At 50.6% G+C, this 119,629-nt stretch overlaps 7 protein-coding genes across 14 annotated transcripts; 3 read left to right on the top strand and 4 right to left on the bottom strand.

The window, feature by feature from the left end:
- Positions 1-14,054: 14,054 nt before the first annotated feature.
- On the bottom strand, positions 14,055-18,807 carry HEXIM2 (HEXIM P-TEFb complex subunit 2). Its single transcript, XM_033090153.1, is given in 4 exon segments — positions 14,055-15,065; positions 17,462-17,492; positions 17,494-17,563; positions 18,705-18,807. Coding segments are annotated over 4 exon segments (1,002 nt in total). The 3' UTR covers positions 14,055-14,267.
- A 6,548-nt stretch (positions 18,808-25,355) lies between these two features.
- Positions 25,356-27,724, bottom strand: HEXIM1 (HEXIM P-TEFb complex subunit 1). The gene has a single exon (XM_033090266.1). The coding sequence runs from the start codon at positions 27,028-27,030 to the stop codon at positions 25,954-25,956; it is 1,077 nt and encodes a 358-aa protein (XP_032946157.1). The 5' UTR covers positions 27,031-27,724; the 3' UTR covers positions 25,356-25,953.
- Positions 27,725-31,604: 3,880 nt separating this feature from the next.
- Positions 31,605-38,338, bottom strand: ACBD4 (acyl-CoA binding domain containing 4). 7 transcript variants are annotated; one of them, XM_033091631.1, is made up of 11 exons: positions 38,181-38,338; positions 37,932-38,085; positions 37,670-37,805; positions 37,293-37,413; positions 37,136-37,220; positions 36,742-36,862; positions 36,414-36,500; positions 36,027-36,097; positions 35,839-35,935; positions 34,980-35,119; positions 31,605-32,337 (listed from the first exon to the last, which is right to left on the bottom strand). In XM_033091631.1, the coding sequence occupies exons 3-11, from the start codon at positions 37,761-37,763 to the stop codon at positions 32,215-32,217; spliced, it is 939 nt and encodes a 312-aa protein (XP_032947522.1). In that variant the 5' UTR covers positions 37,764-37,805; positions 37,932-38,085; positions 38,181-38,338; the 3' UTR covers positions 31,605-32,214. The 7 variants fall into 7 exon arrangements, with proteins under 7 accessions (XP_032947522.1, XP_032947517.1, XP_032947521.1 ...); XM_033091626.1 differs by having other exon boundaries at positions 31,605-32,340; positions 35,839-35,938; positions 38,181-38,337; XM_033091630.1 differs by having other exon boundaries at positions 35,839-35,938; positions 38,181-38,337.
- Positions 38,339-39,747: 1,409 nt separating this feature from the next.
- PLCD3 (phospholipase C delta 3) lies at positions 39,748-61,026 on the top strand. Its single transcript, XM_033091073.1, has 15 exons — positions 39,748-40,129; positions 48,713-48,874; positions 48,984-49,212; positions 49,553-49,682; positions 50,633-50,861; positions 51,384-51,585; positions 51,735-51,879; positions 52,451-52,603; positions 53,883-54,023; positions 54,142-54,292; positions 55,093-55,209; positions 55,889-56,055; positions 56,276-56,411; positions 56,506-56,655; positions 56,842-61,026. Exons 1-15 carry the CDS (start codon positions 39,979-39,981, stop codon positions 56,928-56,930), a joined length of 2,352 nt encoding a protein of 783 aa, XP_032946964.1. The 5' UTR covers positions 39,748-39,978; the 3' UTR covers positions 56,931-61,026.
- Positions 61,027-61,715: 689 nt separating this feature from the next.
- On the bottom strand, positions 61,716-90,285 carry NMT1 (N-myristoyltransferase 1). The gene is made up of 12 exons (XM_033091074.1): positions 90,110-90,285; positions 78,648-78,756; positions 76,063-76,207; positions 71,146-71,264; positions 70,476-70,567; positions 69,376-69,492; positions 68,443-68,613; positions 67,505-67,613; positions 65,205-65,375; positions 64,436-64,603; positions 63,273-63,410; positions 61,716-62,072 (listed from the first exon to the last, which is right to left on the bottom strand). Exons 1-12 carry the CDS (start codon positions 90,238-90,240, stop codon positions 62,052-62,054), a joined length of 1,491 nt encoding a protein of 496 aa, XP_032946965.1. The 5' UTR covers positions 90,241-90,285; the 3' UTR covers positions 61,716-62,051.
- A 130-nt stretch (positions 90,286-90,415) lies between these two features.
- Positions 90,416-114,936, top strand: DCAKD (dephospho-CoA kinase domain containing). 2 transcript variants are annotated; one of them, XM_033091076.1, is made up of 5 exons: positions 90,416-90,688; positions 107,377-107,585; positions 107,995-108,198; positions 111,493-111,580; positions 114,607-114,936. In XM_033091076.1, exons 2-5 carry the CDS (start codon positions 107,474-107,476, stop codon positions 114,896-114,898), a joined length of 696 nt encoding a protein of 231 aa, XP_032946967.1. In that variant the 5' UTR covers positions 90,416-90,688; positions 107,377-107,473; the 3' UTR covers positions 114,899-114,936. The 2 variants fall into 2 exon arrangements, with proteins under 2 accessions (XP_032946967.1, XP_032946966.1); XM_033091075.1 differs by lacking the exon at positions 90,416-90,688 and adding an exon at positions 97,352-97,498.
- A 1,757-nt stretch (positions 114,937-116,693) lies between these two features.
- LOC117013695 (uncharacterized) lies at positions 116,694-117,686 on the top strand. The gene is made up of 2 exons (XM_033091072.1): positions 116,694-116,816; positions 116,921-117,686. Exons 1-2 carry the CDS (start codon positions 116,788-116,790, stop codon positions 117,423-117,425), a joined length of 534 nt encoding a protein of 177 aa, XP_032946963.1. The 5' UTR covers positions 116,694-116,787; the 3' UTR covers positions 117,426-117,686.
- The last annotated feature ends 1,943 nt before the right edge of the window (positions 117,687-119,629 follow it).

Raw genomic sequence — 119,629 nt, 5'->3', positions numbered from 1 at the left:
TCTAGGACTGTACACTGGAACATGACAGTTCAGGGAGAGCGCCCCCTTCCTTTCCCACCCCCAGTTCTGTCCTGCACTTAACAGGGGCCACAGTGAGAGAGAGAGAAAGAGAGAGGGAGAGAGACTAAATGGGACAAAATTTTAATCATTGGTGAATTTGGGTAAGGAGTATATGGAGGATCTTTGTATCATTCTTGCAACTCTTCTGTAATCTTGAAATGTTTCCAGATAAAAACTTATAAAAAACAAGCAAACTGTCCAAACCAGGAGCCTCCTGAAGCTGGGGAACTTGATCCTGCTCTTTTACCCCCAGCGCTAGCCCAGGGCAGACCCTCGGTCCGTGTCCTGGGTGTATAGGGCAAAATTAAGGGAACAGGTGGAGACTGGAAAGACCGAAGCCCGCCTCTTGGGGACATTCCTCAGCCCCAGACATATTCAGATCTGACGCTGGAGTTACCCTCTGGAGTGACTCACCCGCTGGGCATCCTGGGCGGAGAGGGAGCCCCGCCCCGCAAGAAGGGCTTCGGCCAGTAGGTGCCGCTGTTGAGCCAGCTCTGGCAGCGCTTGGCCGAGGCTCAGCCGGGACCTGGAACCGGTTGGTCTGTCAGTGGGGTATCTTCCAGAATCTGGCCCATCGGGGTCTGAAAACAGCCTCGCTCATCCTTGCCTGGGTCTAGTGTCCTACTCCCAGGTCCTCAGCTTCCCCGCACTCCCTCCCCCACCTTGGGTACCCAAGGCAACTCCTCCTCCTGGTGGAGGAGGGGACAGGATAAGCAGGAAGAGACTTCAGTTATTGGCCCTAGAGTCTGAGTAGCAAATTAATCCTCCCCTTTTCTCAGCCCCATCTCCCTCTCCCCCTCTCATTTCCCCTCCCTTTCTTCTCCCTTCTTCCTCTTTCTTCCTCTTGTTTCTCTGCAGCTCCTCCTTTCTTCCTCTTGTTTCTCCTCTGGAGCAGCACAATGCTTTCAAAACAAACACACACCTCCTTGGCCCATCCCCAGCCTGCCTGGGCCTTTCTCCAAGAGTTGTTGCTCCCAGATTCCAGTTCCTTCGGCCTGGTCCAGGGATCAGGATGGAGATGGGGAGGCGGTGACAATGGGTCGAGCAGGGTGTGGAGATTCCCTGTGCTGGCATTTCTTCCTGTGTAGAAAGCAGTTGTTCTCACAGCCCCTCTGAAGCAGGGTGGGCTGTGGGGAGGGCGGGGTGGTCTTCCCTCCCTGGGATGATGGAGCTAGCCCTTCACTCCAGCTGTCCTCTGGCCCTCCCAGACTCAGGATGAAAGGGGCCTACAGAGGTCACTTTGTCCATCCCCCTGGCTCCAGGAAGGGCCATAACTGTATGACGGTCTCCCAGACCTATATGTGTTTACTAATCCCTTCAACAACCCTTCCCTGAACACCAGCTCTGTGCTACGTACCAGGGGCTTTACCTAATGACAGCTCCTTAAATCCTCACTAGGACCATTGGAGATGGACGCTATTACTCTACGTTGACTTAGCCAAAGATCCAGGTCAATCCAGCGCTCCTCTGTGACTCCTGACTCACCCAGTGGGGTTGGTCTCATTCAGCTTTGGAGCCACCACTGCACCGCACATAATGTCTCAGTTACTGCATTTGTCTCACTGGCTTCCAATGATTTGCCTTCATGGGTCCCCACCCCTACCAGACTGGCTCCAGTCCACAACCACTGGGGACAGGGAAGCCTTCACGGTGTGGCCTTGAGAAAGTTCTTTAACTTCTTCAAGTTCAAGTTTCTCATCTTGAACGTGAGGAGGGCAATACCCTCCTCACGGGTTTGACATAAAACAGTAAAATGAGAAGATACATATATCTGCTTTGCGCAGTCAATTTAACTTAAAAAAGAGAAGCCCATCCCCACCTCCTCTTTAAGTGAAAAAAAGAATATAAAGTGAAAAAAAGAATATAAAGCCAAGTGTTGGCCAGGGATGTGGAACAAAGTAACTCTCATACTCAGTTGGTAAAAGTGGACAACCATTGAGCAATTTCTTTTAAAGCTGAATATATGCTACAATATGACCCAGCAATTTCATACATATACCGGGGGTGCCAAAAAAATGTATACAAGTGGACACTTTGGTCAACGTTGTTCAAGCAGTAGTTCACCGTAATCAGAAGTGTCTGGACACTGATGGTAACCACTTTGAGCACCTCTTGTAATTGCAGAAGTCAATCGTGACTTGTACTCATCTTTTGTTATCGGTGTATATTAAGTATTACAATTTTAATACAGTTTTCCTTTCTTAAAATGCGTATACAGGGGGGGAGGGTGAGGGGATTGGAGAGCAGTCGGTGACCACAGGATGGCCACGGGGTTTGAAAATTAATCTGGGGAACGTAATTTGGTGGTTACCAGAGCGTAAGGGGGTTGGGGGGTGGGGGATGAGGGTGAGGGGGATCAAATGTATGGTGATGGAAGGAGAACTGACTCCGGGTGGTGAACACACAGTGTGATTTATGGATGATGTGATACAGAATTGCACACCTGAAATCTATGTAATTTTACTAACAATTGTCACCCCAATAAATTAAAAATAAATTAATAAAAAAAAATGCGTATACATTTTTTAGCACCCTCTGTATAGATCTCCAGGAGAAACGTGCATATGTGCACCAAAAGCCACGTAAAATAATTTCCATAGAAACACTAATTATAATAACCGCAAACTGGAAACACCCCAAAAGTCCAGCAGCAGCAGAATGAATTAATGCATTTTAGTATATGTGTGCAATGGAATACTACACTGCAACGAAAAAGAACGACCCACTGCTGTGAGGCTTGGGGAATTCTGAGGTACTGAAAGTGTGCTGTTGCTTTTTTGGGTGTGGTTACACAGTTGTGTTGACTGAAAATTTATTAAGCTGTACACTTATGATTTATGCCCTTGTTTCTATATATGTTCCATTTCAATTAAAAGTTTACACTAATATAAAAAAGACAAATCAATTGAGCTACTTGTAGCACATAAATAAATCCTATAACGTTTGTGTGTAAAGAACAAGTTATTAAAAGATTTGGGTCCTTGGTGCGCAGAGATTTTAAAAGTGCCTAACGCTATATTTGTTTAAGTGGACATACCTAGGTAGCACAAATAACAACTATGCAGGTGGATGACAAACACCAAGTGCAGAACGGAGGTTTCCATTTTGGTGGGAGAGAGGGGACTGAGGTATGTACAAAGGACTTCCAATGTTTTTCTAGCTTTATTTCTTTAGCCGGGTGGTTTTTATTATGGGTGTTCATTTTATTATTCTGTATACTTTATGATTTTCCGATGGCCTGACGTATTTCCTCGTTAAAAGTACTCCTCAGCATTAAAAAACAAAAATGGGAGAAGGCGGTGGGGAAATTAGGTCTTTTATCTTTGTTTTTCCAGCGCCAACTCAATGCCCAGTACTCAACAAATGTTTGGTAAATGAAAGACCACTCGGCTAGTAAAAGCGGCAGAGCCAGGGTTCAATTCAGGTCTTCCCACACCAAATCCCAATTCCAGGGCATGCCCACCACCCTGCTCCCCACCTGCCACAGTGGGGGAAGCTGGGGAGGGGTAGCAATAATGGAGACCCCAGCCTTCTCAGCTCTCTGTATCTGAACTGAATTACAAGACACAGAGAAGGAACAAAACAACTTCATTCATCAGAACTCTGCAAATGCAGAATGTGGTGGCCTAAATTGCTATGAATCATACTACCAAAATCTTTCAATGACTTGCTCTTTATCCAAAACCTTTCAGATGTATCTATATGATAATTCTCATTTCATTTGTCTTTTATTATTGCATTTGTCCTCTTCCTGGGACAGAGAAGTCAAAGCCTGTTGAAACAGGATTGCAGGGTCTATCCGTCTGGTGCAAGAGAACAAACAGCCTTCAGTACATTAATTCTTTGCATGCAAAGAGATATCACTAATTGCAGGCACCTTTTATCTGTTTGTTAGGCCCCACATGGAATGCAATCTCTGAGAGAAGCACTTCTCACCACTCAAAACCCACCGAGACCAGCTCAGCCCTGAGAGAGGCTTCTAAGAATGCAAAGGAGGGGCTGCCTCTGCAGCCATAAGCAGAGTTCGCTGGATAATGAACACATGGGAGGGCGGGGGTGCATGGCTTAGAGGATTGTTTTTAAGAAAGAGAAATTGGTCCTGTTTCTGTGGGAGGCTGATTAATAGAGCCAATAGTGTGAAGGGTTGTGAGTAACGCCAATGGTGGCTGAAGCGTTGAGCCCATCAGGTATCCATCCCATCATGGCACGCCGGTCTGCACGGCGGATTTCTCACCCTTACAGATACACAGTGAAGCAAGGTGTCTACTCGGCAACACTGAGGAAGGGCGTAGTGTACTGTACCAACGATACTCTTCAAAAATACTCTCGTTCAGACTTCCCATTCAGACTGTCCTCTTGCCACCAGGACCCCACTCCCCATCCCCACGCAGGCTGAATTCAATTAAACAGTTACTCATTCCCTCATTTACCAATTTAATATTGAATAAAATCCCATTTGGGCCAGCCACTGTATTAGATGCTGGGTGACAAAGATGACCGAGAGGGTCCCTACCTCTAGGATCTCAGAGTCAAGCTAACAAATAATTATGAGTGCATGTGATTAGGGCAATGATAGAGGGAAATACAGAAGTGAGCCCCCCAAGGAGGGTGAGGCTGGCTCCTTATCTACTTCCCCAAACTCCCCGCTCCTCCTCCTCCACAGGCACCCAGCCTTCCAGCCATGCACCACAGCACTTCCCCAACTCATTCCTGTGACAATTTGCCCTACTGTTCTCTCTTTTCCCATCCCCACCTGACTGTAAACCTCTGCTTCTCCCCCCACGATTCAGCTCAAAATGATAAGCTCCAAATTCAGGTGGGTGGTTCATCTGAAAGAATGCGATCATGGAGGAAAACCCTGGGGATTATTTGTAATGGTTTATTTCCTAAGCAGGAGGTTCATGCCATTATTCTAAGTCTGAAGTATTTCATCATAATATATTTTCAAAACAGATTCAGTTCAAGCTACGCCTCCACCTTGATCCCCACCTCTCGCTACATTTCCTTGTCAAGAATCCAGCTCAAAAATCCATTACGGTCGGTCAGAAGCAACTTTGTGTTTCTAAAGATGCATGGAAATCATGATCATCAACCTAGCATCCTGGGTCCCTCTAGGGTAGGACATGCGATTGGGGAGCAATACAATAGTGGGGCCTCGGCAATAAAAGCAATGTTGCTATTTCTTCACTTGGGTGGCGAGTACATGGGTGTTTGTTTTATGTCTACACTGTTATAGGGTAAAGCAAACATTTGAAAAAGCAACTCTGTCCAGAGCGAGAGGGACAGGAAGGAAGGAGGAAGGGAGAAGGAGCTTTAGAGAAGTTAGACAAGGTGGAACAAGGAGTGGCTCACTGTAGGCATGGAGGGCCTATTGAGTAATCAGGTTTGACTTGCGGGCAGATAGCAGAGAGCCATGGAAAAGGCTCCAGGCTGTGTCTCCCTGGAGTGAGCCATATGGTGGTGGCTAAAGAGCATGGATGCCACGACTGGGCCATCTGGGTTTGAGTCCCAATACAATCTCGTATTAGCCCCGTGACCTTGAGGAACTTACTTCCATTTCCTCATCCTGAAAAATGCTTGTGGGGATCAAATGAAATAAAGCGTGTGAAGTTTGTGCTGGTTGGTATCTAGTAAGGGCTGAATATTGTTAATATTTGTCTTACTGCTTATTAGTCACATGACCCTGATCAAGTCGCTTCAGTTCTCCAAACCTCAGCGTCCTGATCCATGAAATGGGGACCTCATCCTATTACCCAAATAAATGTATGTGAATGAAAGCTCAGAGTGGTTCATACACAGGCATCAGTACTATTAGATTTTTTAAAATATAGGTAAAAAGACCACAAGACAGGGGGTCCAAGAGGAGAGAGGCTGTGTCCATTGAGCTCGTTGTTATACCCCCAGGGCCTGGCACAGCATGGTCACCCAATGTTATGGATTGAATTGTGTCCCCCTAAACAAAAAAGATATGTTGAAGTCCTAACCCCTGATGGAACCTTATATGGAAATAGGGTCTTTCCATAGGTAACCAAGTTAAAACGAGGTTATTCGGCTGGGCCCTAATCCAACAGGACTAGTGTCCTTATAAAAAGGGGGACTTTGGACACAGACAGACACACAGAGAGGGAAGACAGAGAATTGGAAGGATGCATCTCCAAGCCAAGGAACACCAAAGACTGCCAGCAAGACGCCAGAAGCTAAGAGGCAAGAAAGGATCCTTCCCCTCCAGGTGTCAGAGAGAGCGTGGCCCTGCCCACACCTTGATTTCAGACTTCTAGTCTCCAGAATTGTGAGACAAGACGTTTCTGTCGTTCCAAGCCACTCAGTCTGTGGTACTTTGTTACACAGCCCTGGAAAACTAGTACACTCAGTAAAGATCTGTCGGAGGAACACATGGTGCCCCCCAGTGAGCCATGGCATCTCTTTGCCAGCAAGGGAGGATGTGCATGTCCAGGCAGACAGTGGGGAAGGGACCTGCCCTGTTCTGCGCTGGGTGGGGAGAAGCAAGGGGGCAGATGAGGCAGGATTTGAACCTGGGTAATCCAATGCCAACATCTGTGCTCTTCACCTCTACACTGGAGAAGCCCAACTAGCTCTGGAGCACCCTCCCTGCCCTAGCCTCCAAGCGGCCTCCTCCCTCCCTACCTCTGCTCTGGATGAATGCAAAGAAATGGGGCAGGGGACAATCAAGAAGGTTCTAAAAAAGGAAGCAAAGATAGCACTGATTCTGAAACTCTCGGCAGACTCGTACACAGCACTGCTCACATATGGTTGCCAGTACCAGGAGGCCTGGGTCAACCCCCAGTTGGAGGCCCCCTACCCAGATGGGCAGAAGTCGTCATCACACACACACACACTGCGGTGGTTGTGCGGTTGTGACCATGAAGCAACAGCTCTTTGCTAGGCTATTTGATGGCTGGAGGGGCCCTCAGCATGTTTTCTGCCCTTTCACCTCCTGCCCTTTCTCCTGGGCCCTAGTACAACCAGTGATGGAGGCCCAGAGTCTCCAGAGAAAGTTTCATCCCCAAGTGATTGGTAGAAATTCCTCCAACCTGAGCACTGCCCATCCCCTGGTCTGCCCTCCAAGGTTCCCCAAACTCCCTGGCTCCCTGTCGGCCGTCTGTACACTGGAAGTCACGCCATCTTCAGAGTCCTCTTAGGGATGTGGGCAGGTGAGAGGCACCCCACACAAGGGACTCTGCACCACACACACTGACCAGAAAGAACATCTGGATCTCTTAGAACTCTGGTTCTCAGCCCTGCCACAGGAGCTTCCCCCAGGGAGCCTTAAAAACTCCACTGCCCAGGCTGCACTCCAGAAGAATTAAATCAGAATTTCTGGGGGTGGCACCTAGACATCAGAACTTTAAAAATGTTGCCTAGGTGATTCCAATGGGCAGTCAAATTGAGAAGCAATAATTTATTGGACAAAGGATTGCTGCAAGGAGAGGGAACCTGGACTCCAGCTGGATGGAAAACAGCAGGAAAGCAATCATATCAAAAGCCTTCTAGACAAGAAGAATGGTAGTTGCTAGGGGCTGGGGGCGAGGGGGGGATGGGGATTTATTGTTTCATGGGTACAGAATCTTAGTTTGGGAAGATGAAAACAAAAAAGTTCTGAAGATGGATGGTGGTGATGGTTGCACAACAATGTGAATGTACTTAATGCCACAGAACTGTACACTTAACATGGTTAAAGAATACAAGACAGAGTCACAGAGTTAGAAAGATATTTCATCTAAACTAAAGCTAGGATATTGAATGAGGTAACATGAAATCTTTCACATGCTTCCTTTCATCTCGATCCCTACATCTATGTCGATATCTGCATTTCTATCTCTATCTTTATATGTAGATAAAGAGCAAAGATGTGGCTTTAGAGACCAGGGCTAAGATCATCCACGCCTTCCTACTCCCAGTTATTATGCACGAATGTGAAAGTTGGACAGTGAAGACCGTTATTGAAAAAAAAAAAGATCCACTTAAAATATGGTGCTGGAGGAGAGCTCTACGATAGAAGACCGCCAGAAGGATGAACAAGCAAACTAAGTCTGAGACATCGCTGGAGGCACAAATGACAAAACTGAAGCTGCCCTACTTCAGGCACATCATGAGAAGGCAGGGTCCTTTGGAAAAGACAATAATGCTGAGAAAAATAGATGGCAGCAGGAAAAGAGGAAGAAAATATGAGATGGATTGACTTCATAAAAGAAGCCGCAGGCATGAGTCTGCAGGAGCTGAGCGGGGCTGCTGAGGGCAGGACACTGTGGACGTCACTTATTCACAGCGTCACCGGGAGTCAGAGCCGACTCAACGGCACGTACCACACATATAAAGATACAAAGATATGCGCTGGGGAGGGGATCTGGACAAGCTGTTTTTAAAAACCTAAGACTATCCAGGAATTTTCAGTAAAAGAGAGGTAATGAGAGAGAATAGAGCTATCAGATATTAAGGCACATTAGGCAGCTATAGTGATTTTTAAAATGTGATTGGTTTATCAATAAATGAAATGGACAACTGGTAGAATAGAAAACTCACAAATGCGTATGTGAAGGTAGTTTATGATAAACACGGAATTGCAAATCATAGTAAAAAGAATCTCTCAATAGTGTCAGGACCACACATATGTAGTCAGTGGGGGTTTAAAAAAAAAAGTCCTCAGGCACCTGGAGCCCCGAGGAGGTGTGGGGAGAGGCAGCTGAGGAGCGTTGCTGAGGGAGGCCAGGGAAGCAAGGAGTTGTTCAGGGGAGACCTGGGATCAGGGGAGTCCAGGGCGGGGTGATGCCTGTGGCTATTAACACAGCTGATATGAATGAGAAGGGAGGACAGTTGGACCAGGGGCCCTGAGAAAAAAAGGTCCTCTTTTTCAAAGGCCCAAGAGACAAATGGCTGAGACTGGGACTGAAAAACAAAGGAAGGGAAGTGTAGCCAGAAAGGACAGTGGGGCCTGAGGACCCAATGGTAAGAGAGGGAGCCGGCCAGCCTGACAGCCACAGGGCTTGGTTCCAGGGGCGACTGTGAGGGCAATTCCAGCTTTTTGTGTAGAGCTCCTTACACTATGCTAAAGGAGTCTAAATGGCTGACTGGGTGTGTGTGGGCCTGAGGAGAACCCCAAGGAAGGAGCTGGAAGGCGTAAGCCATGGAAAATTATGGGCCCAAGGAGACCCTTTCCCTTTCTTCTCCGTGAAATGATAGGCTGTGGCAAAGGTGGGCTCCGGATCCCCATGTGGCTCATGTCCTCCTCACGACTTAGTCTCCGTGGGGACTTCCTCTCCGAGCCAGTGGGGTAAGGACAAAGCAGGGGAGGGGGCCCATCTTGGTTGTCCTGAGGCAGGAGACAATAGGTGCCGTGAGGGCTGATCTGGGCGGCCCATCTTGGATGGGGTCCAGAAGGATCTGGGACAGGTGGTCTCTGGAATGTCCATGCCCGGAGGCCGGGACACGGGGGCCAACTGGGAGCCAGCTGCTCAGCCTGTCCTCCTGCCAGGCAAGGCCTGTGCAGCCCCCTGCCGTCCCTGGGTCAACAAAGGCCTTTCTGTTTGGAGGGCAGGGGTGAGTGTTCAGCCATGGAGAAATGGGTGAACGGAGCCCCAAGTGAAGGCAATAAAAACATCTTTCTGGGGGGTGGAGGAACCATGCTTCCCACTCCCGCCTGCCCTAAGGGCTCAGGATCCAGGCAGCTCCCTCAGGCCCCACGAAAGCTGTCTTTCTAGGGGGGCCAATAAAGAGGGCAAAGAGGAAACCCTCTCCAGAAGATAAGGGGAGGGGGCCTGGGAGGAAGACCCACGAACCACCTTGGAATGGAGCTAGTCACTTCACGATTATGCAATGTCCCACAAATAGTAAAATGTACGGCTGCTTCCATCAGAGAGCACCTCCTACACAGCTGACACTTTGCTAAGTCCTTAACTTTATCTCTTTGAAGACAGGAGAGCACGGCGGTCAAGAGCTCAAATACAATTAGAGAACCAGTTGCTGCTCTGGCTCAGCAGGCGTGTGGCCTGGGGCAAGTTTCTCAACCTCTCTGAGCTGGTTTCCTCATCTTGTGCCTCTGACCCCAGACTCCACAGTATGTCCCCTGGGGCCACCTTCACTGCCTGGACATGGCAAGGAGGAGCTAAGTGGACCAAGGAGATGTTGTATTTTTCAGGCCAGGCAGCACAATCCCCCACAGAAGCCCCCTGGCCAGGTATAGGATGCAGAAGGCCCAGGATTCTGGATTGGCCTGAAGCCTGCGCCCCCTTGAACAAAGGAGAGGAGACCCGAGTTAGAAGCAGAACTGGGATAGAGCACAGGTCTGGCGACTCTTGGCCTAGTGCCCCTCCACAATGGGCCCTCAGGGGATCTCTGCTTTTCCAATACAGGCCTAACAGACTAGTCTTTCCCTCTTGGCTCTACCACCAGAATATCGAGAATAAGCAAATCCTTAAGCCACAGAAGGCAATGGGTGGTTGCCTGGGCTGGAGAAAGGCGGGAATGGGAATAACTGCTTAATGGGTACGGGGTTTCCTCTTGGGGTGCTAATGTTGGAACTAGATAGAGGTGGCAGTTGCACACATTGTGAATGTACTAAATGCCACCAAACTCTTCACCTGAAAATGGTTAATTTCATGTTAGGTGAATTTCACCTCAATTAAAAATAAGAGTAACTGTGGCTAAGAGATTAAAGGAATAAGAGGGGACAAGTGCCAAATGGTGGAGGGAAGGTGAAGGAGGGGCTGAGGTTTGAGGCAGGGAGGAGAACTTGGCAGAACTTCCAGCCTCTGAGCTATTTGCTTCCTCTCAGATTTTAGACTGGAAGCTCCTGGGGGGTGGGGGCAGGGGAGCTCATTTTTTCAGCTGTTTTTAATTTTCAGAGCAGAGCATCATCACAGGTATATGGATCTTTTAAAACCTCTGGCACCAATGGAATGAAATCAAACATGTTAAGCAGCAGAAAGATTACCCACCACCCACACCAGGGAAGTGAAGATGGCACTGGGCTGGGTGTGTGTGCCACCTAAAGGCAGCAGGGGGGTTGCCTAAGAATTCCCAGGGAAGAGAGGGCCTGCCCATTCTCCCCTTGCAGGCCCCAGCACCCCCAGAGGGTAGCACCCACTGGGGTTTGGGGTGGGGAAGGGATGGGGTGAGCACCATGGCTCTTTTGTCAGACCCAGGAAGGAGAGGGGGGCAGCTACAGGATGTAGGGGGGTGAGGAGTTCCCTCCGGAATCTATCCCCCTCCTTCCCTCCCCTCTGCTTGCTCAGCTCCTGCACATGCTCAGTGTGCCCATGAATTGGGTTGGCTGGGGGAGGGCATTGACTGGCACCCCCATTTAAAGGGCCAGTGCCATCAGGCCTGTACCCAACAGGGGCAATGGGACACGGCCACCTTCTTTCCTCATACTGAATTACTTCACCTCAGAAGCCCCTTCCCGACTTCCTGGCAGCTTCATCCTGCCCCCTCAGCTCCTCTGTCCACCCCACCACCTCTCATTCCCTGACCCCATTGCAGGCAGGGTCTGTCCACCAGACACAGCAGTTTCCACCTGGATTGGGGGATTCCTGGATGGGGAAGAAAAGAGGATCCCAGGCCAGGGGACGCAGGGGTGCTGGGAAGCTTCTGCAATCACTGTTGTGAAAATATCTGCCTCTCTGGCCCTCCCTCCCCTGGCCCAGGTGACCAAGAAGGTCCTGGAAAGCCAATGCACACGTGAGAAGTAAGGCACTGAGCATTCGCTTGGGAAAGGCCTGGGGTGGAGAAGGGAGTGTGTCCAAGCCTGTCTTCCCAGGTGAAGGGGCTATGTGTGTTGGGGGTGGGGGAATGTTAACTGGAAATTAGGTCACCATGGTGGGGTAGGGAGAAGCCCAGGCCTCAGGACCAGGCAGCCAGAGAGAGAAAGAGGGGAGGCAAAATGAACCTGTGCCTGGCCACCACATGTGGCTGAGCTGCCTCTCCCCAGTACTGAGCCTAGAGATGACCCAGCTGCACCCTGGGGTGGGGGTGGGGGGCACTGATATCAAGGAACCATATAGGGTAAGGGGGTGACACTGACTCTTCCTCATGAATCCCTTTCAGACCCTCCTGACACTTTCCCAGCTCATACCCTCCTCCTTTGTTTTCTTCTTACTCTATCCTGTCCCCTACCAGCCTTGGGAAAATTAACCCACCTGGGTGCAGCCCTGACCAAGAGCCCTTCAGCCATTGTGTGTGTGTGCTGGAAGTGGGCAGGGCCAGCTGGCAGCTTCCTGTCTCCAGGTTTCTCAGCTTCTGAGCCAAGAAGGGCCAAACTCCTCTCACCTGTCCCCTCCAGTGTGCAGCTCTTTCCTATTCAGGGACACAGTGGCCCAAGCCACCTCCTGGACACACCCCTACCACCCTCTTCCTCGACACAGCAGCTACATCCATCCCCCAGCACCCACACACCCATCCCCCCAACACACACTTTTCTGGATTCTTCTCTCCCCTCCTAGTTACTAACACACACACACACCTCCTGGTAAACAATCTTTGTCCTGGCCCCTGACCCTCCCCCTCCTCGCTCCCGTGGGACTCCTTGTTGAGGAATGCAGCAGCTAGGAGGCCACCGAGCCTGCCCAGGGGCCTTTGGGTCCCTGGCTAGCATCCCATAGGGGAAGGCAGGCCTTGGGCCAGCGTTTCTGGAGTCTGGAAAGCCACTCCCTCTGAGTCTTGGGTTTTCCCATCTGCAAAGTGGGGACAATCCTCTGGCCTTTCCTGACAGAGCTGTCCGGGATCAAAGGGAAAGAGGCCAAAACCCTTGGCCAGGGTTCCAAGGGCAGACCCCACAGGGATACGAGATTTTGCTTTCTTGAAACCCATTCCTTCCTACAATCTGTTCTCTCTTTGCTTCGTTGTAGAAGGCGCTGAGGCCTGGGTGTGGCAGGGCAGAAATGAAAGCTGTCCTGGCAACACACAGGGTTCATCAACATTTCCATCTAGCAGGTTCCAGGCCTGAGTCCTTCTCTTGCCCAATGTGGCCTGTCAAGATGAGCCTTCCTGGAATGGAAGCTAGGCCAGGCTGGCCAGGCCTCTGCCCCTCCCTCTGCACGGTGACAGAGCCAACAAAGGCTCACTGGTGAGTTGACTAACTTCCCTCTCCACCACCGCAGTCTGACACTGCAGACCAACAGGGGTGCTGGGAAGGTGATGGAAGAAAGAGACAGGTGTCTGGGGGTGGGCGGGTCTGAGTGTGAGGGGTGTACGAGCTCGTTTCAGAGCCTAACAATGCTGGCATGTTGGTGATATTTGCATCATCCAGGCTGACTCAGCCCTCTATTATGTGCGGACAGGTGAGGGGCTCACCTCAGAGGGAAGTAACCATACAGGTGATTAGACTAAGAGAAGCAGGATGCGCAGATGCATAGCCAGCACCTGGAAAGCCAGGCTACCAGCTCTGCTAAGGATCGATTCACTGCCCTTCTCTACCTCTTGGGCTTATTTTCCATCAGGAGAAAACTGCCCTTCAGTGCTTGTAAGTGTCCTTCCAAGAGGCAAGGGGGCAAACAGATGACTAACCTGCCCAACCCCTGGCTGGGAGATGTGGGAGTGGGGGGTTGTCAAGGGCAAGGAGACACGGGGCACCCAGACTTCGTCTAGCCCAACCCTCTAAAGTGTAGGGAAGATAGGGAGAACAAACCCTGAAGGAACCCCTGGACTTTCTCCAAAAGTCCCAGCCCTTTCTCCTCTGGAGAAATCTCCAGCTTCTCCCATTGGTCTGGCATCTTAAATCAAGTTCCCACTGAACCCTGGGGCTCCTGACTGAGTCCCCCCACCTCTGCATCCTCCTCTAGAAAACCTTCAGAGCAGTCTGGAGCAGAATTCAGGCATCCTGGGTATCTTGATAGGTCCTCAGTGAAGAGGTCTGTTGTCCTCCCGGGCTTGGGAAAAGGGGGCACTGGGACCCCACTCCCAAACCTCTCTGGGATGAATGTGCTTTGATTCTCAGAGCCCTGGTGAAATCAATCCCAGCCACTCACATTTGATTTCACCAGAACCATTTAATTTCTTCATGAAACATAAGATGACATCAAAGAACAAACTGCGGAAATGACAAGGTGGACATCTGAACTATTTGAGCTGTTCTCATGAGGCACAGGGTTGTTGAGAGCGGTTCTCATCTGCTGCCTGCCTCCGTGAGACCCAGCTGGCCTGAGTGTATGTGAAATGGGACTGTCTCCTTGGGTCGACACGACTGGGGGGCATCCCTAGGTGCCCAGCTCCCCACTGCCTCGGCTGCCTTCTCGGTTCCACATCTCGTTCTCCTGCCGAAGCCGCTGGTTCTCCGTCTGGAGCCTCTCTACCTCGGCAGTCAGCTCCTCCACGTGGCGACCAGGCTGCCGGCCGCGGCGCTCCTGCAGCTGCTGCAGCCTCCGTGTCTCCTCCTCGGCCTGCGACAGCCTCCGCTCCAGATCCAGGTAGTCTTGCACCAGCTCCTGCTTGCTGCGGCCCTGCAGGCTCTCAGTGTGGTAGCGCTCATAGGCCTCAGAGAAATCCCTCTGCTGGAACTCACCATGAGCTTGGCCCCGCCTGTCACCGTCCCCAGCCTCATTCTCCCCACTGGGGCCTGGGTGGGAGGCCCCACGAGGCACATCCAGGTCGGGATCCGCAGAGTCTCGGTCATTCATCAGGAACTGGGTGGTGTTGTAAGGCGCCACGGGCTGGCCCTTGGCAAACATCTCCTCGCGGACCTGGGAGGCCCTCTGGCTCTGCCTCTCATCCCGCTGTTGCTTCTCAGCCCAGCTCAGCTCTAGGTAGGGTCGCCAATGCCGCTTGCGCTTTGAAGGCCGCCGGCGGTGCTTCTTCCGGCCCAGTGCGGACTCCACTGAGTAGCCCCTTGGGCTCTGGGTCCGGAGACCCCTACTCTTCCAGCCCAGGCCTCCACCAGCCCCCATAGGATCTTCCTCCTCTGAGGGGCTACTCTCCATCCGGGGTGTCGGGGGCAGGGAACCACCAGGCTCATGAGGCTCAGGGGGTGTTTCTGGGCTCCCAGGAGCACTAGAGATCTAAAAAGAGAGCATGAGAAAGGATAGATCACAGCCAGCTTGTCCCTGGTGGTAGAATCCTTTCCTGTCCCCCACTGTCTGAATCTGAACTTTCCACACCCAGCTAACTTGGTCCTTCTGTAACTGTCGCCCTTCTGCCACCATTTGTTCGGTTATGGCTTACCTGTCTACTGTCTGTCCCCCAACCGGCCCCAAGCAAACTCACAGGCAAGCAGGAATTTCGCCTGGTATTTCACTCTGTAATTTCAATACCTAGAACTGTACCTGGCACAGAGTAGGCATTCAGTATATACTATTTGAATGAATGAATGATATAGGAAAGGAGAAAAGCAGGATGGAAAGTGGCTCCTGATGCATTTGCTTGCTCAGATGCCCAAAAGACATTTGCTCTTCCCTCTTCCTAGAAAGCTTGTCTTTCAGACAGAACTGGCTTCATGGGCAAGCAACCCATGCAGTTGCACAGAGGCCCCTTCCACTTCAGAAAGGCCCCACCCTTTGCTTAATGCACTGCTGTCATTGTCTTGAATTTCTTCATATTTTTTGAATCAAGAGTCCTTTGCACTGTGCCCCACAAATTAGGTAGCTGATCCTGCTTCCAGCTTTTTGGATAGCCGACTCTTTTCTCCTTTAGGGCTTCGTTCCAATGTCACCTCTTCATAGAGGCCCTCCTTGACCACTCTATCGAAAGCAGCCCGCCCATCTCCCTTCCCCACTGACTTCCCATCACATGACCCAGTTAACAGCCCAGGTCAAATTTAGCATGGCACCATTCACCATCTGTCTTCCTCCTCTAAGAATGTGTCTTGTCTGTTTAGTTCATCACTGCGTCCCTATGCACGGCCCAAGGTAAGCAGTACTTAACAAACACATGTTAAATGACATAAGGCCCAGAAGAGAAGGGGATCCAAAAGAGATTAGAACACAAGACTCTCCTTTCTGTCATTCTAGGGTGAAGAAAATAAAGTACATTTATTCCAGGCAAAAGCTGGGGCAGGAAAGAGAATGGACCATCCAGGTCAACTTCCAGTCTTGTAGCTGAGAGAATTACAGAACTTATCTAAGAGGTGGAAAAGATTCTGTCACGAGAGTGTGTGTGTTCAGGGCATCTGGTTATCTCTGTCATGGTGAGGGTGGGAGTACTAAGTGTGGGGGAGGGGGAATGAGTTGCTCTAAGTTTGTGGTTTGGGGCGTTCTAATAATAACTATAATACTACCACTGGTATGTTGTTTTGTAATGTGCAATATGGTTCAGAGCCATCTGAGCATGAGTCCATACAATCATGGGGTATGTCAGGGAGATGTACGCAGCCCTGTGAGCGCTAGAGGTATGTTACTTGTGTTCCGGAGACTCTGAAGAGAACCTCAGGGGACAGGAAGTATGTTAGAGTGCGTGTGCGTGTGTTGTTTGTTGTTGTATTGTTACTTCACCGGCAGGGAGATCATCAATCAAGGGCGACAGGCCTTGTCTCCATAAGTGTCTTGGGCCAAATGAGACAGAGCGCTGTCCCAGCTGGGAAGAAGCAAGGCTGCTGGGAACTATGAGGCAGGGTGTCTTGTTTGTGTGTACACAATCATTCACCTGCTCCCCACCCTCAGCAAATGTCCCCTAATGATCTTGCCCCTCAGCCCCGCATGCTGCCTCCTTCCTGGAGGCTTGTCCCTCTACCACTGTTACCACTATTGCAGGTGAGCTGTTTGACGGGGGGGGAGTCCTTTGCCCCTTCTGAGCCTTCTAGCCTTCACATGTCGTGAAATCCAAATTAAATAAATCCAGGAAACACTGGAAGTGGCTAGGTAGGATGAGTCAGAGAAGCTGAGTTCGCTCCTCAACTATAGGGGGTTGTGGACTGGGGGTGGAGAATGGGCAAGGTGGAGGCAGTAAGAAAGCGCATGGGCTGGGGGGGTTGGGGCTTCTTTGCTAGATCAGAAGGGGACACTCTGAGGGCCTGATGCAATCTGTCTCTCCTACTCTCCTGGGTGATATCTTACCCCCCACCCCATCCCAAATTATGAACCAACTGCTCGAACTATTTTCCCTGCTTCAGACTTGGTTCTCAGCCTGGACAAAATGCAAGGCAGGGTTCTGCTGACAGAAGGCCCTAAGTTTAAACCTTGGGTCTTTTGCTTGCTGGCTGCATGATTCTAGAGAAAGTATTTCAGCTCTTAGAGCCTTAGTTTCTTTGAAATAGAAATAAAAAAATCCTACCTTGAAGGGCTACTAGAATGTCATGAAATAGCACAGATGTAGCATCTGGCGTATTGCCCAGCACATAGTAGGGACTCATTTAAAAATACTGGTTTTCCAAATCTGCCAACACATCTTAGATAAGAAGCTAGGATCCCAAAAGGCAAAATCCACGTTCATGGCGCTCAGGCAGTCGGGAAAGGAAGCTTACCTTGGCCTCCTCCAGGGCTGCTGGTAACTCTATTACAGTAGGTCTGGTTCGGAGTGGCCACCTTCTTCTGTTCCAAATCTCTCAGCAGATGCCTAGTGACACCTGCTTTAAATAACAACAGAAACTTAAATCCTGAAGGAGAATTCTCGGGAAGACTCTGGCTGCCCAGGAATTTTTTTTACCAAGGCAGCAGCAGCCATTTTGTAGCACCAAACCTGCACACCCTCATTTTCAAATGAAGGCCCTCTAGGCTGCCTCCACACCCTGGTTTTCACACCTCTAACCAGCAAGGGGCAAATAGGGATTAAGAAGTCTTCTTTCCAGTCCTGTTTGTTATGCTCCAGGCCAGGACTTACATCCTATACTGTTCTCCTAGAAATCACTGAGGTCCAGACTGCCAACTGGGGAGTAGGGCCAAGGAAGGGGTGGGGCAGAGACTGCCTGAGGTCAATATACAAACAGCAAGGACCTGGAGAGGCAGGGAGTGGAGTGGGGCAGTGGCTCCAACAAGAAAATATGTAGCAAGCTCAGGAGAAGTGCTTTCCAGAGGCCTCAATCTTAACTGCAACCTCCAGTCTCCTCCCGAGGCTGGGCTCCAGAAGTCAATGTTTCAAGAAACATGGCTGGGCCTGGGCTGAAGCTGGGACTGAGACCTTTTCATCTACAGGGCCTGGCCTGCCTCTCTCCTTCCTCTCAGGATACGGAAACAGAGGAAAGGGGAAGAAGTCTTCGCACTGCACGCAGCTGAGAGGAATCCCAACTGGGATAAGGATGGATTCCTTGGAAAAGGAAAAATGGTGCGGGAAGGAGGTTTTACAAAGGCGGAACTGACCTATTTGCTGTTAAGGGCTGTGCACACGACTACATCTGTGTGATCGCCTGTCTGTGCAATTCCCAATGCTTCAGCCCTACCTTTTGCTGCAGTTGCAGCAGCTCTGGTCAAGTCGCTCAGGCACTAAAGCTGGGGGAGGGCGCAGCCTGATAACTCGGCGCCTGCTGGGGATTGTAGTTCTTCTAGCCTGGAAAGGCTGACCAAGATCCTGTCACGTCAACAGCCACACCAAGAACTCCAAAACCCATCTACCCTTGAGCGTGTGTCGTCCCGCGCTCACCGCTGCCTTCTTTGATTGGTCAATTCGTCTGCCAATATACTCACTTTCGTCAACGATTAGCTGTGCGGAAGCACAACGGGATCCGCCTCCAAAGCTCAATTAAAGAGTTCATTGATGGCGTTAATCTTTACTAGGCAGAAAATAAATCCGGCTGAGACGGGAGGGGCTTGGGCGCGGAGGGATCCGCGGCCCTAGAGGAAGGCGACGAGAAGGATCGGTGGCCGCCGCCGCCATTTTGGGCTGGGAGGAGGCAGCGGAGGGACTCGCTGCGCAGTGAGAGCACCCCATGGGGGGTGGTCCGGGCGCGGGGAGAGGCCGGGCCGAGTGGGTTGCCTGAAGTGGCGGTGCCGGGAGACGGCGGGAAGTGGGACCGGGGACCGGAGGGTTGAAGGTTGGAGTCTTCCCGGCCGGGCCTGGTCCTCAAACCGTCCCGGCAGCCCTGCAGCCTCGCCTCTCACGGAGGGCGGGGTTCTTGGGTAATAACTTCGTGTTTCCCGAGATCCCAATTGGGGAGAGACTGGGTGAAACGACTCTCCTTGCTCTCCTTTCACGGGGGCGCAGATCTTGAGGCCGAGCTCTGCCAAGGTTCTTTGCTCAGCCCCATTCGGTCTGGGTATGGCGGCGAGGCCCAGCGTAGCGGGACCCGCACTTCGACGGGCAAGGTGGGGGCGACGCCAGATTCCAAAGACTGGCGCCTCGGGGGAGGGTGGAGGTCGTAGCCCTGACTGTGCGTCCCTCTGGCGTGGCAGTGAGCTGGAGGCTCCGAGATCGGAGAGCCAGGTGCACCCACCGTGTCGTCCTTCCCCCCCACCCATACACCAAGGCCATCCGGCGGCCCGGGCTGCAAAGAGGAACAGCCTTCTTTCTACTGTAACAACCACTAATTTTCCCTGGGACCAACTAGATGGGGGCACGTAGAAACCTTCATGAGCCCCGTGCTTGGAAATTTCTGAGTGCTCTTGCCCTCAAGGTTTATCCTATCCAGGCCCCGATTCTTGGAACGGTCTGACCTCACAAGTCGCCAGCCACTTTGGGAAACGCCAAAAGTGTGCTGTTTCACTTCTCTTGAAAGTTTACATCAAAGGGGGGGGGGGTTCCTTTTACAGGGTGGGGACACAAAATAACTTAAGAGTCGCCATGGCTCTGGGAATAAAAATGGAGTGGCCCATTTCAGATGCTTCAGGAACATCTGTTTGCATTTTGAAATCTGAGCCATAACTTTTACCAAAACTTTTGGAGAAATGTCTGCCCTCCTAGAGGAAAATACGAACTAATTCTAATGTAGTCTGTAAGACTACAAATTCTTTCCAGTTTAAAGAACTTTTCTCCACAAACAACTAAATGGGAGTATTTTGTCACTGGTGCATTGTTACTAGGAAACCTATATGTTGAAATTCCAAGTAACTGAAAATCTCTAATGTAGATACTAAATGCTACCAAAATAGAAATTGCACTTTGGAGCTATTTCACATAGGTGGAGTTTGGGGGCCCGGGAAGTGGGGGGATATAAGGGAGACCTGCTCTGAAAAAAATAAATACTCAAACTTAGGTTACAGCTGTAGGGGCTTCTTAAAGATTGAAGTTTGATGTGAAATTCTTTTCTTGAATTGCAGATTAAACCATCTCTACTGCTCGAAATCTAAATTGAGAGAGATTTACAGCTCAGGAATATCTTAATTTGTTGCTAAAATGTCCATTAAAATCATGCCTAGGTGGACTCTGAAGTAGGCCAGTGACTGGGCAGTGAGCTTTATCTTTGAGGGTACCTTGTGATGAAACTCATTGCCAATTAGTGATGATCAGATCATTCCTAAGCCTTCGGCCTTAATAGCAAGAATCTATTCTGAAGGTTCTTCAGAACTGAATCCCTGTTCCTATTAATAAAGTAATTTTTTTTAATGTTGTAAGAGTGACAGTTCCATAGCTTTAACTGTATTCTCGCCCTGTCCCCCAGATGTTCTCAGAGAAAGCTTCAAAACTGGATTGCAAAAATATGATCAGCTTTGACTTCAGTACTTAATCCAAAATTTGAACCATTTAATCCTAAATGAAGCTTCATTTGACTCGATTCATACTATAGGTTGATTTTGGCTTACATCGTGTTCATTTTATACTTCTTCAGATCAAGAGAAGATTCGAGTTAGGAAACGCTGACTCTGACTTGGTAGGAGCTAAGTTAAATAGTTACAGAAGCTGAAAGGGGCTCTAAAGAGTCCGTGGTTTTTCTGTCAAGAATTTAATGGAGGAAGATCCCACACTCTTGTGACTCATCCTCCATTGTGAAGTAATCTAGTTAAACCTTTGAATGTTACTAAATGGTGCAGATGTTTGTTATTTATAAAGAAGAAAGCTTATTTAAAGTTAACCCATAAGTTTTTCCATTTCTTGATAAGAAAAGTTGGGAATAAAACCAGTTTGTTAATGGTCCCTTGGTTATCTACTGAGCAAAACAGGACTGGAAGTTAGGAACTCCAAGTTCAATTTCGCGTATATGCTACCACTGATTGGTTGGCTTGGCTAGAGGCCAAATCCTAAGGAGTAGGCCAGAATGTTTTGTTGCTGAGTCTGTTGTTCATCCAATGTTCAACCAGACCTTCAACTTCCTCCTCAGCTTTCTCCTTTCAGGTGAATTGCTTTGTGGTTTATGACAAATTCTACAAATCCTATATGCCTCAGTTTCCTAATTTGAAAATGGTATCAATGCTGTCTCCCTCAAATTCCTTGAGGAGTAGCTATTCTTCAGTAGCTGTCTAAACATTTACTAGCTATAACTTTATTCTTTGGGAACTTTAGAACTTCGGCTTCAAAGGTTATTTGGGGCAGTTGGGAGGCCTGCTTTACTGAAGTGTGCCCGTGGCAGCACAAAAGGTGCCCATCCAAATAGGCTGAACAAGGGTCAATCTCTCAGGGTACCAAGCAGTTGTTACTGTGGAGTCCTGGATATTTTACATTTGCCTAATGGCCAACTCCTGGGGACTAGTGGCTATGTGTAAGCAGGATTCATTGATTCTTTGCAGATGAAGTTGCTTCTAAACTATTTGATTTCCACAGTTCACCAATTTCTTACTTGCTGTTTAGCTCTCACCATGCTCCTCTGTCTTTTGTCTGAGTTGTTCAAATGTTTGCTGTTTTATTAAGTACACTTTTAGTAATAATTAGAGAGGCAGGTAGAACTAACCTCTTAGACATTCCCTTCCATCCTCCAGTTTGTTCTTCTGCCTTTGCCCTAAATTTGTGCTGCAGTTATCCAGGTATGCGGAATTACATGTTTAGAGCAGGCTGCAGAACTTCAAATGAACCTCCTCTGCTGACTCTGGAGGTTAGGACAAGTTCTGCTGAGCAGCTGACAAGAGCAGTGATGCTATCATTGTCTCCAATTCTTGTGCATGGAGCACTCTAAAGCTCCCACGTTTCCTTCAGGAATATCCTCTGTTCACTGCAGACCCGCAGCTTTTTAACACTACACAAAGTCATTGAATATGTCAAATAGAATATGACTTCAGATGAGAGTTTACAATTCCCTTCTGAATGTTTGCTGTTCTTGGAAAAAAAAAAAAGTAAGCCAATGTAACTAACTGCTCTTGGTGCTGTATTGAAAGATCACACGATTTCAAAAGCCTTACCAACAGTTCAACCATTTGAAAGAATTTTGATGGTGTGCAAAGGTTTATTAGTGAACTAGGATTTTATTCCTGCTGGTGGGCATGTTATTACATCCTTTGTCATAATTGAGTAAAACCCAAGAAAAAGTTTATTCAGGATTTGTGAGAGCTGCGTTCTTGATCTGTCTAAACCCAGCCTTTGTTTTTTCAACAAGAAATGGAATGAGGTTGTAAGCTTTCCAGTATTCAAAGACAAAAATTGGCCAAAGATTGAATCTTTGCCTCTTAGACCATATATTTCATTCCTCTTGCGAGGTATGACTATTTCTCTTTGGTCAGCAAACCTCACAGGGTTAAGGGCCTGCATTTGACATCTTCTTTCTGTTAAAAATTACTTTTCATTCTAGCATTAATCATTTACATTTTACATGAGAAAGCATAGTAAAGTGGAATTTTATTCCAATGATCTTGTCAGATGTGAAAAATAATTAAAAAAAAACCCTCAAAACCCACACACTCAAGTATACTCAGTCAGGTACCAGTACTGTCTTTAGCCAACTTTTCCACCACACTGTTGTGAGTATCTGTTGCCAGCTGTTCTGGGTGTAAGTGCCAGGGGGACACCTGGAGTGTATTACCTAATGTTTGAATGTAGCCAGCCTTTGATTTTTCTGAAGATAAACTATTCAGTTGTAGATAAAAATGATTTCTTGGATTCACTCTGGTTTCTCTTAACTTTTGAAGTCATTAGGGTAAGATATGTCTATTTACATTTCCCCAAGCAAAGGATTTTTATGTTTACCTACAATTTATATTTTTATAGATCCTGGATGAAGTGAAAATTAAAATACTGATGAAGTGGGCAACTGTTGTATGTATGTGTAGCGCATTTTCATACGAATTTAATCCTTTATAGCAGTTATGTAAAGTAGCCTTCATCAGCCTCATTTTGCTGATGAATGAGGCAGAGTTTGAGAGGTATGTTCAGGGTTGCACTGCTATTAGATGTTAGAGGTATGATTGGGATCCTGGTTTTTTTACTCCTTGTCTAGTCTAATTTTTGTCATGTTTCCTCTCTTTAGAGATGCGTAGTCTATTTTTCAGAACCAAACGAGTCTGGAACTACTTGGCTTTCTCTCACCAAACTGACTCTAAAGGGCCCTGTCTCCTGAGGGCCTTTTTATCTTACAGGCTAGCCCAAGAAAAGTTTTTCTTACCCAAAGGAGGATTAAACTATCCAGCCAGCGTTCTCAAAGTCTGGGAAACGCTTTGCCCTGGCTGGATACCCAGGCCCCAGTAATTAGAAAGGGAACAAACTGAAAAGAAATTGCCAACGTGTAAGCATGGTCTTTTGTGCAGCTCGTTTGAAATGTTTGGCAGAGAGGACTTCAGTGAAAGGCTAGAGTGGACTTGAGGATCATTTGTCATCACAACCTCCTGTTAATATAGGTAATTTAGTCTTCTCTCTGCCCTGAGAGCAATATGTTAGTCAGGTGTTTCAACGTAGAAAGTGTTGAAACTGAAATTTCATACAAACCTCATCATCCTGAGAACATAAATGCAATAAACATAGTAAAGTGCCAGTGTCTTTGAAAGCAAAGTTCAGAAAGTTGCATATCTCAAGGCAAATCAGAGTAATATATGAGAATTAAAACTAAATTATTTATATATTTTTTAAGACTGAGTTTCTTCTAAGTAAAGCATACACTATTTTTTTCTGATGATAAATGCACTTATAAAAACTTTCCAAGACTAATAATAGGGAAACAAGATCATTATACATGAATACATCTTATTACGAAGAGGTTCTAAAATCAGAGGTGATCACTGCAGCATCCTTGTACACTCAAAGAGGTTTCTGCTGCACTGGAAAGCCAGAGGGCAGTGTTGCTGCCTTTCCACCAAGCAGCCAGGTTTCTGGGACTGCTGCATGACATCATAGCAGAAGGAAAATTAAAAACACGAAGAAAACTATTTCAAAATAGACATTTAACTTTAGGCCAAAGGAAAAACTGATCACACGTTGTCTCCAGTAGACCATCTGCCAGAATAGGGCCAGCTCTGTCTAGCTTTGAAGGCCCTAAGTCCCTCTTGACTGGTATAATTTCCCTTGATTCATTTATTTGTGTGTTGTGCACCATAAGGTGCATTTCACTTTTGAAGTTCTACCACCTCTACTATCTCGATTTAGCTGCAAGAGCAAGATTCCCAATGGGAGGTGGTTTCCTTTCTCTGCAGGTTTTTTTCAACCTTCAAGAAGTTTGACAATCTCGTGATTTTCTTGAATCCTTTACCCCAGAAAAATGCACACATAACGCAAGTTAACGTAATTTCATGGGGTTAGTGGACCGCAAGGCACTCTGCTTTCTAAGACCCCAAGTTAAACCCCTGTGCTAATGATTTGAGTAGTGCAATTGCCCTAAGGAAACACTGACGCAGGGCAGGTGAAGGTGAGCTGGGTTAACCATGGTGAGAGGAGGGAACAATCTTGTAATTTCTTTTGATTTGGGAGCAGAAATTCCCAGGACCTCCCCGCATAGCTGCTCAAGAATTGTTGCTATCAGCACAGTTTAGGGAGATAGAATAGTGGATGTACAGGGAATGCAGTGTTTCCACTCAGCCCCGAAGGAATTAAGTTAGCTCCTTAACCAGAAGCTTTATATTTGATTTGCAGTGAGGGGGCATTTCTAATTTTAGTTTGACCTCATGGAAAGGTGGACAGCTCCTATCCCTTTTTTTGGTATAGGGAGCCCCCAAGTATTGGACAATTAGGGTAAGTCCTTGGAATGCCGCAAACAGCCGTTTGCTACGTAAATCTGATATTCCCTACCTCTAAACATCTTAACATAAAGTACTGCCCCACAAATTGATCCAGCCATCGCTTGTGTTAAGCAAGAGGTTTACCAAGAGTCTCTTCCAGGCATCCAGGAACTCTTCAGCCTCATGGGTGGGGAGGTGGGGGATTACTGAAAACCTACTTGTAGGAATGAAATGAGGCTGTCAGTTGTCTAACGGCGAAATTAGGTTTACTTTTTTGTTAATAGACTTCTGAATGACCATTGAGAAGCAGAATTAAATTTTAAACTTCCGATTTTAGCCACTTTCTACTCTCCAAACACCCAACACATTTATTTCTCCAGCATGAAGAAAGAAAACCGAGGCACTAGAAAGCAAGCACACTTAAGTTGGACGCTATATTTACATCTTTATATTTTGCCTGAACTGTAGCTTGTAGCATACCAAAACCCACTCAAGGGAAAAATCGGCAAACTGAAAATTCTCCCATTAAAGATTTTTCAAACTGACAAATTTAATGATTTCTTTACCCCCAAAAAATGCAATGGCATAAAATCAGTACTGTTTTTGAATTAGCTCTAGAAATCACACAAACTGTTCCATTTACAAATATTAAATTTATTATATCTAGAATGAATTTAATGGTTCTCAGATTTGGCCACCTCATAGCTCCGTTTAAGGAGAGGGTTTTTAACAGAAAAACGCATAACTTGGTCAAATTACTTGCACATAAAAACAAACAAACAAAACCTTCTAAAAAGAAAAACAAGAAAAGCAACCCTCAAGTTTCACATAATTAAAGAACAGGAGAAAGCACGCAAGCTACATCATAGTTAAATTTACCAAACCAACCAAAGCAAGGGATTTTCTCTTCTGATTATGTGTCATAAAAAGGTCCACCGTCTTATATACACATGTATATAATGTTACATTCCAGCACTGTAAAAAGTCCCCTTTGCCCCCTCCCCCCCAAAGTTTCAGTCTAGTCTCCAAACTTTGACAGCGGCGGTCGCTCCTGCTGCCGGTGCAGTTCGTTCTCCGTCAGCAGCTGGAGGTTCTCGGCGCGCAGCCGGTCCAGCTCCAGCTCCAGCTCCCGCACACGCGCGTCGTCGCCGCCCAGCCGCTTGCTTTCCAGCCGCAACCGATTATTCTCGTCCTCCATGCGCGAGAGGCACTTCTCCAGCTCCAGGTACTCCTTGATGAGCTCCTGCTTGCTCATGTTCTGCAGGCTCTCCGCGTGGTACCGCTCGTATGTCTCCGAGAAGTCCCGCTGCAGAAACTCGCTGCCGTCTCCTCCCATCCCATCGCTGCCCCCATCCTCCTCGCCCGCTTCTTCCATAAAGTCCTCATCGCTGGTGTCGGATTTGGCAGCGGCCCGCTTGGGGTAGAGGCCGGTTTTGAGATCCGGCTCTTCTTGGTCGTGATCATCCATGAGGAACTGTGTGGTGTTATAGGGCGCGACCGGCTGGCCCTTGGCGAACATCTCGGCTCGAATCCTCGAAGCTCGCAGGCTCTGTTTCTCGTCGAACTTTTTCTTCTCCTCCCAGGTCAGCTTGTAGTATGGTTTCCAATGCCGCTTCTTCTTAGAGGGGCGTCTCCTATGTTTTTTCTTGCCCAGCTGTCTCTGCTGCTGTCTCCACGACTCCTCGCCCCCTGCGGCAGGAGCCCCCAACTTATTGGCCTGGGAGTCGTGACATGGCTGGGTGAGCGGTTCGGCCTCGGGCCTCGGTTCCCCTCCCGCCGCCGGCGGGGGTGCTCCGCCAGCGGACAAGTCGTCCCCATTCTGGCCCTTCTCGTCAGCTTCTGGGCAGCTAGGTTCTAGACAGACCTGGGTCTGCAGAGGCTGCGGCTTGGGTTCCAGGCTCCCTTCCCCCTCCTGCCCTGGACGGCCACTCGACTGGGGGGACGCTCTCGATTGCCACCTACTGTCCTCCTCGGGCACCCGCTCCTCCGCGCCTGGGGGTCGATCGGGGTTCCGCTCTTCGTGGACAGCAGCAGCACCTGTACAGTTGCTAGTTTGAGGCTGGTGCTGATATTCCGACAAGAGTGGCTCGGCCATGGCTAACAGAGTCCTCTTCTGGAAGTTTGAAAAATGTTGGCTGTAAGTCCTTAAAGGAAAAAAAGAGGTTTTTCTTTTTTAAAATGTCCAACAGAGTCCACTTCGGTCAGCAATTCCTGCAGTGACGCCTTTAGCCAATCCTTCTGTCAACCAACTCCAATTGCAACTTGGGGGAGCTCGTCAGTAAAGGGTTAAGCGCCCACAGCGGGTCCAAAGGGGTGCAGCAGCAGGAACAGTACGTAATGTGGAGGGGGTGGGCCTCAAGCCTCCAAGCAGAGCGCCCCCACGATCGAGGAGTAGATGGGCAAGGAGATGAGGTAAAGTCCAACGGGTTAAACCCAGCCCCGAAGGAGTTAAAACTACCCGATGACGCTACCTCCGAGGGGCCGGATCCACAAAGGGTTAAATCCCCTGCCGCAGAGCCCACAAGGGGTTAAGGACCCAGAGCCACCTCCTCCCACTTCCACGGGTGTCGCTCCAACGCGAGCTCCCAGTTCCCTAGGCCCGGCCGGAGCCTCATCCGAGGACAGACAAACTCATCTCCCCTTTGGCTCGATGCTCAGCTCAGCTCAGCTCTCCTCCGCCTCCTCCTCTTTTCCTCCCCTCCCTCCCTCCTCCCCCTTCCGACAGCTCCTCTTCCGCCTCCTCCCCCAACTTCCCCTCCCAACCTGCCTCTCCACCTGCCAACTTCCAACTGCTGCCTCCTAGACCTCAGCTCCGCTTTTATATAGAAGTCTGTCCGCCCCGCCCATGCGCATGCGTGATGAAGTACCCATTGCAGGAAGCTGGGAATCGTAGTTCCCATGTGTCGGGCCCGCCGTCCTCACGTGCCGTGAGACGTAGCCAATCCCAAAACGCGTAGGGGGCGTCTTCTAGGCCACCTCCCTCTATCGTTTATCCCTTGCTGGAGAAACGTGAGCGACCATTGGTCAAGAATCACGCGTCTCGCCGAGGAAGGAAAGCCAATCGCAAAGAAGATGGGGCGGGACCTGGACCATACCATTCTGCTACAGGAATACGAGAAGATTCCACGGTCTGTGAGGGCCCACGCAGAATATTTTTATGAAAAGGTGCGTCTTAAAGCCTGTTATCCTACTCTGTCCTAGCGGAAGGGTTCTGAAGGTCATAAACATTTGTTAACTGAAGCAAAAAATGGTTTATTCCTAAAAAGTAGTCCCTAAAGCGTAAAAGAGGATTAAATCTTTAAAGAGAGACGTTGGCCCACGTTTCATAAACTCTAGATTCTTAACATTACAGAAATGGTTTCAAGATATGTGGTAAGTGCTTGGGACTGACATTTGCGGATGGATATTATGAACACATTTTGGCTGAAAACGAAAAGCGCATGAAGAAGTAAACAAATGAAGAATAAAAAGTGCCGCCTTAAAGCGACAGTGTGACTGCCTTAGCGCAGCAACTTCGGACTAGGCCTCGAGATGAGAAGGCAGGTTCGAGTCCCGAGTGACGAGTGACGTCCATCCTCGGACTGGCCTCGGGGCCCATGGACGAAATTGGCTGAGCCCCAGCCCCAATCAAGTCTTTCAGGGCCGCTGCTGCCCCCAAGGACCCGTGCAAAACGGTGGGCCGTGACCGAGCCTCTTGCCAAGACCGGGACCCGGGAAGCGAGGGGTGTGCGCCCGGGCCTCCCTGGAAGCCTGGGCCGGGAAGGCCTCTGCCCCCTCCCTCCCGGGCCTCAGCTTCTGTCGAAGAAAATGGTCTCTTGGGGCTGAAGTAGTCTCGTCACTTCTGAACCAATATGGTGCATTTCCCGAGCCGGACAGGGGAGTCCCGGCCGGCTGATGAGCCTCTTTGTTGGGGAGGGCTTCAAAATTAATAATGAATTTAAATAATCAGCCCTGGCTAACCGAGAGAGAAAGGGGTATCACCCACAGAGGCTCTTCCTCATCAGTGGGCGCTGGGCAACACTGGGAGGGAAGCAGAGCAAGAGGCTTCCACAAGGAAGAGGCCTTGCCCAGAAAGGGGGTCAGGAGGATTCTGGCCTAGGACTGGGGTAGATTCATGGGGGGAGGCGGGGGGGGGGGGCGGGGGGATGGAAACGTGTTCTTGAGAAAATTCTCCAGATTCCAAACTCCCAGCCCTGGGCCTCAGTGTAGCCCAAACTGTCCGCCCTAGTCAGTCAGGCCTCAAATCCCGTGTAATCGCCACTTCTCTCTCTTGACACGAACACCCAATGACCCATTCGTCCTATATTTCTTCCTTAATAACAATGGCTGACATTTCAACCGCTTTCCACCGTATAACGTGCTTTTACACACACAACCATTTGAGCCCACCACAGCCCAGTGAGTTAGGGTAGGAATTATTGCCTCCATTTTAGAGATAAGAAATCTCTAAGACTCAGAGAAATTAAGTGACCTGTCTAGGGTCCTATGACAGCTAAGTGGCAGTTCCGGTCAGTGTGACACTCCTGTGCCATCTTTCTGCCACAAATACAAAATTCCCTTTTTCTCAAGAACTCTGGATTTAGTTGCTTTTCATTCCCAATAGCTTTAGCATAATTCAGGCCCTTATTTCTTCATTTAGCAAAGGATTTGTTAGGATGAATAAAACGTCATCCTTGCTGCTCATGGACTGTGTGGAGAGGCCATCCAACCCCAGTGAGCCAAAGTGGCAAGTGACAACAATCCAGGAGGAGCTTGTGAGTCAAGGTGCTTAGGAGTTGGGAATTGTGGGCAAGTTTCCTGGGGAGGTGACTTCCAAGCAGTGGCATGAAGAAGGGCATTCTGTGAAGAGCAAGTGTCATGTCCAAAGAAAGGACCTGTCTGGGGACTCAGGAACGGTTCTGTGGGCAGGTGGCGATGGCATGGCCAAAGGGAGAGGAGAGCAAGAGTGCCCCGCGCACAGTCAGATGTTTTGAAATTGACCATCCCGGCCGGTTTTCTCTGGGCTTCCAAGAAGTCAGGTCGCCTGCAAAGCCTGCCCTCCTTCGTGCTGCTTCATCAGTCCCACGAGGGGCTCCCTGAGAGCAAGAGCTGCCCCTCACACTGAGTCAGAGGCCCCCAATTGGTTACCACATTTTCAGACTCTGGAGGACTCCTGGGCACTCCCACTTGGGATTTGTGAGGTACAGCTAAGCCCACCCTGAATTTCCAGGACGGGGCTCAGCTGCTTGGGCTCGTTTGTCGTATTAGGGGAGGGGTGACCAGACTAATATATTATGGAATGCCAGAATTCTATCAAACCAGAAGCCAGGAACTTGACTATTAGTTGAGTTTTAACCCTTTGCCAGGCATTTTACATGTCCTGGTGATTTAACCCCAGGACTGCCTTCTGATGATGAAGAGATCCTTATCTGGCAAGGGCAACCCAGGTTCAGAGCAGTTAAGAATCTTGCCCAGGTCACACAGCTTGTGTATGCAAGTGGTGGAGCTAGCTTCTGCCCCACACCTGCATCCCCAACACCAGTTTGGTCCCTCTCCCAGTGCCCTGTTGTTGTCTATTCTTAACACTGGTTTATCCAGCCTCTGCTTGTAACCCTGGGCTGGACTGGGGAGCAGCAGGGCCTGTGTATCTGTCCTGAGGGACGCCGCCTTGAGAAAAGGACTGACAGTGAAAGAGTGACCATGGCTTCCAGTGGGGCAAGTGATGGCCAAGTCTGGGAGAGCAGCCAAAGCCAGGGGTTAAAGAGGAAACTCAGGAGTTTAAGGGTCTCCAAGGAGGGGCCTTCAGAATTGCCTCTCCCTCATTTAAGGGCAGCAAGGTCCTGAGGCCCAGGTGATGGCAGCTGCAGGGGACTCAAACTGCTGCGGCCCTCCACGGATGGGGACCTTGGCCAGTGCCTCTGAGGCGCCAACACTAAGAAGTGCTCAGAGTGGTAGGTTCCCCTCTGAATATGGGCCCTTGACTAGAACCAGGGCGGCCCGCACGACAGGGCCAACGCTGACCAGGCGGCCAAGGCTGCCAGGCGGTGAGAAAAATAAGTTCGGAGCCCGAGCAGCCTGGAGCGCCCGGAGGTCTGTGTCCACGCGGGAGCTCTGCCCACCCCGACGGTGGCTCCCCCCGCAGGGCCCCGCCCCCGCTCCTAAGGGCGGGGTGGGGACAAGGCTCCCACTTGGTCTTGGCCTTCCAGAAAGTTCCTTGGGAAAGCCGGAGCGCGGGAGCCACGGAGAGGGAGCACCAGGAGAGAGCAGCTGAGGGGAAAGCGGGCAGTGGGCACTTCGGGGGCTAGAGAGTCAGGACCCCAACCCTACGCCCAGCGCGCCGAGCAGGGAGCAGCCACCCTAGTCTTCGAGCTATTCCCGGGCAACGCTGGGCCCCCGACGGGGCGGGGCGGGGCGGGAAGAGTGGAACCCTAGGCCTCCGCCCCCAAACAGAGGGTGTGGCCCGCCTCCCTCCCTGGGCACCCCGGCTCCTCTCTGCCCCCGCCTTTCCTCAAACACCCGGGCCTTCGGGTTCCCTTCGCTTGTCCCTGCCCCGAGGAGGAACAGTCTTCCTCAGAAACACCACCCGCTGGCCTCTGGAGGTCGGCCACAGGCACAGGGAGGTGGGGAGCAGGGAAGGGACTGGGCCTCGCGCACCCCGGACCCGCTTTCCGCTTCACTTCGTAGACGGCAGAAGATTAAGGTTTTATTTTATTTAGCGAAACATTCATCTGTAAGTGAATCTTCAGTGAAGACGTCCTGAGTGTGTGTGCGGAGAGGAAGACCAGCAAACGGAGCTCACGCCCCTCCCCCGGGGCCTGCTCTCTCCGCCTTCCCCCACCTCGGCCGGGCCTCCCTCCCGAAGCCGCCCAGCCAACCAATCCCAGGTCCCGGCCCAAGTCCCAACTCGCCCGAGCTGCGACTCCAAAGGGAGAGGCTGGGGTAGGAGAAGAGTCAGGTGACTCGGGGTGGGGAGGACAGAGGCTGAGACCCGGCAACCCCGCCTCCGAGTCACCGGCCAACCCAGAACCCGGGACTTGCACCACAAGTGCAGCCTCCCAAGGAAGCCTGAGTGGTTGGGGGGGAAGGGGGAGCGGAGAAGCGTCCTTGTGAAGCTGCAGGGAAGGGTGGGGTCATACGGGACCCCCCATTAAGGAAAGGGTGCCAAGGCAAACACTGAATAGTGGGGGTGGGGGGTGGGGAATTAATGCTGTTCTGGCTAAACCCTGGGAAGGCTCAGGGCACAGCAGGACAGGGGGCTCATATCTTCCTCCGTTGGCTGCAGAGACGCCTTCATTGAGAGTCACCTCTTCTGGGTCCGAAACTGTCTGAAGAGCCACTGGACAACGAAGGGCCACAGGAGGAAGAATAGCAGCGTGGGACCCGAGAGCCCGCGGGGCCAAGGCCGAGAACTGGCCTGGGGCCTCTGCTGCCAAGAGGGAGGGAGGAAGGGAGTCAGGGGTCAGCCCAGGCCTCAGCACAGACTGGACCCTTCTTAGGAACCTGCTTCCAGAACTCACTAGGAGCTTCTACTTCCCTGAGATTGTGAGGACTGGGGCAGAGAAAACCCCACTCCCATATCTGCACCACTAGAAGGGAAGGGATCCTGGAGCCCCTAGTGTGACCCTGACAGATAAGCTCCAACTCCCTCCCACATCCTCCTCCCAGGGCAACCCCAGGTGCCCAGAGGGCTGGAGCCTGGAGGGGCTACCGGGTGGAGGGACTGGCTTCTAGGCTGTCTCCGCTGGGCCACAAAGCAATGACCCTGTTGGTATGGCCTAAAGACCCCATATTGTAAAGGATGTGCAACATATTTCAAATAAGGTGTACAGATTTGAACACCCTGGGTGTTCAGATTTTTGTTTCTAAATACTATTCTCTGCTAAAAGGAGCCAGGGCTCCTTGGAGAAGTGACTGATTCCAGGTGTGGAGCAGGGAAAGTAGAGGTGAATGTGGGACATCTTATGCCAGAAAGCAAGGAAACTTTTAAAGATTAATGAGGTCATGTTATAAGAACATAGAACCCAGCTTGAAAGGGTCTCCACTGACTCAAGTTGTGACAATCTGAGCATCAAACAGAGTAATTGCAATTGATTGAAATACTGAATCTTTCAAATCCATGAGTCCATAATGATACTCAAAAAAAAAGAGGAGGTTGGAAATTTGTCACCATTGAGGTGGCTGCTAAATCAACTCCTTACTTTAAAAATAGATGAAGAGAATTAAGTCCTTATTCTGGCTTTTCATAAGACATTATTAGATTTCAGGGAAATCCTAGATGATCAAGAAAACTATAGAAAAATAAGCTAATAAATGTTAAAGGGATAACAGAATTTAAAAGTGAAATATTTTTTGCAACCACTAAGTAAACTATTGATCCAGGCAAGGATTATCTATCAATTATCCAAATCTGGGTGGTAAATGGGGTGGACGGGGAACTGGACATGCCCTGGCTGCAAGAGGAAAACATGACATTACAATGGTGGGACCAGTCTGTCACCCGTTGATCCATACTAGTAGTCCATGTTAGAATCATTAATGGTGGGGCATTCAGATATGTGTCCCGTTATGTGAAGGACATCACCTCTGATGAAATCTGGTCATGTAAACTAGCCATAAGGATATAGATAGACCCAAAAGTGGAACATTCTACAAGACCACTGGCCCAGTCTCATTAGCAAGTCAGTAGCAAGGAAAAGGGACTGGTCTAAAGTCTTAAAAGGACAAGGGGTGGCAAGTTAGCTCAGTTGGTTAGAGCGTGGTGCTAATAACACCAAGGTTGCCCACTCAATCCCCGCATGGGCCACTGTGAGCTGTGCCCTCAAGAAAACAATAAAAATAAAAATAAATAAAAAGTCTTAAAAGGATAGATGCAGCATGTACTCCTGAGCTGGACAGACAGCAGCTGGGAAAGGCAATTTCGGGACAACTGGAGAGATTTGAATTAGGTTGGCTATTTGATGATATGAAGGGATTATTGTGTGTGATAAAATTAGGTAGTAGAATGTTCTGATTTTTAAAGATGCAAACCCAATTCTTTCAGGGTAGAAATCTTTAAAATCTTCAGCATATGAAATTAATAAAAGGTAAACAAAATAAATAAAGACCTAAGGGGTAAGGGGTGTTGAAATGTTAACCACTGTGGGCGTGAGGAAATTCCTGCCGCCTTGGCTGATACTCACTGTGCCAAAGGGGTCCGGGGTCACCCAAGTGATCCCCCACATTCAGCAACTCAGCCCTTGCCTGCCTCTACTACCCCAGGCTTCTCTAGAACAGACCCACTCAGAGTTAATGGTGGGAGCCACCTTTGCAGGGAGACAGACCTAGGACCACTCCCAGCTCCATCATTTAATGTTAATAACAGTGAACTCCATTCCAGAGGTCTTCGTGTGTGTTGGGCACTCGGGAAGTACCTACATGCATTATCTTCATAGCCACTCTGAGAGGTTCTTCCAGGCTATGTGCCCATAGGTAAATTACTTAACCTCTCAGAGCCGTAGTCTCCTCATCTGTAAAACGGAAATGAAAACCTATTTCATAGGGTTGTTGTGTGGATCAAATGAGATGATGGCAACATGTTTGGCACACAGCTGGGGCTCCAGAAATGGCAGAAGCTGAGGTGTAAGGGGCAAGCAGATCTGGGAGTCAAACAGAGGGAGGGAGGGATGTAAGGGCTGAATTTTGGGGGGTAAACCCTAAAACTGGGAACAGAAGTCCTAACTGAGGGACAACAGAAACCCGCAGCCCCAATGCAAAGAGCTGACAAATCCTGGCTCTTCCGACTGTTGGAATTAGTCCTCCTGCTTCATGTTTCTTCAGGCAAAGGGAGGTAAGGACAGGAAAACAGGGCCCTTCCCACTCTCCTTTCCAGGGTAGAAGCACTTCAGATCCCCTGAGTTCCCTGCTTGTAACCTGAGTCACACAATTCTCCGGAGGAGGCAAAGGTGTGGGCAGGTAGAGACTCCGGGACCAAGACAGAAGTGGCTGAATAAAGAGCCCAGAATAGAGACCCTCAGAGTTCTGCCTCAGTCTTGCCCCAGGCCTTGGGGGTGGGGATGGGGGGCTCACCTGCATGGGGGGGACAGGCATGCTCTCCAGGCTTTGCAGTCTCCCCTGGACATCCTGCATGCTTTCCTGCAGTGCTCGAACTGTCCCCACCAGCCAAGTATCCAATTCCCGGGGCCCCGGCAGGCTGCCCTTCAACTCCTCTGTGGAGAACAGCACACAGGGAGGGGGACTCAGGAGGCAACTCAGCTAGAAACAGGGTGGTGGCAGGCTGGGGCAGGTCCAGGGAAGAATAAGAGTAGGGCACAATCCCTTGTACCAAGTGTGACTGTTGTAAAGTCCATCCACACAGCTAACAGGCCACCAGGGATTTGAATCCTAGCATTCCCACCTAGCTGTGTGACTTTGGGCAAGTCAGTAATTTCTCGGAGCCTCATTTTATGGTCTGAAAATTAGGGAGATGTCCTTTCCCTCACAGCGCAGATTGCTCAAAGGCATAAAGGAGATAGCATTTATGAAAGTGCCCATATGGGACATGGCACAATGGAGGTTCTAAAAGGGGTTAGGGCAGAACTCATTGTTGTCCTTTGAGAGTCCCAAATGGGAGGCCCAGAGACAGAGAATGACTCCCAAGGCCATGTAGCTGTAGCTACGTAGGGGGCTAGCACTCTAGCACCAGCTGCCCTCACCCAGTGCCTGATGGCTCCTGATGGCTCCTCAGGGAGAGGAGGCCGGGCCAGGACTTTGTCCATCCGGGCCAGTGTCTGGCTGTTTGACAACCCTTCCTTGGCAGAGGCTGCTCTCTCCAGTACCCAGCACTGGACTTTCACCTTTGCCCCATGAGGACAGCCAGGGAAAGGCCTGGGGCACCAGAAGCATGGGGAAGGGCAAGAGAGGGGGAAGGGTTGAGCAGTAGCTTCACCTTTCCCTGTGGGAGGCAAGGGACTGTTTCTGGTGTCAGGCTCTCCTCCAAGGGTGCCCGGCTCTCCTCCAGGTGTGCTCCTCTGCTCTCCCCAAACCTGCTGAAATGAGTCAGAAGGTCCAAGGGGGCAGTGGGAGAAGTCAGGACACAGTGGGGTGGAGAAGAGAGAGTACAAGGGGTTGTCTTACCATCTCAGGCTCCAGCTGCTCCAGGGAATCACAGAAAACCTCAGAATCCATGCCCCTGGATGGCTGGGACTCTGGGGATGGGGTAGATAGGTTACTGACAAGAGGGAGACTATGAGGGGAGGGGTGTGTAACCGGGCAGGGGCACCTATTCAGGGGACAGTAGAGATTACTGCCACAAGAGGTACAGGTGGGTCCCAGAAGTGAGGTCCTGGAACAGGAATTCCAGAATCTTTTTCCTGGCTTCCTCTAAGCACAGGACGTCTCGCTCTGAGGGCCTGAGGTGTGATGGGCACAACATGGCCCAGCCTTCTGCCCTTCAGACCACTAGGAGGTGCCCCTAACCCTGGCCTTGGTTTGGCCCTCTGCCCCTCTTGCCCGGGCACTGACCTGGGCTTGGGAGTGCTGGTTCCTTGGAGAGGCAGGGAGGCTCTGGGGTAGCCTCAGCGTCTCCATTCAGGCCCTGCTCTTTCAATCCTGCAGAGACACGGGTGGGGCTGAGAAGACGATGACGCCTCCCGGTGAAATCAGGCCTCTGCTCCCCATTAACCAGACTCTGCCTGTGACCCACCCCATCAGGGGCACTGGTTGGGGTCCTTCCAGGGACATCACCTGGAGCCCTCTGCCCCCAGGCCCCCCTCCAACCGAGCAGCCCCCTCGGCCTGGACCTAAGACAGTTCACTTGGCACTTGTGGAACTCCCATCCAGGGGGCCTGACCTGTCACCCTTTTCAGGAAGGTTCCCGGGGGCCTCGGCATGTCAGGGATCAGCCGGTACAGGGGCTCTAAGTGACCAAACATGTCGTCTGCCAGCTCACCCAGGGGCACTGTATCAATCACCTGTAGGGGATAAGGTTTATTGCGGAAGCTCCTGGCCCCTCCCACCCCTGCCCCCTTATCCCTTTGAGCTGAGCTCCTTCCACCCTGCTTCTGCTCTCATACCCTCCACTTTGTGCCCAGTCAGGGGCCAGAGACAGGGTTGAGGGGGACAGCATGAAGGTGCTAATTCCCACAGGGTGTCAATGTGCAGGAAACATAATGAGGGGCGGCACTGGAAGGGTGGGGAATAGGCCACCTGGCTGGGACCTTGGGGACAGAGGAGCCTCTCCCTACCTTCTGTGCCACCACCTTCATCTCAGTGATGTAGGCGGACATGGCCTCCTCCCTGCTCATCTTGCCCAGGCTGTTCCAGGCATCCCTGGGGAGCAGAGGGCTGTGAGAAGCTGGTTTGACAGCTGAGCCTTGTTTGCCCGGCTGGTGGGGAGCTCACCACTTATATCGTCCAATGGGGTCCCAGAAGCCAGGCCGGGGGACCAGGCAGGGCCCCATGGTAGCCTGCTTGTAGTAGCTGTAGAATCGCAGCATCTCTTCATAGGAGGGGCGGTAATATCCTGGGCAGGAAGTTAGGAAGTGGAGGGCAGAGCATCACCCCCAGCTCCAAAAGGATGGAGGTGGGGGAGAACCATTCTTGGAGAGGGCGGAGACGGTGAGGGGTCTACCCAGGGCAGTTGGTCAGGGGCAGGAGGCAGAGGGAACCCCAGGGCAGCCCAGGCAGGGACTTATCTGCAAAGACTTCACGGATCAGAGCCTCCTAGGAGGTAGACCCCAGTCGTCTTAACCCCCAAACGCAGGTCCCCCTGCCCTTACCCTCACTGTTCTTAGGCAGGTTCTGAATGACTCTGACTGCGGCCTGGAACTGTTCCTGGCAGTCCGGTTCAGGGCTTTCATTCTTGGTACCCATACCCAGCTGCTCCGAGCCCTGGAGCCCTACTTTAGAGCCACTCTGCAAGAATAAGCCTCCGTGTGAGCCGGCCTCCAGGGTCCACCGGGGCACACACCTCCGTAAGCCACTGATCCACTTGCCAGAGGGGCAAACTAAGTAAGCTCTTTAGAGGCCCGAGTGCGATACCTGGGGAAGTCAGAAATTGTGGCTGGGGAGACTCCTTTGCCTACCCCAAGGTAGCGTGGGTGCGGCCGGGGTGGGTGGATAGGATCTCAGTGGGTGGGTGGTGAGGCAGGTGGCAAGGGGTCGCAGAGCCCCTCTAGCTGCACATCTCCAACTCCTAGATAGGCAAATAGACGTGCCAAGAGGAGTCAGGGCTGGCGAACAGTCTCCCACCCTGGCCCCCGCACCCCGGCTCGGCCGTCCGTCACTCACCCCGCAGAGCCCACCGCCCGGACACCTGGGTCTCGCCACTAGCCGGAGGCTTCCTACTGACCTCCCGGCCCGGTCTGGCCGGAACGGGGACGCAGAGCGAGGGGAAAAGCTTAAACCAATGAGAGAGCCTGTTTCAGATTCGGCTTCTACACGCCAGCCACTCAGGGAGGCTCTTTCAAGATTATGCAAATAGTTTAGTTGTGCCTCTCCCAATCAGGCGGGGCGAATCCGCGTGTCGGCTCCGCAACCCTGGACTGTCAGAGGCGGGCGGAAGCGCCACCTGGTGGACATAGTGAAATGACACGAAGTCCTCGCGCCCCCTGGTGGAAACCCGCCTCTGTCCGCTGAACCCAAGTCTACTTAACAGTCGCAGTAGATAAAAAAGGAAATCATGTCTGTGATCAGGAGTTCTGGAGGAGGAGCATCGGAGCTGTTTTGGAAGGTTTAAGAGTAATCCAGGAGAAGAATGCGGAAGGTCATTCCTGGAGGAAGGAATTGCTGGATCAAAAGTGCAGAGGCGAAGACTTGACATTTGGAAAGAATATCCAGAGAGGGGTTGGGGACCAACCAGCTTGCGGAATCTCTGGGTCAGGGATATCTGAGAATGGGGTAGAGCCTGGGGCAAGTAGGTGGCAAATCTAGGTCTTTAGAAACCAAGCTTTCTCTTTTAGATGCCACGCTCCTGGCCGCCGCCAAGTGGCGGTGTGCGCCCACCTCTCCTCCCCTCCACCAAGGGCACTAGAGACAGACAGCGCAGATGTGCGCGCACCTGTTCATCCCACACTTCACGCACAAATACGCAGGTGGTTTCATATATAGTAAGTGTACACATGACACTGTCATCAGAACCCGCACTCGAAGCTTATCCACAGGTTGATGTTAGGGACTTCTACGCAGGGTGCATTGGCCGCCCCGGGATGATCAAGCGCCCGGCTAGGGTGCCAACCAGTCCAAGCCGCGAACCCCAGAACCCAGTTCTTCCGGCGAATCTAGACTTGAGCGCAACCCCATCCTCTCCAGACTAGTCAGCTTCCAGGTGTCTACCACTTGAGGTTTCGGCAGCCGGACGAGAGAGAGTTAATCTTATGATGTCACAGCCAGAGCCTTCCTACCCCCGCCCCCACCTACCACTTCCCGCTCCCCCACCCCTCCGGTTGAGGCTGCCTTGCAGCCCGTTTCAGCTCCCGGGGTTCTATCGGCTTTCCGGACCCTGGAACCCTTGGCCCAGGAAGAGCCCCTTGGCAGACCCCGTCCCCTTTCTGGCTTCTTCTGAGGCCTCCCGGTGGGACTAGAAATGCAGAGGGTGGAGAGGGGTCATGAGTTCTCATTGAGTCAGGGTCCGCGTGTCCGTGCAGAAGGGCCGCTATAGCGCCCTCTAGTGCCTGCAGTGAAGGTTCGGGTCGCCGGTGACGCTGAGATCCCAGGATCACTCGGCGAATGTGGACTCAGGAGCTGTGGCCCAACGAGGAGACCGGGAAGGAGGGGCTCGGATCTGCCCCTCCCCATACCTCGGAGAGGGCCCAACTCCGCGCCTGGAGTCACCGCCCCCTCTCCGCCGCGGCCTCTCGCCTCCTCCACGCCGTCCTCGGCCCCGCCCCTTATTCCCAGTCCCTCCTTCCCTTTACCGCATCCCTCCCTATCTCCCTCCTCCCAACACCTACTTCTCCCGACTCCCTCCCGGCGTCGCTAAGTTTCTTCGCTCGCGACCGCGCGCACTGCCGGGGCCGGGCGGGAGCAGCGCCCCCGCTGCCCTGTCCTCTCGCGCAGACCCCGGGCAGGGCCCGGGCCCCTTCGAGCTATGCTGTGCGGCAGATGGAGGTACCTCCGCCGCCGGCGCGACGAGACCCCGGTGCCGGCCCAGGTCGCTGCGCCCCTTGCGCTCCCGACCCCGCCCTCACCCCAGGACGGCGGCACCAAGAGTCTGGGGCTGCGGGCGCTGAAGAAGATGGGTCAGTGACCGGCGGGGGCGGTTCTGGTGGGCTCGGACTGTCGCTACAGCGCAGTTTGGGAGGTCTGGGTGTTCCGGCTAGGCGTTCTTGGGCTTCTCAGGCTGCATGGGGTTGTGGGGAGTATGTTGAGATATGGAATGCCAGAACTATTCCAGCTGGGGGTCGCACCTACGGTCACCTGAGGTCCCTGAGCCGGAGCGGGGGTCCCGGGATGGCCTTTGTTTCCCACCAGGAGGCGCCCGCGGGGCGTGGTGGAGTGGGAGTTTGGGCCAGGGAAGCTGATTGGGGCCCCTGGGGGCCCGAAGAGTGCGGTGGGAGACAGGGTTGGGGCGTCCTTCACCTGCCTTCCCAACACCTTGTGCCTTTTAGGGTCTGAGGGCCCCAGGGCACCCCGGGTTCTTGGCTGCCCCTAGGCGGGCATGAGAGCTGAGGAAGGCGCTGGTCTCTTAAGCCAACCCTCCAACCCATCAGCCCCCACAGGGGTTGCAGCAGCAACACAGCACTGGAGGGACTGGTCTAACTGGTGAGATCATTGTCCTTGGTATCAGAAAGCCAGAGTTCCCATCTCTGACTTGAGGAAGTCCCTTGGGGCCCGGGGGGTGGGATGTAACTGTAGCTTATTAAGCATCTCCCAGAGACGTGTGGCCCTGGGTAGTTACATATGTAGTACCTTTCTAAGAGGTAGATGGTACAATCACCAGTTCACAGATGAGACTGACTCAGAGAAGTCAAGGAATTTGTCTACGACCACACAGCTAGTAAAGGACAAAAGGTGGCGTGCAGGCTGTGCTCCGCCACACTGCTGTTGGTACCCTCAGAGCCTGGGCAAAGTGGAACCGCCTGTGTGATTGAGTGGCTTGAAAGAGGGGGTCGTATGTGTGAGAGTATTTTAAAAAATATGAAGTACTGTGAAACTGGCTGTCAGAACAGCGGTTGGTAGAATTGTTAATGATGGAGAGGTCAGGTATGGGTCTGAGGGAACAGAAGGACGAGGCTTCCCAGGAGACCTGTGTGAATCTTGGAGCAGAATTCAGGGGTCCCAATTGCCAGTCCTGCCTTCTCTTTGCCACTGCCCGCCCCTGGTTCTTACGTTTACCTCCTCTCACTCATTCAACCTGAATTTATTGAGCACAGATTATGTTCTGAGCACTGTATCTGGCACTCTCCTTAAGACATGACCTCTGTCCTACCCTCCATCAATCGTGCATGCGCTCAACAAACATTCATTGAATGCCTATAATGGGCTCTGCCCTGGGGATTCAGCAACGAACAGGACAGACACAGTCCTGTCCCATAGAGACCTGAGCATCAGGAAGGAGGTCAGACAATGAAGCAAAGAAACAGTACTAGGAAGGGAGGGGGCAAGTGAGATGCCGGGGAGCCAGCAAGGGCCTGGCTGCACCCCAGAGCCAAAGACTGGAGTGAGGCAAAAGGGGAGAGGCAGGTGGGGCCAGATCTAGTCCCCTCCTGAGGAGTTGTGGACTTCCTCTGGAGGGCAGGAAGGCAGGACAACCGTGGCAGGAGTTGTGCTGAGTCGGGGTGGGTTGGACTAAGGCAGGGGTGAAACAGGGAGACCCATAGGCCGAGGGGTCAGTTAGGCAATGGTGAACTTGAGCTGGTGTAGCCGAGATAGATTCCAGAACAGCCTAGGATGTAAACCAGTTTGGACTCTGCAGTCGGTGGAATTGGAAAGGCGTCTCTGGTGGGTGGCAGTGTCATTCTCTGGGATAATGAACAGTGGCGGTTTGGAGAGAGTACGATGGCCGTTGGAGCGCCACTGAGACAGCCAAGGGCTGATGCTGGGCTAGAGCAGCAGCCCCAGGAGTGAGCCGTGGACACGGGTGGATGCCGTGGGAGGGCAGAGGTGATGCCCTGCACACCTGTCTGCCTCTTCATTCCACACACGTTTGCTCAGCCCCATCAGTGTGCCCCGGGCTGGGGCTACGGAGGTGACTAGCACAGCGCCTTGCCCTCAGGGAGCTCACAGTTAGTAGCAGAAGACATTTGCTGACGAATAATTAGAGCTAAGCCCAGGCTGAGTAAGTCTTCACGGGACCCGGGCACTGTCACAGTGACACTGTCAACAACCATGTGGGTGTCAGAATGTCGCCCTCCCTCCCGACCATTGCCCCGTCGGAGTGACTGCCAAGAGAGGAATGTGTCCCTGTGGGGAATACCCCTTCCCCAGGCCTCACTGAGTCCAGGGACAGGCTGCAGATGAAACTCAGGTGTCTGGGGCCCGGCCCCTCAGGCCATGCACACCAAGGCCTGGGCCCACCACCAGGGCAGCTTCCACTACCACCCAAGCCACAGCTCCTCCTGCAATAACCCTCATAGCTGTACTGTCATGGCCATGGCCACACCCCTGAGGCTAACAGAGAACAGATTTTATTTTAGACCAAGTCAAGAGGGAGACTAGAGCAGGGTGTGGCTCAGAGGTCAAAGACTCAGAAGGGCCCAAGGAAAAGAAGGCCATTAGGGCCCTACCAGGGGGAAACTGGGGAGGGGGGGAGGAGAAGGGAGAAACGGCCCCCCCATGCAAGTGGGAGTCATTTGTGGAACCTGGGGTCCGTCTTCTGCCCCTGCCCCTGCCCCTGCCCCTGCCAGCTGCGGGCTTGGCCTGCCCTCAGGAAGCCAGGAATAGTAGGAGAGTGAAGAGCCAGGAAGCACCTGAGATGGGCCAGGCGCAGTGCTGAGCCTGCATCAGCCCAGATCCTATTTAACCCCCGAGGCCCCTCAGGGCAAGGTGCTGCTGTCCTCACATTACAGGTAAAGGGGGTGAAAGTCACCAGCTAGAGTCCACACGGTGTCTGCCTGTCTGCCGCCAAAGCCTAGTTTTCAATGATGGTTCTTTATTGCCAGAACGAATGAGTACTAATTAACATCTTTATAACACGATGCCGAGGCTTTTCACATATTAGCTCATTTAATACTCACAATCATGTGAGCCTTCTGTTACAAATGAGGAAACTGAGGCTCAGAGAGATTCACAGTAGCTGAGAGAGGATGTGAACCCAGGCAACCTGGCCCAGAGTCCAAACTCAGAACACAATGAATGAATGAGTGATTTTTACGTGGGGAGAGTCTGCTACTCTCCCCCATGGTGGCCCTGCCAGCCTCCAGGGGTATTCTGTTAAGTGTGAATTTCACATAAACAACAAATGATGCAGGACCTACTTACACTAAAATATCATTTGTTGTTTATCTGCAATTCGAATTTAACTGGGCATCCTGAATCTTACCCGACAGCCCTGTCTCCCCAAAGCTCCAGTCTGACTCTGTGCCCCTGATGCTCCACCCTGTCCTCAATCCTGCCAGTGAGTAGAGCACTGAGTAGGCAGAATCCTGATCCCTGCCTTCCCAGCCTGCTCACATCACCAAGTGCCACAGGGCAAGAGGGCTCTCCCCGTAGCCTCTCTGTCCAGGAGGCCTCCTTCAGGGTGAGTGGGGCTGCTGGGGTCGGAGCGGGGATCTTTAGAGCGGCCCCCAGTGCTGGCAGGTTCCTGGCCTGGTGATGGGGAGGGCTGGGCAGCCCTGCTTGCTAAGCAGGGACATGCCAGGCAGGACCAGGAGTGGGGGAGCTGGCTCCGTCATGCCTTGTGGCCCCCCCCAACCTCTCCTCTTTCCTCAGCTCTGGGGAATCCTCTCCCCATGATTTCTGCCCCCAGACAGGCTTTGTGCCTGTCTGGCTCTGCCAGGGAGGGTGCTGCCACCTTTATCTCACTGTCTGGTCCAGGGGCAGGGGAAGCACCCCCTGCCTTTCCTGACTTTGTTGATTCTTCAAGGAATGTTATGGCCTCTGGCACTGAGCTCCAGGCTCTGCTGGACTGTAGCCCTGGGTGTGGCGGCCAGCCGGGGCAAGAGGGACATGCTTGGTTCCTGAGGTGCTAGGGCTGCCTGCTGGCTGCAGGACTCAGGTGGGAAGGTGTTTGGGACCCGTCATCATTGTGTGTCCCCTCCCACAGCCTCACGACCCCAGCCACCAGGAAAAGCTGCTCTTCCTCCCCTCAGCCATTGGCACAAAGCTATCAGCTGTCACTGTTCCCTGCATGTCTCACATTCCTGCTGGAGTCCCATGTGCCCTTCCTGAGTGTGCACTGGCGCACGCACGTACACACACACACACACACACACACACACACACACTGTCCATTTTCCTCCCCAAGCTGACCCACCTTTCTCCCTCCCACCAAACACACACACACACCCCAGTGCACACACCCTCTGTGTACACACCAACCTACACACATCTCAGTTGAAACCTACCACTCCTTAATATGCTCTCTGCATATTACCCCTCTTCTACACGCCCCATGAAGACACAGCAGCTCCCCTCCTTTCCCGTGCCTGCCGCCGGCCTGCTCTGAACCCTGACTGTTCCCTATGCAGCCCCTGCATCCATCCCTTCCTTGGCTGGTCCACACTGTTTTCAGCCTACGCACAGCTTGCCTTCTTTGAGTGGCCCACCCATGAAAAGGGTGGGATTCGGGATCAGAGATGGACTTGGCCTTCCCCACAGCCCCTTCCAGCTCAGCCACTGAGGCAGTTTCCTGTCCCTGGCTTTGGCCCCAGACCCGACAGCCCACATGGCCCAGGCTGGAGATGGTAGTTGGGAAGCCACGGGCCTGCCTGTTCCTCACCACCTTCTGACTGCTCTCTGGGGGCTGAGAAAAGCAGTCGGCTCAGGGAAGGTGTGTGAGCCCCAAATGAGAAGAGGAACTGGGCAGGAGAAGGGCCCAGCTGGAAGCCGTGGGACTTTGGACAGAGGTAGCAGAAAACCTGGGTCTATTGTCCCTCCCGGGACACTGCCTCCATTTCCTCCTTTATTATCATTTATTGAGTGTGCGCTGTGAGCCAGGCCCTACATGGAGCACTCCACGTGCTGTAGCTCATTGGAGACACACATATTCCTGGGGTTAGGCCTCCCCAGCTCTCGTGCATTCCAGCTCCTACTTACTGACCCAGGGACCATGGACAAGTTAGTTGGCCACTCTGTGCGTCTGTAACAGCTTTATTGGGAATTATTGGGAATGGGTGAGTACCGTACAATTCACCCATTTAAAGTGTACATGGTTTCTCGTATGTTACATTATTAATTTTTAAAATTGTGTTAAAATATATATATAACATAAAATTGGCCATTTTAACCCTTTTTAAGAGGCTAATTCAATGGCATTCATTACATTCATAATGTTGTACTATTTCCAAAACTTTTCCATCACCCTAAACAAACTCTGTAATCATTAGGCAGTAATTCCCTATTCTTCCCTTCCCTCGGACCCTGGTCATCTCTAATCTACTTTCTGTCTCTGATTGTTTAAAATTGAAGTGTAAGTGACATATAATGTGTCTCTATAAATTTGACTGTTTTAGGTTCCTCGTATAAATGGAATCATACAAAGTTTGTCACTTTGGGTTTGGCTATTTCACTCAGCATAATGTTTTCAAGGTTTATCCATATGGTAGCATAGATCAGATTTCACTCCTTTTTATGGCTGAATAATATTCCACTGTATGGATACACCCCATTTTGTTTATCCATCCATCAATGGACACTTGGGTTGTTTCTACCTTTTGCCTATTGTTTGTCCTCATTTTCACTGCTATCATTTCATGATTGTTCCCCCACCTTCTCAGACAAAGCAGCCACGGTGCTGGCCCAGCCCAGCTCTAAGCTCAAGGCACAGATGGATAAATAGAGAACCCACAGAAATCACAGGAGGCCAGCAGCTTGTGCACCTGCTCCGAGCAGGTAGAACTGAGGTCAAGGAAACATCTGTGGGTTTGGCTTTGGCAGGACCTATAATGTTTACTGGGTGGCTGGGCAAAGAGTCAGGCCCTTCCCAGCATCGTGGCCCAGACTGGGCCCTCCTCCTGACCTCACCCCTTATCTCTGTTGGTCCTGCCCCTCCTGTCTCACACCCCAGGATCCTCATTTCCCCAGGGTTCAGAAGCTCAAGCAATGGGGAAATAGAGGCACGCAGGGACTTAGCTCCTGGCTCAACCTAGCCCTGCAGCCTCATCCTGTTTGGCTTTTCCACTGGGGGTGTGGTTGGGGGACAGTGTGAACCAAGGGGCAGTGTGATCCAGGGGCCAGTGCCAGTTGGGTAGACAGGCGCCTTCCCCCAACAGGTTCCTGGGGGAGCAGGGGCCCCCTCAATGTGGGAACCTGTCCCAGTGGGAGGCTGGTCAAGAGATCAGGCTGCCTGTGTCCATGTCCCGTTGGTAAAAGACTCTGGAAAAAGCAGGCTCTCAGTGACTCACTTCCATTTCCGGCCTTAGTCATTTACTAGCCCCCTTCCTTTCCACCCCCACAGCTATGGACTTGGCATCAGAGGGCCGGCCAGGTCAAGGAAGGTGGCCCCACTGCACAGCCTGGTTGTCACAGGAAGGAAGGGTTCCGTTTCCCACAGCTGAGAGACAGAGGAGGGGTGGGTGCAGTTTTGATAGCCCTTCAGGTTTCCCTGAGTGCCCTGACCCCCACCCTATTATTTCTCAGGATGAGAGAATTCAGAGGTTGCCTGGATATGGGGATAGAGGTCTGGGAGTCTGGTGAGTCTCTTGGCCTGGCACATGCTGTGTTCCAGCTCTTTGTCTGGAAAGATGAGGGTTCCACCTCCCCTTTCTGGCTAGGGGGCACCGAGTGGATGCTGACCCTTCCAAGGGGCCACAGTCTAAACCTTGAGAAACGCTTTGGAGCCATTAGGTCACAGGGTGACCCCAAGGGGAACCTTAGCCTCCTAAGGATGGTAGGCTTCTCCAGCTGCCCCTGAGACCTTAATTCTCAATCACGGTCACCCTCAAGGTTACAGGGTGGGGTTTTAAACACGCAGATGCCGAGGCCTAGCCTATACCTGCTGGATGAGACTCTCTGGGCCATGCGTTTTGTAACCTCCCCCGAGAGATATTGATGCACAGCCAGGGTTGAGAAACCCAGGCCCACAAAGCATCTGCTCTGAACTCAGGACAGAAGTGGGCAGGGCTGGGAATAGAGTGCACTTAGTCTGTCCATCTGCCTCCCCTTTCACAAAGCACTGGCTGCCATCCTGGCCCTGGAACAAGCATGAGGTGAAGATACTCGACCTCATCCCTGCCTTTGGGTTTATTAAAGTCCAATGAAATTACAGTTTAGGTGAGTGTTTGTTTGTTTGAATGAAAATAAAAAGTGTCGTTGATGGTCAAGGAGAAAGAACTCCTCTTTGAGGACAAATCAAGGAAGGCTTTCTCTGGGAGGCGATGTCTGAGCCAGACCTTGAAGGACTCCAGTATGAGGAAGAGAAAAGAGAAAGGCTCCAAGAGAGAGTGAAAGAGGAAGGCCCAGGGATTTAGATTTGATTCCTTAGGTCAGAGTTTGCAATTGGGCAAGCAGGGGCCTTGGGGCCACAAAGCTTAAAGCCAAACACAGTTTTGGGGCCTTGTTAAAATAAAGGAAGAGAAATCCACAGTCCTATTTCCTTTGGCTCACACAGTGGCGTTTGGGTTTTTTGTTTGTTTATTTCAATTCAATTTAGTTGCCAACATTGAAAAATCTGGACACGTCACATACAAATCCAGATTCTGGTTCTTTGGAAAATGGGCCCTCATCTAACCCAGGCTGCCCTCCTCCTTCCAAAGGGTGTGGTACTACAGTTGGCCTGGTTCCCACCCTTTCTATTGTCCTTGACTCATAAACCCTTGACCCCTGTTGAGGCCAATCCAAGCAGCGTGTGGCACCACCAGGATGGGCAGCATCTTGACTGAAGTTTGGATTTTGTAGCAGGTACTACTGTGGTCTCCATTTTATTAATGGAGAATATGAGGTTTAGAGCAGTCACCGGTTAGTGCCACCAAGGCTGTGTAACTGGGAAGTGACAGAGTTGGGACTTGCCTCCCCGGAACCCTGAGCTGAAATTCTCTTTCCGAAAATATTTGCAAATTATATATCTGATAAAAGGCTAATGCCCAAAATATATAAAAGACTCATATAACTCAATAGCAACCCCCCCCCCCAAACAATCCAATTAAAAATCGGGCAGGTCTGAATAGACATTTTTCGCAAGAAGACGTACAGATGGTCCACAGGTATATGAAAAGGTGCTCGACATCACTCACCATCAGAGAAATGCAAATCAAAACCACAATGAGACAGCACCTCACATCTGTTAGAATGGGTATTATCAAAAAGACAAGTCATAACAAGTGTTGGTGAGGATGTGAAGAAAATAGAACCTTGTGCACTGTTGGTGAGAATGTAAATTGGTGCAGCCACGGTGGAGGTTGCTCAAAAAATTAAAAATAGAATTACCGTCTGACCCAGCAATCCCACTTCTGGGTATTTATCTGAAGAAAACAAAAACACCAACTCAAAAAGACGTAGACACCTCCACGTTCATTGTATAATAGCATCATTTACAACAGCCAAGTAAGTCCCAGGTGTGTCCTGAGGGGTTGCTCTGCTCTAGGGTCTCAGATGTTGCTTCTTGGTAGGGAGGAGGGGCCTGTTACTGGCCCCTCCCAGCGGGGCCTGAGAGGCACACCAAGGCCCAGGTCCAGCCCAGTAATAGGTTCCACTAAGAAGGTGCCCCCTGGCCTCCCACCCCGCAGGCCTGACCGAGGATGAGGACGTGCGCGCCATGCTGCAAGGCTCCCGGCTGTGCAAGATCCGCTCGCACACGTGGCAGAAGGAGCGGTTCTACCGGCTGCAAGAGGACGGCGTGAGCGTGTGGTTCCAGCGGCGCTTCCGCCGCGCACCGTCGCAGCACATATGTGAGTTGGGGTGAGTGGGCACCGGCGGGCTTGACAGTGCCTGGGCGGGGACAGTGCCCACCTGGCAGGCCACCTCTGACCTGCCGGCTGTGGCCATCCCTCCCCGCAGTCTTCGTGCAGCACATCGAGGCTGTCCGGGAGGGTCACCAGTCCGAGGGCCTGCGGCGCTTCGGGGGCGCCTTCGAGCCAGCGCGCTGCCTCACCATCGCCTTCAAGGGCCGCCGCAAGAACCTGGACCTGGCGGCGCCCACGGCGGAGGAGGCGCAGCGCTGGGTACGCGGCCTGGCCAAGCTGCGCACGTGCCTCGACGCCATGAGCCAGCGCGAGCGTCTCGACCAATATCCTGACCCTGAGGGTGTGAGGGTGGCGGGGCCAGGCGTGGACGGAAGCTGGTCCTGTCCTTGGAGGACCTCAGGCCAAGGGGAAGTACGGCCTCGTGTTTAGGGGATCCACAGTCTGAGGCAGAGCCCCTTGTCTCCAGAACTGAGGGTGAGGACATGGCCTCTTGACCCTGGGGAGCCCCAGTCCCATGGAGGACACCCCAGTGCTTGCTCAGGGAGCCCAAGGGCACCTACATCCGGGAGCCCCCAGAGCCAGGAGGTGGAGACACACCTGTCGGTTACCTGTTAGCTGGGGGCAGTGCCCAACCTATTGCTGGTGTTTCCTGAGCATCCACACCTGGATCCACTCCTATCTGCACCGGGCAGACTCCAACCAGGACAGTAAGATGAGCTTCAAGGAGATCAAAAGCCTGCTCAGAATGGTGAACGTGGACATGAATGACATGTACGCCTACCGCCTCTTCAAGGTGGGCGCCTAGCACCACTCTGACTTCTGACCTGTTTTCTGCCCTCCCTCAGCCAGCCATCTGAGTCATCATCTTCCCTCCCCACCTAGCTTTTGTGGGGAAAGTGGCCTCTCCTGGCAGAAAGGCCTCATCTGGGCCTACTTACCCTTTTATTCTCCCCTAACGCCCGTGGGCCAGGATGGGAGTGCCCCCCAGAGCTTCTTTCCTCACCCTCAGGAAGAGCCCATGGGCCGGGAGCACCTCAGGCCTCCCCACCTCTCCCAAGGGGGCAGCACAGCTGTCGTTTTAATTTCTCTGAGTCCACAGGGCACCCTTTGCACAGGTGACCATACGTGGCTAGCACATAGGAGCACAGAGTCAGCTCACAGGCACACGAGCACACCTTCCACTGTGGCACGCGTGGCACCTCCACACGTGTGGGAGCACAGACGGGCACACAGGGCTGGGCTCTGCATCCATGGCCCAGTCAGAGCACATGGCAGACCCCTGTGTAGATGTTGACTGTGTGACCAGCCGGGGACACTGAAAGATAGGCGAGCCACGGCACCTGTCCCCCTGGGCCAACAGCTCCACATGGCTCCTCAGTGTTTTGTTGCTCATTGACCCTGGGTGTGAACGTGGGAATGTATATCCACGGGAGGGGGGATTGTGGCACAGGGGCTCAGTTCTGCCCTTGGGTCCCCATTTTTCCTCCCACATCTTGATTCTTGGGTAGGTCATAGTACAGAGGGTCAGGCACTGAACCCGAGAGCCCTTCCGTACCACCTCAGCCCTGCAAGTTACCACCTGTGTGAGCTTGAGCGAGACTGGAGCCTCGCTAGCTCTCAGTTTCTCTACCTGTGAGATGGGGGACGTCTGCCTTCCCGGCCATGGTAGATGACGGGTGTGTCAGTGCAGGCCTGCTTTTCCATGGTGTCCCCTCCTCTGCGTCTCTCCCCACTGCTTTCTAGGAGTGTGACCACTCCAACAACAAGCGGCTGGAGGGGACTGAGATTGAGGAGTTTCTGCGGCGGTTGCTGAAACGCCCTGAGTTGGAGGAGATCTTCCATCGGTACTCAGGCGAGGACCGTGTGCTGAGCGCCCCTGAGCTGCTGAAGTTCCTGGAGGACCAGGGCGAGGATGGGGCCACGCTGGCCCGCGCTCAGCAGCTCATCCAGAACTATGAGCTCAATGAGACAGGTGGGGATCTGACCGGTGGTTTGGGGTCAACACGTCCCACGTCTTGGCATCTGACAGGTTTGGGTTCCCAGCTACCGTGTTTCCCCGAAAATAAGACCTAGCCGGACCATCAGCTCTAATGTGTCTTTTGGAGCAAAAATTAACATAAGACCTGGTCTTATATTATAGTAAAATAAGACCGGATCTTATATTAATTTTTGCTCCAAAAGACGCATGAGAGCTGATGGTCCGGCTAGGTCTTATTTTCGGGGAAACACGGTAAGTGGGCTCTACTGTTACTGGCTGTGGGCACCATTTGGGGCAGGTTATCTTGCCTCTTCCAGACTCAGCTGCCACATCTGCAAAATGACACAGTAGGGTATCTTCCGCATAGGGTCTGGCTGAAGATTGAATGGCGTGACTTTGTAGAGTCAATAGACAGGTGCTCATCATTATTAAAGTGGAGTGAGCTCTGGGGGCTTTTGGGGCTGGACCTGGGGGTTCCCTATGTGGCCTGCTGCTGTCTTCTGCCCATCCCCGCAGCCAAGCAGCACCAGCTGATGACTCTGGATGGCTTCATGATGTACCTGTTGTCGCCCGAGGGGGATGCCCTGGACCCAGCCCACACCTGCGTGTTCCAGGACATGGACCAGCCCCTCGCCCACTACTTCATCTCCTCCTCCCACAATACCTACCTGACCGACTCTCAAATTGGGGGGCCCAGCAGCACCGAGGCCTATGTTAGGTACTGTACTGGAGGAATAGTGGCGGTGGACACTTCTGGGAGCCCAGCTTGTGGGGGGATGGGGCTCAACTCCCACTGTGGGCTTCCTGGGCCCCACCTGGCTCAGCCTGTGCCGCCCACTTGACACCTTGGCCTGTGTCTGTCTGCAGGGCCTTCGCGCAGGGATGCCGCTGTGTGGAGCTGGACTGCTGGGAGGGGTCGGGAGGGGAACCCGTCATCTACCACGGCCACACGCTCACCTCCAAGATCCTCTTCCGAGACGTGGTCCAGGCCGTGCGTGACCATGCCTTCACGGTGAGAGCCCCCAGGACCCCCCGCCCTGCATAGAGAGTTGCCTGTTCACCAGCTGCTGCTGGGACAGCTGGCCAGTGGGGCAGGATAAAGCTCCCTTCTCCCACCCTCATATTTAGTAAATGTATTAAAATCACAACATTTCCAGAAGAAAACCTTGGGGTAGGGCAGGACATTTTAATCATGACTCCCAAAGAGTAAGCCAGAAAAGAGAAGCTTAACATGGTGTCTACATAAAACTCCAATTTCAGTCAAGCTACACAAATCTTACAGTCAACAAATGGTGAGGTGGGGGGCAAAGTTTGCCACCTAATGGCAATGGCCATTCCTGCAGTTGCCCTCAGCCTCCCAGACAGTCCACTCTTTCCGAGGCCCCATATCTGCCCTCTGCCCTCTGTGTACACACTGGCCCCAGCATGCGTCCGACATCCCACCGCTCACTCCCCTGCAGGAGCCCTGCCTTTGCCTGCCTGTCCTGGAGGGGCCTGGGTGTAGCAGGGGCCCTGGTTGGGAAGGGAGTGGGAGAGAACAGGTGAGTATCTCTGAGCTGCTGCTGCCCTTCCTCCCCCCGCAGCTGTCCCCATATCCTGTCATCCTATCCCTGGAGAACCACTGTGGGCTGCAGCAGCAGGCTGTCATGGCCCGTCACCTCCGCACCATCCTGGGGGATATGCTGGTGACACAGACACTGGACTCCCAGAATCATGAAGAGCTGCCATCCCCAGAGGTGATGCTTGCCGACCCCCAGCCTGGGTGGGGAAGGGTCTGTCTGCAGTCCACCATCCACCCCTGCTCATGCCACTTCCTGGTTCAGGACCCGTCACCTCTCTCTGCCTTAACCTTCCCCTGCTCCTCCTTTCATCTGACATCTGCCGTTCTTTCTTTCTTTTTTTTTTTTTTTTTTTAAGATTTTATTGGGGAAGGGGAACAGGACTTTATTGGGGAACAATGTGTACTTCCAGGACTTTTTCCAAGTCAAGTTGTTGTCCTTTCAATCTTAGTTGTGGAGGGCACCATTCAGCTCCAGGTCCAGTTGCCGTTGCTAGTTGCCCTCCGTTCTTGACTAGACCCACCCCACCCTCTCACCTGGCATTCAAGAATACCTTGCATGAGCCTGGCCCTGACCCCTGCCTCGTTGCCCAGAGTCCCTGCGAGCTCAGCCATTCCCACCCACCTCAGGGGCCATGGTTGACACATGGTTGACATCTCCACCTGGAGCTTCCTTCCCAGCCATCTGGCTTCCCAAGTTGCCACCTGCTTAGAATTCTTGCACCACCTCCTTCCTGTGACCTTAGAAACTTCCCCAGCATTCTAACCACAGGTGGTCCTGCTTCTTTTCCTCCCAAACCCCAGAGTATGGTATTTGCCCCCTTAGGACATGTATCCTTTTCTGGCTCCTTGAGAAAACTCTCCGCCTACTCCCAACCCCAAATATGCAAGGAATTATGATTCACCTTTGTGTGTAATTTGATTTTTTTATTAGCATGAAAATAAACGTACATATGGAGGGGGGGAAATTGAGCTGTACATAAGTGTAGATAATGTAAAATGAGTTTTCCTCCATTCAGGTTCACCCCCATTCTATTTTACAAGAAGTAAGCATCTTCAACAATTGCTTGTGTGTCCAGAATTTTCCCACGTATACATACCTCTGTCCATAGCTAGCTTCTCTTTCAAATGTTAAACAAAAAAGATCATGTGATTCCATGTTCTATACTCACTTCTTTCATGTGAGATCTTTTTTGAAGAGGGTGCCTTCTCTTTCGATCCTGAGGTGCCTCCTTCGTTTTAACAGCTGCTGTGTTGTGTTCCGATGTTTGGCGGGACCTCGTTAGCCAGTTCCCTACTGATGGCCTCATAGGTTGTTTTCCATTATTCCCTGTTGGAAACCACTCACCTTTGTGTCTCCTGTCCTGCCCCTCACCCCAGCCAGCCCCTCACGCAGTGCTGGTTGAGTGACTGACGTAGGGCCAGAGGGCTTAATCCTTCCATATTGGCCTCTGCAGCAGCTGAAGGGCCGGGTCCTGGTGAAGGGGAAGAAGCTGCCAGCTGCTCGGAGCGAGGATGGTCGAATTCTGTCAGACCGGGAGGAGGAGGAAGAGGAAGAGGAAGAAGAGGGGGTGGAGGCTGCAGAGCAGCGGCGGCAGGTGAGCGGGGTGGGCTGGGCAGGAGCCTGGTACTCCTGTGGAGCTTGGTGAAGGGAAAGAAGCTAAGAGGACAAGGGGCTGGAGCTGGCGGACCCCCCCGCTGAGGCTCGTCTCCCAGGCCAAGCAGATCTCCCCAGAACTGTCAGCCCTGGTCGTGTACTGCTGTGCCACCCGCCTGCGGACCCTGTGCCCTGCCTCTGCCCCACACCAGCCCTGCCAGGTCAGCTCTCTCAGCGAGCGCAAGGCCAAGAAGCTCATCCGAGAGGCAGGTAGGACATGGGGCGCCTGGGGGCCTGCAGGCTCCTGGTGGGGGCGTATCCTGCAGTTGGTCTGGAAAGGAGATGGAGAAGACTTTGGGGGCAGTAAAGAGGCAGGAGGACCCCAGAGAGGGGTCAGGGTACGAGTGCCCCGCACATGCCCAGACCTGGGCTGGGCATGCCTGGAGGGGAGCCCAGGGGGGAGCCAGGGTGCCGTCTGCCTTCACTGGGAGCTCAGCCCAGTACTGGGGCCAGACATCGCCGGGTAATGATGATGCAGGGTGATCATCTGGGCCATGATAGGAGCTGGGGGAGCCCAGCAGAAGGGGGTGAGATCAGGAAAGGACTCCTGAGCAGATGATACCTGAAAAGACACCTGACAGAAGTATGAGGAAGCAGCAGCCACATGACAAAAGGGACGGGATTTCCAGACAGGAGGAGCAGGTTGCAGACATGACTAACAGGAAGGGCTTCAGGAGCCCAGTGTGACTGGGGGGTGCCTCTGAAACGAGAGATGATAGACAGGGAATGAATGTCAGCTTGGGGCTGGTGTTCCACACACTGAGTCGGGAATGTGGGGATTTGGGGCTGTGGGAGGGGTCCCCGCTCCTTCCTGCACTTCAGCAACCTCCTCAGGAGGTCCTCCCACCCCCTGGGTCAGACAGAAGAGGAGCTGGGGCAGGGGTAGCTGGGGATGGGAATTCAGCCTCTGTTCCCCGCTTGTCTCTGCAGTTGGGGGGGGGGTTTACAGGCCGTGGCACTGGGAGAGGGGCGCCCAGCAGTCTGTCACAGTCCAGCGTACTCTCCCCCAGGGAATAGCTTTGTGAGGCACAATACCCGCCAGCTGACCCGTGTCTACCCGCTGGGGCTGCGGATGAACTCGGCCAACTATAGCCCCCAGGACATGTGGAATTCAGGCTGTCAGCTGGGTGAGTGGGGCAGCAGAGCAGGGAGTGGGCAGGGTGCTGCTTTGTGGGGCGGCCTCTGGGGCGCCATGGGAAGCCCCAGCAGTGATGGGGCCACACAGCTTTCCAGAGGTAGAAAAAAGCATTTTGTTGATAATAATTATTATTAGAATTGTCAGCAGGGTACGTGGGGAAACAAACCAGGCTCGTTTGTTTTTGACAGTGTAAAAGTCTCACATTTTTTATGAAGGTAGAAGTTAAAACCCCCACCCCTGACACACGCACGCACACAGCCCCCTGGCAGTCCCACACTGAGCCCGCCAAGGGTAGGGCATGTGGTCCCCTTGGGGGTAGGCATGGAAACCCCAAGCCCCTCAGGCCCTGGCTCTGGCTCTGGCTCTGGCCCAGGCCTGGCCCTGAAAGTGGGGGCTTCTCCATGTCCCATCCAGCACCCCCACTCCGGCCTGAAGGGATATTCAGTGACAGTGCAGTCTGGATCTCCTGCTGCCATAACCCCCCCTCCCCAAACCATGGGGGGAGGGCAGCATTGTCCACACAGTAGGACCCTGGGCCCTCTGTAGAGAGGAACTGAGCCCCCTGCCCACAGGTCTGTCTCGGGGAGAGGGCAGTGTGAGACCCCTGAAACCAGGCAGTGAGGAGAGGGCCACCAAGAGCCCCTGTTCTGACCCGACTGTGTCCACAGTGGCCCTGAACTTCCAGACACCAGGCTACGAGATGGACCTCAATGCTGGGCGCTTCCTCATCAACGGGCAGTGTGGCTACATCTTGAAACCTGCCTGCCTGCGGCAGCCCAACACCAGCTTTGACCCTGAGTGCCCCGGACTGCCCACAACTACTCTCACCATCCAGGTCAGCAGCCTGGACCAAGCCCTACCCCGCGCTCAGAGCTGGTGCTGGAGGTTCTAGTCCACGGGGTGCCAGCCTGAAGTGGAGGAAGACCGGAGGCCTGGGGTCGGCTTGGTGGGAGGGCCGTCTGGGTGTGACTCTCATGTGGGGAGGGTGAGCGCTGAGGGCAAGGCGTGTCCTGCCCTGTGAGGGCCAGGCTGAAGCTCATCTTCGTCCCCCACAGGTGCTGACTGCACAGCAACTGCCCAAGCTGAATGCTGAGAAGCCGAACTCCATCGTGGACCCCCTGGTGCGTGTTGAGATCCACGGGGTGCCTGCAGACTGTGCTCGAAAGGAGACCAACTACATTCTCAACAACGGTGGGTGGGCCTGCTGGTGGAGGTGGGGGGCGCACAGCGGAGAATGCAGGGGGACACGGGCCAGCTGGCTCTGACCGCCCTGCCTGTGCCCTAGGCTTCAACCCCTGCTGGAGGCATACCCTGCGGTTCCAGTTGCGGGCTCCGGAGCTGGTGCTGGTCCGGTTTGTGGTAGAAGATTATGACACTACGTCCCCCAATGACTTTGTGGGCCAGTTTACGCTGCCTCTCACCAGCCTGAAGCAAGGTTGGTGGGATTGGTGGGGATGGAAAGGACGGGGTCCGAGCCCCGAGGCCCTGTTCACCTGGCCATGAATTTCCCAGGAGGGCCTGCCCTGAGCCAAGCTGGGGCCCAGCCCCCGGGGTGGGATGTGGGCTGTGCCCTGCACAATCCGGGTCCTGCAAACCTGAAGCCTGGCTACTCTCCCCACAGGGTACCGCCACATCCACCTGCTTTCCAAGGATGGGGCCTCTCTGTCACCAGCCACGCTCTTCGTCCACATCCGCATCCAGCGCTCCTGAAGGCGACGGCACCACCCTGGGCTTCTGCGGGTGCTAGTCTGCGGCGCCCCGTGGCAGAGGCTCTCTTCTCCTCTGGAGTGGAGGGGCGGCGTGAGCCCGTCCAGCCTGCCCATCCTGCCAGCTCGCCAGGCTCGTCTCAGCTTGGTGCTGAGGACAGCCTCAGCCCCTCCTACAGGACAGGTGGTTGATCTTTCCCCTGCAACCCTGAGACCTGGAGAAGGCCCCAGCTCAAGTCCTTGGTCCACCCCTCACTCAGCCTGGCTTAGGAAGAGCCAGGCCTGCTGCTGCCAGGAGATTTGGGGAGCAGGACATGCGCCCTCAGCGCCTCTGCCCCCGCCGAAGGACTCTAGCCACACCCCTGGCTCCCCCACCCAGGCATTGGCCACCCCCTAAGGCCCTTCTGCCCCCCAGACTTTCCTGAGCTCTCTTCCCTTGTTAAAGCAAGAAGGGAGAGCTGAGGCTGGGAGCCCTGAGGACACCAGAAGCCGGCTTTTCTCTCACGACAGAAGAGCCCTGGAGAGGACAGAACATGACTATTTTAAAAAATAAAGAAGCAAGTTTAGTACTGCCACCCCGATCCCCTCTGATGATATACCCAGGCCCGCGAGGAGGGACGGGCAGAGGGAGTCCCTTGGGCCTCTTCCCCCAGCAGGGTTTGAACTTGTCTGAGGCAGCCAGGGGTGCTGGAGGAGAGGCCACTGCTCAAAATAGCCCTGACTCCTGCTCTTCGCTGAAAGCTGCTGCCAGCATCACAAGACTGAGGACACCCATCACGAGCTGCCCCCACAACCCAACGAGGGGCCTTGCATGGGGAGCAGGCAGCTGGGTGGGCTTCTGCCAGCAAAGAACTGTTAGGACCTAAAGGGGGTGGGGACAGGACTCTGAGGGGCCTCAGACCCCCACTTTCCAGGCTCAGCAGGGTTCAATGCTCATCTAGTTGGTAGACAGACCCCCGAGACTTGAGGCTCGCCTTCCACCAGCCAACCAACCTTTTGGCAAAGGCCTGGAAGGCAGCGGCTGCTCCAGGCTGCCTCACGCTGGGAAAGCGTGCCGAGACATGACAGGATCCAGGGAAAACCTGTCAGAAAGGTAGGTGACTTTCTGGGGTTCAACGTGGAGGGAGCCCTGGCATTTTGGGTTCCACGAGGCAACAGCACCGACACTGAACAAGGGCAGAACTTAATGGCAGGTCGTGTCCTCTCAGGCTGCAGCTCAGGGCCCAGAGGTACCAGCCATGGGGGAGGGGGGGGGGCTGAAAAGAACATGGGCTCAGTGAACGGATGAAAAGTTCCAGAGGAAGAGAATGGGAAACGGGAAGCCTACATAGTTCCTCAGGCCCTTCTCCAGAGAGCTGGCTCAGCAGGTGTGCGGTGGGGCCTGGCGGCCTGCAGTGTAAAAGCACTACTGGCTCAGCAGAACCACCCAGCAGCCCCTGGCCCAGGAGGGGCGATGTGGCATCTGGGTGAGCGACAAGGGGCAGTACCTGCGCCCTCCATCAGAGGAACCACTGCTAATCCAGACTGCAGGCTGCTCTCTGCTCCTCCTAGAGTGAAGCTGGGTCAGTACTTGCCCCTTGCCGGCAGGTGGGAGAGGTTTGGGGGAAAGCCAAGCTTGCCCTGAAAGGGCAGCCTTGCCAAAGGAGTCTTCCGAAGTTGCCCTGGTGCTGTGGTCACAAGGGCCTTCCCTGCAGGGCACCGTCGCCCTCAGGAAGAGCGCCCTGCTCAAGTCCAGGTTGGGGACTCTACCTGTTCCACTGCAACCTGCTGTTCAGAGGAAAACCAGGAGGGCAGAAGGATTTTTTTCAGCTGCTTCCTTTATTAGAAACGAGATGTATCGAGCGGAACGACAATGCATTTGGTATTCCTTACCCCACCCTCGAAATGGATGCCCCTCCCACAGCCCAGAGAAAAGCCAAGACAAAAGGTGAAGCTTCCCCCTTCCCTGTTCCCAGGTACGGCACCTTGCCGGTAGTCAGTCAATGGTTTTTGAATGAATTTGTCCCTTGCAGCCTCCCTAGGGAGTCTGTTTGCAGCCCTGCCTTCACTTTGTAGTAGGGCAAAATCGAAGCCTTGGGTCTCCTCTGGTTCTGGGGCAGGTGGGCCAAGCCACAGGGCTGCCCCTGGGTGGGTAGGCGCCCAGAAGAGATACACTCCTGCGCCACTCCCCTGGCGTGACAGCTCCTCACCCTCCTAGACTGCAGCCCCGTGAAACTCGCCAAGCCTTCGGGCCATCCTTTGGGTTGGTTAAATGCTGGTCATCTTTGGACAAATAATTCAAGACCACAGGGATACCCACCCTTGGGCTTCATTAAGCCAGCAAGTAAGGGGGGCGATGGCAGTTAGAAGTGAGGTGCAGACAAGTCCTGAAATTTCCCGTAAACCTAGGTGTTGAAGTGGGTTGGTGGGCCGGCCTTCAAACCACACATCGGCATCTCTGGAAGGAGGCATGTGTGGGGATAACAAGACCCACAGAGACCTCAACACAGGGCCGAGGTCTTTCTACCCAGTTTTCTCCCTACAAAGAGACCGGAGGCCGTGGGCATTTCCCACAAGGCCAGGGGGCAAATGCAGCCAATCCAAAGGCAGGAGGAAAACATCTAGAAACATGGGAATCCAAAAGCCCAGTGCAAGCGAGTGCTGGTGGCAGAGTGAGGGCCACGCCCAGGAGGCTCTCCGCCAGCAGCTGCCTGAGGCAGGTCCCAGGTGGTCAAGCCTTGGGTCCTTTCATTGTTTGGTTCAAGCCAGCCATGGCGCCACCGTCCTGCAAGGCTCCCTGTGGGGAGGCCCTGAACCCCACACAATGGTTCTCTCTGAGCTCTCTGATCTTGAAGTCCTTGAAAGGGTTGAATGAAGAAGCCAGGGAGTGTTTGGACAGAGATTAAAAGCAGCCACCGAGCAGACTCCCGCAGACGTGGGTGGTGATGCTGAGGGTGGGGCGGGGTCTCCACCATGGGCAACAGCAGAGTCCAAAGAGTAGGCCACATGGTTTTGGTGGGACACTTGGGGCCTTTCCAAGAGATGTTTCTTCCAGAGCAGCCATGGGCCTCACAGTTTCCATTCCATGACCTGGGCCAACCAAGGCAAAGCTCACTTCAGGGGCTGTTGTATGCCCCAAATTTCAGAGGCAGTTCGGGCTGGGAGTTGGCCCACAGCCGACCAAGCCTCCGATGGAACGTTTCCAAGTTCCAGGTCCTGCCCAGGGTAGGAAAGAATCGGGCACGTTGTTGTCTGCTATCCTTAGAAGCCTGCACAGGGTGAGGGGCTCTGGGCGTCGAGGGTCTGATGCCTACAGGTGTTAGGGCAAGGCCCTGCCTCTCCGACTCCTCCTGTCTGGGAACGCAATACGCATCCTGCTAAGAATAGCAGCTTCTTTGGTCTGGGTATCTTGGAGTCAAGGAGTCAAAGGTCAGCCACGAACGCTGGGGCCTACAGTTTGCAGCACAGGTACAACAGGAGAAGGAAGGCCCCCACAGGCCCCCGATGAGAATCCAATCCAGTCTGTAAAGAGCGAGCAACTTGCCAAGTGACACAGCCCCCACCCCAAGCACACAATTTCCGTTAGCTTCCAGGACTCTGCAGAATTAGCCTCTGGCAAACCTCACCAAAACCCACAGCCTGAAACACAGCTCTGTTGCCCTTCAGTTAGCAGGACTAGGCCGAGCCTGGCTTCCCGGCCTAGACGTCCTTCCCCCTACAAGTAGCCGAGGTGAAAGCAGCCAGGAAACGCACCCCCATCACGCTATCCACCCATTTACTTTTTCCGAAGCAAAAGGTACACAGAAGCCTGGATGCGGGTTGCTCGTAGTTCCACAGCCCGATCCTCCCCAAGCCACTTGGCTGAGCACAAATGGAGGAATGCCTACACACACTGCCACGTGACAGCAGGCTCTGTCACTGCTGGGGAAACGCGGCAGCAACAAGTCACCACCACCACAAAAATCCACCAAACCTCACCCGTGAAAATCACTCAGACGATGGCAACATGAAGTCATTTCTGTTGCCACGTCTAGATCGGCGTCTAACCACCACTTTTTGCAGGCTGCGTGTCTTGGAAAGGAGCACAAGACATAGCCAATGGGTTGGAAGGCACAGGGCAGGGGCCGCACGCCCAGCGACCCTGGCGGCATCAGGGTGCTGGCTCTTTGCTCTAAGATGAGCTAAGCAGGGCTTGAACTGACACGGTCTCCACAAGGGCCCAGATGCTACAAGCAGTTCAGAAGTCCCCTTCAAACTGCCAGTCACCCCAGGGAATGGCAAGTCTCGCAGGGGACTTGTGCCTGTAAGGTTGACAACGGTTGGCTAAAGAATTGGCAGGATGACTTCCTACCGGGAGCAGGTCAAGAGGATGGAAGGGATTCAGTCACTGCAGTCTGCTTCCACAGACCACCGCTGCCCAGTTTCAGAATGCAGAAAAGGCCCAGTGTCGGCAAGAAAACCTCTGCATGGAGATGACCCCATCTAGGACTCTACCTGCCACCTGTGCGACCTGAGCACCCCCCGCAAGCCTGGCACAGTCCCTCCACCTTACTCTGCCTTCTCGAAGCCAATCATTCCAGCTGATTCAGAAGGGGAACTGGATAAGACTCCCCACACCCCCTTTCTCTCCTGCTCCCCCAAGAAAAGGCAATGCCTGCTTTCAGAGGGAAACAAGTCACTGTACCAATATGTGTCTGCCTGATACTGTCCTTGATTCTAATTTTGAGGAATGATCTGGATTCATCTTTTCATTAGAGACCAAACACCCTTGTACATTTGGAACATGAAAGATATTTAAAATATTTATATATATATAATATATATATATACTTTTATTATTCACCCGTTAACTCCATAATATGCCAATCACGAGCTAGTTTTCAGCAGTTACATTCCCTTGATTGTGGCTGCGTAAGGATGTAATTGGAAAGTAGGGAGACCAGAGACACGGCCAGAGGTGACATCACGCAGCCTACACCATTGCAATACAATTGTCAAGTTCAGTGGCGGTTTGGTAAAGCCGGTTCACTTCTGTTCCCTTTGCCAGGGAATCTCACGTTTGTGGTAACTGGACCAACAAGTGGTGGGGTTCCATTTCCTGGTTTGAATTCTCAGTGGCTTTTTCCAGAATCTCACTGGCAAATGGTTACTGTAACACCAGCCCAACCTAGGAGAGCCAATGGGGAGAGGCAGAATTGAGTCGGCAGTTGTCCGAAACCTTGCCCACTTCTCCACCCAGACGTGAAGTGCCAAATGGCTAAGCCCGTACATTGCCACTGGGCTGTGCGAGCAGTCACAGCAACCTGGGGCTTGCCCTCAACCTCTGCGCAGGGCTTTACACATTGGTCAGATGGTCCAAGTTATATGACTGCCAACATCGTAAGGAACTGGCCACCAGGCCACCCTCCAGCACTCGGTTATTTTGTAACTGCGGACCACACCCATGGCCCTGGGCTGCCCTTCAGAGTTGGCAGAGGAAGGGTCATGCTGGGATAAGGGTAGCAGCCCAGGAGAGGAAAAGAACTCCTCTCCATATGATCTCACTTATACGTGGAATCTAAAGAACAGAATAAATGAGCAAACTAATCAGAAACAGTCTGAGATATAAAGAAAAAACTGAGGGTTGCCACATGGGAGGGGGGTGGGGATGAGGGCGAAGGTGAGGGGATTAGAGAGCACCACTGGTCACCACAGGATTGCCACGGGGATACGACAGACAGTTTGGGGACTATCATCAATAATGTTGGAAAGATTTTGTAGGGTATCCGATGGACACTTGTTTATTAGGGAGACCACTTTATGTAAATGAAGTACAGATGCCTGACCACTGCAGTGTACACCTAAAGCTGAAGCTGAATAATGAGTGTCAACTATAACTTAATATATACAGTCACAGGATGTGAAGCACAGCGTAGGGATAGAGTCAGGGGAATTGTAACAGTTACATATGATGTCAGAGGGGTAGGAGTTGGGGGAGAGGGGTTATCCCTTTGTGAGGGGATAATGGAGTACATTGTTTTGTATACCTGAAGCTAAAATAAATAAAATTAAAAAAGAAATCCTCAATCCTCAGACTCTAAGCTTCATGGTTAAAAGTAGGCAACTTAGAGCCCTGCCACCAGCCAGCTGAGGTGAGTCACCTGGTGGAAGAGAAGCTGGTGACAACCTTCCTGCTACTGTGTGGCTCTGGAGCCTGTCCCCTCTACCCGCCTCACCCCAGCTGCTGAAAGAGGAATACAGACCCTGCTGGTCTGGCCATTGGAGGGAGGGGACTTTGTGGGGGACCAACACCAGTTAATAAGGGCCCAGGCTGATGCTGGATCCTTGAGCCTGTCTCTGACCTGGGCGGACCCGGCTGGGTACCTACCTTCTCAGCCCCCATGCTAGGGCACTTCCAATTGTAAAGATAATACTGCAGGTTGCCGTCCCCGATGCCAAACTTGAGCTTCTCGAGGAAGGCTTTGTTCTCCATGAGATCCAGTGCATTGAACACGTCAAACCCTTTCTGCACGGCGCCAGGGAGAAACAAGAACAACGGAGAGAGGTAACAGCTGCCTCACTTTCCTGCCCTTTTCCATCATATCAGAACCACGCATAGGCGGCCATGAGAGCAATCTTCCTTCAGAAGTTCTGGCTGCTTCCATGTTAAACCCAAACTCCAGCCAGCGCCTCACTCTCTAGTGATGTTTTCAGGACACTCTGGGTGCCACCCTACAGGCCTTTGCTCAGCGTCCCTCTAAGCACACTTGTACACTCAATGTCCAAGCCACTGCTCTCGTTGTTCCTCCTTCCACCTCCCTGAAACACTGTAGTAACTTGCAGTCCTCTGTGGAGACCAAGCCCTGACCCCCTTCCTCTGAGAAGCTGGCTCCTGTCAGCACTTGTCTTGCTCCCTCACTCCCCGGACACCACCACTCTTAGGTCTCCAGTGTGTACCCTGTGATTTCATGGCACTGATATGCTACTTTGAGACTGTGGCAAAGACATTTCCTACATCTCACCACTTCAATCAGAAGCTCTCAGAGGGCGGAGACTGGACTGTCCACCGTCCAGATGGCCCAGTGGGCCGGGCTCACTATAGGCAGAACCCATGACGAAGCACTGACTGAGGATGAGCTTTTGGGTGTGAAAGAAGCCTGGGCTCCTCCCCCTGTAGGGTACAGTCAGCTGTTCCAATGACTCACCACGACAGAGACCAATCTCCCCATTCCCATGCTGGGGAAGTTGTAAGGAGAACCCCTTTCCTCCCCGAGCAGGCCTGGCTATTTAGGCTCCCTGGCAGCGCCTCCGGTGAGAACAAAACTCACTGCAATCAATCAGGAGGCGTTCACCGCCTTCACTTCATGTGGATGCTCCTTGCTCCCTCCTAGTTTTGAGTGGCTGGCTAAAAACTGCTGGGCTCCTCCCTCAGCGGAGCAGGAGGGCTCGACACCCCCGAGCCGTGAGCAGCTCTCTTGCCTGAGCTACGCTCAGCACGGTTCTACTGCCCCTGCCCCACAGAAACCCGGACCCCCCCGGTCTGCTGCTCACCATCTTGGCGAGAACAAGGGCGTCGCTCATGAGGTCTAGAAGGGGGGTCTGGGTGTGAACATTGTAGAAAGAATAAGCAGCCTTTAGACTCTTGTGGGTTGGATGGTTCATGATGGTGGAGGGCAGCGTATAAAAGCTCAGGAAGTCTGTCACCTCACCGTTTGCATTCTGAAGAGAAGATGATAAAAGAAGGCAATGTCACACATGGCACGGGGAGCCTGGAGTCTGGCACAGAACGTTTCCTTTTGCTCTCACACCACCCGAAGGCAACTCGGCCACGCTAGACGAATGGGTGGAAACTGAAACAGGATATGCAGGGAGGAGAAAATCCACTGGCCAGGGCATGTGAGGACAGAGCCAGGAGGAAAATCCAGGCTGGACTGTGGGCCGAACCTGTCAGCTCTGTCCCGGCTGTGCAGTGCCAGGGACTTCTTGCGGCTCACATTCCCCAGACTGTGTCCCCGATGCCTCAAGCCGGGACAGGTGGGGAATCGCAGGCTTGCCTGACAAAGAGGGGCTCAGTTCTCTCTCTGTCACCAATAGGGGTGAGGGGGAAGAGGCAGTAGGGTTATGCCCCATCCAGAGGGTATCATTTCAGCAAGTGTAAGCTACAACTTCCGTCTTCAGGGAGGACCAAGTTTGCACGGTCAAGGAAGTTCAGGGTACAACCTCCTGTCAATGGTTCGTCAGCACTGAGCCCAGGAGCCTGAGCACTTAAGGACGACGCGTCTCTGAACGGTCAGAGCCCCGGAACACCCTCCCCACTCACCTCCACCACAAAAGTGTCAATGATATTCTCCTGGGGGTAAAACCAGTGCTCCACCTCCTCCTGGCTCATGACTGGCGTGAGGTGAAACTGCTTCAGGTACCTGGTGAGGAGCTGGTGCACTACTGGAATGTCCTTTTTTTCCATCGGTCGCAATCCAGCTGTCTTGGGAGACTGGAAGGAAGATAAACAAGACGGCATCAGATGTGCTGTGAGCGTCCTGGCTCCCTCTCAAGTCCTACAGGCACCCAAAACTTCCCATTGTCTCCCTTTCCCGACCCGGTTACCCTTGGCAATTCCCTCTCCCACTGTCCGTATCCACGCAGGCACAAGTCCTGCCTCTCAGTGTCGTTTGGCTCTCTCCCTCCTAGTTAAGGCTGTTGTTTCGATCTCTTATCCACATGGCCCAGACTGTCTCCCTAAGAAACACAACCCACCACACCCCTTCCTTATTCCAAACTCCCCAATGCAGAGCACAAGACCCTGCACCCCTGGACTAGGACTAACTGGCTGCTCTCACTGTGCCTTCTGTCCCTCCAGCCCAGTGGGCGATATTGCCCCCTAGAGAACATCTGACAATATTCAAAGACATCTTTGGTTGTCACAACTAGGGGTGGGGGGCTACTGGCACTTTGCGGGTAGAAGCTAGGGATGCTGCTAAAATATCCTGCAGAGCACGGAGAGTCCTCATGACAATGTGAACGGTGCTAAGATGGAGAGAAACCCTGCCCTCCCATGGATGTGCTACTCCTGGGCCTCGGCGAAGCCTTCCTTGCTCCTCCCCTCCCAGCCCTCACAACCTTCTCCCACTGAACTCGAGCTGAGCTCCTCCTACACGGGTGTCTCTCCTACAGACTTAGAGCAGCCCCCACAAGGCCTCCCAGCAACAGGCACTGTGGAAACCCCGGGCTCAGCAGCTCTGCACTGGGTGCCTACTCTGTCCACTCAGACGCCGCTGTACCAGTAATGCCCCCAGCACAACACTCATGCAAGTTCAATTCAAAAGAATGGCACCCAATTCCCGGGATTTAATTGCAAACCAAAATCCTACCCCATAGCTGCTTTTTCTTAAAAACTGTTTCAGTAGAAGGAAGCCATGTGATACTCTCAAGTAAATACTGGGGCTGAGAGAATATCCCCAAAGACTCAATCCGCCAAAGTGGGGTCAGCCAAATCTGAAAACAGGGTGGAGTTACAGTTTATGTACCTCAGTTACTGCCTGATGCAACTGCTTCCTAGGGTAAGAACTGCTTTTAGAACTACAGTCCGGGACCTCTCACAGCCACAATTCCTGCCAATCCGGATGTCTCTAGGGAACTTACTGATCTCGGAGTTTTCTACAGGGCAGCTCCCACCACGACCCCTCAAATCCTGGACTGAAAAAGCAGCCATGCTGGGATTCTCACCCACCGGCGGGGAGATCCAGACATTCTTCCAGCAGGTACACCACTTAAAGAATGTTCTTTGTCAGCCTAGAACTCAGGGCAAACCTGTCATAGTAACAACAGAGAAGATACCTATCACAGCTCCCCGACACTGGCTTTTTGGGCAGCGTCTAACTGCCTGCAGCCATTTCTCAAAACAGAACACTAACGACCCCAAGCCAGTGGTGGATTAACCGGGTCCAGGGGGATTGATCCAGTTTGCTGGCTGGTAAGCCCAGGCAGGCAGCCTCTCATCAGCAGGTGCCCACTAACTGTGTAACCGCCTGGAAGAACTCTGAGGGAAGAGAAGCCATTGGATGATCCATTAGGATCCTCAAAGCACAACTGGAGAACATGGACCATTGGTTTTGTTGGGAAACTGAGGCCCAGGATAGAAAACCAGCTCACTCTAGGTTGCCCAGTTCTTCAATGGCAAAATCTGGATGAGGGGGATTGGGATTCGAAATCTGGGCTTCCCTCACAAGCCCAGCTCATCTGTTCCTTTGCCTGACGTGGCAGAAGGAGCAGCACTCTCTAGCTTATTTATACTGGGCTCGGGGATGTGTTGCAGTTCAGTGAGTAGATCCATTTTTCTATTTAAGCTCCCTTTAGCTAAAATTACAGAGAAGAGATGTTCTCTGAGCCTATCAACAGATGACAGAGAAGCTAGCCCAGGTGCAGGAGAACTGAGAAAGTCAAACTAAAATAAAACCCTTACTATAGACAACGGAAATGGCAAGTCTAGGAATCTGGAAACTATGGGTTGAGTCACTTTTCTGACTCCCTCCCCCGCCCCAAAGCCTTGTTCCTTTCCTGCGGAGAGACAGGCTCTCCTCAGCCTCTGTTGCCCTCTGCCCATCACCCTAGAGCACCACTGGCCTCTGGCAGTCGGTAGAGCTTCATGGTACGCTGCATGGTCATGTTTCTGCTCAGGTGGGAGAACTTCACTTCAATCAGTTTCCGTGGGTTTAGAGATCGATGCCAATACCTGTGGGGACACAAATGTCCTGTCCTCAGAGGATTCTGGCAAGTCCCAGAGGGCGATGGCATGGAGATCCCCAGATGGCCAGCAGGTGGCATGAGACACCACTTGAGCCAGGGGCACTGCCCTGCTTGAGTTGCCAGAGCGCCTTCTGGATTCTTTCTCCCTATTTTTCTTTCTCAATTTCCAAAGCAACGCCTGTTACAGCAGCTGTCTGGGCAGAAGGCTCCTCACTCCTGGAGTCAGTCAACGGAAAAGACTTACCAGTTCTCTGAGCGTTTGCCACCCTCCTCCTCCCTCCTCTACTGCATTTGCCTGGTGTTTTGCTTTTCAAGTTCTTGAGGCACAGACTGTGATTGTTTCAAACAACTTTCTGAGGTCGAGGTTGTCCTTGGGTCACACAAGGATCAGACATGCTCTTTGGCCCACACAATGTTCAAAATACAATTGAGCCATGTAAAACTTTCGGACATTTACCATAAAAATCCAGATTTGGGCTCCTCCTTAAAAACTAAAACAAAACCCCAGGAGACTGACCCCTTGTTTCCAAAGGGCAGGAATGAATGGGAGTGGAGAACGGCTAACCCCTTTGGGTAGGGCACGCCCTTTCCAGTCTGCCATCCCCATATCCTCCCCCTTCACTCCTCCCTGCTCCCTACCTGGCTCCTGTAGGCACCCAGCACCCATCTTATCAGACATTAGAGAAGCAAGATGCTCCCGGCCATGCCCTGGGCTGCAAGGCAGAGCAGTGACACACAGTGACACAGCTCCTCCACTGGAGCGGGCATGCCAGGACGTCTAGGGCCTTGCAGGCCTTGCAGGAGGAGGTGATCACCTGCAGGTGCCGACAGGCTTTGGTAACACCACCCCGGCCGTGTAAACAGCTTGGAAAATGCCCTCCAAGTGAACTCGCCGGGTTATCTCGCGGATCAGAACAGGAGCAACCCTCTTGGAGCGCAGCTTCTTGTGGACGCACAGGAAGTTGATCTCTACCATTTTCTTCTCTCTGAAGAGGGAGAAAAAAACCATGCCAAGGTTTTTAACAGGGAAAGTAACCCCTTCCAGCACATGCAGCCACCCCTGGAGGGACGGGGCCTTCAGCAGACATGTTCTGCCACCAGCTGCACTTGGCAGTCAGCACGTGGACTCTGCTCTCAACAGATTTTACTTCCAAAGGTAAGTGGGTCTCCACCAAACTGCTTTATTTGAAGGCACTGCCAGCATCTCCCTGGAGACTCTACAGTGGCAAGCTGGGGGAGTCCCACGTTAGCAGACAGGGAACCTCACAGAGTAAGTCAAAGGATATTCTAGGATTGCAAGGGCTTTGTCTCCAACGAGAACCCATGGCCTATAAGCCCAGAAGACTGTGGCAGATGGTTCTGACGTTTCCAGGGAGTAGAGAGCAGAGCTTGAGGCCCTGTGACTATCTGGATGGGAGTCACAGTGGCTCTGGCCCATTTCTGAAGCTGCTCACGTGCCTCAACACGTGACTGGTGCAAGTGCAAACACTGAGCTCCTGTTTGGTGGTGCATTGGCCCTCGGGGTGGACCCCTTTCAGCACAGGTCCCAGACAAGAGAACCAGCAACAAATCAGAGCAAAACAGGAGGTTCTTACTATGAATTTCTATCCCCAGGGCCCCAGTTCCCTCCCTTCATGGGACCTTCCCCTTTCTTTTGTGGAAGGTCTGTGTACCTTTTTTTCTTCCCTTCCCTCTCAGACTGAGCAGGATGGTGCGGACGTGGGGTTGCAGGTGGCGCTGGTACTTACGTGTCATAGATGTGGATGTTTGCTGGGATGGCACTGATGAACCCTACCAGTTTACGACTTGAGACCACTCGAACCCCACAGTGCCACTGAGGGAGCCAGCCAGGAGGCCGGAGAGCCCTAGAAAAGACAGGGCTGCAGTTGCAGTGCTGCTCGCCAGCGGGTGTGGCAGGCTGTTGTCGTCCCGAGTTTGGTTCTAGCCTCAATGCTGCCACCTTCCCCTGGGGGTTAACAGCTAAATTCTCTTTAAGGCCAATCCCTCCGGGACATAAATGGAATCGAGCCATAGCCCGTTCTTGCTGCTTAGCCCACCTGGCCTACTCACCTACCAATCCAAGGCTGTCATACTGAGGGCTGTATACTCCATCCAATTTCTTTGTGTTCACTCACTCTTTTTACTTATTATGTTTTTAAGGCGGGTGCAGCTCACAGTGGCCTATGCAGGGATTGAACTGGCAACCTTGGTGCTACCAGCACCACGCTCTAACCAACGGGGCTAAGCGGCCACCCTGTGCTCACTCACTCTTGACAGCTTAAGCCAGAGGACTGGCTTCCTTGGCTCCGAGTCCAGTGGGTCCTGTGGCTGGGAGCCAATTGCAGAGCCCCTGGAGCTCGTCTCCATGTGCCCTCTGGGCTCCATCACTCACCCCCCGTTTGCCCATTCTTCCTTTCCCTCCTGCATCAGGCAGCCCCCTCCACATTTCAGCCTCATTCCTCTACCTTCCAAAATGGAGGAGGGCTCAGCAGGGCAAAGCCATTTTTGTACAACTGAGAGCTCAGGAACTAGATAGAAAATGACCCTTCTTTTAAATCTTAGCTCTCATCCCTCCTTCCCTTTTTACATAAAGTCACCATGCAATACACGATCTTTTCTTCTGGGTACCATTTCCACAAAGTCTCCCTCACCCAGTCACATGATCTGAAATAAGGTTTTGCTTCTAAGCTCCACTGGAAGTGAGTCTCCTTCAGATGCAGGAAGTCAGAAATTACACACTAACTTGACATTCAAAGGTTGGCTTGGCAAGGATGAAAAATCTGATGCCCTGTGGTGGTTCTGCTCTCAGCCTTGCCCCAGAACCATAAAAAAAGCCCTTACAACTCACCATAAAAGAAATTCTGGAGAATAATCAAACCGGAACATGTTGTCATCATCTTCCACATAATTCTCATTCAGGAGGGTGTATAATTCTTTCAGCTGTAGAGAAATACGGAGCTGCCTTAGAGGTATTCTGCCAGTTGGGGGCCAACTCCAATACCCTGGGGCGCCAAGCTTTTCAGAGGGCAAGGCAAACTACCAAAAACCATGTTTAATCTCACAAATCCTTTCCATCCCAGGCATGACAGGGACTCTCTGGGAATGAGCACCCTAGTTGTAATGGGAAACTGAGCCACCCAGGGGTAGAGTGGCAAACTTAAGCACATAAAGTGGCAGACAACCAAGAATGTCATCCAACTAACCAATCACTCCCTCCTTAACACAAAGGAATGAATGAATGGATGAACAAGAAAAATAAAAGCATGAAAAAAGGGTATCCGTCTCGGGGAGCTACAGAGGCTAACTCTCAACCTGCCTGAGAAGCCAAGTAATATTTCTGTAGAGTCTTGGGTCGGCCCGAGGCAACAGATTGGGGGGCTGGGGGTGGGGGTTCTGTTCAGACTCGTTCGGCTCAGCTCTCAAGAGAGTCCTTGAAGGCTTGAGTAGAAGCTGTCTGTCCACGACGGCAGGGCTCCAGTGGTGCCCGTCCCCGCCTGTGGCCTGCTGAGCCTACTCACCACACCTCGATCCCCCAGGTCTAAGGCATCCCAGGTGAAGCCCTGGGGCAGGCTGTAGGGCTCCTTGCGGATGTTGTCCTTATCAGGCTCCACGGGACCGTGCGTGTTCACCACTTCTCCTGGAAGAAGAGCACAGACAGCCATGAACCTCACCCTCTGCCTCCTGGGGGAGGGAAGCTCAGGTGAAAGACTGACCACAGCAGACTCCTTCTGTCCCCAGGAGCCCCCATCTGAAGAACACTGTGTGCCTGGCAAATGCAGACCGTCTCGTCTCTCCTGCTACCCTTGGCCCCTAACTGAGGGCCAATTCAGGGCAAAGCTTCAGAACAATCACTGGGATCCAAGGTGGTTGGTTTTTTTGAGAAACCTTTTACATCTCCCTCTGATTACTGAATGACAAACATTTATCTTGACTATTTGGCCTGCTGCCTCCTGGTTGGTGTAAAGAGTGCTGTCACGGCTTTGGCCCAGGCCCATCGACCTGGATGGGTTCACAAGGAGTTACAACAAGGCTGCTTTTGTGTCAACAGCAACAATGTACTGGGCCCATTCCTGAACCAGATGATGGCATCTAGGCGCCAGGCTGGATCTTGGCCCTGCCAGCCGTAGCTTTCGGCAATGTGGGCCAGTTAAATGCTACTGCCAACTCAGGCCCTCTGTGTTTAGAGGCCTGCGAGGGCCTTTAGGCTGAATCACTGAGTCCACACAATGCTGCCGGGAAGTTAGGCTCTGACACCACACCCCCGCCCTGGACAGACACCCTTCCTCTGTGGAGTGTGTGAGGTGCGCTTGGGGAACTCAGAAGACACAGCCCCGATTCCCACCCACAGCCAAATCACACTCATTTGATAAATATGGGACAAATCAACCACTTCTTTCTGGCTGTTGGAGTTAGTTCCTACAATTCAGAGCTCATTCACACTTGGAAGAATGCAATGTTCAGCACATTTTGAAAACTGAATCTTCAAAAGGGACCCACTCAGTACACTGCTGCTCCTAGCATAGGACTTGGTACACACTAGGCACTCAATTCATGTCTTTACTGACTTTCAGACTCCTGGTCCAAATACATCATTCTAACGTACAACAGGCAGCTCTAAACCCTCCCGGTAATGGATCCGTGGAGCAGGTGTAGTAGAAATGGCTCCATCTGGTTATGAGCTGCAGACAACGCCATCAGGACTGGCCACCTACCTCTCTTTCACTCAACACATTTACTGACCACCAACCATGCATCAGACATCATGCACTAGGGCACAGCCAGGACAAGACAAGGTACCTGTCCCCACAAGACGCCCTGTCTTCTGGGGAAATATTCAAGAAATGAGACATTACCAACATGCTAAGGGTCACAAACTAGAAAATGCAGGTGACAGTGAGGACACACAGCAGGGAAGCATCTGGCTATCTCCTATTTACAATCTGACTCCCCAAGAGGTCTGCTTGGGAGAAAGGTGATATTTTTCTTCTCTAGTTTAGAAACTGGCCTTTGGATTTATTTATAAAGTAGCCCTTGTGAATTAATTTAATATAAGTCAACCTGCTTCCAATTCACTGCCATGTAAAAATGTTTGAGCCTGCAAAGCTAAGGCCAAACCTTTAGACAACACCAAGGATTTCTGTTCTCGTCTTGTCCTTGTCTTCTACTGAATTTATACCTTTTCCAAAATACATTTAACTTCAGAATCTTTTAATTTTTTTTTCTAAATGATTTCCATGGACAAGATACCATGCATCAGGCATTATGCACTAGGATATCACTAGGAAAAGACAAGGTCGCTGTCCCTACAAGATGTCCCGTCTTCTGGGGAAATAGTCAAGAAATGAGACATTACCAACATGCTAAAACATTACCAAGAAACTAGCGAGTGCAGGCAACAGGGACACACAGCAGAGAAGCACCTGACTACCTCCTATTGACAATCTGACTCTCCAAGAGGTTTGCTTGGGAGAGGTGGTCTCTCCCACTGTACAATCATGCACTGCTGAACGATAAGGATATGTCCTGAGAAACGCATCATTAGATTTCATCGTTGTGTGAACACAGAATGCACTTAGACAAACCTAGTGGTCTAGTCTAGTCCACACCTAGGCTCTATGGCATAGCCTATCGCTTCTAGGCTACAAGCCTGTACAGCATGTTACTGCACAAAACAACACGAGATCAAGCATAAGAGAAAAAAATGCAGTCAAGAGAGGTGGCAAACACGAGATGTATGAGGCTGCTGCCGCTGTCACATGGCATACTGTTTTACAACAAACTCTGTGTTTTGTTTTTTATAAATAGAAAGAACACACTCTAAAATCACAACAAGCAGTATAATAAATACACAAACCAGTAACATAGTTGTTTACTATCAATATCAAGTGTTATGTACTGTCCGTGACTGTATGGCTGGCAGTACGGTCTGTTTATACCAACATTATTGTCACTGGGTGATAGGAATTTTTCAGCTCCATTATAGTTGTATGGGCCACCACTGTATATGGTCCGTCGTTGATCGAAATGTTATTATGAGGCTCATGACTGTATCACAATAATTTCAAGGCCAAATCTTTTCATTTAGGTTGGTTACTAGGTCCTGTGTGCAATAAGCATTTCCATTTACTTCTTCAACCCCTTATGCATGGAATCTCAGAATGCGCCAGTTCTGTGGCGAGAATGAAACGAACATAGGTGACTTTTAAAAAGTAAAATGATATAATCTGAAAAAGGAGATCAAAAGTTTATTTGGGAGCACACAGAATTGTTATAAGTCTAAAACACTTACTGTTTAGACCTTTCAATGGTGAAGTTAGAATGATTTTAAACTTCGAAAGAATTCTTGCCTCTTTAGTGGAATACAATCTAATTATAACTCTCCCAAAAAAGGTGGGGAGTGCTGAAAACACAGTACACTTGATATGCTTGTGTTCTACAGTCATTAGCCCCATTTAAGCAGGAAAAAAATAAAGGCAAGAGGCTAGAAATCACACTACCCTAAGGATACTTGAAGGAGAATGAGGGTGACACCTCAGCCACACAGACCAGCTGATGCGTGTAACGTACTTGCTGTGGGCTGACTCATGGAAACAAAGGAATCCTGCACTTGGACTTGACGGGCCACGGACCTGAAAGACAGGCTGCTCAGATGCTCAGAGCCTCTTCCAGAGCCCCACACCACACACTGCACAGAAGGCACGTCCAGAAAACAATAGTACTAAGCCTTGCTATACCTTCCTGAGAGCGTCAGGGCCCGTGAGCAACTGTGTGGCTTTCTCATGAGCTTTCTGGAAACAGAACTGCAGCACTTTCTACACTTACAGGGAGGGAAAGTGAGGCAAACAACAAAGAGCAAGTGGACTGAAGAGGAACAGAAGCAGCCCATTACCTAATTCACCTCGTCCCCAGGTCCCACTGTCTATGAAGAATGGAGCTAAGTTACCCATTTGCAAATCCCTAATGAAAAATAAAAAACCCCAAAACCCCATCTGATGACTGGGCCAAGATGTCTGGCAGTCACCACCAAATGCCTGTGTGCATGTCATTCAGAGGCAGAGTGTGTGGCTCTCTGAATTCTTCCTGCTCCCCAGGGGGGACTGGTCACTGGGACCCATTACTAGTAATGCCCTAGGAACAGCATACTGTGACCCAAGCCTTGTTGGAGGACTTAGCCGGTGGGCCCGGGACCTGGGTGACCCAGGCAGTCCGACAAACAAGGTGGGTGGGGTGGGACAGGGTTCTGGAAGAGTGGCTGCTTGCTGACTCATGACTCATAACCATCCAGCGGTGCTTTGCTTTCCAACCCCTAGAAGGGCGCACCTCAGCTTACTTTTGGATTGTGGCGAAGCTGTCCAAGGATGGCTCTCGGGCAGAGCTGAAACTTCCAAAGCGATCACAAATCCCCTGCAAGTTTTGATTCTGCAGGTCTGGAGTAGGGCCTGAGGTTCTGCCTTTCTGCAAGCACTTAAGCAATGCCCGTCCTGAGAACTATACTTCGAGCAGCAAGGCTCTGCACTGTATACTCCCCACTTCTGGACTAGATGAATCCTCTCGGGCACAGCTGGCCCTCACCAGTCTCCCCACCCTTCTCCCCAACAAACACAGTCAAGTCACACTGTTTCTGGAAGGGAGCAGTAACATCAACAACCTGAAGGTCCTTTATATTTGGTGTTGGAACACTTTGTTTTTTTCAATATACTCTTCTCCAGTCACATAAAAAATAGGAGTTGGGCTATCAATGGGCTCAGAATCGTGATGCAACTGCTCCAGAAACTTTTCGTCAATGCCTGCCCTCTGAAGTTAGCCATCAAAGTTAGCTGTGGCTGAGTCTCAGCAGGCATCTCTAACTCTGCTATGTCCAGTCTCTTCTGGAATCTTTTTTGATCTTCTGCCTATTCCACACTTTTAGAGTTCATTGTAGCTTTTTTAAGGGGTACCAAACAAACCTGCATATGGTATTCCAGATGTTGAACCACCACTGTTAAGCAAAATGTCAAACTACTTTGCATTTAGTAAGTGTGCACTGGCAAGAGATAGGGGAAGAGGCTGGGGACTCAGCCCATTCCAGAGTTAAACATTTGCCCACATAAATAAGACAAGTCTCTTTTCTATTAAAAATCTATGTGGGAAGATAGACCCATAGGCAGACATCCCCACTCATGCACCAATGCACTGTTTTTCTTTATAGATTTATATTGGACGATGATAGACTAAAAGAACCATTATTTGTTCTCAGTGCGTGCTACTGTGCAATGATAAGGTCCCTGAACAATGGTCTTTCTATAATCCATTTGAAAGACTATCCTGTAAAAATAACCACCAAGGAACTCCAGGACTCTATCTACTGTCCTCCCTCACACATTCAGTGCGTCACCCTTAGCGTGGCGAGGACACGTCCCCCGCCCCTGCCTTCGCCTGTGGAAGGAAGCACATACCTAGTTTGGGGACGGGCTGCGTGTCCCAGAACTGGTAGCTTCGCTTGCTGGCCTCCTCCATTGTTTTGGCAGGTCCCTGACCCACTGAAAAGAGCTCAATGGCCTTCTGTATTTCCTGGATCCTCTCTGCTGGCAAAGAGTTCATCTGGACAAGACAAAGTGAGGGAGACAAAAGGCCCATTATGTTAATAAGTACTTCTGGTTAATGACAGGTTCAAGAGTTAAAGGGGTACGATTAAAAGAAGTGGTGTGGATACTGTCCCATCCCAGGGCTCATATACTGTATGACAACTGGAGGAAGTTGTTGAAGATGAGAAATATGATGGGTGGTTGCTTCCTACAGGGTTCTTCCCTTCCTTGTGATATCTGATGGCAAAAGTTAACACAGGCTCGGTGTAAAATTCCAAACAATGCAGAAACGTATAATACACATAGAAAGTAAAACATGTGATAACAATGGCATCCCTCAAATATAACCTTTGCCATCAACAGTTTTAATTTGGAAGACAGAGGAGAGGCAAATATAACTTCAGACTTTTTTGCATGCAAGTTTCAAACACACACAATTTCAAGAAAATTGGATCGTACAGTGTTAGCCTACAAACTGCTCTTCTTTAAACACTATGTCTTAGAGACCTTCCCACGAGGCCGCAGTGATTTGCCCATTCTAACAAATGAGTCCACGTGTGCACGGACCATATATTTAGCCAAGCCCCTACCAATGGGTATTTTGGTGGTTTTGTTCTTCAGTGTTACAAACAATGCTGTAATGAACTTTCTTGTACATCTATTTTTGTTCACTGGGATATGTATTTCTGCAAGTCTAAGAAAGGAGTCTTTCTGGGTCAAAGGAGATGCACATTTGAAATTATAATGTATACCGTCTACTTGCTCTCTAAAAAGAGACTATTAATTAATACCCCAGTGAACAGTGTACGAGAGCATGTGCTTCTCCGGATTCTCATCATTTACCAAACCTTAATCTCTGCCAATCTAGGAGAAAAAAAATATTGCTTTCATTTTCATTTGTTTCATTGTGAGTTTCACCATCTTTTTGTAAAGTGATTGAACATTTATATTTTTTCTTTGTGAACTGCCTCATTTCATAACTTTAAATGGACTGTTTTGTGTATTACAAACATTTTCCCAATTTACTGTTTATCTTTTGATTTTTACAGAGAAATTTAAATTTGTCAATTTTTCTTTATGGCTTCTGGGTCTTACGTCACACTTATGATTATAAAAATACCCATACTTTCTTCTAATACTTTATTATATATATATTTTTTCATTTAGATTGTGAAGGAAAAGAAGAATATAAACCAGTATGTTTATACTGCTTATTCTAGAATTGTAAGTGATTTTTAGTTTTCTTCCTCTTGCTATGTTTTTTCCTAAATTCTCTACAACGAACTGCATCACTCTTATAAAGAGGAAAACAGAAGGGCTACGTAAATGGTGTTTTGTTAAAATATTCTGATTTCAAAGTAAACAATACTGATACAGGCGAGAGCTCAAATGCCCCTAGAGTTACCAAATATCCAAACCCAGACAAAGAAACAAACAAAAATCCTTAAAGCCCAAGCATGAGCTTGGGCTAGAATTCCTGACTAAAAGACCTGGATAAGCCACCTCTCGTCTTTAAAATGGGGAGACCCCCACCTACCTTGCAGGGATGTTGAAGGTTTGGGGTTAATTTAAATGAAGTGCCCGGCAAGAACCTAGGCAACATGATGGCCAAAATGGTGGTGTTTTTTTTCATAGTGGGTTTGATGTTGAAAACAATAAAACATTACTCGGAGCCGTATCTCAGTAAGATATAAGATTCAAGTTGGAGCGTACCATCTGAGGCATAAAGCAAAGTGTGGGTGGACTGGCCTGAGACTGGATTGCTTCTGAGGCTTACAAATGTTTTGCAGACAATTCTAAAAGAGGAATTATAGATGTGTTTTGAGCTTCCCCCAGGGCCTACTTTAAAGAGGACAGTACTTAATTGAAATAAAAGGTTTTCCTTTTTTAAATGTTTTATTTACGCAACAAAATAATCCTTACCCATACCTCTGGGCTGCAGGTCAGTGTGTCAGTCTTAGGTCGTAAGCTCTAGGCCAGTGGTTCTCAATTCGGGGGACTGAAACTGATTCTGGGACTCAGTTTGCATTAGAAAGACTGCGGCACTCAGAGAACGCTTGCAGTCCACAAAGGTCTGCGTTAGGAGTAGGCCTGTCTTCCCACAGTGGTGGGCACTACGGGAAAGGCTGAGAACCACTGCTCTAGGCAGCGGGGGCTGGCACAACGTAACCACTCTCCGGCACCTTGCACAGCATCACATGCAGTCATGTACCTGTGCATTCTGGGGGGACACCATGCTCGGGGGTCAATGTCTAACCCGCTGTGTCTTTTAAGGTATGACAGCAGATTCATCGCCTAGGTCTAGGGCAGCAGAGGACAGCAGAGGGATCCAGCTCCTCCATCTTGAAGTAATACCAGTGGAGATCGTCAATCGAAACTATCCCTATACACTTACCCCAACACTCTCATCTGAAAAAGCGACTCCCGGTCGCAAGAAAACAGAGCCTTCTTGTTACCTTCACAGGCTGGTCCTGGGCTGAATCGGTCTCGCTGCCTTTCTCTTTCTTCTTTTTTTGTTTCTTTTTCTTCTTTTTGGCTCCAGTGTCATTGGCTGGACTCAAACCACTGTAAGACAAGTAAATACCGATGCAGGGTTTTTAAAAAAATCATCTGTTTTGGGCTACACTGACAAAGAGCTTTCTGTGGGGACAGACCTTCCTTAATCGAGCCTGCTGGCTTCAGAAGCATACTGGAGGATCCAGGTTCCCAGAAGGGGCATTTGGAGGACACCAGAAAACACGGCTCTCCTCCTGGCTCCCACCTGCTCCCAGGGAGGGAGTGCTGTGCAAGGAATGTCCTATTTGTTTGAAAGGACCTTTTCTGCTCTTATTTTTATTTTATGTTTATTTTCTTTAGGTGGCCAGGCTGCTGGCACCAAAGGCAAATGATGACTGTTAACAGGGCATTCATACCACCAATACGTCCTCCGAGCCCTAACTTTAAAAAGATGACAGCCAAAAGCGGTCTCTGTGGCAACCCTTCTTCACTCCCACCCTCCCAATGCATTAGGGTTAATGACTTTCCCCAGCAGGGTCTAAATCACAAGGCAGTATTGGAAGGGGAAGAAGGAATAAGAAAAAAGGCCGTTTAATGTTGCTGTGCTCTGTGTCCAAAATTGTTCATCACGAGCAATGCCTAAATCAGTCCCATACAATTGAGGACAACTGTCAGCAGGCTCAGATTGGGTGATCACCACAGGCAGAACCCAGCACCAGGAATCTGAGAAAACAACAGTAAAGCACCCAGCCACTCCTGCCACAAAGAGATTACATGAAACGTGTGTGCGTGTGAGTGTGAACATGGTTACAGGGACTTCCTGATGCCACTTTCCTTCTGTGCGGCATACCCAATGCAGCAAAGTTTCCTAGTTACATTCCTGTAATCTTTTGTTATCATTTTCTGTATTGTCGCTCAATATCTTTATTGAGATACAAATCATACATATTTTACTGTGTTTCTTTGACATTTTCCGTTCATTTGCTCCCAAATGTTTTCTCCCAATTCTTGTTAATTTTACGATACTAGTTTTGATTCTGGGTTCCCCTCATTTTATTGATGAATTTTAAGGTTCACCTGGTAGCCTGCTTTCCTAATTACTGATGTCGTTGGTTTCTGCCATGTCTAAATCGATGCTGGCATTTTCAGTCTGGGAGTAATGCCTGGTATCACTCTGCCATCCTCCCTGGAATTCTTCCATTAAAAAGTCAAAATCAGACGTCCAATCTGAGAGTATAGTGAACCCTAACCTGCACGATGAGCTAAGCTCAGGGCATTGTCTTAGCTACATATTCTAGATAACCAATTTTCAAAGAATTAACAGTGGAAAATACATTTTCCATGCCAATATGGTAAATACCATTTAAGCTTTATTTTATAATTCAGAAAACCTTCATGGTCTTAAAATGCCTTGGGGTAATTATGAATATTAATTATCACCGTACAGCTACTGGTGTGTGCCGGGAGAAGGCGATCTGTAACCTTGTCGTGCCATTTCCTGTTGCAGAATGTCTTCAGACTCATCTCTTCCTAGTCCTGGGAGCAGTACTCACATCCAGACTTCAGGACCTTAACACTTGGACTAAAGTTATCTCCAGCCTTTACTGGATCTCCCTGACTTCACAATCTTTCTGCACCATCTTATACTCTCTACCGCTGTGGGACTCACCTCTGTGAAAATGGCTTTGCATGTGTGCCTCCCATACTTGAAAGCCTAGTGACAGCAGCTTCTTAACCTGGAACGTCTCAAGCCCAACGTTTCCCTTGGCGCATGACACTCAGTTCCTCTCTAGCTCATACATCCTCACCTGCCCCTGCTCTGGAATAACTGTGCGTGCAACGCACCTGTCCAGGCCTCTCTTCAGGCCACTGACGCAGAGACTGTGAAGTCAGGGAGATCCAGTAAACGCTGGAGGTTACTTCAGTCCAAATGTAAGGTCATGAAGTCCCAATGCAAGTGCATCCCCTACTTATTAGGTTGGTGCAAAAGTAATTGCGGTTTAAAAGGTTAAAAATTATTGCAAAAACCGCAATTACTTTTGCACCAACCTAATAGTATGTTAACGAGACACAGAAGGCATAAGGTGGAAGGATGTCCAGTAACATTCAGAGGGGAAATAAACTCCTTAAAGCCTGATGCACAGCAAAACCCCCAAGGCCATGGCAGAAAAACAGGACCCATAAAGTCACTTATGGCGTGAAGATTATCTTTTTCTCTGAGTAACTCAATTTTGTTATCACACACAAGTCCATTTGCAGCCTATGACAACTCTATGTGGTTTTCTTATTCCAGAGGTAGTCTCACTCCTCTGGAAGACATGCAGCATTATAAGGTTTAAAAACTGGTTGATGTTAGGAGACAAATCAGCATCCCATTGTTGATACAATTTATAAATCCTTATTGATTTCAGGGTATGGAATGAATTCTCTGGTCCCTGTATATGAATTACCATAAGAATTGTTTTTCCGTGTACTTTGATCCTGAAGGTCAAGAACTGTAACTGGCAACTGCCACTCCAGGGCCTCACCGTTCTCACTGACATCAGGGGCCCAAGTGAATGGGGCATCTCCTACCTTCGTTCCCACCCTAGACAGTACAGCCTCCAGAAGTCTACAGAGTAAAACACTGGAAGAAAGCTTTTCATTTTCTCCAGTTGATTTCTCAATAGAACGCTGTGAGCACACTGTCACTCCAAACATGTCATCACTAGGTTTCAGATTCCATGCTGTCCATGTACAATGTGCATATACTGAAGCCAGACCCTGGGGTTTAGGAGCGAGTCTAAAGGTGTTTCTGAGTATCCACAGATAATGCCTGAAACAAATTAAATGAACCAATCCGCTTCCTTTATAACTGAGACAGTTTAAGTGAGTCTTCCTAGTAATAGGAAGTTGGGACCCCACGGGGCTGGGCCTTTCATTTCCACATCAGCCAGGCCTTGGGTGCAGGTTGTCTGGAAAGAGCATCTCCTGGGGAAGGTACTTTCCTCAGTTGAGGACAAATCCTGGGCAGAGACTAAGCTATGAGCGAACAACAGGCAACACTCACAGCATGAGGGATGAGGTAGCCTCTGGTTCCTGCACCAGTGTATGCACCACCATTTTTGTCACACATGTATGCATGTATGCACTAAAAACACTGTTTACTTTTGCTTTAACTTTATACAAAATCATGTGTTTTCACATTATGTGAAATATTCTGGTACTTTACTCTCATGAACTATTACATTTCTAAGGTTCTTCTATATTGGTTAAATGCAAATTTAGTTAATTATATTTTCTTTGCTGTATGGTATTAAATCATGTCAACATACAATAAAAAAGAATTGTTTTTCATTATTTTATGGAAAAAAGAAATCAAAAAGGTCAAGGTAAAGAATTGCTACATATTAACCAACTGGTTACTTACTAAATACAATTTCACATAAGAAAGATAGAAGAAATGACTGCCTCCAACTTTAGATTAGGTGTCTTTACAAGTGTGCAAAATCACTAAAAGCTACCTTCCTGCCGTTGCTCTTCCTAACTCAGTGGAGACACTTCTGTGCAGCCATCTCCCCAAGGACCCCATTTTTGTGGAAGGATCTTGGGCTGAACGTTTGTTTGTCCCGTTTTATGCATTATTAATACAAGTGCCTAGCAAACTCCTAGGCTCAAACTAAAACCACAGAGCTAATTTCATTTTCCTTGTATTGGCTTGAATTTGCACAAGCAGCTACGAAGAAATAACCTTGTTTCAACTTGTACATCAAGCATAGAGACAGCTGAAGAACAAAGGGGAGGTTTTTTTTAAAAAAGAGTGATTTTTACCGAACTAGCAGGTATTGCGCCACATCCAAGAGACACATTATGAGTTCACCACGGTCTTATAGTCAACACCTCAAATAGGAAGACAACTGACTCAGAGAAGAAACTTCCCAGGAGCTCACTAGGGTTAGCTTTCAAGGTAACTATGATTATTCTTAAGAAACCAAGTTCAGAGGCCTTGAGAGGATATCTTCAAGAAGCATCCTAGGAAACCAATACCATTTCACAGCACAATGGCCTCAGTTTGATCTGGGGAGAACCAAACCAGAGGACCCCACAGAAGCCGGGCTAGTCCTTCTCTAAAACTCTGGCATCGTTTTTAAAGGGACCTGAAGTCCCAGGACATGCTGGGATTCTACAAATTGACACAAAAATCCCTCAGAGTTTCTATGCCTGCCAGTCACCTTAACATACTCCAGAGACTGGCCAGAACGTTGGAATACAGCAAATCAAAGTCCAAAAAGAATGAGCGAGAATCAGTGAAATTTGCTTTCTTTTTTGGGAGGGGGGAATGGTGTGTGCCTGAAATTGAAAGTGAGTTCACAAAAAATATGAAATTTATATTCTAAAGTAAAGTCGATCAACTCAAGTCATTAATGAACAACCTAATGAACATGGGATGAATTAGCAAAGGACAGACCCAGAAACAGGAAAGAAAAGCAATCAGGCAATGTCATTTTTTAACGAAGGCCAAAATATTCTAATTTCAAATATATAAGAAATCCAATGGGTGCTCTGGTAGAAAGTCAGGGCTGGGGGAGGAGATGGAAAATGAACCTCAGTACTTATTTCTAGAGACAAAAATGCAGTGCCAGGGTGTGAGTGGGCGGGGGGAAGGGCAAGCTGACAGATGAGCAACAGGAGCACCGAACTTCCAGCCAACATGAGCAGGGAGTGTCTGTAACATGGGCCTCCCCTCAATCCCACTGGATGACAAAATCCACTCAAAGGTGTGTGGCTGAGGAACGGTGAATGGTTACTGTGGAAGCTAAACCACAAGAACTGGAAGGAACCCCAAGGCCATCTGTGTTAACCTGTTGTTTGCGGAAGAGAAAACCAAGGCCCACAGATGGGAGGCAAACTGGTCAACAGCTAACCAATTAGCACCCGAGGACAAGCCCCCAATCTCTCAAGACTTCGGGTATTCCTCCCCCAACATTACAGTCTATCCCCTGGGAGAATTTACCTGAGAATCTCCAAAGCCAAAGGAACACTGTTCCATCACACTGGGCCCTAAAACAAATTTCTGTGTATTAGAGGAGCAGGTATTAAAGGCAATGAGGAGAGTGAGCCATGTTTTATCCAGAAAGCCTGCCTACTCTAGCTCTCCTCGATGTCTGTCTAAGATTATTGATGAACCAGGGGACTGTAATGGTGGCACTAAATCTTCTATTTTGAGATTTGGATCTCTGGTATAATTCGAATTAGTAAGTGTAATTTAGCTTGGGACTTTTTGAAAGCTTTCTATGGTTCTGCTTGCTATACATTTACTAGGCATACCAGTTTCAATGTTTCAGTTTACTTCGGCCAAGTGCTGGCCCAGTGACCTGGGGAAGGTTTTGCATCTGTATGGGATCCTCTCCTGCCTCCAACATACATCTACATACCGTGTTTCCCCGAAAATAAGACCTAGCGGGACAGAGCTCGAATGTGTCTTTTGGAGCAAAAATTAATATAAGACCCGGTCTTATTTTACTTTACTGTAAGACCGGGTATAACATAATACTGGGTCTTATATACATATATTGCTTCCTGGCTTCCCAATGAGAGTTAAAAATTTCCTAAGTGTAGGCACCACATCTTTCACAGCTATCTCTCACAGCACCTCTCATCATGCTGAGCACACAGTTAAGAGTTCAATAAATATGTGTTTGACTGATGCTTTCCAGGCATAACAGACTAAAAACTCTGAAAAGCTGGAGCCCAAAAGAGGGTCAGAAAACATCTTCAGTAATGTTTCCACAGGACAGCTGTGTGAATATTCTATGAAAGCAGTGGACATACTGTGCTCTTTAGAGCCACTGGTTAAGATTTTAAATGATCAACTTTCTTATTTGTTGTCTTCTCCCTCCTTAGGACCTGTCATATTCCTGTCAGAGTTAAAACAAAAAAGCTCCACTGTAACTACTTCAAATGATTCCAATGCCTAATTCAGGCGATAGGTTTCGTTTTGATTCTGAGATCAACAGAAGAAAAAAAAAGAGTTCAGAAAATGAAATTCACAATTTTCGGTCTCTTGTTTTCTACTCCCAAAAACCAGAAGTTAAATCTTTGGGCTAAAATTCAAAATTTCCTGAGAGACTCAGTAAATAAATCTGAACCTCTAATATCCTTTTGATTCCACTTTTAGACATCAGGAAAGCCCTGTGCAGATCACTTTACTCATGAGGTATGATACCTTCACCAGCAATCCTATTAGCGGAGAGGTGAACAAAGTAGCACTGATACGCGTGCCCAGGGATGAATCACTAGCAGCTGCCTAAGCCCTGTACCGTTGGGACTGCAGGAACACTTAATGCAGTACCCCACACTGCAAATGTCCACCAATCAGTTATTCATACAAAAAACTGCTTGTGAATCCCAAACAACAGGAAAAATAGAAACACTTTAGTAAGGCTAAGGCACCCTAGGAGGCCTATGAAAAGAACAGGAGGTTGTGGGAAGGGATTACAAAAGATTGCTTTTACTGTCACCCTCTGCCCTCCCTGTGATAGCCAGTTTTAAGAGTGAACAAGCCAATTCCTGTCATGGAGGAAAACTCTTTTTTTAGGGGTCACAAAAGCTCTGATATACTTAATAGTTTAAAATGGGAATGAGACTGAAATGTAAATTCCACATCCCCTGGGTTACTTTGGCGAGCTAGACTGTAACCTGGCAACTCCACAGTCAAACCAAATGCTGTTCTGAGAGCATTTTCAGTAATTTTCTGAGCAATGACTCAATGCTGGCAACAATTGCACACACTAGAATGACCTCCAAAAAAAGATATTGGTCTATCAAGGAGAGTTTAAAGGGGACAGTCACCTCTATCACCAACTGGCTTCCTAGTTAGGGAAAGTCCATGGGTTATGGAATGGATCCAAAGACTGGACTCACACTCCCAGAGTCAGGATGTAGAAGTCAATGCAGTAGGGGAAAGAAATCCAGTAAAATCAAAATGGGTCCTTCAGGGCGTCAAAGGGAGAGGAGGAGATGCAAATCCCAAGTCTCACTACAAAAGCTAAATCAGTTACAAGAGAAGTCTAGCAGAGATAATCCACGCGAACAGCTTAGCACAGTGCCCGGCACATAGTAACAACAGCAAGAGACAGCATTTGTCGAACACTTAACGACAGTGTTCTCAAGGTCAGCAGCAGTAGGAAAATTTAGGAAGCAAGGACTGACCGTGTCAAAGAACTTTAGTTTCATTTTTGTGGGTGCTCTCAATAGAAAATACCATGTCTTGTGTGTCTTTAAATGCAACAATCACAAAAGCATCTTCCTTGAGGAACTGGAAGAGAGGCTTGCAGGGCTGAGATTTCAAATAAAAGGTTAAAGAGGAAGAGCTAAAGAAGCATCCCCCTGAAGTTACTGAATCTATGCTACCCAAATCTATGGACTCCATAGGGAAAGGGTTAACTGCAGACTTAGTAAAGCTGAGAAATTTTAGAGTGAGCACATTAGTTAAACAATGTGAAAAATCAGCAAAACTGGTTTGCCATGAGCAGCAGTCTCGCTGAAATAGGCTCTCATTTACTTTTCATTGCTTCTGCTTTCCAGTCTCTTCTCTTTGAAGCAGCTCTTGATTAGTTTCTTTTTAATTGCCACTTAATTGGGAAATAAAATTAGAACACTTATTTGATACCAGTGATGGGGTTTCTCTTTTCATTTCTGCTTTGATCTAGTTTTGAAAAACCAAACGCCGAAGGGAGAACTTCAGAAAAAGAAACTGGAAAGATTTCTTCTTTACAACAGATAGACGCAGCTATAAGCCATCAAATAAATATGCAAAGAACCCCTTGGAGAATCTGATGAATAAAACAAAAGCAAGTGAGGATAGCTTATGGAATTCCTTTCAAAAAGACCTTTCTTTTCGCTTAAGTTTCTTCATAAGGGATAATATCTCACAAGGAGGAAGTGAGGAATACTTGTAAGAACCCATTTTAATCTGTCCGCATGGAGTAAGAGAACAGGATGGAAAAGAGACCTCCCTTATCAAAGGGTTCTTGACGATGGCTTACCAGCATCTCAACGGTATCAACGACATTGCAGAGTAAATTCCAAAAGAATCCTACGAACAAAACAGTCTAAAGGTTCTTTCTTGTTCCAGAACACCCAGGTAAACTTTACTTGTTTGGTACCCCAAAATTAAAATCTGGCAGCTCATAAGGTTTATTCTTTATAACTCTCGGAAAGCCTTTCACTAAAAACAAGCCAATTAAAGCACAGATATGAAATCATGAACTGCAGGGGCATGTGGCACAAAGATGATCTTAGTCTGACTTTCCTCTCAGTTGCTCAGGGGAACTTACGTCAGGCAAGTAATGGGGGGAAATACTGCCTTCCTCTCCTCTGTTGAGTGGATGTTTTAAAACAATAACTGAAAAAAAAAAACTGTAGACAGATACATATATATATACATATACACACAAACATACTATATATGTATGTATGTGCACACATATGGGTGTATATGTACATATGAAATTTATACTCACCAAATGTTTAATTATGGAAGAAACACATGACTAGAAAAGTCAAGAACTAAACTTATACACAAAGGAACATAAGAAACTAACACAACTGCACTTCCTATGATTCCAGTGCACGAATGTAGCTCCTTTCATTAGCGTAAAGCACTGTGAGCGCATCCTGAAAGAAAAGCCTAAGAGAATACGGGTTAGTTTGAATTATCATAATCTAATTGCAAATATTATACTTTAGAATCAGTAACATCGAAAGAAACTATTCCCCTTCAATTCGTATATCACTTTTGAAAACATTTTAAATATAGAGGGTGCCAAAAAAATGTATACACATATTAAGAAAGGAAAAAACTGTGTTAATATATACCTATAACAAAAGATGAATACAAGTCACGTTTGACTTCTGCAATTATAAGAGGTGCTCAAAGTGGTTACCATCAGCTTCCAGGCACTTCTGATTACCGCAAACTACTGCTTGAGCAACGTTGACCAAAAGTGTTAACATCTCTTAAAATGTGTACACTCGTACATTTTTTTTGGCACCCCCGGTATTATAAGACAAGAAAATTTCCAGGAAGCCAAAAAACAGTGGAAAACTTTCACAGTAAATTGGAGAATCCTTGATTTCTGCAGGTATTTCATAAAAAGTGTAGCAAGGCCTACAATGACACTTATTTGGGGAAAGAAAGTGAAAGTGTATATATAAGGAAAATCTTCCCCTCAGTGAGAAGAAATGAAACTCTACCAACACTGGGCTAAGGACTTTAACATTTGCCATTCATTCATCCAGCAAATATTCATTAACACTAAGTGCCAGGAATCCCAAAGACATGAACCCTGTTCTAAGACACCTTCAGGTGAGGCAGGGGCTAGACACATGTTATTTAACTACTGTCAAGATAAAAAGCTACGAAAGTACAGTATGTGTAAGGGCAGGGAGGCAAGCTGGGGGAAGGAGGACAGAGATTTGAAGAAAGAATAGAAGGAAGGGGGGAGACTGAATTCCAGATGTTATCTCATTTAATCCCCACAACTGGAGGTTAAGTTTACTATTAAGTATCAGCACCAGACTTTGAACCCAGAATTGAACGACTCTAGAGTCTATGTTTTTCCCACCGTGCCACACAGTTTCTTCCCCAAACCGTTTCCTCTGATACTTAGTGGAAAAATGTTGACTCTACTTCAGAATCCAAATGCCAGAACTAGGTTCTGTCCTCCAGGCTGGGTCCTCTGCTTTTCACCTGCCACCTCCTAACTCATTTACTATAAAGACCTCTACATTTGGGATGCTAATGAACTTAATTTGTTCACCCAGACCATAATCATACACAAAAACAACCAAAAAAAAAAAAGAAAAAAAAAAACCTTCAAAGTTTTTTTTAGGTTACCACTTTGCTGTACTATAAATAAAACACAGAACTTTCTGCCAAGCAGTTTTGCAAAATAATTCATAGATTATAGGGAACCAAACTAATTAAAGAGCTATAGACACTGGTCAGGGCAACAGTTTGGCAGAGAAAAATAAAAGCAGCTACACAAAGAGCAAAGAAGCTGTACTTTCACTTCTGAAACGACTTCTAATTCAACAACTCTCATCTGTGACGGGATCTCTACTCAGGGCTGCACTTTCCCTTCTTCCTGTTCCTATTTTCTCTTTCTCAGCTCTTCCATTCTTAGGACACTCAAACTTCAAAACAAAGCTTTTATTACATTAGACCTATTGTGAGTAATAGCTATAGAATAGTCTTATAAAAACCAAATTTGACAAGCTTCCTCTTCCTCTACATTCTTCTCATTTTTACTGCTGACTGTAGAACATAAAAGCTAGATCTTTTAACCTAAGGATTCACCACAGGCAAATTATAAATCATTTAAATAATCCTATATTCTCCCATCTCTGCAAGGTAGCAGAATTTTTTTAAAAGTTTATCCAAAGACCTCTACCTCCTACCTTTACCTCCAGGACTACCATCAATACTGCAAATGACAAGATGGCTATGAAAATCAGACAGATCACAGACACAGCAAGTTATACATCCAAAAGACTCTCATGACTTTCCGTTTAAAAACATATTTGTAAATATATAGATAGGGAGAGTGAGTGTCAGAACCAGCCACTGTAACAATGAAGAAAGAGGAATGACAGGGTGTGGCTTACAGGAGTGAAAACTGATGTGGAAATAGAACTCAACACTCAAACAAACGCCTGATGCATTTCTTCTGCCCAAGGAACAGATAGTTGCTAGCAGGAAAAACCCTAAAGTACACTATTCAAGAAAGACCATTACTCAATTTCTTGAAGCTTGAGGCTACTTCGCAAAGTTAACAAAGATGCTGGAAGAATTATATACTGTTTAGGAAACTTATGGATTATGTGGAGCAACGGACACCTTACATCAAAACACTATACAGTAATTACGTAGGGTTTATAAGGTAAGTTTATATTTTGAGATTCTCTGGTAGTGACATTTTACAACATAATTATGGTCTGTATAGCCTGGTGAATTTCCTCATTGAAGGTGAACTGCAGCGAAATGTTTTATTATTCGTTTATTGCTAGTCACGTTGTTCACACAACACCTCTATAAGTAACGTTCCCTTTGAACTGTAGTGTTATATTGACCCGTGTTGTGCCATCGAAAACTATCGTCCAACAGGCTCTTTTCCCCGGACGCGCCGTAAGCATATGAGTGGAACATTACACAGAACTTTTATATAATAAAAGTATTCAATGTCTCCGATCCTTAATATATGAGCACCCACCCTGGTAAATGACAAAGACAGCAACCAATCGCCAGGCAGGATCCCAACGTCTCAGCCAATAAGAATATGGGGGTGGGGTTACACTAAGCTCCCGGTGACTTCCCCGCACCCCAGAGACCCAGGTTGTGGGGGACTGGAAGGGAATTGGACTCCGAGGATCTCGTTACCCCCGGTTGTAGCTGTTGTCCTCCTCGTTCTCGCAATCGCTGCAGTGCTCATGGCCGTTTCCGTTCCCTTCCATCATCTGCGGCCGCGGAGGTGCCGGCGACTTCACTGCTGTCTCACTCTCGTCCGCCATCTTGAGTTGCGAGAGCCGGCCTCCACGCCTCGCTACATGGGGGGTTCCTATTGGACGAGGGGAACTTGCGCTATATTCTGGGTTTTGTAGTTTTTGTGGCGAAGGGAGCCGTAACTAGGAGCGGCTCATTCCCGGGAAACCGGAACAAGGTACACTACAGTACCCAGAAATCATGAAGGGAGGCTGTCCTAGGTTGGGGGATCAGCATTACTCGGAAGTCCCGGGCATTCGGCCGCGCTTTGAGGAAAGGAGAGATCCAAAGTTGGCGGGGCCGACGCTCCGCGACCGGCGGGCCGCGTGGCATGCTGGGAATTGTAGTTCGATGCAAGTTTAGGGTTCGGGCGTGGAGGCTCCAAAATCCAAGGTTTGACCTCAGCCTGCCCTTGCTAGTGCTTGGGCCACAGGTGAGCCGTTATTGGCTGCCGTTAAGGACCGTTATCACTCCTGGGTAAGTAAGAGGGCTTGAGGCCCGTGGGGCTGCCCATCGGCAGCCTGAATGCGTCGGGCCTTCGCTGAGAGGCTTTCCTTCAAAAAGCCCAGTTGACTACTGGCCGCCTTTCCTCATTCGGAACTCTGGGCGGCCCGTGGTGGTTGGTAATTCAAGGCCTCACGAGAGGGGGTGAATTGTGCTGTGCGGAGCACTGATTCTGAGCCAGGAGTCTTGACTGCTCGGTCAGGCCCTGACGCTCGGGGCCTCCGGTACCGGTCTCCACGAAGCTCTTCCGCATACTCTCCCTTTCATTCTCCACAGCAGCCCTCCACAGTTACTCATTATTGAGCATGTATATACCAGGCTCTGTGGTAAGGCTTTTCGTATTTTTCATTTAATCCTCTCAACAAGCCTGGAACGTGGGCGCTGTTTCCGTTTTTCACAGACGAAGAAATGTGGCCCAGATTGGTTGGTAAATTGCACAGTCACATAGTTAATAAATGGCAAAGTCAGTATACGAGTCTGGATCTGTCTGCTTTTAGGCCCTCTGAATTCTTTAGCGCTACGTAAGTCCCATTGTCTGTTACATATACCCATGGAAATCAGTTATTAGAAGGTAATTGCAACACTTAGTCTCTTTTTAGCCTCGACTGAATGCTTCAATCCCTTGGGTCTCACCCCAGTGAGTGAGTAATCCTACCTGAGTTGGTTTCTTGTGTGTTTGTTTGTTTGTTTGTTTGTTTTTAAGGAAGGCTCATGTAGGGATCAAACTGGCAGTCTTGGTGCTACCAGCACCCCGCTCTTAACCAAGTGAGCCAATGGGCCACCCCAAGCATATCTGAGTTTTGAGGAGAGAGCCCAAAGACAGGGTTCCCATTCCGGGAGATTTCCCATTCTGGTTGGGTTGTGGTGGGTGGTGAGGGAAGGACAAGTTCTTAACATCAGAGAGCAACTTGGCCAAAAAGGGAAATGATCTTTGCCTTTGGGAAGCTCGCAGTGCGGTAAGAAACAGTCCCCATCTGACTGAGTCAAACAAAACAAATAGAACAGAGCTAAATATAGTCGACTCTTCGTTTTTTGTATCAGTGGCAAGAGCAGCAGTAAATGTCCAAATCAGCAAATAATCCCCAATCATTTATCCTTGACTTTAGAAGGCAGTCAGAGACACCAGCTCAGGCTAAGAGCCATCACCTACACTCATGTCTCCAGGGCCAAGACTGCTGTCAACACAAGGTCTCATGTGCAGCTGCAGGTGAAACCTTTTGTAAGTGTTTCACCTGTTGTAGCTCATGTGACCTTGTGAAGTAGATAGGGAAGGGGACTTGAAGAAAATTGTGCTTGCAAAATAAATAAATAAACACCCAATGTGATATATAGATGATGTTTTATAGAATTGTACACTTGAAACCTATGTAATTTTACTAACCATTGTCACCCGAATAAATTGAATTAAAAAAAAAAAGTCGCAGTGATACCTAGTTGCAGAACCAGAACCCACATCTGGTATTCTAATTCCCAACCCGATATTTTCTTTTCTCACAGATATGCAGAGATTAAATGAAGGCTAATGAAACATGACAAGGAAGAAATTATAGGGAATGAAGGTGCTGGTTTCTATGGACCCTGCCATTCTTGGAATTCAAAGCTTAAGTATCTGCTTTGCTTTGTACAGCAAACTGAGCAGTTTTTGCTCAGTGGAGAGCCTTTTCTGGGAAGTAGGCAGGCTGTATGACTGTAGTAACCAAGCTCAGAATACAAGTACAAGCCCAAAGTTCTGGAATCCAGCACCTCAGAATCTCAGAGTTAGAGAGGACCTGAAAGGCTTTTATTCCCTCTCTATTAGGAGTTTTCAAGTTAGAATCCTCACTTAGATTTTGTAGGATCCATGATTTCTCTTTAATAAAATTGCAATTTTATGTTTTAAAAAGAAATTGAGTATATGTGACACATTTTTTAAATAAGCGCTTGTGATTTTAGTGCCTAAGTTTACTTTTGAGTTTACAGTCACATTGATGCAGAATGATCACCCAAAGCAGTGCAATATAGTTTCCTAAATTGGGTCTATGGATGCTTTCTTGGGGTTCCAAGAAGTTTGTTTGTTTTTTTTTAATTGGGGAACAGTGTGTTTCTCCAGGGCCCATCAGCTCCAAGTCGTTGTCCTTCAATCTAGTTGTGGAGGGCGCAGCTCACGGGCCCATGTGGGAATCGAACCAGCAACCCTGTTGTTCAGAGCTCGTGCTCTAACCAACTGAGCCATCCGCCCACCCAAGAGTTCTTGTATTTGCTCCTCCCCACTCCCCCATAAGAGACAGCCTTCCATTTTCCGACAGCTCTCATTGGTGGAAAGTTGGCCAAGTTCTGCCTTATGGGATCATGTAGAAACATAATCCTGTGTCCTTCTAGATGGTTGTTACATATTCTACAATTAATATATGGTTCCCTAAAATTCTTATTTTTTCCAAGGTAAACATTTGCAGCTTTCTGAGCGCCTCATCACACTAGAATAGTAGGATTCTCCCATCGAGCTCTGCTGGCTCTTCCTCCCCACCCATTCTGGCAGGAGCGTTATATGAAGGTAGTGGGGTACAGCAGGGCCCCGAGGGTGACCAAGAGATGTGCCTGTGAAGTTCTACAGGTTCTGGAATTTGCTCCTAGTGTACATAGTGCCATTATCCCTTCGCGGTTACGGGGGACAGTAGAATATAGTGGTTAAGAGAACATGCTTCAGAGTCTGACTCCCTGAGTTCTAAATCCTGGCTCTGCTTTTACCTAATGAGTGGCCTTAGGCAAGTCACTTCTCCTCTCTGAGCCTCAGTGTCCTCTCTGTAAAATGAGACAGTGTACACAGAACACTTAGTAAAGTATCTGGGACAGTTAATACCTAATAAATTTGTATTTCCCTTCCCAGGAAGTCAGCATTGCTACTGTGACAAAAACTTTCTCATGGTGTCTATACAAATCAAGGCCCTTGCTGTACTCCCAGCAGCATGTCAGAGATACCTTTTCTTCTAATGGGCCTGGGAAGGCATGAGCCAGGTTGTGGTTCATTTTTCAACACCCTGGAGCACTAGTGACATGTCAGGCTCTTTGACAGGAACTAGAAAAGCAGGGATAGAACCACACCGTCCCCGTCCTGGGTTCATTCCATGAGTCGGTGGGTGCATAGACTGACAGTTACATAACAATGCATGAGAGAGCGGTGGAACACAGGACGTAGCAGGAGCCTAGAGGAGGGACTCAACCTGAAGAAAGGCGTCCTGGAGGAAAAGACGGCTGAGCTGAGTTTTCATAGGGGAAGCAGACAAACGGGTGGACGTCCTAAGCTGAAGGTACGACAGTCCAGCTGCCTGAGTAGGGTGCTTTTGAAGTATTGCAATGAGGATGATGCGCCTTGGGCTTAGCGTGTGAGGAGCATTTTGGAAGTTGAGGCTGGAGAGGCAGGAGTCAGACCATGATGGGGTGTTTGGGGTTTATCCTGAAGACTCAGGAGCTACTGATTGTTAGCTGGGGAGAGAGAGGATCGCATTTTTGCTGGTGAAAGATCATACTCTAGGGAGCAGACTGACTGTCCTGGGGAAGACAGTTTTTCTCCTCTGAGTAAGAACAGGGCTGGTGGGCTCAGTCGTGAACTAAAGCATAGGGAGATGGTCTTTGGCAGCTTCCTGTCCCCTGGAGCTCACTTTCAGGAAGGGTACCCTTCCTTCCTATGACATCTCCTGACACATGAGCCTGCAGCACAGTGGGCCCAGCCTTCTGCTTGGTGAGGCGGGATTTAAGAGAGAGTGTGGTAGGCGTTCCCTGCCCAGAAGGTACTTACAGTGAAATTGGAAAAACCAGCCTCGCTTGAAAAAAAATAACAGGGCCTGACTGGCTATGATGAAATGAGCGAGATACAGTAGATAAGTTAACTGAAGTTGGGGGCAGGGCAGGGATGAAGCTTTTGGGGCAGCATTGTTAGAAAAGGCTTGGAGAAAGCAGACTTTGAACTTGGCTTGGAGGCAGGCAGCTTAAGACCTGAAACCCCCCATTATCGTTTCTGAGATCCCTACGGACACACTCCTGAACTTGAGCCACAGCTACAGTTTTACTTTTGTTTGTGCCATTATTTGGTTTGCAACCATTTTCCCCCGCATGACCCTATGTTCTATGAGGGCAGAGAACAGATTGGATTTTCCTCATCTCTGTATCTCTTGGGCCAGCACACAGTAGGCCCTCAATATTTTTTGGATTAATTAATGTATGAGTGAGTAAATGAGTGAATGATGAGAAAAAAGAGATAAGGCCGTCAGGGTGTGGAAACGATACAAAGGAACAGAGTGCAGGGACCCCTTAACGTTCACACGGTGCTTTATTGCTCACAAAATGTGCTAACACCCAATCTCGTTTGATCCCTACCATCAACGGTCTTATCAGACCCTGTTTTACAATGAGAAAACAGGAAGTTCAATGATTTGCCCAAAGTTTCACTGCTACTTTCAGACTTGAACCTGGTATTTTAACACAAAGTCTGGTGCAAGAACTAAATGACCATCCTCCTTTGCTTTTCTCAAGGGGGAACATACGGTGAGACACATCTGAAGGGATGGATGATCAGGGCCAGCTCACAGAAGGCCTAAAGTTTTAGGCCAAGGAGTTTGGACTTTATCTTCTAGTTGGGGACAACCTATGGGAAGTTATTTTTTGAAGCTGTTTAATAAATGATAAATATTAATGGTATTTGTAAAGTATGGTATAAATTTAATTGCGCATTAATATTTATTTAAAATAAACAAGGAAAGTAAGTTTAATTTTAAGAACCAAGAGTCAAAGACCCAGGAGTCAAAGGAGTCATCTCTACCAGACTCAGAGTGTTGTTCAGCACACACAAGTTGGAGCAGTGCTACAGTCCAGGCATCGTGCGAGATTTTAAGGACACAAAGGTGACTGAGATGCAGGTCATTGTCAGGAGGAAGTGAGACTGTGTAAGCAGCTAGAGCCAGCTCCAAGTTTCTCATTGCCATCCCAAATAATGGAGGATACGTGTTTGAGCTGAGAAAGCCCCTGTTGGCATCACCTCAACACCGCAAGGGTGAAACTTCAGTTCTGAGGAGGTGGTTGGGTGGAGGCCCTTACAGCAGCCCGTCAGCCTTCCCTCTGGGACCATCCCAGAGCAGAGATGCAACTGCCATTGGCAAATTGGACCACAAGGATGCCTACTTAGAAGACAAGGCCCCCAATAGTATACCAATAGCTCACAATACTGTGAGGTCGTATCTGGGAAAAGGATCCTCTGCAGGGGTTTCCTAACCATATGCCCCAGGAAGAGCCTGATAATTTGGGAAGAAGCGCAGGCATGTTCCTATCCCTATCACTGCCATGGCCAGCGATGGTTACTGATGGGAGTCTGGGTATGCCTCTGATGTGTCTGGAGTGGGGAAAAGATTGAGAACCACAAACCTAGGTTATCTGTAAGTTGATTCAGGAAGGAGACTGGGCCATCAGATCTGGCTCTACGGAATAGGTATTAGAATTGTTCTGCATGGCCCCAAGGATTAGAACTAGAAGAAATAGTATCTAAGGAAGAACTTTTTAATTGCCAGGACTGGACTTCAAAGACAACATGAAGCGTATCAAAAGACAGTGAGTTCCCTTACGCCAGACCTGGCCAAGTATAGACAGGAGACATGATGTGGAGGCAATTCAAACACTGAAAGGGTGTTTGGACCAAATGACACTTTTGGTCATGAGATGCAATGCTATTTACTGAGTGATGGCGGTCAGCGTTATTGATGTCAAGGAGAAAGTTTTCAGGGACTGGAGTGATCAGAGAAAGACATTGAATTACTTCATTCCTCAATGTATCGAATCCCGACTCTGCTGGGCACTGTTCTAGGCACTGGGGATACTAATGGTGAAGATACACAAAGTTCTTGTCTTGAAGGAAGCAGAGAGCGGAAGTACGGTTTAGGGAGAGAGAAAGGAGTCAGGGCAGGAGTTCATTAAGGACCACCTACTATATGTGAAGTGTCATTAGGTGCTTTTATATATAGCAGCCCCCCTTATCCATGGGGGATACTTTCCAAGAGCCCCAGTGGATGCCTGAAACCACGTTTAGTGCCAAACCCTGTATATACTATGTTTTTTCCTATACATACATACCTTTTCACTTAAAGGAAGCACTTCACAGCTTCTCTTTGGCATATCCGAATTGCCAGCATCACTCTCTTGTGTTTTGGGGTCATTGTCAAGTAAAATAAGGGTTACTTGAACAAAAGCACTGCGATACTGTGACAGTTGATCTGATAACTCAGACAGCTACGTAACTTACAGGTGGGTAGTGGGGGGTACGCCGCACAAAGGAACGATTCGCTACCTGTATGGGACGGAGCAGTACAGCGTGAGATTTCATCACGCTACTCAGAATGGGCATGGTGACTATCCACCTCAAGGATTGTGAATATTCAATGAGATAATTCCTACAGAATGCTCTTATGACCTGGCAGGTAAAGGGTGCTCAGTTAACTACCTTAGCTATCATTACCATTGCCAGCGGCTGCACAGCTCCATGATGGCCAGGCCTGAATTTGAGGCAAGGACTACCAGTTTTTTACCCCCAGTGTGGCAAGGCTCTGGCTCCTAGAGAGGAATTACTCTGCGGTCCCCACCCTTTCCACCGCTCTTGGGCTGCTCCTTGCCCCGCCCACCTTACCAAGTCCCACCCCTTCCGCTGACCGGACGTCCGGTCCGCGTGTGCGCGCTCCCGAAGCCCCGCCTGCCCGCCGGGAGCAACCCAGTAAGCGCTTCTGAGATTGGGCGGCGTAGCGGCCCAGGCCGGGTCAGCGTCCCAGGGTATGTACCGCGCCGCGCGGACGGGTGGGAGCAGCTGGGTCCCAGAGAGGGGCGTGGCAGGGGCGGATGGAGGCGACCAGAGGTTGCTTTGTTTTTTTCCAGCGTCCGAGCCACGCGGCCTAGAGAGTTGGGTCCACACCCGAGGTTCTGTGTCACGACGCTGGGCCAGGCTCTGGGCGCACCAATCGTGCTGCGTGGTGGGGTGTAGAGTCCGCGCCTTTTTTTTAAGCCTTGGTTACAGTTTATTGAGCACGTACTGTGTAGCAGCCACTGGATCAAACGCTTTTACTTCCATGGCTCATTGCTTTGACAGCAACCCTACTCAGAAAGGTGTTGGTTTCTCTGTTTTACAGCTGTAGAGAAAGGTTTTCAACTAGAAAGTGGCGGAAATTGTGGATTCAAACCCAGGTTCCGTCCAAAGCCACTACATTTTAGAACTTTGTGGTCAGATCTAAGTTTGATTTTTGAATCCAGCTTCTACTGTTTCCAGTTGTATGAATTTGGGTACCATTCCGACTCTAAATTTGCTCATCTGAAAAAAATGAGAATGATAACCCATCTCACTGGGTGAATGGAAAAGTGCTGGATACCTGCTGTTTTCCCGAATGATTATCTTCGCTTTTCAGATAGGCTCCCCTCCGCTTTTCTCTTCCCCAGGAGGCTGGACTGGTTGTAAAGTTTTAGTGAAGACTCCCCAGGCCTTGGGGTGTAAAGAGGGCTGCCTGACCGCCTGCTTCTCTTCCTTCCCCAGCTTCCCAAATGGAGGCGTTGGCACCTTTGGCGTTGAATTTGCTTATGAAGTTTTCAAAGATTGTTCTCTCTCTACTACCTATGGGAAAATTATCACTGGAATGAACTTCGACGTTAAGTTCTAATTCTAAAGTTGAAAAAATAGAAGGCTTTGAATATGGGGTTTGGGAGCTGATTTTACCTGAATAAATCAAACTGATTTGGTGGGGTGCAAACAGGCCTGTGGGAATGGTGAAATGCTAGAGAGAGAGAGCTGGCTGATGAATAGAAAGTGGACAGGCCAGTTGGGGTGTTTTTTTCTTAGCAGGGCCCTAAATTTCTACCAAATACTCTTCTATCTATCTTGAGCAGTCTGAATCTGTTCTGGATAATATGTTTAAAGGGTTCAGAGCCTCTTGGTGCCTGTGCCTTAAGGATAAAGGATTAGGGCTGATAGCTGAAGGCAGGGAAGCAGTGAGCTCAGCTCTTTTTTTGAAAACTACCCACTCACACATATTTAGGTAGATAAAATTTTTCTCTGAAAGTTTCAATAGTTGCAAAGGCTATGGTTTCTAGTAGTTAATTGTAAATGTTGACATTTTGAAAATAAAACTGTTACATCAGGTATTTAATTCTGCAATGGAATTTAAATACCATAGTGATTTGATTTCCCTCATTCTTTGAAAAAAATACACGAATCAGTTTTTAACAGTTGAAATTTTACATCGTTCATTTTTCCTTCTTCAACTCAAATTTCTACTTTATTGCCTCCTCAATAGAGTTTATACTTGAAAGCCTTTGGTTTGTCGCCCTACTACTCTGCAACAAAAATACACACAAAAAATTAAAACATCTTTGAAAATTGTCATAATAAAGAACATTTTCCTTTGTATTCAGTTTTTACAATAGTAAAATACACAATTGATCAAAACAACATAAATATATTACTAGTTTTGAGAATTGTTAAACATGGAAAGTTTTATTTGAAATGCTTCTCATAATTAGCGGAGTGGAACTTTTTGTTTTCAGTTAATGTATGCACCCGTATGTATTTGTTAGAATGAGCAGAACTTTTTTTCCCATGGCTGTAAGCATTGAAAAAGTTGGTTCGTGTAAATAAATGCAGGTATTGAAGGCATTTTGTTGTGTCAGTATTACTGAATTCTTTGAACACCTTCTGGGTGATAGGCCAAAAAATCACAGTGATCTATCATTGAAATCTATCATTGATGACCTGTCAGCTGACACTTCTTTAGGACCTTCTTTAACTTTATTGAAAGCAAAGGCTTGGAAACCACCTGACTCAGCAGGATTTGTTACATAGTCACTATAGGCAGTCACATGCTGAGCATGAATAATATTTTGAATTGCCCCTTTGTGGGGCCTTGTGGGGGTATTTTGCACTGTGGGACAATGCACCCTAGTAGGATTTGGCATGAGTGGGTAATTAGGCCTTTTTTTGAAACTTAGGAAATGGATGAGTGTGATGGGGGACTTGGGAAAGGAGAGCCTGCAGGCAAGTTCCATGGCTGATCTGTTCCCTAAGGAGAAGCTAGAGAACTGAATTGAAATGTACTCCTCTTAAAGTGTGACTTTGTGCCCCTTAGAAAATCTTTACGCATCCCCCAGAGCTTCTCATTCTCCAGTGTTGAAGACCACCTGGAACTACTGTGGGCAAACACCTAACTTTTAACTTCCATTTTCTCACCTTTAGAATGGGAATAAATCAAAGAACCTACTTCATTGAGTTGTGCTGATCAGGTGGGATCAAGGATGTCCCTGACAAATGGAGAGGATTCGAACGATGGGTGACTCCTCTTAAACTCTAGTTCCCACTTGCTGGGAAATTCACCTTCCTACAAACTCTGGCTCAGTTTCCTCTTCTGTGAGCTCAAGATATTGTCAGTCCAGGAAACTGGGGGGTGGAAAGTGATGTGAAAAAGGTTTTGTGATTCTCGTAGTAGATTTTCTAGAACAGATGTTCTTATTTTAAATAGTTAATGTTGAGTTTCTGCTTACCCATGAGCTGGACATTTTGCTGCATGCTTTATGTATTCATTCAACAAATATATCTTTGGAGGGCCTTCTTTTTTCAGGCCCTGTTTTAAGCACCTTGGATATAGCTATGCCCAGATTCTAGGGAGAGAGTCAGATTACAATTAACACAGATATTCAGTATGTTGGGTGGTGATAAATTGATTAAGTGCTGTGAAGAAAGAAAGTAGAACAAAAGGAGAATAGAGAGTGAATTGGGGGTGCTATTTTATATATTCAGCACAGTCTATGGTAGGGAGTAGTGGGGCAGAGAAGGCAGTGAGCCGTGCAGCCCTCTGGGGGAACAGCTTTCCATGTGGAGGGAACAGCATGTCCACAGGCCCAAGGTAGGAGTATGCTCAGCAGTCAGAGGGCAGGAAGGTTGTCAGTGTGTCAGGAGGGGTGCAGTCACGGGAGAGAGTGGCAGGAGATGCCCGTGTCTGTCATGAAGCCCTTGTAGGACTCTAAGAACTTGGCTTGTACTCTAAGTGAGATGAGAGCCATTGGGGGATTTTGAGCAGAGGGGTGACATGATCGGACTTGGGTTTGTAAAGGGTCGTACTAGCTTAGCTGCTCTATTACAGATAGACTGTTGGAGCAAAGGTGGCAGCAAGGAAATCACTGAGCGGCTACTGCAGTAACCCAGGAACTAGACGATGGCGGTAGATGGACCAGGGGGTATCGGGTCTGCTTGTGAAGGTGGGAAGCAGAGCTGGCAGGGGCACTGGTAGATTGGATGAAGGTTGTGAGAGAGGAGCCAGGAGGACACCCAGGGTTTTGGCCTGAGTTACTGAAAGGTTGGAGGTGCCCTTGAGGGAAATTGAGTAGACTACAGTAACTGACGTGTCACACTGAATTGGGGAAGATGAGGTGACCATGGCATACTTACCTCCTTTAATCCTGACAAGCCCTGTATGAGTGGTCATTATTAATCCCATTTTATATGCAAGAAAACAGAAGTCCACAATGCTGGCTTATTGCCCGAGGCCACACAGCCAGTTAAGGGACAGAGCTGAGATCTCAGCCAAGGCCCCTATGACTTCGAAGCCCCTGAGAGTTGGCATTGCCTGTGATCCTTTTTCTGCATAAACGCTAGCTAGCATAGTAGTCTGGTCCAAAAACCTCCCAGCACACCCGTAAAAGCTCCCTGGAGTGATGGTTTGTGCTTGGAGAGTACTCAAGAAGAGAGACCTGTTCCCTCCCTTCCCTTGGTGTTGGCAAGGGGAGAAGGGAGAGGAAGACTGACTACCAACACCTCCTCTTGTGGCTCCCTTCAGGTAATTGGCAGCCTGGAAGAGATGGCGACTTAATAGAATGAGCAGACAAGGGAACTTCGACTCAGGTTTAAACAGCGACCTCTCACCAATAATGAAAGATTAGGAGTGGGGAAACGATAGATAAAAATAGCACTTACTAGTTAACTGGAAAACAATATATTTTTGCAACCACTGCTTCCACAAGAAAATAATTGGGTCCCAAGACAGGGAATGACTCGTATTCATGAATGATTATATTGATCATTGGAGCAAAATGGATACATCCCCTTTGGAGAGCAATTCAAAGGAGTAGTGCCTGGCCGGTCAGCCGTGCCCAGTATGAAATCCTGAGAGGCTTCAAAAGGAGGAGGAATGCAAGCTGCCAGCTAATGAGGGGGCCAGGTCCTGCCCCAGTGTAAGCAGGTTTGGGGCTGTTTGGGAGATGCAAAGCAATAGCGTTTGCTTCTAACTTAAGTCCTGAGCTCTCCCAGGGGAGGAAAGAGTGTCCATTCATAAGGAACATATAATAATAAGGAACTATCAGTTCCTTATTCTGTTTAACCCTTTGGGTGTTTTGTTTGTTTCCATTTTTTTTCCAGGAGGGATTTACTAGCAGCAAGCAGCATGTTCTAATGGAAAAAGGAGCAGCTGGGAAGTTGTTCCAGGCTCCCCTTTGCCACTGATAGGAGAATGTGACCCCAAGTATTTCCCCTCCCCTTCCCTGATCATGGAATCATGCAGTCATTCATTCTATAAACAGTTATCAAACACTGTCTCATAAATAATAGGAACACTGATTGAGTGCTTAGTGTGTACCAGGCAGTATTCTAAGTACTTTACACGTACTCTTCCCAGCAACTGAGAGTAGGTGCCATTAGCTCCATTTTACAGATGAAGAAACTGAGTCAAAGAAAGGTTAAGAAACTTGACCAATATCATTCACTTGGTAAGCGACAGACAGACATTGGTCACTATTCTAGATGCTGGAGACAAAGGGGTGCAAACTGGACGTGGCTCTTGGCCTTATGGAGCTTATTTTATCAAACACATTGAAAATCTTCACAAAAAGTACAAAGCACAATGGGTACAAGGAAAGGAAAGGAAACAGAGGGTGAGAGATGTTGGGGGCCTGATTTGAGTTGTGGGGTGGAAGAAAGTCGCCGTGACTCGCTTCCTTGCTGCTTTCAGGTCCTCTCAGAGACCTCCGTGGTCCCTCAGTTAAAACAATGACCCCATTGCTTTTTTTTCCCTCAATTATAGTTGACATCAGTGTTACTGTATTAGTTTCAGGTATACAGCGTAGTGGCTAGACCTTTATGTAATTTATGAAGTGATCCCCCCGATAAGTCTAGTACCCACCTGGCACTGTCCCCCGCTGCCCTTGATCCCCTCCCCTACTTAGCACCACCACACACGTCATGAGCTTATTGGTTGCGTCCCTACCCACGCCTGCCTCCTGCAGTGGAGTATAAGCTTCGTGGGGGCAGGCACTCTTGTCTTGAACAGTGCTTGGTGCCTGACCGGTTGAAGGAATGAACGTGAAATAAATCCAGAGAAGTCAGCCCGATGCCGCGTGTGGTGGGCAGGGGGAATAGCATACAGGGAGGCTGGAAGGAAGGAAAGAGCCTGCGTGTTCAGGGGCAGAAGGCAGGTGTGTGGTGAGCACAGACATGGACGAGGAGTGACAGGAGGTGGAGGGGTCGACAATGGGCAGGTGACACAGGGCCTAGCTCCTGTGAGCGGCTAGGAGGACGGGGAAGAATGCAGTGGAGGTTTTAAGCAGAGAAGTGACATGATCAGATGTCCTTTAAGCCATGACCCTGGCTGCCTTGGGAGAAGCAAGGCAGGGACTAGAGGGTCAGGTCACAAGGCTATTGCAGGGGTCTGGGCACAAGGTGCCGGTGGCTTAGGGTAGCAGGGTGGGTCTGGTGGAGCCAGAACTTCACAGACAGCGTGCGGCAGTGGGGCTTTTTGTCTGGAGGCCTGTGCAGCAGCCCACTCGGCGTTCGCTAAGAAACACTGCAGGAGGAGAGTCTAAGACTATCCTTCCCTGAAAGGATTTTCTTTGTCTGCTCTGGGTTATAGGGGCCCAAGAGGTAAAAACGGAAAGGCAGTTTGGAGCGGCTCGGTGAGAGGGCCCACCGTTGATGGAGCACGGTAGAATCAGGTCCCAGGCAGCAGATGCCACCGCTCTGACTCTAATTCTGACCTTTGCTTTACAACCTGCTGCCTTTCCATGGACATGGAGAATGGGGGGGAAAGAGAGGATTGGATGTGGATCCCGGGATTGTTGTACCCCCTTGGCTGATGGATTCCAGGCCGGGGATTACTTTCTGGAATCCAGCTTCCATTCCTCTTGCACCGGGCATTAGCTTTCCTCTGTGAGTGTGGGACTTGTCGTCGTTCTGCCAAGCCAGCTCTGTGAACAGCTTTGCCACCAAAGGTCACGTCATTCTTTGGTTACCCCGGGAGCATTTGCTGACTGCTCTGGGAAGAGCGCTTTCAGAGGAAGAAAGCACCAGTGTGGCTCACAGCCTTCCCCGGGACCTGAGGCTGATGTTGGCACTGGAAGTCCAGTCCCCTCATTCACAGGTGTGGAGACCAAGGCTCAGCGAGAGGCAGGCGTCTAGGGCTCAGCGTACCCCAGACTTACCGCTCTGGCGGTGAGAAGGCTTTCTGCAGTCACACGGGCAGTTTTGTGGCAGAGCTCAGAGCTCCACCGCCAGCCCCCAACCTGCCATGTTAGCCGTGGTTCTGGTACCTGGTTGGCGACGTCGCACCCAAGATTCAGATTCAGTGGGCTGGGGTGGAGCCTGGGTTTCTGCACCTTTTCTAAAGTTTCATGGGGAATTCAGACCAGAGCCAGGCTTAGGTGTTGCTGGGAGGTTCCCGCTGCTTCTGTGTAAATGGCAGTGGAATGAGAGGAAACGAGCACATTCTGGAGAATGATGACTTTTGAGTCCGAGCAGGAAGAGGGTCATGAACACAGGTTATCAAATGTGGTCACTTTTCCCTGGGTGCCTGGGGAGGGGCTGCGGGATAGGTTTGAATGGGACTTAAAGGCAGCTTGGAACCGAAGCCTTTGTTTCCTTCTTCCTAAGTCTTGAGGGGACGGGGGGCTCTTGCTTGCTGCACTGGGCAGATTTGTGAGCAGATCTGTGAGTGGGTGCACACCACACACACACACACACACACACACACACACACACCCCACCCCATCCCACCCCCGGACCCAGGGTAATACCACGTGACTATGCTTGCTCACCTGTCAGTGAGTTTCATTTGTTACTGTCTGTCTCTCCAGTTTTCCTGAGGGGCAAGACCTGTGTTTTCTTTTGGTTGCCGGAGAGATCCTTGGCATCGTGCTACAAAGCCCAGAGGAGCTCAGTCAGCAGTTAGTGAAAGAATGAGTTATGGAGGGACTTGCTGGATGGGAACAGCTGTTGTTTGTCCAGCCCCTTTAAGCCAGGGGCCCGGGGCCTCCCTGGACTGCGTTCCTCCATCCCTTTGGCCTTCCTGATGGAAGCCAAGCAGCTGGTGGTTGTTTCCGCAGATGGTCATACAAGGCACAGAGAAGGGAAGATATTCATTAGGCTACCTCGGGAGCCCGAGACAGAGCTGAGCCTGGAATTTACATCTGTGCCCTGGCTGTTGTCTGTAAGATTCCGCCCCTGTGCCACCAATGGAAAACACCAATATGATCATCAAGAAATCATTTTTCTTTGACTCTGAATTGATTTGCCTGCAGACAGATTCACCGTCCTTATTTTGTCCTAGTCTAACGGTAAATTCATTTTCATTCCCTGAGTACAGTAAGGCAGGGGTCTAGACTCAGAGTTGGGGGCCCTGAATTCCATCCACAGTCCACTAACGGCTGTGGCCCTGGCAAGTCCCTTCCTCTCTGGCCCTCCCACTCTGCCACTATAAGTGAAGAGTTGCTGTCGACCCCGAACCCTGTTACGCAGCAGAATTTCCTGGGCACCTCCATGCCCAGGATTCTGACTCAGTAGGTCTCAGGAGGGTGCTGTCCCTGTGGGTGGGCAGGGGTTGAGATCTCAGCCCCATGGCCTTTCAGTCAACTCGGGCAAAGTTGGGTGGCAGGTGACAGTGGCTTGCTTTTCACATTGAGAGGTCAGGGCCCTGTGGAGAACAGGCCCTTACCCTTTCTTTCGTCCATGGTCTGTTCTCAAGTCCTACTCCCATTGTTCCAGATTGGTCTTCAACAGAAGAGAAGCAGACTCAATGCTTTAGACACAACAGGACAGAGTTGGAATTAAAAATGGTTGGAATTAAAAATGCTGATGCTGGATTTTTTCATTTGAAACGTCAGCTGAGTGGACAAACTTCTTTTTTTTTTTTTTTTTTGACAACTGAACCCTGTCCTTAATTCCTCTTTTTGTAAGCTAGAGGGCACACGACCTGGGGATGAGTATAGTCTCAGAGAAATCGAGGAGAAATGGTTTAATAATTTAGTTAGGTCTCTCCATTCGGATGACGACACTGGTGGCTAGTTTTCTCTCTCCGCCCCTGGCTCCCCTGGGTGAGGATGAGCCTGGGCATATTGAAGCTTCTAGATTGGTCTCCCTGCCACCCATCCACCCAGCCTACATCTGAACAGTCACCTACCTGCCCTGTCATTTGATGTATCCTCAGGGGAGCCAACTCATTTCAGTATAAGCTCAAGCAAAGTGTAATTAGGACAGAAATCTGCTGTTTAACAACAACACAAAAGTCCTGTGATAGATTTCAAGGTCATGGAGACATGATTTGACGCTGAAGGATGGATGGAGAGACCTGCTCTTTGACTTAATTTCTTCCAGTCTGGGAACAAAGTTCAAGACCTGCTAACCCTGCTTCCTCCAGATAACGCGACATGACTTTTTAAAAAACCTATTGGGAGACAGTCTGAGGTTGCAGGAATGGGGACGTAACATCATGAAGGTCTTTTTATCTTTCTGTGCCCCCTGTGTCTGACTGTAACCCCTACCTTCCACTCCACATTACCCCCCTCGCTTCCTGTACTGGGCATTACCTACGTATCAGGCAGGGGACCAAGGGCTTTACATGTGTTTTCTCATTTAGCCTGCACAACAGCCTCATGAGGCAAGTTCTGTCATCCTGTTTATGGATGTGAAAACAGGTTCAGAGAGGTAAGTGCCTTGCCCAAGGTTGCACAGCATGTAAGTAAGGAACTGAATTTGAGGAAGTCCATGCTCCTAACCTCTACTGCACTGCTGCTCGGTCTGAGAGAGCCACAAACCACAACGCCAAGCTCTAAGTTAATCCCTCCCCACGCCTGTCATCCTTTCCTCACATTCCTTCTTGGCAAGACCCATCTTCTTTCAGCCTCAGACTTAGTGGCCATCAAGCCACTGCTTGCCGCTGAGACCCCGTCTGAGCCACTTCTTACTTGAGGAGGAGGGATTACTCTTCTTGGTGCAGACTAGCCACCGAGGCAGTCCTCATGCTCGTGCTAGTGGCCCAGACTAGAAGGTGGAGACCAGGGCCCAGTGGAGCTTCTGTGGGCGTCTGGAATGTGCCTGGGGTTCACCCAGAGGGACAGGTGTCCCCTTCCTCCTGGAAGTGTGCCTGCATTGGGGACTGCCGCCTCCACAAAGCACTTTCTGCTTAGCAACACCTGACCTTGTTCTGCCTGCTCAGCACTTTGCTAAATTTGGACTGTGTTAGTTTGCCTTATTTACGAGTGTTTTTGAAAGAATACTGGAGGTCTTTCCTGAAAGAGTTTTCTGAGAGCTCCCCAAGCTCAGGACTTGACTGCCCGGCCAGGCTGTGTCTCCCTTTCCTTCCCTTGCTCCCCTGTCCCAGCACTGATCAGGCCTGCTCTCATCCAACACGCAGATCCTTCTGGCATTCCCGCTGCGGCCCATCCCAGGCGGCTGAGCTTGCCCTACTCCGGTGATTGTTCGACTTCTGGGTCGGTAGTGTCCCTGGGAAGATGTTCTTGGTGGGCCTGACAGGGGGCATTGCCTCCGGCAAGAGCTCGGTGATCCAGGTGTTCCAGCAGCTGGGGTGTGCGGTGATTGACGTGGACGTCATCGCCCGCCATGGTGAGTGGGAGGGGCGGCCGCGGGACGGGCCAGGGCGGCTCCCCTGGGCGCCTCTCTTCCTCCAGCCCCCTCACCTGTTCATAAGGCCTTCCAAGGCCTCAGAGGAGGGGACGGCTTTCCTGTCAGCCCAGGCTGATGTCCCGCTCCCTGCACCATGTCTGTCCTTCCCGCTTTACCCCTCCTGCTCCTGAGAAGTCTCCCCTCCCCTTCACTGCACCCCATGACCAACAGGAGGGATTCTGTGCACTCTCCTGGCTCCATTAACTACTTTCCCTTCCCCTCGTTTCCTTTGTGCTTCCACTGAAAGAAGCACCCCTGGGTCTCCCCATCATTTTGCCTTGAGTCATGTGGGGTCCTCAGCTGGCCTGGAGGCTCCGGAGAGTAACCCCGCCTCCTCCTCGTGTCCCAGTGGTCCAGCCGGGATACCCCGCCCACCGGCGCATCGTGGAGGCCTTTGGCACTGAGGTCTTGCTGGAGAATGGCGACATCAATCGCAAGGTCCTGGGAGACCTGATCTTTAACCAGCCTGACCGGCGGCATCTGCTCAACACCATCACCCACCCTGAGATCCGCAAGGAAATGATGAAGGAAACCTTCAAGTACTTCCTCCGGGGTAAGGCCCCGGGCCTGGGAGACGGGTGGGCAAAGCCCTCTCCACCCAGGGCCAGGGCCCTTCTCTGCAGAACAGTTGGCCAGCGTAGGGGGGGCTGGATATCCCGGCTGCTGGCTGCTGAGTTCACACTGTTCATCCGGGACCCCTCCCCCATGCAGAGCCCTGTAGCAGCCCCAGAGGAAAGAAGCAAATGACCCTCAACTCTTAAGGAGGGTGACAATTTAATGAGGAGACACTTGAGGCTTTTGAGCCACGATCCCCAGGAAGTAAGTTGTTTTTTCTAGCAGGGATGGGAGTAATAGTAGGTGATGAACGATGGGCTCATAAGATGTGAGTTGAAGTTTCTAGCTGTGTGACTGTCAGGTGAGCCAACCGCTCCGGCCGTTTCCTCAGCTGCATAATGCAGATGATCATGTCAACCTTGCAAAGCTGTTAGGGAGACAGAGTCCCCAGTGACTGTCCGTATCACACCAGTAGAAACCACAGTCAGAAGCCCGTTGGTGCTGGTCTTAAGCCGCCTGGGAAAGTAAGCTTGCAGACAGGAAGTTAGGGCGGGTCCAGGATGACCTGGCAGGTGGCAGGTGGCCGAGGGTTCTAAGAGGATAATCCTTTGGGGCTAGGGCTCAGTGGAGAGAGTTAGGCTGGCATGTGCAGGACTGAAAGAAGGGGAGAGTGTGTGAAACGCAGCGCTCTGTGGTCAGTTGGCAAGAACCTTCTGTTGCAGCTGTCAGCACCCTTTCCCCGGCCACGTGCCACAGTGCAAGCCCTGTTCTTTAGGACAGTGTTGGGCAGGGGTGACCTAATAATCACTGTCCTGGATGGGGTCAGTCACCAGGAGAAGTGGGAGAGCAGAGAGCAGTGGCTTGGGAGTAGGCGACAGGCTCGCCTAGGGCCCCTGCAGCCTTCAGCACGTGTGGCCGCCAGCCTGGGCCTCCAAGCTGAAGGCCTGGCTGCTTACCTCCCCATTGTCAGTCATGATGCTGAGACTTCCCTTCCTGGAGATTTGGGGGAGCCTTGTAGGTTTTCTTCCAGCTTTTGCACTGTGATCATGGCCAAACCCCGTATTCTCTCAGGCGTCAAGTTCTCTTGCACAAAGAGGGGAACCTCGCCTACGCCCATCCCCCTTAATTCAGAAAGAAAGGGCTGACTTGACAGACATCCATGATGTTGAGCCCCCCTCCCCCTCCCATGGGCTCTGTCCAGAGGGGGAGCTGGCCCGGGCATCCTCCCTGCTGGACCAGTTTTGTTCTGCATCTCAGCACCCTGCCACAGGACTCCCAGGAGAGTCTCTGGACTCTTTCTGCCTTTGTCCTGCTTCTTGTGTCTCTGCCAGGACCCCACACTCCTCCTGCCCCACACCCAGGAGCGAAGCCTTCTGTCTGTCATTCCTGCCCTTTTGCATTTGCTCCCAGGCCAGTTGCAAGTACATCTGCAGGGCTTTGAGGTGACAATGGCTTTCCCCTTCTGAAAGTAAGCGTTGGATAATATCACTCGCTCCAAAGTTCTCCCGCGGTGTCATCCACCCAGTCTCCCTCTCCCCAACCACCACCACTTAAATAAAAGCCAGAAAGCTCTTTTCAGCTCGATAAGGTGAAAAATGGGGACGACAGCTGTGGCTTCCACAGTCCCAGTTTTTCCCTGATGACTATAACAAATACAACTGTCAGAGTTGGTATAATCGAACGTCAGATAAGATCACCAGCTGTTGGGAGGTCTCTGTGCAGGCAGACGGATGTCTTAATAGAGTCAGGATAGTTTGCAGAGCTTATCAAGCAGGAGGGATGCGACAGCTGAATAGCCCTTTGCCAGTGAACCAAAGAGTTGGCCATGAGCTCCCGAGAGGGGCCAAGGAGAAAGGACAGGGAGGGGAGAGGAAGGGATGAGAGTGGAGCAGGAAAGAGAGATAAGAGGCCCAGAGAGGATCTGGTCTTGGCTCCTGTTCTGGTTGGGAGGGGAGGGGAGCGGGGGAGCCAGCACTGCCAGGCTCCTTCCTCAGGGAACAGTAGTAATAATAACCATCACTTGTGGACCACGCACTTACTGAGGGGCTGGGTGGCGGGGTGCTGTGTGGTCTGCATGACTTCGCTCATTTAATTCTTCCTGCGAAGTAGGCAGCCTTCTCACTCATTTACACAGATGAGGTTTCTCAAGGGGCCCAAAGTCACATGGTGGGAAAGTGGGGGGCTACAAACCCAGGGGGGTCGTCAGAACCCATTGTCTTAACCTCTCATTAAACCGAAGGCTTTCTGGGCAGCAGGTCCCGGAGAATAGGAAACCCAGCCGTTTGGGTTGTCACCCCGTTACTGCATCACCTGGAGTGCCAGTTTCTCCGGGACACCCTTGGAATTGGTGTGATACGTGTCTGGTTCTATGGTTGGAAGTATTTGCAGTAGGACACCATCCAAGCCCGCAGGGGCACCTATCCTTTCCCCTCACTGCTCCTGGGCCCCTGCCAGCTTTATTACATCTACACAGGGGTCACTGGCTTAAAGAGAACTGGGAGTTTGGAGCCCCTGGTGTTTCTGGACAGGCAGCCTGGGGATGTGCCCACTCACGGCTGGGGAGGGTGCCGCCCGTGACTGGCCTGGGCTTGCCGTGGAAGAGCCAGCCGATGCCTTTCACCCCACTGGAGTTAGTTACTTAGTATCAGTCATTACACCCCAGCACCCCCAGACCTGTCCCTGTAGTCTCAGTCTAGTGGTCCGCTTCTGACCGTGCGAAGCAGCTTCTTTCCTGTTGGGGCTGCTGCTGCTGCCCCCGTAGGAGTCTTGCAGGGAAACTTCCCCAGTCTCCTACAGTTCTGGCTGTGTCATTTCCCTGCTCAGAAATAACTCTTTGGGTTCAAGGTCGAGGTGAACCCAACACTTCCGTGCCTGCCCTGACCACCTCATCAGTTTCGCCTTATACTGCTCAGGGCCTGCACGTCAGCCAGAGCAGTAGGACCTCACTGCTCCTTGTACTTTGCTCTTCCCCATTCTTGCAACCCTCACTTCCACCCACTCACTTTCAAGTATTAGAAGTTCCTACCTGCTTTGTAAGGCCAGTACAAATGCCATCCCTGCTACAAGGTCTTACCTGCTCATCCAGTCAAAAATGACTCTGCAGCATTCTGTTCCGAATGGCACTGGAACTGGCCAGCTTTCAGGTTATGCCTGTCCTTGGAAGGGCTTCCCCTCTGCTGGGGCCCTCTCACTAGTAGGAGCCAATGGCTTCAACTCTGTCGCCACACCTAACACATAGTCCTCAGTGCGTGCTGGTAAAATTGACCTTGTGGCTTTCCCGGCTTTCCCCCAGGATACCGCTATGTGATTCTGGATATTCCCCTGCTGTTCGAGACCAAGAAACTTCTCAAGTACATGAAGCACACAGTGGTGGTATACTGGTGAGTGTGTGGCCTGGCCTGGCCTGACCGAGGCTGGAAAGGAGGAGCACTGGAGTGAGGCATATACATGAGAAATGGCCCACACCACTGTGCCCTGTCCCCAAGCCCTGCCAGGAGGAGCAGGGGTTGGGGGTAGCAGTGCCCAGAGCCTATAGAAACCGACCTCTGTGCCTGACGCAGTGTGTCCCCAGGTAGTAGGTGTGGGAAGGGATGACCCCCAGGCGTCTCTAGTGCTTGGGAAGGGCTCCCCCTGCTGGCTGTTGGAGGCACTTCAGATGCGAGGCCCTGCCCTGGGCTACCATATTGTTACTCACTCAATCTGTTTTCCCTCCTCCAGCACTTCTCAACTTTCCAAACAGCTCCCACGTTTATTACTTCACTCAGTTTACCTTTCAACAGGAGGGAGGGCATTAGTTGATACTTCTGAGTTACAGAAGAAAAATCTCAAGGGGGTTAGGGGGTTTTACAGGATTTGTCCAGGGTCTCCCACTGGCAACACCTATGGACAGAAAGTTGCCGGGAGGGAACTGTCAGAGCCCAGCTAAGGAGGGAGCGTTGTTCTCAGAATCCCCCAGGATATGAAACAAACCAGAATTGAGGTTTGGCAAACAGAGGAGGATCAAACTGTCAGAGAAAATGAGTCATAGTCTCAGTGGGGTGAGAGAATAGATGAGTGTCTCGGCCCGCAGACACTTCCTAGATGCCGCCCACAAGTGCAGCAGATACAGAGGTGGGCACTTGGCTCTGCGGGTATTTTGAGCACAGGGTGGCTCTCAAGAGACTAATGTGTGGGAGGTTCCTGACACACTGGAGGTGGGGTCTGGAGTACTCGGTGCCCTCAGCATCACCCTGCCCTCCCCCCCGCCCCCCGGCTCCCCACCGTGGGCTGTCATGGAACAGCCAATCTGAATCCGCTGAGGCCGGTGTAGGGACTCAGGCATCTTCACAGCAACCATATGCGCCCGTGTCTCCCTGTGTAAACCTGCAACCCCTCTGGGTTCTCTGTTACCTGTTTGTGAAAGACTATCAACTGAGGCCAAGCAAACTCCATGAAGACTTGGAATTCTCTTTGCCTGGAGTCAATCCCATTGAAACTTTGTACCAAGGGATCCAAAAACCAAAAGGATCTTGAGTGTAGGTGAGAAAACAGAAAGGGGCCGGTTGCATCTGCAGTCCCCAGATGACTCCCCGCCTACCCTTGCCACCTTCCTCCTCCTGTGCATTCCTTTGAGGTTGGTCTCTTTGCTAAGAGTAGAGCTAGCTATGGCTCCTGGCAGGTAAGTGGGGCTTTGATTCTGCCTGTTCTCCAGGAGATTCTCCAGCCCCACTCACCAGCCAGAGGAACTTTGCCAGAGTCCTGAGTGCTGTTCATGCCCCACTTTCAGCACATACGGGTGTAGGACTCATGAGAGGTGCCAGAGGTATGAATGAGTGATTATTTGCTTTTCATAAGAAGGATCTGCCCTTTACAACAATAAGGCTCCCCTCGTGGATTCCTTAACTGTCACACTACCCCTGGCGTGTTTGTTGTGGGCATTTACCAAAACATGATAATTCACAGTTTTAAGGAATGTGTCAATTGAGGACTAAGTGTTTGGTAAAAACCCCAGTAACCTAAATAGCATCAATTCTTAAACTAATCACACAGGACTATTTCTGAACCCCAGGAAGGGCTGGCGGAGAGTTCTGCCTTCACATTCCAGGAGGTCTTGTGGTCTAGGCCACACCTTGAGAAGGAGGTGCTCTCAGGTGGCCCTAAGCCATCTCCATTCTCTCACCCTGATTTTCCCAACCCCAGACTTGCGCGATCCCATACTAAGGCTGGATATAGTCCTTGTTCTCAGCCATTGGCTCCATGACCTTGAGAGTACACTGCCCCCATAACAAAGGAAATCAGAAGTCCTACTTACTTTCCAGGGTTGTTACTAATACCATCCCTTCTGTAAGGTCTCCCCAGATCATCCTCCCAGAAACGATTTTCGGCAGCATTCTGTTCTGAATGGCATTGGAAGTGAACTGGCTAGCATTCGGGTTATGTCTGTCCTTGAAAGTTCTGTCTTCACATCCCAGGAGGCCCTCTGGTCTAGGCCACACCTACGAGAGGACTAAACTGGAGGATCAAATTGTCCCATCTGATGACTGGGAAATCTCGGGCCTAGTGGCAAAGCAGTGAGGCCCCTGAGGGCAGAAAGCCGCTGCTGCAGCCCTTCCCCGTGTTCCCATTGAGGGGCTTAGGTAGTCAAGGAGCTCGAGGGGTGTTAGAGGTGACCCCATTCCAGAGAAGAGCCGGGCAGTTCATGTGTAGCCACAGGCAGGCCAGGGAATTTCCCGAGGAAGGAGCCAGGTGGTCATATCAGAGTGGGCCAAAGAGGTCTCCTTTGAATTTCCTGTGGGAGACTAGGAGTCTTGGGCTTGATCTGCAGTGCTGGGCCTGCCCCAAGCGCTAGGGGGTCCATTCTCAAGTCCTTGCTCGTATGGAAGCACCTTGGGGCTTGCCCGTCCCTCTTCATCAGCGGCATCAAGCACAGTAACCACCATCTCAGCAGTCCTTTTGCCCTAAACGTGCAGAGGTGGGGGTGGGGCAGCAAGGGGAGGGGTCTTTGTGGTGACCCAGGAAGCTATTTTTGATGCAGCAGGCCTGGGCCCCCAGGGGAAGAGCAGGAAGCGTTTAGCTTGCAGGCACAGGCCTTACAGTAAAGGTCATCCATCCAGGGATCCGGGATGTAGCCGATTCCAGGCGATCAAATCCTCCCATGTTAGAGCTGGGACTTCTCAGCCTAGTGGCAAAGCAGAGACGCCCAATGGCAGCGAGCAGCTGATGCAGCCTTTCCCCTTTGTTGCTATCAAGGGGCTTAGATAGCCCATCCTGCTACCAGGGCCTTCCCAGAGTGGGCTGAGGTTGGGCCAGCCTCCCTCCCTGGCTGTGGCACTACATTCAAGGGAAGGGGCCGCCCAACCCTGTAACTTCCTGGTGGGAGGGAGGCTGGGGCCCACATGCCTGAGCAGCCCTTTGGCCCTGTCCTTAGCGACCGCGACACACAGCTGGCGCGGCTGATGCGGCGGAACAACCTGAACCGCGAGGACGCAGAGGCCCGGATCAATGCGCAGCTGCCCCTGAAGGACAAGGCCCGCATGGCCCGCCACGTGCTAGACAACTCGGGGGAGTGGAGCATCACCAAACGCCAGGTCATTCTCCTGCATGCGGAGCTGGAGCGCTCCCTGGAGTACCTGCCACTGAGGCTCGGGGTCCTCACAGGTCTGGCTGGCATTGCCAGCCTCCTCTACCTGCTCACCCGCTACCTCCTGCCTTCCCCCTAGTGGGCGCGCCAAGGCAGGAAGCCCCAGGCCGCTGCCGCCGCCTCGGAAGCTGAAGCTAGGTAATGAATGCCCCCTGTTTCCTCCCAGCCCCTCAACTCTCTCTCTCTCCCCCTCCCCCCTTCTCTTCACCTTCTCTTTCTCTCCCTCTCTCCCTTTCTCCTCTCTCTTTCTCTCTTTCTCTCCCTTCCTCCCTCCCTCTCTCTCTCTTTGCACCCCCCACAGTCTGGGCTGGAGCCCTGCACTGGGCTGACCATTTTTTGGGGTGCATCCTGTCTGAGGCAGAGAAACAGCCCTCTTTCAGATGCTCCCTCTCAGCTTCCCAGGGCCCTTCTCCCGGAACTACCTACAGAACAGTGTCGCTGATTGGCTGTGTGAGCAGCACCGGGACACTGTTCTAAGTTCCTTGTGGGGACGCGTGAGGAACATGCCTCTGTGTCCTCACCAGTGTTTAAAGCTGGGAGGTTCCCTAGACTTGGACCCTCTCCAAGCACATGCCCAGTATGGCCAAAACCTCCTTCGTGGACCATGACAAATAACTTCAGACCTAGGGCTACCACCTTCAAACAGGACTCGCCCCTAGTTGCTGCCCTGGGCCTGGATGCAGTGCGGATTCCCTGTAGGTAATGCAGTAGCCGGCAGAGGCCAGGCCTCTTCTGGGATGACCCGTGGTCGCACCTTAGCATTTTGCCAGCATTCCCCTCACCCTGCTCACCACTTCCCACCACTCTACCTCCCACCCCATGTCCTCCTAGCCCTGAACTCTTGGTAGTCCACGGGCACCAGGCTGTGTCTCGCCTCCGTGCCTTCACTGTGCTGTTCCCTGACCTGGAATACTTGTTTTGTTTTTTTTGTAACTGGCTGACTCCCAGCTCAGACACTGTTGGAAGCCCCAGGCTGGGTTAGGTGCTCTGGGCTACCACCACCCCTGTGTTTTACCTGAATCCGCAGTATAGTAATCAGCCCAAAGCTGGGTGATCTCTCCTACTAGACTGTAAGCCCTTTGAGGGCAGGGACTGTCTCGTTCATCTCTGTGTCCCCGGTGCAGAGCCTGCCTCACTGTTGGTGCTGAATAAAGTGTGTTGGTCTGAAACGCCCTCCTGCCATTGTTCCCCTAGCACCGTGGACCGGTTGAGGTTCCCAGACTCGGCTGATACCACGTTGGTTACACTTGGCCTCCTTCCACACGGAAGCCTGAGCCCCTCACTTCCCAGGGCCCCGGAAGGTACAGTAGTCCTCTGACTCCTCCCGGGGTCCCAGGAGGACTCCACCTAGGTCCAGGCATACCCTTGTGAGAGGTGGGTGGAGGAGCTGGGGCAGCGTCCCACCCCTCCATCTTCCTCCCCCAACCCAGTCAGACCAGTGTGGACACCAGCTTTCCCTTGCCAGAGCTGGCAGACCTGCTGATGTGCTGATCCTGTGGCCAGCAGCTTCTTAAGGCCAGAAATGAGTGTGACAAATGCGTATGCTGTGGTGGCCCCCTTCCCCAGAGCTGCTCATACCTCAGAGACCAGCTCGTTAACTCACTGCAAACCCCCAGGACCAAAGGCTAGGCCAGGAGGTGGGGAGCTGTGGAGTGGGGGCCAGGGCAGGATGACAAAGGCCGAAAGCAGCTGCTTCCCCACTTTGGTGGGACCTGGCAGGAGGGGCAAAAGGAGGAAAGGTATGGACCCCTCACAGTGCCCTGTCACCCCGTTGAGAAAATGGCTCTTCATGAATGCCTGTGATATGCTGGGCACTGTTAGATGTGTGACACCCTATAGGTGACATAACATTGATTCCGATTCCAGGCCCAGGGAGATGGAGCCAGGCTTCAGAACTCTGCCCACTGTACCCCTGAGCCTCCTCGCGGAGGAGCAGACCTGGGATTTCCACCTGGCCGTCTCCTACTTATGTGGCCTCCTGGCTCCAGTTTCTTCAGGTAGGTGTCACGATGCTTACATCAAAGGACCTAAGGAATGAAGGACAGTGAAAACCCTCTGCAGACTGTAAAGTTCCAAAGAATTATTTTCTTCCCTGATCCAGTATGCTGAGTTTGATGCAAGAAAGTCAGGATGGCCAGCCCGGAAGCGTGGAGAAAACAGAATCCAGCCTCCCTTCTCCCTGGTCCTGCTACAGCTCCCACTCCCTCTCTTCATGCCTCCCTCCTCCACGGCTCCCTTCCCCAGGCTTGGTGACCCGAGACGGCCTTAGAAGAAGGTCTACTTTCCTGGTGGTGGGGGGGGACACCATGGTTATGCCACGCGTGGGGCTCCGAAGCCCTGAGAACCGGGAGCCAGGCCACCTGGAGTCTCAGCCCCGCGCCCGAGCTAGCAGCCTCTCCTCTGGCCGGCAGGTGGCAGCACCCACCGGGTTGGGTCGAGCCTCCGCGGCGGGCGCTCGCGGAGCTGTTGCTAACTTTCTCCAATTGGCGTTCCCACCTCCCTCCAGGCCGCGGGCCTCAGATCCCCCGCCGGGCGACTGCGGTGGGAGCCCAGACCCCGGGGCAGCGGAGGCGCAGGCACACCGCTTGGCCCCGGGCGCTAATTAAAGAGCTGTGTTGCTCGCCCGCGTCCTTTTCGCTGGAATTGCGGGCCCCGCACACTCCTGGCTCCGCAGAATGGAGGGTTGTGTCCCCATCCCGCCCCCAGCGAGGGCTGTATGCCTGGGACACCGGGCTCCCACGCTCAAGCTATGCGCTGGGGCCCTATGCTCCATTCTCCTGCTTGGGGCTTTACCACCCCGGCGCAGAGCAATGAAGACACCAGTGAGGGCAGCAGATGCACCTGCGTCTTGGTGGGGAAGAAGGGGACAGGCAGACCCTAAAACCATCCTCATCCCCACGGTAATTCGTAGAGCTTTACAATTTCTAAACTGTAAATGTTCACGGGATTATCTCCTTGAAATCTTCCAACTCTGTGAAGGAGTGAAGGAGGTGGGCTAGAGTCTCAGGTTCAGAGATGAAGCCATGCGTGAGGTGCAAACACCAGCAGGCCAAGCTTCTAGATTCCCAGGACAGTGCTCCTCCCACTACCTGCACTGCCGCCGTTCATCACACCTTGGCTCCGTATCTAGGAGTTACTGTCTGTCTCCTGGGGTAGGAAGGGGTGAAGGGAGGGCCAAGGGAAGGTTGGGGACACTCCATGATGATCCGCTATGGCTAGATATTGCAGGAAGGGGGTAGCCATGTCCGCTGAGAGCCCCTACTTCTTGCTAAGGCACTTTAAGTCGGGAGGAACCAGCCCTAGGAGCAGGAGAGGGAATGGGATGGGACGCCATGAGGGCACATGGGGGTCAGCAGGGGACAGCCCCGGAGATGGCAAGAGAGAAGGAGCAAAATGAAGGAGGTCATGTGGATTGCTTTCATGCTCCTTCCCAGAAAGGGGAGATGGGGCTGGTGGCTCCTCTCTCCCACCCACAGAGTTGAGGCTGCACCCAGCTGGGGCATAAAGAGCCTCCTCTCTTGGCTCCCTCCTCTCCCATCCCCTCCCAGTCGCTCAGATTCCAATGCAATTTCCAGCTAACCAGCATGTCGATAGAACAAGTCGGGCAGCCGGATTGCTGGCCAATTACAGGAAATCATTCTGCTCCACAGCTCAGCTCCCAGGGAGAGGGCGGGAGGGAAGGAAGGAATGTGAGGGAGCAGGCGCCCAGCTCACAGGCTGAGAAGAGGCTTGGGGCAGGGAGTGCGGCAGCCCTTGGAGGAGACTGGGTGTGAGAGCAGCAGTGAATGGGGAGGCTTCTGGATCCAGCTCCCCTGTGATAGAATGGTGCCCCAAGCCACAAAGAGAGAACTGGGGCTGAGGGCCAATGAGGAGAGTTGGGGGCGGGGCGGGGGTTGGGGTGTGTGTGAGGCAACTGCTTGGAATAGAAGGGGAGATGGTGAGACCAGCCTTCCCCAGAGCCCTGTGTTTGGGAATGGGGATGGCACCCAGGCCTCCCTGGTCCAGAGGAGTCCCGCAGGGCCTTCTGAGTACCCAGTAGCTGGGGCCCAATGGGCGGGACCTGTGCTTTCACACCCAGCCATGGACCCAGGGGACCCTGGGGGGCCAGGTAGAGCAGTTTTAAAGGGGAAAAGAGGAGAGGAAAGAGGCTTCAGCTTGCAGCTGAGTGGACCAGTAGCAGCCTCACTTGGTGAAGGGATAAGTCTGGAAGCCATCCTTCCACCCGAGAAGGTCGGGCACAGAAATGTGGGAGGGGACAATGGCCTCCTCACTTACCTTCCCAGCCCTCAGCCTTATTTCTTGCCTCTAGCCCTCAAGAAACTTCCACTTAGATGGAAGGAACCCGATCCCCCTCCGTTCTCCATCTGTCTGCATCTACCATCCCCATGGACCTGGATGCCTCTTTGCCACCCCCACCCCCACCTCCGTCCCTCATCCCATCTTTCCCAGAACTGTCTTCATTACCTCCCAGGCTGCCCATCCAGCAGCACCAATGATTAGCTCCCCTTGCCCGCCCTGGGGTCTCTCTCACAAAGTACTGCAAGATCCTGGAGGGACAGAAACCCCTATGGACTAGCTCCATCCAGTGAATGACTATTGTTGCTGTTTGTCTTGAAACACCCCCCCCCAAAAAAAAAATGGCAACTGTGACCCAATGACTCCTTCCCTTGCTGGAGCCTGCAGCCACCCCCCCAGGCCTTCTCCCGAATTCCCGGGATCTCACTGCTCTTTCCCCCAATTCCACCCCTCTCCTTCAGACCCCTCCAGGGGTGGGGCCTGGGTTGGATTCCCCCTTATCTCTGGCCAACCC

The sequence above is a fragment of the Rhinolophus ferrumequinum genome, chromosome 21 (assembly GCF_004115265.2).
Source record: "Rhinolophus ferrumequinum isolate MPI-CBG mRhiFer1 chromosome 21, mRhiFer1_v1.p, whole genome shotgun sequence".
Lineage (NCBI taxonomy): Eukaryota > Metazoa > Chordata > Mammalia > Chiroptera > Rhinolophidae > Rhinolophus > Rhinolophus ferrumequinum.
The sequence above is the reverse complement of the archived record's forward strand: the minus strand, read 5'-3'. Positions and strand labels throughout refer to the sequence as shown.

Coding starts and splice junctions, on each gene's coding strand:
- PLCD3 (XM_033091073.1), top strand. CDS start 39,979: ATGCTGTGCGGCAGATGGAGGTACCTCCGCCGCCGGCGCGACGAGACC. Junction 50,862..51,383: donor CTATGAGCTCAATGAGACAG/GTGGGGATCTGA, acceptor CCATCCCCGCAG/CCAAGCAGCACCAGCTGATG. Junction 56,056..56,275: donor CAACTACTCTCACCATCCAG/GTCAGCAGCCTG, acceptor CGTCCCCCACAG/GTGCTGACTGCACAGCAACT.
- ACBD4 (XM_033091626.1), bottom strand. CDS start 37,763: ATGGGTACCAAGAATGAAAGCCCTGAACCGGACTGCCAGGAACAGTTC. Junction 35,939..36,026: donor AGCAGCTGGAGCCTGAGATG/GTAAGACAACCC, acceptor GACTCATTTCAG/CAGGTTTGGGGAGAGCAGAG. Junction 32,341..34,979: donor TGCCTGTCCCCCCCATGCAG/GTGAGCCCCCCA, acceptor CCCTCTTGGCAG/CAGAGGCCCCAGGCCAGTTC.
- HEXIM1 (XM_033090266.1), bottom strand. CDS start 27,030: ATGGCCGAGCCACTCTTGTCGGAATATCAGCACCAGCCTCAAACTAGC.
- LOC117013695 (XM_033091072.1), top strand. CDS start 116,788: ATGTGGCCTCCTGGCTCCAGTTTCTTCAG. Junction 116,817..116,920: donor CCTGGCTCCAGTTTCTTCAG/GTAGGTGTCACG, acceptor TCCCTGATCCAG/TATGCTGAGTTTGATGCAAG.
- DCAKD (XM_033091076.1), top strand. CDS start 107,474: ATGTTCTTGGTGGGCCTGACAGGGGGCATTGCCTCCGGCAAGAGCTCG. Junction 107,586..107,994: donor GGACGTCATCGCCCGCCATG/GTGAGTGGGAGG, acceptor CTCGTGTCCCAG/TGGTCCAGCCGGGATACCCC. Junction 108,199..111,492: donor CTTCAAGTACTTCCTCCGGG/GTAAGGCCCCGG, acceptor GCTTTCCCCCAG/GATACCGCTATGTGATTCTG.
- NMT1 (XM_033091074.1), bottom strand. CDS start 90,240: ATGGCGGACGAGAGTGAGACAGCAGTGAAGTCGCCGGCACCTCCGCGG. Junction 68,614..69,375: donor AACATCCACATCTATGACAC/GTAAGTACCAGC, acceptor CTCCCTCTTCAG/AGAGAAGAAAATGGTAGAGA. Junction 67,614..68,442: donor AAGCCTGTCGGCACCTGCAG/GTGATCACCTCC, acceptor GTGTCCCCACAG/GTATTGGCATCGATCTCTAA.